Source organism: Schistocerca piceifrons, chromosome 8 (genome assembly GCF_021461385.2).
Source record: "Schistocerca piceifrons isolate TAMUIC-IGC-003096 chromosome 8, iqSchPice1.1, whole genome shotgun sequence".
In the NCBI taxonomy this organism is placed as follows: Eukaryota; Metazoa; Arthropoda; class Insecta; order Orthoptera; family Acrididae; genus Schistocerca; species Schistocerca piceifrons.
Genome location: NC_060145.1, coordinates 57,488,281 through 57,632,459, shown reverse-complemented (window position 1 = coordinate 57,632,459; position 144,179 = coordinate 57,488,281). Strand labels below are relative to the sequence as shown.

General features: G+C 42.9%; 1 protein-coding gene across 1 annotated transcript; it reads left to right on the top strand.

Annotated features, from left to right (window-relative positions):
• Positions 1–31,512: 31,512 nt before the first annotated feature.
• On the top strand, positions 31,513–83,236 carry LOC124712073 (alpha-crystallin A chain-like). Its single transcript, XM_047242368.1, has 3 exons — positions 31,513–31,767; positions 52,772–52,993; positions 83,120–83,236. Exons 1-3 carry the CDS (start codon positions 31,513–31,515, stop codon positions 83,234–83,236), a joined length of 594 nt encoding a protein of 197 aa, XP_047098324.1.
• Positions 83,237–144,179: the final 60,943 nt, after the last annotated feature.

Sequence of the window (144,179 nt, the reverse complement as noted above, 5' to 3'; positions counted from 1 at the left end):
ATCGTTCCACAGCAGCGTTGAATTCCCAAGTGTCTCAGTTTCACCATCAGTTCGTTACCACAGAGTGCCAAATTTATTAATGCACAATTCGGACCATCCGGACCCCAACACTCTGCCGTTCTGTCCTCCTCGCTCGGTACTCTCCAACCCTCCTCTCCTCGTCCCAGAGAGCCACTCGCTGCCAACTCGGCGCCCCAGTATCTCTGACGAGGCCAATATCGACCTTAACACTCCCGGCCGGAACACAATCGTGCCGAAAATCGGCACAGTATTCGAGGTCTGTTCAAAAAATTCCGGAACATTCGTTAATTTCGCGCCAACGATGTGCTGGAGCAAAGTGTGGTTGGCATCCCTGCACACGCCTGTGTTTAATGTGTATCTGCTGGAAGTTTCATCGTTGTTTGTCTGTTAGTTATTGTTCAGTGCTGTATTGAGTAGACTGTTGTGTCGCAGTGTTTGCGAATTTCGAGACGGCCGAGTTAGAGGAGTAACGCGTCTGCATTAAATTTTGCGTGGAACACAAGAAAACCTTTACAGAGACACAGCAAATGATGCAGGAAGGCTACGGTGATGATTGATTAAGCCATACTCGGATACTACGAATGGTTCATATGGTTTAAAAATGGTCGGACAGATGTTAAAGAGACCCTCGTTCAGGACTCCCTTCGACGTCTACCGACGACGCTCATGTTAGGAACGTCAATGAAATTGTGCGTCCCAATTGAAGACTGACTGTCTGAGAGGTTCCAGAAAAATGTAACATTTTAATTGGATCATGTCAGGAGATTCTGACACAGCATCTTGGAATGGATCGTGTTGCCGCCAAGTTCGTCCCACGGCTCTCGAGTCAAGACGAGAAAGACCTTCACCTCGCAATCTGTGAAGAGCTTTTGGATTGCGCAAATAGGAATGAGATGTTCTTTGATAGAATTATAACTGGCTATGAGACATGGGTCTATAGTTTGATAATGAGACTGTGGTGAGCGTACTGTAAGACCTCCAGTACACACACCATCACATTATTTGACTTGTCGCTCTAATGAAGTAGGCGAGTGTCAGCAATATGTCTCGTGGTCTTATCGTGGCGTGTTTATCTTCTGCTGTTAGGTCAGACGATAGAAATGCCACTTGCACGCTTAGAGTAGCAGATTGATGGTGACCAACTTTAAACAGAACTTGATTAATTTTTACACACATGTATTAAAATAACAACAAGCGTAAAAATTACATAACTTGGTTCTGGATGCTATTTACAATTGACAATCTGAAGTTCATTTGGTATTGGTACGTTAATCTTATTCTCACATATATCTCTGATACTTGACAAAAGTGTCTATACCTTTATCTTCATGGCTATGTACAGGGATATGGTAATCTTATTAGGCGCAGACTGAAACTTGACTCTGGACTGGTACAGACCAATGCAGACTGACTAATCGGAGGTCTGTACACTCGTTATAATACCTCGCGCGTTCATGTATCACTGCGCGAGCGTGATCCGTGAGGAGGCAACGGCCTTGGCGCATTGGATACACCGGTTCCCGTGAGATGACCGAAGTTAAGCGCTGTCGGGCGTAGCCGGCACTTGGATGGGTGACCATCCAGCCGCCATGCGCTGTTGCCGTTTTTCGGGGTGCACTCAGCCTTCTGATGCCATTTGAGGAGCTACTCGACTGAATAGTAGCGGCTTCGGTCAAAGAAAGCCATCATAACGACCGGGAGAGCGGTGTGCTGACCACATGCCCCTCCTATCCGCATCCTCAACTGAGGATGACACGGCGTTCGGATGGTCCCGATGGGCAACTTGTGGCCTGAAGACGGAGTGCTGCTGCTGCCATAAATGAAACTCGTCTTTTACTTTTAGTGTATCAATCCTTCATTTAATTCCCTCAGTATTGCCTGATTTAATCTGACTGTATTCCGTTATCCTTGTTTTAATTTGGTCGATGCTGGTATTATGGTCTCTTTCCTAGACTCTATCACATTCCATTCAACAGCTCTTTCAAATCGTACGCCGTTTCAGACAGAACGACAATGTAATCGGCAAATCTTAAAGTTTTTATTTCTCCTTCCAAAACTTTAATTCCTCCTCCAAATTCGTCAACCGTGTTTTTACAGTATACTCAATGTAAAAATCGAATAGCATCGAGGACAGGTTACGTCCACGACTCACCTCTTTCTCAACTGTGGCTTCCATTCCATGTCCTTCGACTCTTTATAACTACTGTCGGTGTTCTGTACAATATGTAAATAATCCTGCACTCCTTGTATTGTATCCCAGCTGCCTTCAAAATTACAACTAGTGTAGTCTAGTCAACATTGACAAAACTTTGCTGAATCTACAAATGGTGTAACGTTTTTTTACTGATCATCAAACGTAAGTCGTGGGGTCAATATGGCCTCTCATGTTCCTACATTTCTAAGGAACGCAAACCGATGTTCTATGAGGTCGGCTTCTACCAGACTTTCCACTCTGCTGTAAATACTTAGTGTCAGTATTTTGTAACCTTGACCTATTAAACTGATAGTTTAGTAATACTCACACTTGTCAGTAACTGCATTTTCTGGAATTAGAATTCTCGTACTCATCCTCTTCGTCTTCCCTTTCTATAATATTGTCTTCAAGTTTGTTTCTTTTGTATAGTCCTTCTATACATTCTTTCCACCTTTCAGCTTCCCCTCTTTATCTAGTACTGGCTTGCCATTGAGTTCTTAGTATTCACACAACTTCTTCTCTTTTCTTCAAACGTCTCTTTAATTTTCCTGAGGGCTGTATCTTTTCCTTAGTTATGCATGCTTCTACGTCCAAGCATTTGTACTACAGCCATTCCTGCTTAGCCTTTTGCGCCTGCTATCAATCTCATTTTTGGACTTTTGAATCCCTGCTTGATTTCTATGTTTTTATATTTTCTCCTATCGTCGATTTATGTCCTTTCGTCTAGTGTGCGTTTCTGAGCTGAGTTTTTGCGTTGTTCACAAATTACAGTACCTTCTAAAATTCTTCCGCTAATTACGGCCATAGACGCATGGTGTTTTCCGAATGTACTTCTGGCCAAAAAGCGATTTTGGTAGTCGGAGTCCAACTTTCCTTTAATCATACCTTTTGAGTCCTTGTGGTGATATTTCCATAGAAACTTTCATTTCCTAATACATATTTCTTTATATCTAACAGAGAAATAGAATACCAGCTGTCACGGACTTGGCTTTAAAATACTTTTAATGTAACGAAATATTTACGCAAACATTTTCATCCCCTGTTTCAGCTCCTTTAGGGTTGAATCTCTAAAAACAGCAGAACATGTATTTTTTTCATTTCAAGTTAAGAAGCCAAATTCCAATTTTCAGAGATTTAGCTTTAATAAGCTTTCACTACGAAATATTTTGATAAAACATTTTACCCCCTATTAAGGGTTGAATTTACAAAAACGTTGAACACTAATTTTTTCATTTCTAACCGAGAAGTTAAGTACCAATTTTCATAGTGGAAGGTTTGAGGACAGAACAACAACTGTGTAAGCTGTAAATATTTTTGGTTTAATGTTGCAATCTTATCACAGAATTACATGCAATTACACAGTTTACAATGTGATGATGTTACGACAGCTGTCAAACGAACACATCTCGCCCTGAGAAAGTGAAATAATACTAAACACAACAATGGTAAATTTTAACTAGAAGTTTCCTTACAAAGTTATTCTTACGACTACATCATGATAAATCATCCAATTCTGGTTCAAAGTTCGGTACTATTTAGGATGACCACAAGTCGACGGAGGATGAGTAGTTTTGTGACAAATTGAGCAAAAGATTAACAAAGTTCTCTCGAGTTTACAGTGGACGCAAGCTGGTGAACCAACAAGTTTACGCCTCTGCTCGGGCATTTACCTTAGCTGCGATGAGCTGTCGTCTGTATGGCTGCTATAAAAACTAATTAAGCCTTTTCTGATTTTTCCAGCAGAAACTCTCCCTACGTTTCTCGTTATGCGAGAAAACATGTACTCATCCAGTCTTGGAATATGGAGATATGCACGTGCATAGCTGGAGCAGCGTGCATATTAAAATGCTCTCTCAGTCCTCGCAAGGACAATTAACTAACGTTTCTCCACAGTTGGAGCTCAACGATGCTACAGCTAATATCTAGCTGAATGTCAGCTGCAGTGAAAGCGGTGTTCATACAAATTTCTCCTCTGCGTCGTCATACAGAGCATTATGCGGCCTGTTCTGCACTTGACGCCAGTTCAGAGAAGAGCTCCCGAAAATTTCGCTCTTGTCTTCCTCGTAGCCCAACTGTCTCCCACCTGGGTTCTTTCGTTCTCCATGTCACGTTTTTTTTCGACCAATAGGAGCGTTCCTCTTATTTTGTGGGAACTCTCTCTGCCAATCGCAAGGGCTCTACCATTAAACTGTGTCGAAATCTCGGCAATTTACTCCTTCCTAGTTAGTTTCTGCCAATCGGACGTTTTGAGCCCGCTCCAGACGCCTGAAAGTTACATGTGTACATCGCTTGTGCACCACTCGCTGTTCACGTGATCGCGTCACTGGTTTTGTTTGTATCCATTTGGAATACTGAAACGCAGTTTTCTAAAGCTTCTTTCTGTCCTACTTCTGGTGGCCTGTACTTGCTCTCCAGTATTTTCACCTTCTGCTCATTGACATGCATTATATAGGAGGGGTGTGTTAACACCATCAATTGAGTGTCATCCCTTTTGCATTACATACTTATAGCCAAATCTGCTTATTACTGCCAAAGTAAGTTAGGTGTAATATTCACCTTCCTGTTACGATGTATAAAACTCTTATGTAAGGTGCGAAATTGATCTTCATTTATTCTGCCACCTTACAATAGGTGGAAGTATCTTAGTAGTTATTTAATAATTTATTTTCAAAAAATATTTCACACACCATTTCACCCCCAAAGTGGTCAAATTTCAAAAAAAATCTGAAATATGTTTTTTTTTATTTTTGACCAAGAAACAAAACACCAATTTTCGTAGGTCTAAGCTTCAATATGTGTTTAATAGCGGCATACTTTCAAAATATCTTTGGTCCCCTATTTCACCATCTTAGGGTGTGGAATTTCGAAAAATCTCTTTGTAAACGATTCCTTCAGTGTAAGATCAGTACCCTTTCCAAATTTCAAGTTTCTATCCTTCTACAGGAACATTAAAGAGGCCTTTGGAGAAAAGAGAACCACTTGTATGAATATCAAGAGCTCAGATGGAATCCCAGTTCTAAACAAAGAAGGGAAAGCAGAAAGGTGGAAGGAGTATATGGAGGGTCTATACAAGGGCGATGTGCTTGAGGACAGTATTATGGAAATGGAAGAAGATGTAGATGAAGATGAAATGGGAGATATGATACTGCATGAAGAGTTTAACAGAGCACTGAAAGACCTGAGTCGAAACAAGGCCCCGGGAGTAGACAACATTCCATTAGAACTACTGACAGCCTTGGGAGAGCCAGGCCTAACAAAACTCTACCATCTGGTGAGCAAAATGTATGAGACACGCGAAATACCCTCAGACTTCAAGAAGAATATAATAATTCCAGTCCCAAAGAAAGCAGGTGTTGACAGATGTGAAAATTACCGAACTATAAGTTTAATAAATCACAGCTACAAAATACTAACGCGAATTCTTTACAGACGAATGGAAAAACTAGTAGAAGCCGATCTTGGGGAAGATCAGTTTGGATTCCGTAGAAATATCGGAACACGTGAGGCAATACTGACCCTACGATTTATCTTAGAAGCTAGATTAAGGAAAGGCAAACCTACGTTTCTAGAGAAAGCTTTTGACAATGTTGACTGTAATACTCTCTTTCAAATTCTGAAGGTGGCAGGGATAAAATACAGAGAGCCAAAGGCTATTTACAATTTGTACAGAAACCAGATGGAAGTTATAAGAGTCGAGGGACATAAAAGGGAAGCAGTGGTTGGGAAGGGAGTGAGACAGGGTTGTAGCCTCTCCCCGATCTTATTCAATCTCTATATTGAGCAAGCAGTGAGGGAAACAAAAGAAAAATTCGGAGTAGGTATTAAAATCCGTGGGGAAGAAATAAAAACTTTGAGGTTCGCTGATGACATTGTAATTCTGTCAGAGACAGAAAAGGACTTGGAAGAGCTGTTGAACGGAATGGATAGTGTCTTGAAAGGAGGATATAAGATGAACATCAACAAAAGCAAAACGAGAATAATGGAATGTAGTCTAATTAAGTCGGGTGATGCTGAGGGAATTAGATTAGGAAATGAGACACTTAAAGTAGTAAAGGAGTTTTGCTATTTGGGGAGCAAAATAAGTGATGATGGGCGAAGTAGAGAGGATATAAAATGTAGATTGGCAATGGCATGGAAAGCATTTCTGAAGAAGAAAAATTTGTTAACATCGAGTATAGATTTAAGTGTCAGGAAGTCGTTTCTGAAAATTTTTGTATGCAGTGTAGCCATGTATGGAAGTGAAACATGGACGATTAATAATTTGGAAAAGAAGAGAATAGAAGCTTTCGAAATGTGGTGCTACAGAAGAATGATGAAGATTAGATGGGTAGATCACGCAACTAATGAGGAAGTATTGAATAGGATTGGATAGAAGAGAAGTTTGTGGCTCAACTTGACCAGAAGAAGGGATCGGTTGGTAGGACATGTTCTGAGGCATCAAGGGATCATCAATTTAGTATTGGAGGGCAGCGTGGAGGGTAAAAATCGTAGAGGGAGACCAAGAGATGAATACACTAAGCAGATTCAGAAGGATGTAGGTTCCAGTAGGTACTGGGAGATGAAGAAGCTTGCACAGGATAGAGTAGCATGGAGAGCTGCGTCAAACCAGTCTCAGGACTGAAGACCACAACAACAACAACATCCTTAGTGGGTTGGGCTAGTAAGTGATGAGTCAGTCGGGACATTGTCTTTTATATAGAGGGTGATTAAAAAACGTTTAGGAACTGACATGGCATTTAGGGCATACAACAAGGATCAGTAATCACATGGGGGGTCTCAGAGGTCATCTGGGGCTTCAAAATGGCGTTATAGTTATTTAGTCACATGCTACAAATGGACACCCGCTACGGGAGATGCTCAAAGTTTTCTCCAGATGCATCAAGACACATCTAACGTCGACGATGCGTTGAATGGAACGGCACACCTTTTCAAACATACTTTGCCTATCTTGAAGACATCCTGGTGGCGCAACAATACTGCACACTAGATCCTCCAGCGATGTAATAGGTATTTCATATACAAGGCACTTAAGATACAACCCCCCCCCCCCACATACACACACAAATATACACAAACACACAGGAAAAAAAATTATTGGGGACAGATTGGGTGGTCATGCGGCTGGCCCACCATGACCTATCCAATGGTCAGGGAAGGTTGCCTGCAGATGTGCCCTCACTTGTCTGCTGAAATGCGTGGGTGCTCCGTCGTGCTGCAATCGAATGTGGCGACGAATAGGCATGGGAACATATCCTGCAGAACCTCTCGCAGGAATACATGATACGTGCGACCATCAACTTGGTCCGGGAGAATGTACTGCCCAATTAACAGTCTCTGATGATGCAAGCCCGCAGGTTAAGGGTAAATTAGCGTTGTGAGACAAGCGTGGATGTACCATGTGGCTTCAGATACGCCTATGTGATCTCATGTCGTGAACGTTCGTCACACAGTGACAACGCAGACTTATCAGTGAAGGGGACACTAGCTGTGGAGCTTCGGTCTGCAGCGGATTCCTCCAGAAACCACAGCACACATCCCATGCACTTGTTGTAGTCCCCCAGCTGCAATGCCTGAATGCATTGGAAATGAAGTGGATGCAGTGCTTCATTGTGTACAGTGCGCCAGACGGATGGTTGGGGGATATCAGCGGTGCGGGTTACACTGCATATATTTGATGACGGCGTATGCTGCACGCTTTTGAGGACCCTTTCTTCCGCCACAATGGACCGTGTTGTTCGTTGGCGACCTGCGTCCGGCTTGTGCACATAGAACAAGTCGGTTTCGCACAATTGTTGATGCTTGGTGGCGAATGTGTGGCACGGCACCTTGCTCTCGGGTTATTTCGTACGATACATCGCAGTTTTCTCGTCCATTGTAATTGGCCGTGCCATAGATCAGATGCGTCTCGGCCGTTGCAGGGTACGTGTAGTTAGCCGTGTTAACGTTTCCGCGGCGTGAATGGCGACGGCCTCCGTTCGCTCCACCACTGTTTGTATAGCAACGCTCTCTCGTGCCCATAGCTCCCACTCGTGGCGTTGCGACCCACGGTTGCTATGTGACCACTGATCCTCGTATGTCCGATGTGCCATGTCAGTTTGGAAATGCTTTTTTTGTGTCAGGGCAATTCCACGTCAAATCAACAAGTGCTACAACCTGACCCTCTCAGATTTCTTTGAAATGAAGTATGCGTATATTACTCATAAATCAAGACACAAATTAATTTTTTCACATTTTTCTGACGAGAAGTTATGAAGTAATGGACCTTCAAAAATTGAAAAGATGATAAATTTTTGATTCGCGGAACAATGTTGTTTTCTTTACAACTCGTGTTCTAATTAAAAATATATAAAACTAATGATGTTTGGTATCATATAAAAGCTCTTTAAAAGAGCTTTCCAATGAAGTAAATTTTACTGTTCTAGCTTAATTAGAACACGTGTTATAAAGAAAACAACATTGGCCCGCGAGTTAAAAATTTGTCATCTTTTCAATTTTTGAAAGTCCATTACTCAATAACTTTTCGTTAGAAAAATGTGAAAAAATTAATTTGTGGTACTATTTATGAGTACTATAGGCATACTTAATTTCTTTTAAATCCAAGAGGGTAAGGTTGGAAACGATGGTTTCATTTGTTGATTTGACGTGGAATGACTCATCAGCCTGTATACAGATTACTCTCACCGTAGAGGCATGGAAAGATTACTCTTCAGTTCTGGGGATATATCGTGGTATCGTACCTACTTACACAAATGATTTCATTTCTGTGTTCACTGTTGTTGTGCTGCTCGTGATATGAATGGTTCAGTGCATTTTATGTTCTCGTTTCTTCCAATGAAATGAAATGAAATGTCGTGTGGCTAGGGCCTCCCGTCGGGTTGACTGTTCGCCTGGTGCAAGTCTTTTGAGTTGAAGCCACGTCGGCGACTTGCATGTCGATGAGGATGAGATGATGAAGATTAGGTGGAGAAAATATCCGACCCAGCTGGGAATAGAACCTGGGCCCCTTGGCATAACATACCGTCGCGCTGACCATTTTTTTTTTATCACAATGAAATTTATTCCAATTGTTAGGGGCATGTTACTACATAAACAAACCATTCAGCTACCGGGTCGGACGTTTTTTCCACATATAAGCAACGGAAGCCTACTACTCCATAAGCGATGTGGTGGATATGGTTTTCTACTACGTAATTATGGAAATATGAAACACAAATACTTCAACACACTTACAGATTACAGTGAAGATTCAGCATCGTCAGTGGGTTCATTTTATTTTCTGCTGTCAACGCTGATTTTTTAATTATCTTTTAACCATCGCTTGTTGGGTTAATGTTACAGCTTTTCAAAACGTTCTGAGGATCTGTTACTTACTTTTGCACCATTTCACAAAGCTTATCAAAACATATGTGCGGTAAATGTTTCACTACAGGTGAAACTAATATTTTGATTTAGGCCTATTCTGTTCAAAATTTTACTTAGTAACTGTTATGAAGTTTTGCTTCTTAGACTCAAATTTTTCCCCATGTTGAAACTAAGTACTAAGATGTATAGCTTGTACTTACTTTCGTTTAATGTTTATATCTGTTTACGGCCCAATTAAGGCGTTTTTGTAAAAAAAATGACACTTTTACACGTTGCAATATTATGGCCAATAAAACCCTCCAAAAATTTAAACGACCAAAATTCAAACGGAGGAAAAAATATGAAAACAACAACAAACGTGTATTCTTATGACACTGAATTTTACAATTATATGAAGTAACGTATCACAGTATTGGTAAGTATGAACAAGATTCCAATACAGCCTTCAGGAAGAATGTAATATCGGAAAAGCTTACGTATCCGATAGTATCCGACCCTCGCCAATCCATGCCATATTTATCGCTCCCAGGACATGAATGCCACAAGATCACAGTGGCAGGTTGCGGTTCCGTCAATGGCTGTTGCAAAAGTGTGATGCAGAATCACAGTTTACATCTCTGATTTTGTTTACGACCAGGCGCAGTTCACAGGAGATAGTGTTCTCCACTTTCATAATCAGCGTGTGTGTGTGTGTGTGTGTGTGTGTGTGCGTGTGTGAAATAATGAAAACCTTCATGCAGTTGCAGCGGGAAGCTGCTCCGCTTCTCATTCAGCTTACGGACAGGAGGCAGGCGTTCTTGGCGGCAGATTAATAGCACAGTACGGGGGATTAAACGGGTCTCATTGTCAGGACATTTTCCAACCTTCCTGGAGTTCGTGCCATCTCAGCAAAGACTACAGATATGGTTCAGGCAGGATGCAGCGCCAGCAAATTTTCGTGGCACCTGACGCTGCCATTTCTAGAAAACTAGATTGGTTAGGGAGGCCCCAAACTTTGGCCTCCTTCTGCCAGTGACTGCAGGTTATGGAGACACTTTTCGACGACCAGTCACTTCATTTTTTTATTATCATTTGTTTGTAACTGTTACCCTCGGAGTGTCAGATCGTCTCTACTAGCTTTTGTGACCTTCCTACAATCTTGACTTGCTACAGATGCGTAAGCTAAGCACATGAATAGCCTAGCAAAGTGACACTCTAAGAATATTGATGATTACTTTTACTGAAACTGTTACTGATTTAAGAATTATTTTAATGATTTTAGTTTTTAAAAAGCTTAACCTTGTTCTAACACCAATCATAATATAAATTATCAGGTTATCGTGATTTTCCGAAGCGCCTAATGGATATTATTGATGTCGTTGTCAAAATACTTTTCACTAACACTTCACTACTTAGCTGAGCAAATATTCAGATAACTTCGTATTATCCACTAAACAACAGTGCCATATTAGCAACTGGAGTGGCTATTATTACAATCTCACCGTACGAAAATCCTTTTGTAAAATCATTAAATAATGAAGAAACGGTCGCCGGTAATGAAGGAACAAATGGAAAATATTTTTGGATTTCTATTATGAGGTAACTGGCTGAGCCAGGCATGAGATTTTACGCGTTTACTTTAGTCAAACCAGTATCACTCAAGCAAGCACAATATGAACACTTTTTGAAGTCAGAATTATCTCTTTTCATAATGAAATGTAAACAGATACAAATCTTTTAAAAGTTTCAGATTAAGTACAGAAGGCATTAAAAGTCAGTTGACTATGGAAACAGAAAGACCAGTCTTTGTAAGTAAGCAAAACTAGTAACATAACTGATGATTTTACACATAAATAAAACAGCTGTTGCCCCACTAATTATAAAAAGCTTGATGTACGGAAATAAATTGTTGTTCCGGACAACAAGCTGCAGATCCGTTCCTACTTAATTACCGCTGGCAAGCGAAAATAACTGTTCAACATCTGTCTCTCCCAACAGCGTAGGTCGTCCGTGTTGCCGGGTACCACAACGAAGAACTATTGCAAAACAAACAGAAAATAGATTGGGAACAACAGATTCAAATTAACAAGTTATAAATAAATGAAGACTTTTTACTTTACATTATTTCTTATTAATTATTTTTCATCGTGCATTGGTTACAAATAAGCCCCGAGTCAACTGTCTAACCAATAATAAAGACAAATATGTGCAATTACGAAAGAAGCTAAAATTAAGTATTGTGCATTAGCACGTCCAGACAAGAGTGTCCATTAAAAAGTATATGGATAAAATAAGCGCTGCTATACAGGTTCACACCAACGATTTAATTTGTTCTCGAGAATAATTATATTCATTATAACAAAAATTAAGAAAGCAATCTTGACTCGCTACATTCATTATAACAAAAATTAGGAAAGCAATCTTGACTCGCTACAGACGCATAAGCTAAGCACATGAACAGCCTAGTAAAGTGACACTTTAACATTATTGATGATTTCTTTTAATGGTTGGTTGGTTGATTTGTGGGAAGAGACCAAACAGCGAGGTCATCGGTCTCATCGGATTTGGAAGGAAGTCGGCCGTGCCCTGTCAAAGGAACCATCTCGGCATTTGCCTGAAGCGATTTAGGGAAATCACGTTACTTTTAATGAAACTGTTGCTGATGTAAGAATTATTTTAATGATTTTAGTTTCTAAAAAACTTAACCTTTTTCGAACAGCAATTACAACTATTGCAGAGGTTATCGTGATATTCCGAAGCGTGTAGTGGATATTATTGATGCCATTGTCAAAACACTTTTCACTAACACTTGACTACTTAGCAGAGCTAACTTTTACATAACTTTGTGCTCCAGCGTAACGACAAGCGCCGGCACGAAGATCAAGAGTTATACAGCAGAGAGGGCTGTGAGACAACATCAGCCAATAGCCTGCTGACTAGGACGTCACCACGACAGGAACGGGCTCAACACGGAGAGAATATAAGCGACGCACTGCCTGCCTCGGCCGCACTAGAAGAGAGGACTAGAAGAGCTGCACTAGAAGAGCAGTGATATTAACGATAGCAGTGACTTAAGAACTTTTGTGATCAGCTTGCATGGAAATTGTATATAGCTAAGGACATTAATTATTTGCATGTCGCCAACTGCTTGCGACACTTCAGTGAAGAGGGCCAAGTTAAGTACTGTCAATTCAATTGCTGTAATAAACTCCGTTAATATGAAAGCATAGAGCAGCCGGACGAAATGGGAGACAAGAAAGAGATCAGAAGGTTCTATGAAAGAACAAGAGATTTGAAGAAAAGTTTCCAACCTCGAGCAGTTTTCTATAAGGATACGGACGGAAATCTAATTTGAGATAAAAGCAAAGTCCTAGAAAGGTGGCAAAAGTATTTTACCGAACTACTTGACGGGAAAGAAGGGGATAAAGAAGGAGGAACCGTGATTGAGAATGAAAGGGAACAGGACTCAGAATTGGAATCAGAGTTAGATGTAGAGCATCGGGGAGAGGAAGCAGTACCAGACCTAGAGGAAGTGAAGAATGCTGTCAAGAGCCTAAAACATAATAAAGCAGCAGGAAAAGACGGCATAGAGGCCGAATTATTAAAATATGAGGGAAAGAAAATGTAGGGGGCAGTCCATGAATTGATAAAGGAAATATGGATAAAGGAGGTAATGCCTAAGGATTGGAGAATGGGAATTATCTGCCCGTTACATAAAAAGGCGACAAGTCAGAATGTAGCAATTATCGTGAAATCACTCTCTTGGACGTAACATATAAGATATTTTGTAAAATTTTAGCCTCCAGACTTGAAGGGATGATAGAAGGGATATTGGAGGACTATCAGGCTGGATTTAAGAGGAACAGATCCACGATGGATCAGATATTTTTATTAAGACAAGTGCTAGAGAAGTTTTATGAGTATGACAAGCAACTACATCAGTTGTACATTGATTTTAAGCAAGCGTACGACAGCCTGCACAGAAAGAAAATTATACAGATCATGAAAGCATTTAGAATCCCACTGAAACTGGTCAATTTAACAGAAATGAAAATGAAAGCAACAGTGTGTAAAGTAAGAATAGAGCAAGAACTGTCTGGTGAATTCCAAGTACAGAGGCTACGACAGGGAGATGTGATCTCTACAAAGCTATTTAATTTAGTTTTAGAGAAGGTGATGCGGCAAATGCCGATAAACCCAGGAGAAACAATACTTAATCGGGAAGCTCAAGTGGTAGCATATGCGGATAGCGTAGCATTAATGACAAGGAATGTAAGGGCACTAAAGGGAAACTACGATACATTAGAGGAAGCAGCAAGAGAAGTAGGTTTAGAAGTAAACATAAACAAAACAAAGTATATGGTGATGGGGGAGCCCAATACAAACGGACAAAAGAATTCAATAGTAATGAGTGGGAAAGAATATGAAAGAGTGAAAACATTTAAATATTTAGGTTATGTAATAACGGAGGACAATAAAGTAGCAGTAGAAATTCAAGAAAGGATAGCGAGTGGAAATCGTTGCTATTTTGCCTTGCAGAATGTATTTAATTCCACGAATTTTAGTAGGAAACAAAAAATCAAAATATACATGACTATATTAAGACCTATAGTAATATATGGATCAGAAGGCTGGGTATTGACATTAAAGGAGAAGAACTACTTATTGAGTTGGGAAAGAAACACACTGAGAAGGATTTTTGGAACAGTGAGAGAGGACGATGGCTGGAGAGTAAGGATAAATGTAGAACTACAAACACCTTTTGGACAGATGGATATCGTTGTTAAAATTGAGCAGGGAAGAATAAGATGAGCAGGACATGTACAGAGAATGCCAGAAACTCGGAGTGTCAAGAAAGTTTTCATGGGAAAACCTGACGGGGGAAGGAGAAGAGGTAGACCCAGGAAAATGTGGCTGGACGATATGGAAGAAGATCTAAAGGCGATGGGAATAAGAAATTAGAGAAGGAAGGCGATGGACAGAGAAGAATGGAGGCAGGTGATGCAGGAGGCCAAGGTTCTTAAAGGACTGTAGAGCCAACCAAGAAGAAGGATATGATTTGCTTGTATGTTGTCTAGCTATCTGAGAAAACAGCTTTCTAGTCACCCTCTAAGAGACGAGTGGGCCGGATCCCACATTGACGTCGATGATTTACAAACAAACCCCACGCCCGCGGCCACGGTATTTTCTTTTGCTTTGCTGGTGCCTTAATTCTTCTTGTCTTTACTTTGCAGGGGAGTTTACTTGCTTTAACAATCTCTATAGCTAATCAGTGTCTTCAGGTGGGCATTGCAGAAATTTTCTTCGCTTTTGTACTTATTTTTCTTGCTTGTCTTGTCTGTTTGTTGCATTTGTCTGTTCCAACATCTCCACCCCACCTATCCCACCCCATGCTCTGGAACCACAGCTGCCAGTGTTAGATGCAACACAGCTAATGCAGATGTTTCAGTTTCTGATGCAGCAAATCTCTACCCTGCTCAACACAGTGGAGCAGCTACTGTCCATCACTGCGCGCCCGAAGGAACAAGCACCACCTACATCAACGCCTACCGCTATACCGCCTTTTCGCCAGTTTCGTGAACAAGAAGAGGAATGACTCGTCTGGTCGCAACAGTTCGAAGCACACATACTTGCTCACAACGTATCAGGTACTGTGAAGCTACCCTATCTATTATCCACGGTAGGAAGTGCAGCCGCGCGGGATTAGCCGCGCGGTCAGAGGCGCTGCGGTCATGGACTGTGTGGCTGGTCCCGGCGGAGGTTCGAGTCCTCCCTCGGGCATGGGTGTGTGTGTTTGTCCTTAGGAAAATTTAGGTTAAGTTGTGTGTAAGCTTAGAGACTGATGACCTTAGCAGTTAAGTCCCATAAGATTTGACACACATTTTTTTGAACAAGTGCAGTGTTCCGACTAACTCAGTTGTTCCCTAACGGGACTCTGAGTGAATTTTCTTATGAACAGGTTGCAGATTCTCTAAATAACTATTATGACCAACAAGTGAATGTGGTAGCAGCTAGGTATCAATTCTTTAATTGTAAAAAAACGGTCAGAACAAACTTATCGTGAGTTGGTAACAGATTTGCAGAGTATGACAAAGAAATGCAAATTCAAATGTGCTTGTGGTGCTTTATATTCAGATGTCACGTTGCGTGATGCGATCGTGTACAGTGTACCTGATGTCAAACTCAGAGAACAGATTTTGAGACAGTCCAATCCATCATTTCAGCAGGTGGTGCAAATACTAGATCAGTACGATTCTGGTCCCCCGTCAGCCAATAAATTTGAGCAGCCGGCTATTTGTCGGGTTGAGTCCCTTATTTGTGACCAGCCCATTCAGTGGCAGCTTGTGCTCGCCCCACCGAGTAAACAACGCTTCATGCCGCGCAAGCAGTTCGCTTAACACACTGCTACACGGGCGAATAAAGTTAAGTTTTGCCCTCGGCGTTATTCGCGGCACAAACGTCAAGGGCCGGCCGAAGTGGCCGAGCGGTTCTAGGCGTTACAGTTTGGAACCGCGCGACCGCTACGGTCGCAGGTTCGAATCCTGCCTCGGGCATAGATGTGTGTGATGTCCTTAGGTTAGTTAGGTTTAAGTAGTTCTAAGTTCTAGGGGACTCATGACTACAGCAGTTAAGTCCCATAGTGCTCAGAGCCATTTGAACAAATGTCAAAGCTGCCCCTCGTGACAAGCTCAGTGTTACGATCGTGGCAGGAAAGGACACGTACAATCCGTACGTTTGCAGTGGAACAAACATAAGAATTTGGCCCACTCACTAAAATATAGTCACAAGGCCCATGCCATTAATGCGGTATATTCAAAGTCTGCAACATGCATTCTCAAAACTGGTAGATGGACAGTCTCCTCAGTGATACGCCAGTCAAACAAACTTTTTGTTCGCTGACTTCTTTGTGGGAAAGGTGGGAAATTTCAGTTGGACACGGATGCCTCTGTCACATTGCTAAATCGTCACACATATGAACTGAACGCCTGTCTAAAACTAGCACACACTTATAATGGATAAGACATTCCCATTCTCGGAAAGTGTACTTTGCCTGCCATGTATCGCTCGCATATGCGAACAGTGACTTTTACGGTTCTCCAGTACACGATTGTGCGAACATATTTGGCCTTGATTCATTTGATTTGCTTGGCTTTAACATTCAGGACAATGTGTTGTCTGTGTCTGCATTGCATGCAAAATATTTTGTAGCTAGTTTGCTAAAAGAACTCCCGGAACTCTTTTTCTGAAGGTTTAGGCAAGGCAAACAGTTTTCTTGCACATACTACTCTGAAAGACAGTGCTCAGCCAAAATTTTGCCTGGCCAGAACTGTTCCAATTGCATTACGGTTGAACTTAAAGGATTGCAAGATAGCGGAGCTATTGCGCCCATACAAGCTAGTTAATGGGCAAGTCCATTAGTTTTGCTCCCCAGACCTTCACATCGCGTTAGCCTCTGTGTTGACTTAAAGTGTACAGTCAACCCACAAATTGTAATTGATACTTATCCATTGCGACGCCCATAGGATCTCACGTATCTTCAAATACTGCTCGATGAAGAATCTCAAAGTGCTTGTAGTAAATACTCATTTGGGCTTGTTTAAATATTTGCGTTTGTCTTTTGGCAGTGCTTCCACACCCGCCATTTTCCAACGGTATTTGGATCAGCTGACTGCATAGGTGTCAAATTGTTCAAACTGTTTAGACGATATAGGTCATAGCAGGTCGTACACGTGAAGGACATATTACAAATTTGCATGCTTTGTTTCGTGTGCTATCTGATGCAGGACTAAAGTGTAGACTGGACAAGTGCGATTTTTTTAAAACCTGAGTTGCAGTATCTTGGTCATGTCATAAAGTCAGGGTGTACATCCTCTTCAGTCGCATTTGTTAGCCATACGTGATGTGCCAGTTTCTCGCAGTGTCACAGAATTGCAGTCAGTCTTAGGGAAAATGAACTGTTATATTCGGTTCATACCGAATGCTGCGCAAATAGCGGCTCCATTGCATCGCTTGCGTTGCAAGAACGTCCCCTTTGTTTGGACAGATGAGTACCAAGTAGCTTTTCAAAAATTTAAAGATGCATTGCTCAGTGATCGATGCTTAGTCACGTGTGTCGATCCAAAAAACTTTGCAAAAAGAAGTGTTGCAGTTACTTCACCAAGGACACTGGGGGATTGTTCGTAGGAAACAGTTAACGCGTCTTCACTGTACCTGGCAGGGCATGGACACCCAAACTGAACAGATGACGTCACAGTGTCACGCATGTGCGAAAAATCAGTCCGCTCCGACACAAAAATTCTCTGCATGGCCTAAGTCGCAATCACCATGGTAACGTGTGCACATAGACTTTGAGGAACCTTTTTGGAACACTCGTTGGTTGATTGAGGTTGACTCGTATAGCAAATTTCCTTCTGCTGTGCCAGTGAACTCGACAACGTCATGTAATACACTACTGGCCATTAAAATTGCTACACCAAGAAGAAATGCAGATGATAAACGGGTATTCATTGGACAAATATTTTATACTAGAACTGACATGTGATTACATTTTCACGCAATTTGGGTGCATAGGTCCTTGAGAAATCAGCACCCAGAACAACCACCTCTGGCCGTAATAACGGCCTTGATGCGCCTGGGCATTGAGTCAAACAGAGCTTGGATGGCGTGTACAGGTACAGCTGTGCATGCCGCTTCAACACGATACCACAGTTCATCAAGAGTAGTGACTGGCGTATTGTGACAAGCCAGTTGCTCGGCGACCATTGCCCAGACGTTTTCAATTGGCGAGAGACCTGAAGAATGTGCTGGCCAGGGCAGCAGTCGAACATTTTCTGTATCCAGAAAGGCCTGTACAGGACCTGCAACATGCGGTCGTGCATTATCCTGCTGAAGTGTAGGGTTTCGCAGGGATCGAATGAAGGGTAGAGCCACGGGTCGTAACACATCTGAAATGTAACGTCCACTGTTCAAAGTGCCGTCAATGCGAACAAGAGATGACCGAGATGTGTAACCAGTGGCACCCCATACCATCACACCGGGTGATACGCCAGTATGGCGATGACGAATACACGCTTCCAATGTGCGTTCACCGCTATGTCGCCAAACACGGATGCGACCATTATGAAGCTGTAAACAGAACTTGGATTCATCCGAAAAACTGACGGTTTTGCCATTCGTGCACCCAGGTTCGTCGTTGAGTACACCATCGCAGGCGCTCCTGTCTGTGATGCAGCGTCAAGGGTAACCGCAGCCATGGTCTCCGAGGTGATAGTCCATGCTGCTGCAAACGTCGTCGAACTGTTGGTGCAGATGGTTGCTGTCTTGCAAACGTCCCCATCTGTTGACTCAGGGATCGAGAGGTGGCTGCACGATCCGTTACAGCCATGCGGATATTGCCTGTCATCTCGAATGCTAGTGATACGAGGCCTTTGGGACCCAGCACGGCGTTCCGTATTACCCTCCTGAACCCACCGATTCCATATCCTGCTAACAGTCATTGGATCTCGACCAACGCGAGCAGCAATGTCGCGATACGACAGGCTACAATCCGACCTTTATCATAGTCGGAAACGTGGTGGTACGCATTTCTCCTCTTTACACGAGGTATCACAACAACGTTTCACCAGGCAACGCCGGTCAACTGCTGTTTGTGTATGAGAAATCGGTTGGAAACTTTCCCCATGTCAGCACGTTGTAGGTGTCGCCACCGGCGCCAACCTTGTGCGAATGCTCTGAAAAGCTAATCATTTGCATATCACAGCATCTTCTTCCTGTCGATTAAATTTCGCGTCTGTAGCACGTCATTGTCGTGATGTAGCAATTTTAATGGCCAGTATTGTACAATTGAAGTGGTGTCCTCTATTTTATGCCTCGAAGCTTTACTTGAAGAAAAAGAGTCAGATAATGGACCTCAGTTCACGTCAAATGAAATTGAAACATTCTGCGAACGCAATGGCATACAACATCTAACTAGTGCACCGTTCCATCCGCAGTCAAACGGGGAGGTGAACGTTTTGTCAGAACGTTCAAGCAGCACACGGCCAAACTTCGCTCCGTACACACCGGGGATCAAGCATTGCAACTATTTTTCGCCTCATATCGTTCGCATCCACGACAGGGACCATTGTCAGCGGAATTGCTTCACGGCCGCCATCGGACGCTGCCCCACCCTCCTCAGCATCCGGCGCCGCAGGAAGGACACAAGGATCACTTCGCGCCGCATGATATTGTCTTCTACAGGGTTTGTAGCGGCAGCAGACGGTGCGCGCGAAGCGAGATTGTTCGTCGACTTGGCGCTTGCATGTATCTTATTTCAGGTCCAGATGGCTTGCAGTGTCTGTTGTATTCTCCAACAGTTTATTGAACATAACTTCTTCTACAATTCAATAGCTGGCTGTACAATAGATGTAGACGTCCGTCGATCTAGCCGGAGATGTGGTTCCTCACGGTCGGCTGGTACTTCGATCGGCGGTGCAGTACAGCGGCTTCGGTGATATCTTCCCGGAGACTCTGCTATAGCGATTGCCATTAGCATCGGACGGAGACTGATCTGCCTTCGACTGGCCGGGCCTACATAGTGAGCTGGAGCCAATAGAAACCCGGCGTAGGAATCCGTGGCCGGATATGTTGCGGCGACCTCTGCAAGGAAAGGTTCCTATTAATCGACTGTAATCTTCGGCGTGTTTACCTGATGTCTTTGCCTGTTTGGCTGTTGGTTTGTTTCCCTCATAGCGTGGCTGTTATGCGGTGCTGCCTGCCATTTAGGGGAACCCGATGGCAGACAGTACAGTGTCTACATCAGAATGAGCTTCGCCACTGTCATATGCGCGGTGATTTTTCAGTGTCTCTTCCCCCAGATTCACGGATCCCGAGAATGACGCGGCCACAGCAGGAGCTGGAGGGTCAGCACGACACCGCGGGACGAGCCCATGGAGACGGAGCCTTCGTCTTCTCCGCCTCCTCTCGTCCTACCAATAGAGTTGGACCCGCCCACACCGAAGCGGTCGCCACCTTCTTCATCTGGTTCACGGCATCAGGAGGTGGACGCGTACCCTTCTGGTCGTTTTTCAGTGGACGTTTCCGCCGGAGCGAAGGCCCGATGGCGGGGTACGACCGGAAGCTTGACTTCCCCTGCAGCCTTAGCTTCCAGCCCAGCACTGCGCCCCCAGTCCTGCCTCCCCCGCCGTTGTCGCGCTCCCTACTCGACGACGGTCTGTCGCTTTGGTGGGGAGGAGTGTTCCAGCGTAACGACAAGCACCACCACGAAGATCAAGAGTTATACAGCAGAGAGGGCTGTGAGACGACGTCAGCCAATAGCATGCTGACTAGGACGTTACCACTACAGGGGCGGCCTCTGCAAGAAGGGGATAAAAGCGACGCACTGCCTAGCCTCGGCCGCACTAGAAGAGCCGCACTAAACGACGCACTACAAGAGAGGCACTAGAAGAGCAGTGATATTAACGACAGCAGTGACTTATGAAGTTGTGTGATTAGCTTGCATGGAAATTCTACACTACTGGTTTTTTTATTGGCAACGCCACCTCTGTATAAAAATCACTGGCTGTGCTGTGTGCAGTCTGTGTCTAGTTTGCATTGTTGTCTGCCATTGTAGTGTTGGGCAGCGGCAGCAGGAGGTGAGCCGCCAGCAGTGGTGGATGTGGGGAGAGAGATGGCTGAGTTTTGTAATTTGTCATGAACTGCTATATATATTATGACTTTTGATGATATTAAGGTAAATACAGTGTTTGTTCTCTACTAAAATCTTTCATTTGCTAACTATGCCTATCAGTAGTTAGTGCCTTCCTTAGTTTGAATCTTTTATTTAGCTGGCAGTAGTGGCGCTCGCTGTATTGCAGTAGTTCGAGTAACGAAGATTTTTGTGGGGTAAGCGATTTGTGAAACGCATAGGTTAATGTTAGTCAGGGCCATTCTTTTGTAGGGATTTCTGAAAGTCAGATTGCGTTGCGCTAAAAATATTGTGTGTCAGGTTAAGCACAGTCCTGTACAATTGTTCAAAGGGGACGTTTCAATAGGCCCATTTTAAGTGCAGAACGAGGAGTGTGTGTGTCTATGTTCTCTCTCTTACCAATACCTCCAGGTACCGATCCCAGATTCTAGAACAATACTTTAGAGTTGATAGCTTGGATGATTTACGTAAAAATGTGTCGAACTCCATCCGTCTGGAACTACATCGTGTGTAAAAATTAATTCTTTCGTGTTCTTCTTAACTGTCTGCTATTAAATTACGGCACTTTGAAATCTGTTACTCTACATCGATAAGGAGTGCTAAACTCCAAAACGTGGTCCCATCTCGAGAAAACTGGTGCACTTGGACGGGTTAGGACTCGGAAAGATCGATTTATTGACGAGACGTGGACTGTAGCGGTCTTCTTCTTCTGACCGGTTGCAGATTAATTAGGTAACGGTGCTCCATGGCAGGTTAGTCAGTGACAGTTTGAGGATGGTCTTTCAATCTCTAATTTTACCCTAAGACAGGGAAATGCTATGTGACTCCCATACACAGAGAGATGGATCGTAAATTAAGTGCTATGCTCGAGGTCTTAGAAATGTGTAGAGCACTGTACAAAAAAATGGTTCAAATGGTTCTGAGCACTATGGGACTTAACATCTATGGTCATCAGTCCCCTAGAACCTAGAACTACTTAAACCTAACTAACCTAAGGACAGCACACAACACCCAGTCATCACGAGGGAGAGAAAATCCCTGACCCCGCCGGGAATCGAACCCGGGAACCCGGGCGCGGGAAGAGCACTGTCTGGTATATTTTGATGGTTTATGTGTTCGAGAATTAATAGTGAATGGGCGTACTGAGCAGTGATATATCCACGTTTGCAATTGTACTGGCAAAGTAGAGAAGGGATGGTTTCGCTATGATACTGATATTGGGGAAACATGCTGTCACATGATTAGCTGGTGTTGGAGTTACTGTAAAATTGCTAAAATTGTTCGCGCTATCAACTGTGTTGCTTAATACTACAGTACAGGGGCAGTGTCTTTTCCATCCCATCCGTGCATTGATGCGCTGTTGGTTATTACATAATGATTGACTGACATGTCTTGTTTGAGCTGGGGAATGAGTTTTTGTGGATGGGTGACAGCTTCTGGGGGTTGTTAGCAGCGAAACAGTGATCGTATAGATGAGTGCAAAATGAGCAATCACTTGAAATGGAACGCAGAGCCATCATCTATTCTGTCATTGTGGCAGATGAGTTTAAATGTAGCGGTCGTCAATAGCTTTCGGAGATAAGTTTGGAAACTCTCCACAACTTAGACAAAGTCTTCTACTTTCCTTATGTTGCAAGTGTGTTTAATTTAAAATCATCCACCGTGTGTCGCGAGTTAGCGTAGTTACAGTAACAAAATCATTTACACCGTGCGATGTCTAGTTTTCTGTGAGTGGCCGTCGATCAGAGCGTCTTATGTCAATTTAGAACCTGACACAGGCATCGAAGTCGTGGCAGAAAAAAGGAAATGTTCGGTGTTGTACAAAAGCGTGTTATAAAACAGCGTTTGAAACAACTAAACACAACCAGAGGGGGCGTCTCATACGATCATTCGTCTAGAGTATAGGAGAACAAACTTTAAAGTGGTCTCTGTGGTGCCTGTATGTTTAATACGATTGTGCCGTAGAGACAGCATCAGTAGCAGTAGCAGTTTGATGTGAGGGAGTGGGTACACCATTAGTAATGTTTGAATGGCTGCACGCTACGCTATTCTGGGGAAGTATTGTGAAATTTGTTTCTCTGGGCTGGAGGCCGACTGCAGCTATACGTCATTGCACGCTCATCGGTCCCTAGGTGACTTGCAAATACGATGAGCTTTTGTAGTTCGTAATTTCTCTATGTTGGGGGGTAGAGAATAATGATGATATGATGTTTGGCTGCTTGATTTGAATGGACGCGGATCTGTAATACTTGCATCTAGTTTGGGGACGTAGGACATTGCGCGCATTTGGGTCGAAAGGTCAAAACACGCTCCTGTTGCAGTAAATGTGGTCGTTCTATTTCTACATGGAGTGCTGAATCTGTTGTATATATCTTTCTCCGACTTAAAATGGAGCTACCACATGCTCGAAGCTGTAGAAATGGGTGCGGCTGCGAGATGTGTAGGGTGTGACTAAAAGCATGTTGTAATTTTACTGTAGCAGATAGGTTCTAGGAAGGTGACTCGTTTAGAGATATGAGAGTGCCTGAAATATGATTCACTTGTGGCTGTGAGCATATGCAAGTATGTGCTTGAATGGAAAGACCAGGTTGCAAATGATGGACATGATTTCTAGCAGATAGTGTAACACTAGAGATCTGTGAAGTTAGTGTACATTTTCTTATGGCCTCAATCCGCACATCATTACTACTACTACTGGTTGTGCTCCTCCTCAATCAGTCATCGCCTATAACTCAGCGGATATATTGCGGAACGTGTTATATGGTATTGAGAGCGAATGCGCTGGAAATAGTATAGAATTATCCGTTTGAGGGAGTGGAATATACTGCTTAAGTACTACGTTCCTTAACCCGAATCACTTTCAAAACGTGATAATTTTATCCAGAGCGTGTATCGTGGGCTTACACACTCCTACGATCAGCGTCACGGTATTTGTCCGGAAAAAACTACCTCATTCAGAAGTAATGTCGTACCACTATTTATAAAGTGGGTATAACTTTTAACCTAGATACTTGTGTGCATCTGTAGAACTAAGATCGCTTGTGACAGTAACGTATGGGAGTTGCTGCGATCGGCTTTTTTCTTTAACATCTGGCCGAATACGTCTCTCTAAGACACAGTGGTAGCACTCGCAGGAAGAAATCTAAGAGACATGCACAGAAATTGTTGATTTTGGGTCAGCATTATTTCCTATAATAGGCAATCACCCATTGACGAAGGATTATAGTTAGTAGTAGTGGTGGGTGCGTGATACGATCGCATTTGAGCATAAGGTTTATAAAGTTTGTGTTTGTTTAAAGGTAATGACTATGTCTAGTCGTAAGGAGGGTATGGATTTGACTTGGAGTGCTGCGATTGCAAGGGGAATAGTATATCAAGTCATAGGAAAGGTATTGATATTTATAATTTGAGAACGACTGCAGGCAGCATGGTGTATTTCTGATACTTGGCTCATTGTTGAATGACCTTCAATTGAGACCACGATTGTAAGATGGGCGGCTTTCGTGATCAAGTGGAGATTTGAGAAGATTGTGTATGGAGGTGCATTTGCGCTTGACCGTTATTCGTTCCCATGTAAATTGTTCTGTTAACTCTTTCTGTACATTTCGCGCCTTTATTTAGTTGAGAGAAGATCGATTGAGGTGTGTGCATCTGGCATGTGGGAGACATGGTTGCCTGTTCTCTAGACATGGGAAAGACCTTAGTTGGCTTGTAAATCATAGGGACGATTTGGAATCTGTTACATGAGCGAGATTGGTATTCGCGGGATGAAATATGATTTTTGATGTGTTTGTTTCTAGTTACGCAGTAGTCTAGAGCACGCTCCATGTAGCTAAAGTTTCGCGTTTGCAGAGACATGATTTCCAGTGTATATCATCGGAATTACGTTGCGCTAGCGATCGGTGAGCTACTGCTGTGTGCTTGATATCGAGAAGTACTGCGAAAATGATATAATATTATGGCGAAAATAGGTGTGTTCTTGTAATCCCAGAGTCTGGAGATGTCTGTAGGAACACAAGCAAGCAGGCAGGTCCAGACCAGAAACAGTAGCGCTTTTGTACCAAGGGGGAAACGTGTCTGTCTTTGTACATCAGTTCTGAGAGTGACTTCGATTCACTGAGGGCGTTCTGATGTAAAAGGGGTGATTTTATATGGTGTAGGATAGGAATTGTATGTTTACTACATCGACACGGTATGTGTTGATAAATTGCTGCTGAGTTGGAGATCGGTTTCACGAACTAATATTCAAGCTCCTGGCCACAGTGGGAGGAGAGTGTAAATGAGTAGGTGTCTTTAAGTATTTGACGATATGTATGGCACTTTGCGAGGTTTAGTTGTTGGTGCGAAGTGGTGATCAGTTAAGGTAGTTTATTACCACCAAATGTCTTGTCTGTAGAAAGAAAGAAAAGTCTGATGGTGCTTCCCTAGGACTGGGGAGCATCGTAACATGTAGCTGGTGTGAGTGTAGGCATACAATAATTTTTTCAGGTTCTGTAGAGATATAAAAGGCAACTGCACTGTTTGTCTAAAATGTGTATATATTGTATTGTAAAGTTACTGTGACTTACATTGTGTAAAATGTGTATATATTGCATTGTGAAGTTAATATGGTTTATGTTATGGCATCACTAGAGAGGATGACTGTGAGTCCTATCGTGAGGGACATATAGACTGAGCACATTGATAATGATGAGGGTATGAGAGAGAGTTTCTGAGTGGAAAATTATATGCTCTATAGATACTGAAGTACAGCCGTCATGAGGAGAGATTACCTGTACATTGATTGGTGTCAGACTGTAGGAGCAATCGTAATATTTAATTGTAGTTACAGTGGTAAATATCTTCCTGGCTTGCAATATTCTTGTGAGTTTGGTATGTATTTGATAATGTGGAGAGAATTTTGCGTGTTTAACTGTCAACGCAATTTAGCGATATGTGTCAAATAACCGCTGAAAGCCCCAGAAAGAGTAGGTGGATGGTGCTTCGATACCGGCGGCATAAGTAATTCGGCATGTAAATTCGATAAGAGCCAGTCAGAATGCTCGATTCATTGACATCGTTTGTGCTGCGATATAGGGTCTCTACATAGCGAAGGGAACATTTGCGTATGTTGAAATCTGGAGGGGTAAGATTGGTTGGTTGTTTGGGGAAAGAGACCAGACAGCGGGGTCATCGGTCTCATCGAATTAGGGAAGGATGGGGAAGGAAGTCGGCCGTGCCCTTTCAGAGGAACCATCCCAGCATTTGCCTGGAGTGGAGGGGTAAGACGTCAGGAGCGCTGGGATGAGTCCATTCTATGTTATTTTCGTAAACAAGTTCTGTTAGAGTAGGAATTTCCGTGCATACAAGCTGAGACATCTAGAAAGCTAGCATTAACTCTTTCTGGGACACTATGCAATTCCCGAGAGGTAGACTTGGCTCTTAGTTTTTTTTTTTTACAAAACCATGTGACGTAAGAATAACATTGGGACCGTTGTTAGTTGGTGAGCCGCCATGCAGAAGTTTCGCCGGGAGACACAGCATGCACCATGCTGGGGCAGGTACGCCCAGCTGAACACATCACGTAAGTTCTGTTAGATGGTAGATGGAAGCAGCGTTTGCTATTCTGCCATCTGATCTCAAGTCAATGATGGCCTGAGGTGTTTCTGGTATGGGGGCTGCGCCTTGGAGTTCTGTGACGTCCTTATAACAGAGACTGTATAGATGCAGATTTCATCTGCGTCGGCCGCGTCAACCACAAGCGAGCGCAGCAAAACTTGGAGTGTCTGCAGTCTGTATATGAGTCCTCGCTCCCGTCCGACCGTGTCATCATCGGCGTCTTGGTGAACACGTATTTGGATAGGAATTTCTCTAGTGTCAAGTATGAAAAGGGATGTATCTGCATCATGCCTGTGGGCTGCTGTGTGTTGGATTACATCGTGCACTATGCATGTTAGTACACTTTAGTGCACGTTAAATGGTTCAAATGGCTCTGAGCACTATGGGACTTAACATCTTAGGTCATCAGTCCCCTAGAACTTGGAACTACTTAAACCTAATTAACCTAAGGACATCACACCCATCCATGCCCGAGGCAGGATTCGAACCTGCGACCGTAGCAGTCCCGCAGTTCCGGACTGCAGCACCTAGAACTGCACGGCCACTGCGGCTGGCTTAGTGCACGTTAGCCTGACAACGTGGTCTGGTAGGGGGATGTGTCGGTCAGCTGAGGATCGTGTTGGAGACTATTTGATTCCAGGTCCAGGTGGGCGTGGCATTGGCGAAAATTGATTCCAAGTCCTAGGTTCTATGAAGTTGATTCACGTGACTAATGCAGTAGCCATTCTAGGGGTGTGGGGTGGGGGTGCTAGCTCATGAATAAACACTGTACTCATAATGGGAAAATGTGGAACTTCTCATTTGATCATTGAATATTGAAATTGTAAATTCACTTATTGAATATGATTAAAATTGAAATGGAATTAGGTAATTGATCGGTTAAATGCGCGATGTTGGTGTCACATGTGTGCAGCTAAATTCGTTAGTATATTTACAGAAGACTATCTCCGGCGCAAGTAGGAAGGTGCGGGCTTGAGGCTGTGATGTAAGCGGTCGCGTGCTGGGGGGCGCAGACGCGACATGTATGTCGTTATAAACACACGGGAGAGAAAGTGGACGATCTTGGATTACGTAATGGGACTGTGCAGTGGCTGTGTGTCCTAGAGCACATGACGAATGTACTGGTTGCAGCCATGTTGGATAACGGTACTTGCATCATCACCCGACGTAACGGTAGCGCCCTATGGCGGTGGCGATATGTACTAAGTCAGTTGGGGTCTGGAACTCGCGGTAGACACACTGGGTGTCGCCATCTTGGATTACGTCACAGATCAGAGCACCCTCTGGTAGTGGCGATGTGTACTAAGTCAGCTGGAGTCCAGACCCAGTGGCGAACACACCTGCATGGAATTGTTTAAATAATAAAGACAAGTCATTTTTCCCATGAATCCGTAGGAGGAGGTCGGGTTAGCATAAGTGTTGTTTCTTTCATGCCACCAGCGAAACCACAAGTGACCTATCTTCGAGCCAAAATTCAAACTTGGCGCAAGTGCTTAGGAGGAAGGGGCAGTCAAGTGACTTACATTAGCCCAAGTGACCTATCTCCCCATAACTTTCTTTGCTTAGTAGAGTAACCAGAGGTGTGGTGCATTATCCTGCTGGAATTTGAACTGGAGGCATTTTTCTGGAGGATTAGGTAAGTGGAGGAGAGCATGGCAGTTTCCCGCCAAAATTCAAACTTCCTGCCAAAATCCACCACCTTGATTGACGTCACAGTCGCCATCTTGGATGACGCCTCGCCGCCGTCTTCGATGACGTCATTGCCACCATCTTGGATAACGGTATTTTGGACTGATACACAGGTTGTCCCAATACTGTCGGTTTTCTTGATCTCTGAGCCGCTACTTATCATTTGGGTAGCTCCTCAGTTGGTATTTCGCGGCTGAGTGCTCCTCATACCTATCTTCCTACCAAAGACAAATTCCTGATGGTACTGGGAATGGAACAGAGGTCTTTCGCATAACAGTCAGCTGAGCTACGGAGGCTGATACCTGTTGTGAAGGCTACTAGATGTTTAACAGCTTTTACACATACGTTACAGAAGGGAAATATCTTTATTTGCTCTTTGTTACAGTTCTAGTACTACGATAGTCACTTACTTATGTAAAATATTTAAATTGTTGCAATATAATTCACTTAACGAGTAGTTTGATAGTGATACGTTGACTTTATCTATCTAGGGGCCTGAAGATGGTTGATTATATCATCAAAACCGGTTACAATTAAACAAAACTAATGCACATAACTGATGACTTTACACATAAATAAAACAGCTATTGCCCCACTATTTATAAAAGGATGGATGTACGGAAATAAATTGTTGTTCCGAACAACAAGCTGCAGGTCCATTCTTACGTAATTACCGCTGGCAAGCGAGGATAACTGTTCAACATCTGTCTCTCCCAGCAGCGTAGGTCGTCCGTGTTGCCGGGCACCACAACGAAGAACTATTACAAAACAAACAGAAAATAGATTGGGAACAACAGATTCAAATTAATAAGTTGTAAATAAATGAAGACTTGTTACTTTACATTATTTCTTATTAATTATTTTTCATCGTGCAGTGGTTACAAATAAGCCCCAGGTGAACTGTCTAACCAATAATAAAGACAAATATAAGCAGTTACAAGATTAGTTAAAATTAAGTACTGTTCATCAGCAAGTCCAGACGAGAGTGTCCATTAAATAAAAAAAAAACATAGGGATAAAACAAACGTGGCGATAGAGGTCCACGCCTACGACTTAATATCTTCTCGATAAGAATTATATCCATTATAGAAAAAATTAAGAAATCAAGCAAAAATTACGTAATTTATATGGAATTTTTTAGGGTATTACGTTACGTTGAAATGAAGAGGAAAGCTCGCCAGCACCAGGAATGGACATCTAGAGGCTGGTGATAATTAAAGTGCAGCTATTCACAGACGTTCAGTGTGGGCTGTAGCTTTCGTATGGCAGCAAAAGTTGGCAGACATTCTAGTGGGTTAATGCAGAGCCGATTTACGCTGAAAAAAAGTAGCTTTGGACTCCAGGTGCAAATCTGGCGCCGTGAATGCAAGAAAGTCGTATATAAATGTTTCAGTATGTAATGGGCTGGGAACAGGACATGGGCAGAAAAGGCGAACCAATTGAGAAAGCCACAATGTTGAGTTTATTATCAGCCGCCGCTAACAGAATTTCCTCCATGTGATGATATGCTATACAGCATCAGATTTGCAGCTGGTGGCCAAAATTTTACCTAAACTATTTTCCAGCGTAAATCGGTTCAGCAATAACGCATCAAATTATCTACCAAGTTTCCCTGCCATTCGATAATTACAGCAAACACTGGACCTCTATGAGTAGCTCCACTTCAGTAATAACCATCCGGTACATCAAGCCAACGTTATGGTTGAGGACCTCTCACCTGAATATGCTGTGGCAGATGTTGGGTAGGGTAGGCTGGGAGGCGTATTTTCTAAAGAATTCATCCATATTAAGAGAACCTCGCACGAAGTAATGGCCGCTTTCGACAGGGGATCTCAAGTTGATTCCGTATTTCTACATTTCCGGAAAGCTTTTGACACCGTTCCTCACAAGCGACTTCTAATAAAACTGCGGGCCTATCCGGTATCGTCTCAGTTGTGCGACTGGATTCGTGATTTCCTGTCAGGAAGGTCGCAGTTCGCAGTAATAGACGGCAAATCATCGAATGATATCAGGTGTTCCCCAGGGAAGCGTCTTGGGACCTCTGCTGTTCCTGGTCTATATAAATGACCTGGGTGACAATCTGAGCAGCTCTCTTAGGTTGTTCGCAGATGATGCTGTAATTTACCGTCTAGTAAGGTCATCCGAAGACCAGTATCAGTTGCAAAGCGATTTAGAAAAGATTGCTGTATGGTGTGGCAGGTGGCAGTTGACGCTAAATAACGAAACGTGTGAGGTGATCCACATGAGTTCCAAAAGAAATCCGTTGGGATTCGATTACTCTATAAATAGTACAATTCTCAAGGCTGTCAATTCAACTAAGTACCTGAGTGTTAAAATTACGAACAACTTCAGTTGGAAAGACCACATAGATAATATTGTGGGGAAGGCGAGCCAAAGGTTGCGTTTCATTGGCAGGACACTTAGAAGATGCAACAAGTCCACTAAAGAGACAGCTTACACTACACTCGTTCCTCCTCTGTTAGAATACTGCTGTGCGGTGTGGGATCCTTACCAGGTGAGATTGACGGAGGACATAGAAAGGGTGCAAAAAAGGGCAGCTCGTTTTGTATTATTACATAATAGGGGAGAGAGTGTGGCAGATATGATACGCGAGTTGAGATGGAAGTCATTAAAGCAAAGACGTTTTTCGTCGCGGCGAGATCTATTTACGAAATTTCAGTCACCAACTTTCTCTTCCGAATGCGAAAATATTTTGTTGAGCCCAACCTACATAGGTAGGAATGATCATCAAAATAAAATAAGAGAAATCAGAGCTCGAACAGAAAGGTTTTAGGTGTTTGTTTTTCCCGCCCGCTGTCCGGGAGTGGAATGGTAGAGAGATAGTATGATTGTGGTTCGATGAACCCTCTGCTAAGCACTTAAATGTGAATTGCAGAGTAATCATGTAGATGTAGATGTAGAACCTACATCGTTTCAGTTGAGGATATTGCCAAACTGTGGCTCTCTGTGCCGCCAGGTCCCCATGTCCCAGAGGAGGATCTGCTACTGGCCGGGGCAGACGGACTGGGCTCGGGGCTGGCTGTTTCTGGACCTCGACGACAGCGACAGCGACAGCGACGACGAACTGAACGTGGCACGCCTAGGCGCGACCACGTCGTGCTATGACCCGTCCGCGGCTCTAGACGCTTGCTGCTGTTCGTACAATCGGCCCTGGCGCCACACTCCTGAGGTCAAGTCTGGCTTCTCCAAAATCGAGCGCAGCAAGGACGGCTTCAAGGTAAGCAGCTAGACGATATCTGCTTCCCTTAAACTGTTGTTTTCAGTTTACATGCGAACCAAAAAATTATTACCCTTACTGTGAAACTAGCTGATTACCCAGCGTTGCCAGCTTAAGAGGAAAGGCCGCTGGACCTGATGGGATACTAGCTCGATTTTACACAGAGTACGCGAAGGAACTTGCCCCCCTTCTTGCAGCGGTGTACCGTAGGTCTCTAGAAGAGCGTAGCGTTCCAAAGGATTGGAAAAGGGCACAGGTCATCCCCGTTTTCAAGAAGGGACGTCGAACAGATGTGCAGAACTATAGACCTATATTTCTAACGTCGATCAGTTGTAGAATTTTGGAACACGTATTATGTTCGAGTATAATGACTTTTCTGGAGACTAGAAATGTACTGTGTAGGAATCAGCATGGGTTTCGAAAAAGACGATCGTGTGAAACCCAGCTCGCGCTATTCGTCCGCGAGACTCAGAGGGCCATAGACGCGGGTTCCCAGGTAGATGCCGTGTTTCTTGACTTCCGCAAATTCCCCACAGTCGTTTAATGAACAAAGTAAGAGCATATGGACTATCAGACCAATTGTGTGATTGGATTGAAGAGTTCCTAGATAACAGAACGCAGCATGTCAATGGAGAGAAGTCTTCCGAAGTAAGAGTGATTTCAGGTGTGCCGTAGGGGAGTGTCGTAGGACCGTTGCTATTCACAATATACATATATGACCTTGTGGATGACATCGGAAGTTCACTGAGGCTTTTTGCGGATGATGCTGTGGTATATCGAGAGGTTGTAACAATTGAAAATTGTACTGAAATGCAGGAGGATCTGCAGCGAATTGACGCATGGTGCAGGGAATGGCAATTGAATCTCATTGTAGACAAGTGTAATGTGCTGCGAATATACAGAAAGATAGATCCTTTATCATTTAGCTACAAAATAGCAGGTCAGCAACTGGAAGCGGTTAATACCATAAATTATCTGGGAGTACGCATTAGAAGTGATTTAAAATGGAATGATCCTATAAAGTTGATCGTCGGTAAAGCAGATGCCAGACTGAGATTCATTGGAAGAATCCTAAGGAAATGCAATCCGAAAACAAAGGAAGTAGGTTACAGTACGCTTGTTCGCCCACTGCTTGAATACTGCTCACCAGTGTGGGATCCGTACCAGATAGGGTTGATAGAAGAGATAGAGAAGATCCAACGGAGAGCAACGCACTTCGTTACAGGGTCATTTAGTAATGGCGAAATCGTTACGGAGATGACAGATAAACTCCAGTGGAAGACTCTGCAGGAGAGACGCTCAGTAGCTCGGTACGAGCTTTTGTTGAAGTTTCGAGAACATACCTTCACCGAGGAGTCAAGCAGTATAATGCTCCGTCGTACGTATATCTCGCGAAGAGACCATGAGGATAAAATCAGAGAGATTAGAGCCCACACAGAGGCATACCGACAATCCTTCTTTCCACGAACAATACGAGACTGGAATAGTAGGGAGAACCGATAGAGGTACTCAAGGTACCCTCCGCCACACACAGTCACGTGGCTTGCGGAGTATGGATGTAGATGTAGATGTAGAAGATATTACTGACTGCAATAAAAGAACACAATGGTCGCTCTCGAGCGCTGTAGGTGGTGCTGAACTGCTACCATGCCACTGTGTGGACCTTCATCCCTGATGAAAGTCATGGCACTGAAGTATTGTTGAACAGAACTTGCGCTCCTGCCTTTCTTACTTCTCTCTCCAACTTGCCTTTAACAAATCTATGACGAGCTCAGTGGAGTGCTGGTAAGTCTTAACCACAGATCAAACTACCTCACATTTAGTATTTAAACAAAAAGGCCAAGGACCTGCTTTCTATGGAATATCGTCATAGTAAGACAAACAAATTAGGACTGCATGGTTATACAGTTCAAGGAAAGAAAAATGACGCACCACGACAGAATTATCCTAACGGGACGGAATCCCACTGCTGTCCAGTGCATCTACAGACACTTCTTCGTCCTGGAATCTCATTGACTGGAGTAGAATTGTCTTCAGTGATGAGTCTCGCTTCAAATTGAGCCCCAATGGTCAGCGAAGATGGGTCTAGAGACGCCCTAGACGTCGATGGGAGACCAATCTGACTTTCGCCCGCCGTAAGGTCCTGCAACCGGGAGTGATGGTCTGGATGCCATTTCATTTCATAGCAGAACCCCTTGGTTGTCATCAAGGCACTCTCACAGCATAGCAATACGTCGACGATGTTCTGCGCCCCGTTTTGTTGCCCTTCATGGCAAGCCATTCTGGGATTGAATTTCAGCAAGACAATGCCCTCCAAAACGTGGCGAAAGTTTCTACTACTTGTCTTCATGCTTGTCAAACTCTACCTTGGCCAGCAGGGTCACCCGATCTCTCCCCAATAGACAGCGTTTGGAGCAGTATGGGCAGGGCGCTCCAACTAGCTCGGGATTTTGACGATCTAACACGCCAGTTGGAGAGAATTTGGCAGTATATCCCTCAGGAGGACATGCAATAACTCTATCAACCAATGTCAAGCCGAATAACTGCTAGCGTAAGGACCAGAGGTGGAGCAACTCTTTAATGACCTTCTCAATTTGTGAAGCTCTTTCTCTTGAATACATCATCCTGTATTTTTTCTCTGAAACTGTAATCATTTGCTTGACCGTGCGTGTATATGACATCTACCGACTTCCGTCCCATTTGGATACTTCCTTCGTAGTGCGTCTTTTATTCTCTTAGAGTGTATTTGTTTTTAGTGTGTGTCCTATCCAGGATGTGTTGTAGGGCAATAGTTTGGGTATGAGATGCAAATCGAGTCTAAGTTTAATAAGTTATTTATTTACTTTAATGTCTCAACTCACACCATTTTAATGTGGCAGAGAATAACTTTCCACACTAGGAGCACAAAGTTACCTAAAACTTTTAAACGTTGTGCTCTCTAGAAGCTCAGTTCAGTGATGAATGTCCTTCTGACACTATGAGGAGGTACCTCAATTACGTGGAAGACTGCTTGGGAACGTTGCAAGCTTTTATAAGCAGCGCACCTCGCAAATGCAAGGTAAACGAGACCAAGATCCATAAACAACACAATTAATCACGGAACGCAAATTTAGCAGCATACTCCGCAGTTTGTGAGCTGCTCAGAAAGTGGATAGTGCAAATGCGAAACGCAACACTCACTCCAAACGTTGAAAATGTGTACCCCAATCGGCAACCAAACAAAACTCCCCACTTTTGGAAAAACTCTCCATGGAAGGTACGATACCCAACCATTGCCACAGTGATCAACGTCAATTTCGCTTTACTGGCATGAATACAGGGGAACCTTGTAGAAATTCCTCATTCCTGGCTCATAGAGTGCATATTAACATGCGAGCTGATATCGGCTGCTAGCCATGTTCCACTCATTGGTCGAGCCCTTCGCACCTAAGCGTGGTGGTGGGCAAAGTTGATTTGATTGGATAACAAAATCTGGAGGGAGAGGCAACTGATTTTATTGTGGAGGCCGAGGATTCTTGTGGCGGCCTGTTCTTAGATTTGTACAGGGAGGTGAACTGACACACACAGTCCTACCCTAGGGACTTGCAGTGGCTTGATGGCAGCTGCCTTCAACAGAGACCTCTGCATTCGCCACCAAAGCGTGGAGTAGGATTGTACCGCAACTGCTTCCATGAATTGCAGTGTCCTGGGGACCCACTTCCCTTCTCCAGAGCATCTGTGACTGAATTCAGAAGGAAAACCTGGGCCTGCTCATTTCTTAAGCAAGATAATCGGAAGCCTTCTTCCTGAGTTAGCATGAGTCGCACTCTTCTCAAAAGCAGTTAAAAAATGAGTAGAATGGTAAAAAGGAGCTATTGTATTTGGATGTGCACATGGCCACACTGGGAATGAAGTTGCCCGATGTGCTGGTGTGTCAGTGTGGGCTGCCCGACATCTCTACATGGAGTGGTGTGCCAGGCACAGCCATGTAACACCGCGTTAGGGCAGTGGTCCCAAAAACATCCTATCCACCAGGGGCTAGAGACGCATTTCACGCTGTGGCAATCACAATCGGTTTTAAACCTGGCAGGTACTGCTGTTGTTAGTGATTGTAGGTCCATATCAACAGTTTCTGAGCGACTGTTCGGAAAAGGATCTGTATGCAATAAATATTTGGAGATTTGGAGAAGGATTCCTCGTAAGAAGCCATTACTCACAGAAATACATGAAGGTGCACGTCTTCAGCTCAGGAAGTGGACTATGTAGCCGACTGTAGGAATGTAATGTCTTCCGACAAGTAGCGATTTTGCACCAAAACCCAATGAGGTTTTTTTATGTAGAGTGCAGAGAGCGTAGTTCAGGTCGGAGTTGCTTCTGTGATGTTTTGGTAATGTCTTTCGCACCATCACTTGAACCCACTCATTTTTTCGTCTGTTTTTTTAAGCACATTCTTAAAATACAAGCAATAGCATATGTAATTTGCAAACAGATCTTTAAATTTTTATATAATCAGTTGCGTCATTCGTTGCCATCAGGAATTCGTTGAAAGTTCCGTGATGTGACCTGCTGGCACGTTTTGCAACAGTATGGCGAACGGTTTGCCTTGGTGCTCCACAGTCGCGTTTTAAAGATGAAGCCCTAGCCATTTATAAAGAAAAGCTCCGCTCGTGCCATGATTAGAGCGTATTCTGTTAATAGTTGTTCATATTCTGCACGGTTGGTCAAAGGCAGGGGGTCTCTTCCTTGCACGTTGCAAGTTATGGTAATGTGAAGTGTAAGCCTCTGACCAGTCTCGTTCCCATGCGTCATTTAAGTTGCACTGAGAAGTGTATAGTTCCATGGTTGTTTTCGTGGGTGGTTTTCTTGATCGATGTCAGTTGCAATTTTGTAAACGTCTCTATGGTAATGCATCAGTGTTGTCAAAACTCTGCAGCCGTTTGCACTTCGTAGATGAAAGCTCGTAACAGTGCTGCGAGCTGTCAGGCACCTTCTTCCACTCGACTACAGGTCGTATCTCTGCTGCGGTGTTTTGCAGATGATTCTTGTAGGACAGTGTCGGATTCAATGAAATCCCTACATATTTTGGGTACTGAATGCGGTGAAGTAGTCACCAAATTTAACATGGAGGTGTTTATTCGCCTGTCTATCCCACGAATGAAAGCAAGCTGTCTCTATTTTTGTGGGGTTTGGTTTCAGTCTCCATTTCCGAAAGTATGTTCTCGTTATTACCAGGTAAGACGTTAAGATGGCTTCAGTTGCTTCAAAATTTCCTTGCGCCAGTTATCGGCGTAAACAAACTTGTGAGATGTAGTTTCAAGCATAATGGATATGTATAGATTAAACAGCAGTGAGCGAGGACATGTTCCATAGGTAGACCATCGTTTAGCGTCATTGAAGAGCTTATCCTGTTGCCCAGTATGATTCGAAATGACCTCCCGGCAAGCAAGTTTGACTGTTTTTCAGAGTGGGATTATATGAACGAGTTTGTAGAGAAGACAGTGTCTCCAGACTATATCGTAAGCTGGTGAGAGATGTTTTTAAGACCAACAGCTACACCTTGCTTCACATCTTCATAATCTATGTAATGGAAATTCTCGTCTTCCAAGATGACGACATCAGTGTTCACTGGTCCGACGAACACTCAGGTACCTTATCTAATCTCGAATGGCACGATAAGCCACCCTATTTTAATACCACAAAAAACCTGGAGCTATATGGAACAGTGGGCGAGTTGTAACAATCAACCTCTTCGCGGTTTCGTAGTCCCGTGGTGTCTAAACATCAGTGTGTGGAGTTAGATGGATGTGGCATACCTGAAGAAACTGTGGACTCTATTCCTCGCTTAATAATTGTGGCCATTGCCAAGGCAAGACGCGTTGTTACACGGTATCAACGTAACGCCACCTGGGGGTGAATATATTTTTTCCAGTGTTCTTATTTTATGTTGCCCATTCCAACTCCTGCCCACCAGCAGAGATGAAACAGCAATTGGATTCTCACCAGTTAGCCTACGGCTTCAAGGACCTGTGATTATGAAACTAATAAAAGTCAGTGATTCTTCAACTTTTCCAGGTGTATTTCGTGATGATGTAGTTCGCCGGTGAACGCCCAGAAGTCAGTGTCGAACGGTCAAGCGAACCAGTTTGCCATCATCAGGTCGGTTGATGAACTGATTGCCTAGAAGCTGGCGCAGTGCTTTTACGCCCAGACCCTAGCTTCCAGCCGGGTGCTCTATTTGCGGTCCGCACCCAGGTGCGAGCACACATCCATCATCTCCTTCCCCCTCCTCCTCCTCTTCCCCCTCCTCATCCCATCAACACGGCGCTTACGCCACGTTTCGCTCCCGAGGACGTATGCTGGAGGCGTCTTGGCTGTTGCTGCTTCTGCCTCTGAAATCAGTTTGTTGTGGGATATCTCCTCCCACTTCTTAAGCAGACTGACAAGATAAGCGCAGGTTGCCAGTGCTTACTAAGGATGTAGCCAGTCACGGCTGACCAGCAGTTCTCTTACTCTCCCCTTAATCTCTATAGATTCTTTAATGACACAGTCTCAGAAGTTAGATGTCTGTATAAGTACCATTGGTCATAGTCCATCCTGTATAATGAAGTCTGCAGTGCGTTCACTGACGAAAAGTGCAACAAGATAAAGTTAACAACACAGCAAGCTATCATAAACTGTAACGAAATTAAGCAACGCAAGTTGCGTAGCAAAGTAGACAATTAACGAGATGCTTTTATAACGCAACGGAAACGACCTTGCCGCAGTGGATACACCGGTTCCCGCGAGATCACCGAAGTTAAGCGCTGTCGGGCATGGTCGGCACTTGGATGGGTGACCATCCAGGCCGCCTTGCGCTGATGCCATTTTTCGGGGTGCACTCATCGTGATGCCAATTGAGGAGCTACTCGACCGATTAGTAGCGGCTTCGGTCAAGAATACCATCATAACGACCGGGAGAGCGGTGAGCTGACCCCACGCCCCTCCTATCCGCATCCTCCACTGAGGATGACACGGCGGTCGGATGGTCCCGGTAGGCCACTCGTGGCCTGAAGATGGAGTGCTTTTTTTTTTATAACGCAACAGTGATATTTACATTTCCGTAAAATCGACATACCGGGCACCCATTAGTACCAAACGGTGGCCATGAGATGAGTGACCCTCTGTTGAGCAGTGACTGAATGGCCCAGCAAGGAGGCCCAGAGCAGAATGACCCAGAATCTTAGTTCGCAGCGCTCAACCAGCTTACTTTCTAAAATACTATATGAAGGGGACGACTTCTTGCTGTTGCCAATGTGACAGACGAGAATATGGCTAATTTAATGAGTGAACGGGGGAATGCTGCAGAAACTTCGCTCTCTTGGCGTTCAAAACGCACCTTAACAAAAGGGAAATTGGTAGTTTGATGGAGCAGTGTCCTGTCAATTGGTCGGTATCTTCGATCCAAGTGGGGCGGCTCAGTTCGATTGGCTGCACTAAATTTTGGAGTGAAAGCAATGGACCTGCCGACGCTGGGCGGGTGGTGTCTTGGTGTCTCGTCCTTTGATGTCCCACCAGAATAGGCAGAAATTACGTGCTCAGCTATCGTCTGAGGATGGCGGTGGCAGAGCGGCGCTCACCACTGAAGGCTAGGAGAGGCGCCGGCTCCGACAGGCTGCAGCCTTAGGCCGGTATTACACTGTCAAATTTCTTTGACGTAAATATTTGACATATCAACTTTGACAAAGAAAGCAGTTTGGGATGCTATAAAAAAGGAAATGGGTAGAGGCAAACAAACGCAGAATAACAAACTGCATAACATACTGCATAAATGATCCACAACACTTAGCAAACTACATAAGCGAGCATTATTCAAGTATTGCAGAGAAATTACAGCAAAAAATCCCCAAAACCAATATAACACCTGTAAATAATTTTGCACTAAATACAATGATGTTATTTACAACGACAGAGAATGAAGTCAATAAAACTGTTCAAAAACTAAAAAATAAAAAGTCATTAGGCTTAGATGAAGTACCAATGTGTGTACTGAAACAATGCATAGAGATTATACAAGGCCCCTTAACAAATGTAATAAACGAAAAAAAAAAATAGATCATACCTCTATAGACTGAGTAACAAATGCAAAATCTCTAGGAATGAATATTGATTCTCAGTTGAAGTGGTGTGAACACACAAAGGTACTTGCAAACAGAATGTCATCAGAATGTTACGCCCTTAGAATACTATAAGTGTGTAACATGCAGTGCCTTTTAGTTACATACTATTCATATGTACACTCAGTTCCTAACTATGGCATTCTTTTTTGGGGAACAAATGTACAAAATATGAACACAATTTTCAACCTCCAGAAAAGAGCCATAAGAATAATAATCAAAAATAGTAGTCAATCTCATTGTAAAGATCTGTTCAAAACACTGGGGATTTTAACTGCTCCGTGTGAATACATTTACCAGTCAGTTGTACACATCAAAAATAACATTGGTAATTATTGCACAAACAACTCTGTCCATGACCATGGAACAAGAGGTAGATTCAACTTACATTTACCAAGCAAAAATAAACGTAAAACTCAAAATAGCATTTTCTACCAAGGAATAAAACTGCACAATAAATTACCAAAAGAAATTAAAGAAATTGCAAAAAATATACCTATTTAAAAAGGCAGCTAAAAAGTACCTGTTATGCAATACATTTCATACATTGAAGGATTTCTCAGATAAAACAGAGTAGGGGTTTGGTAAAAACGAATGTTATACGAATAAATAATAATAATGATTATAAAACATCCAACATTCCACATAACACCTTAACACTATGCTTTTTTTCCTTCTTTTTTCCTTTTCTATAAATACTTACCATCAACCTAAGCATAGCACAACACTAACACCTCTTCCACTTTCTGAGCTCAACATCTCACTCATTATAGAGGGATGCTGACTGAGTTTTCCAGGATACAAAATGGGATTTGTGGTACAGAAAATGGCCCAGAGAGCACCGGTGTATGTGTGCGTTTGTGTGTGTAGTGAGTGAAGTGTTACGAAACAATGTGTGTATAGTGTGTGCACTGACTAATAGTAGGATATGAGTGAACAGTGTGGCATTACATTATTTCAAGTTATTTGTATAAAAAGTATTGTATACCAGGAGTAACTATAATGATTGTCTCTAACTAGAAGTCTGTAAATGTATTTGTGTACGAATGAGCTTATTTTAAATTGGTCTAAACCTGTAAATACTTTGACATGTCGTATATCCTTGTAAAAAGATGAATAAAGCTACTACTACTGCTAGTGCTAGGTGATAAAGTAATATCGGCCTTATTTCCACAAAAACTGGCCTCCTCCCAAGAAAGAGGACCCAGACGTCTCAATGGGAGGACACCTCAACCACTGAGAAAAATTCAAAGTTTTCCTCCTATCAAATGTACCTAGTACACTCTAAATAAAATTAAGCAGAAAATGATGGTAAAAGTCAGTCAATATCGTTTAGCTATATGTAACAGTAATGCCACAATAAATTGCACTTTCATCATTACTACGCCTTTAAAAAGCAGTGGTGGACTTTAATTTATAATATTTACAGTTGTTGTGTGAAGTTGAATAATTATAACATTGTGAAATTAATTTCGTTTACAGGTATTCTGTAATTAATGTTAAAAGTCTTTATTATTACTCTGTCTATAGCTTGAACCATTTTCATTGGAACACTATAATCTACATATTACTTTCCTTTCTTCGAGTCTCATGGAACTTTTTGCATCTCATATGCAGAACACCATTATTTTCGTTATTGACAATGTGTTTCTTTAATTCATTTCTTCAAGCAGACAAAACATTTACACGCAACTTTAAAAGTCTGCGCAAGTGCCAATTATTTCCTTCGTACTCATATTGATTTCAGATATTTCTCATACTAGAGATTGATTGTGTCTTCTCACACCCGTTCAAAGCCATTTACGAATACTTTTATTTAATTTCGAATATTTCTTCAAGTTTTTATTATTGTTTGCTTGAAACTTTCGCTTTCTCCTTAATATTTACCTCTTCCATTGGAGATTTTCTTTTCTTTTGCTTTCTTCTTGGTTGCAACACGTTTTGATACACTCCTGGAAATGGAAAAAAGAACACATTGACACCGGTGTGTCAGACCCACCATACTTGCTCCGGACACTGCGAGAGGGCTGTACAAGCAATGATCACACGCACGGCACAGCAGACACACCAGGAACCGCGGTGTTGGCCGTCGAATGGCGCTAGCTGCGCAGCATTTGTGCACCGCCGCCGTCAGTGTCAGCCAGTTTGCCGTGGCATACGGAGCTCCATCGCAGTCTTTAACACTGGTAGCATGGCGCGACAGCGTGGACGTGAACCGTATGTGCAGTTGACGGACTTTGAGCGAGGGCGTATAGTGGGCATGCGGGAGGCCGGGTGGACGTACCGCCGAATTGCTCAACACGTGGGGTGTGAGGTCTCCACAGTACATCGATGTTGTCGCCAGTGGTCGGCGGAAGGTGCACGTGCCCGTCGACCTGAGACCGGACCGCAGCGACGCACGGATGCATGCCAAGACCGTAGGATCCTACGCAGTGCCGTAGGGGACCGCACCGCCACTTCCCAGCAAATTAGGGACACTGTTGCTCCTGGGGTATCGGCGAGGACCATTCGCAACCGTCTCCATGAAGCTGGGCTACGGTCCCGCACACCGTTAGGCCGTCTTCCGCTCACGCCCCAACATCGTGCAGCCCGCCTCCAGTGGTGTTGCGACAGGCGTGAATGGAGGGACGAATGGAGACGTGTCGTCTTCAGCGATGAGAGTCGCTTCTGCCTTGGTGCCAATGATGGTCGTATGCGTGTTTGGCGCCGTGCAGGTGAGCGCCACAATCAGGACTGCATACTACCGAGGCACACAGGGCCAACACCCGGCATCATGGTGTGGGGAGCGATCTCCTACACTGGCCGTACACCACTGGTGATCGTCGAGGGGACACTGAATAGTGCACGGTACATCCAAACCGTCATCGAACCCATCGTTCTACCATTCCTAGACCGGCAAGGGAACTTGCTGTTCCAACAGGACAGTGCACGTCCGCATGTATCCCGTGCCACCCAACGTGCTCTAGAAGGTGTAAGTCAACTACCCTGGCCAGCAAGATCTCCGGATCTGTCCCCCATTGAGCATGTTTGGGACTGGATGAAGCGTCGTCTCACGCGGTCTGCACGTCCAGCACGAACGCTGGTCCAACTGAGGCGCCAGGTGGAAATGGCATGGCAAGCCGTTCCACAGGACTACATCCAGCATCTCTACGATCGTCTCCATGGGAGAATAGCAGCCTGCATTACTGCGAAAGGTGGATATACACTGTACTAGTGCCGACATTGTGCATGCTCTGTTGCCTGTGTCTATGTGCCTGTTGTTCTGTCAGTGTGATCATGTGATGTATCTGACCCCAGGAATGTGTCAATAAAGTTTCCCCTTCCTGGGACAATGAATTCACGGTGTTCTTATTTCAATTTCCAGGAGTGTATTTAAATAAGCGCCTTTGTTAAATGTCTGTCTGCCGTGTTCCCTCAGACTAGACCGACTGCAGATTGGTAGACACTGCAGTGTGAACACTGTTCAGCGTGGTGGGTGAAGGGGGGGAGGGAGGGGGAGGAAAGGGTGGTGGTACGGTGGCACCTGTGAGTTAAATCCGGCGATCGCGGCGGCCACGCGGTTTGGCCACCTCTGGATTCTTCACCATATCGTCTGTTGAGGTGTGTCCTAACGGTTCGTGAGAAGTGAGCTGGTGCACCATCATGCTGAAACCACATCTCCTGACGCGCATTGCGTGGCAGATTCCAAGAACAGATCCAATACGTTTTGTAGGAAGATCGGGTATACAGGATCGGTTAGCTTAAGTGGAAGGAGGTGTGACCCAATCACATGACCCTCTACAATATCAGCCCTCGCGTTAATATCAAACCGGTGCTGAAATCCGTGGCACGAGAGTTTTCGTCTGCCCAGACATGGCTGTTCCGCGAATTCAGAACACATTCCCTAAAGAACTTACATTCATCTGTGAACAGAACTCGTTGTGGAAACAGGTGTGTCGAAGCAGCAGTGCAGGAACCACGTGCAGTAGGCATCGCGTTGTGGAAAGTTTGTTGGACCAATTGCGTGAACCCTTTATTATTATTATTATTATTTTTTAAACTATGCGACTTAACGTCTGTGGTCATCAGTCCCCTAGAACGTAGAACTACTTAAACGTAACTAACGCAGGATTCGAACCTGCGACCGTAGCAGTCGCGCGGTTCCGGACTGCGCGCCTAGAACCGCTAGACCACCGCGTCCGGCGAACCCTTTGTTAAGTAGTACGGATGTAATGGTTGCCCCAGACGATGCTGTGACTAGCACCCATTGGCCTCGCAGTTGATAGGGTACTCTTTGACAGATTCTCTTCAAAGTGATGCAGTACATCTTCAAATTGAGGCGTGCGGCGTTGCCGTGGAGCATCACGGACCTGTTTCCTCATGGCGAAGGTGCCTATTTCTCCGAACCGCTGCGTAACTTGGACAAAAAGTTTATGCGATGGCGTGCTACATTGTGGAAAATATCCATAATACAACCGACCAGCAGCTCTTCCGTCGCCTCGGTCTTCCTCATACACAAGGAGCCTGTCTGTGTATTGCTGTAAACGTGTACCGAACCATTTTTACCGAATAGGAGAGGCGTAGGCACTGAATAGGTCTCGCAGCAAGGCAGACGTTAAGAGACATCAGGTGACCGCCTGACGTAGTACAGCGTCATCCTGTCTACCCTATTGCATACCAGGACAAGAAACTCTGAGACTTTTCTCTTTCTCTAAGCAGATGTGGAAGCATTACACATCTGATTGGTTGATTGGTTTAAAAGAGGGGGAAAGGGACCAAACTACGAGGTCATCGGTCCCTTGTTCCTAACAAAACAATGCCACAAGTGTGAGAATAAAACTGATGAGTGGCCGAGCGGTTCTAGGCGCTACAGTCTGGAACCGCGCGACCGCTACGGTCGCAGGTTCGAATCCTGTCTCGGGCATGGATTGTGTGATGTCCTTAGGTTAGTTAGGTTTAAGCAGTTCTAAGTTCTAGGGGACTGAAGTTAAGTCTAATTGTGTTCAGAGCCATTTGAAAACTGATGAGTCATATAACACAAAACGGAAAGAAAGGAAAGACCACAAGAACGAAGAAGGAAAGGCAACAAGGAACAAAAGAGGACAAGAAAACAGAGAGATGCAAGAAACAGGAGAGAGTAAAACAAGAAAGCAGATTACAGTGGCTGGCCGACCACGAAAATAAAAAGGAAAAGCCAGCCACCCTGCAACACTTTAAAACTTCCACCCTAAAAGCACTAGGGTGGAGGACACAGAAGGACAAAGGACAGGCGCTAAAACTCAGATCGAATAATAAAACCCACCCTCACGGATGAAACTTAAAAACCATATCAGCCGATGAGGCGTTGTCTGCTAAAAATCAATGATAACGAGTCCGGCAACCGAAGATGAAGTCGCAGGGCAGCCAAAGAAGGACAGAGCAGAAGGATATGGGCCACTGTCAACCGGGCGCCGCACAGACACTGAGGTGGGTCTTCACGGCGCATGAGGTAGCCGTGGGTCGCCCAGGCGTGGCCAATGCGGAACCTGCAGAGAACCACAGAGTCCTTGTGAGCGGCTCTCATCGAGGACTTCCACTCATTCGTGTGGCTCGCAGTTTGTTGTGCGTACTGAGATTTTGCCATTCCATCTCCCAGGGCTGAAAAACCTTGTGGCGTAATAGCGAATGCAGGTCAGTTGCGGGGATGCCCATCTCCAGAAGTCGTTTCCGTGTAGCCTGTTTGGCCAGCCTGTCAGCAAGTTCATTGTCTGGGATTCCGACGTGACCAGGGGTCCAGACGAACACCACTGAACGGCTGGACCGTTCCAGGGCATAAATAGACTCCTGGATGGACGCTACCAAAGGATGACGAGGGTAGCACTGGTCGATAGTTTTCAGGCTTGCCGGCCGGAGTGGCCGAGCGGTTCTAGGCGCTTCAGTCTCGAACCGCGCGACCGCTACGGACGCAGGTTCGCATTATGCCTCGGACATGGATGTGTGTGGTGTCCTTAGGTTAGTTAGGTTTAAGTAGTTCTAAGTTCTAGGGGACTGATGACCTCCGCTGTTAAGTTCCATAGTGCTCAGAGCCATTTCAACCATTTTCAGGCTGCTCAAGGAGTCAGTACACAAAAGAAAAGACTCTCCAGGGCATGAACGGAGATACTGAAGTGCACGAGACGTGGTCACCAACTCTGCAGTGAATACACTGCAGCCATCGGGTAAGGAATGCTGTTCAATATGGGCGCCGTGAACGTAGGCAAATCCAACGCGACCATCAGCCGTCGGTGTAAACCACTTCAGAGCCCTGGAACACGTCAAGAATCGAGAGGAAGTGACAGCGGAGAGCCACAGGGTTAACAGAGTCCTTAGGGCTACGTGAAAGGTCCAGACGAAGCTGTGGCTGAGGCGTACACCATGGAGGCGTACGTGAGTGGACAGCAAGTAGAGGTGGTAAAGGGAAGGACTCCAGTTTGTAGAGAAGGGACCGCATGCAAACCGCAATCGTTAGCCCCGACCTGGGCCGCCGATGCGGGAGATGGACTGCCGTGGGCAGGAAAAGGAGACAGTAATTCAGATGCTCAGGGGGACTACGAATGTGTGCTGCATAACTGGCGAGCAGTTGTGTACGTCTGATCTGCAATGGAGGGATCCCAGCGTCCACCAGCACACTGGTCACCAGACTCGTCCTAAAAGCTCCTGTCGCTAGTCGAACCCCGCAGTGGTGCACAGGATCGAGTAAATGCAACGCTGAAGGCGCTGCCGAACCATAAACCACACACCCATAGTCAATTCAGGATTGGACAAGGGCTCTGTAGAGCCACAGCAGCGTAGAGTGATCTGCACCCCAACTGGTGTTGCTCAGGCAACGGAGGGCATTGAGGTGCTGCCAGCACTTCTTCTTAAGCTGACGAAGATGAGGGAGCCAAGTCAATCGAGCGTCGAAAACCAGTCCTAGGAATCGATATGTCTCCACTACAGTGAGTGGATCGTCATTAAGGTAAAGTGCTGGTTCCGTATGAACGGTACAGCGCCGACAGAAGTGCCTGACATACGACTTTGCGGCTGAAAACTGGAAGCCGTGGGCTAGAGCCCATGACTGCGCCTTGTGGGTGGCTCCCTGTAGGCGCCACTCGGCAACACCAGTACTGGAGCAGCAGGTCGAAATGCAGAAGTCGTCTGCCTACAGAGAGGTGAGATGGAGGGCCCGATAGCTGCTGCTAGACCGTTAACGGCCACTAAAAATTGAGAGACATTTAATACAGAGCCCTGGGGGGCTCCATTCTCCTGGATATGGATGGAACGATGGGAGGCACCAACTTGGACACGGAAAGTATCGAGCGACAGGAAGTTTTGGATAAAAATCGGGAGCGGGGCCTGGAGACCCCACTCATAAAATGTGGCAAGGATATGATAACGCCAGGTCGTGTCATATGCTTTACGTAAGTCAAAAAAGACGGCAACCAGGTGTTGCCGTCTGAGAAAGGCTGTTCAGATGGCAGACTCGATGGACACAAGATTATCAGTGGTAGAGCGACCCTGGCTGAAGCCTCTCTGACATGGAGCCAGCAGGCCACGTGACTCCAGGACTCAATCCAACCACCGACATACCATACATTCCAGCAGCTTACAAAGAATGTTGGTGAGGCTGATATGCCGATAGCTATCCACATCAAGCGGGTATTTACCGGGTTTGAGCACCGGAATGATGGTGCTCTCCCGCCAATGTGATGGGAAGACGCCATTGCACCAGATCTGGTTGAAAATGACGAGGAGATGTCGCTTGTAGTCAGATGAGAGATGTTTAATCATCTGGCTGTGGTTCCAATCAGACCCAGGAGCTGTGTCAGAGCAATGTGCAAGGGCACTGAGGAGCTCTCACTCTGTAAATGGGGTGTTATAGGATTCACTGCGGTGTGTAGTGAATGAGAGGACGTTCCCTTCCAGCCACTGTTTGAGAGTGCGAAAGGCTGGGGGCCAATTCTCCGACGCAGAGGTTCGACCAAACTGCTCAGCAAAGTGCTCGGCAATCGCGTTTGTGTCAGCAGATAACAAGTCATTTGTGGTAACACTGGGGCCACCTGTTGGAGTCTGATACCCGAAAAGACGTTTGATCTTTGCCCAGACTTGGGAAGGTGACATATGGCACCCAATGGTGAAGACGTATCTCTCCCAACACTCCTGCATCCGTCATTTGATAAGTTGGCGAACACGGGCACGGAGCCGTGTAAAGGCTATGAGGTGCTCCATGGAAGGGTGCCGCTTATGCTGCTGTAGAGCTCACCGACGCTCCTTAATTGCTTCAGCAACTTCTGGCGACCACCAAGGGACTACACGACGCCTCGGGCACCCCAAAGAGCGAGGGATCGCGTTTTCTGCCGGGGAAACAACTGTTGTAGTCACCTGCTCAACCATCACATCGATGTTACCATGTGGGGGAACTTCAACGGTGACAGCAGAGGTGAAAGTTTCCCAGTCCACCTTGTTTAGAGCCCATATGGGCAGGCATCCATGGGCCTGACTGTGGGGCAGTGACAGGAAGATGGGGAAGTGGTCACTACCACACAGGTTGTCATGTGCTCTCCAGTGGATAGATGGGAGAAGTCCTGGGCTGCCAATTGATAAATCAATGGCCGAGTAACTACTATGAGCCAAACTGAAATGTGTGGCGGCCTCAGTGTTTAAGAGGCAGAGGTCAAACCGAGACACTAAAGTTTCGACATCTCTGCCTCAGCCAGTAAGGGTCATGGGCATTAAAATCTCCCGAAAGTAGGAAAGGGTTAGGGAATTTATCAATCAGTGGAGTTAATACATTCAGGGGATCTGCACCATTTGGAAGAAGATATACATTGCACACAGTTATTTCCTGAGTCGTCCTTATTCTGACAGCCACAGCTTCAAGAGGGGTTTGAAGGGGCACAGGTTCACTACAGACTGAGTTTAGGACATAAACACAAACTCCACCTGACACTCGATTATAGTCGCTACGGTTCCTGTAATACCCCTATAGCCACAGAGGGCAGGGGTTCGCATTTCTGGGAGCCAGGTTTCCTGGAGGACAATACAGATAGCAGGTGTGAAGCTTAACAGTAGCCATAGCTCAGCCAGGCGGTGGAAAAAACCACCGCAATTCCACTGGAGGATGACATCGTGAGACTGGGAAGGGATCGAACATACAGTGAGGCAGTTTACGCCTCAGAGTCACCTGCTACCACTGACTTATTGCCTGAGCGGTCTATATCCATTGCGTCTGAGGGTCAGGCGAGATCTAGGCCCTCAGCGGACGCCAAAATCTTCACCCCATCCTCAGACGCAGAGCTTGTAGGTAGCGGTGGTGTGGGTGCCAACGCCATTTTCTTGGTCTTAGGGGTTTTCTTTTTGGATTTCTCTCGCTGCTCCTTGGGCTTCCCTGGCTGGGAGGACTTCACTAGCTCAGTCTCTGGGACTGAGGATGAGTGTGAAGTCGTACGACCAGCTGCTTTTGGGCTGTTCAGCCACTGGCGGGTGTCATATTTCCCACTAATAGAAACCTGGGTAGGGAGGGGCCCAAGGGACCCATTCCTAGCGAGAGAAGCCGAAGAAGACTGACGCTACTCCAGCTTAGAAGTTGGGACAGACGTCCCTGATGGTTGAGGAGGGGTGTTGCTCCCAAGGTAGGTGGTGGAGGAGCAACAGGGGGGGAAATTCCCCCCACCATCAAGGGTGTAGTCTTCCGGCTCTGAGAGGTGACTGGGGTTGGCGGAGCTGATGGTGCCAGAACTGTTGTAGTGGCGGCGTAAGACGATGTCATACACACAGGATGCATGCGTTCAAATTTTCTCTTAGTCTCAGTGTAGGTCAGTCGGTCCAGGGCCTTTACTCCATAATTTTCCTTTCTTTCTGGAGAATCCTGCAGTCTGGCGAGCAAGGCGAATGGTGCTCTCTGCAGTTGACACAGATGGGAGGCGGGGCACATGGAGTATTGGGATGTGATGGGTGTCGGCAATCTCGACATGTGACATTGGAAGTACAGTGGGAAGACATATGGCTGAACTTACAGCACTTAAAGCATTGCATCGGGGGAGCGATATAGGGTTTCACATCACAGTGGTAGACCATCACCCTGACCTTCTCGGGCAATGTATCACCCTCGAAGGCCAAGATGAACACACCGGTGGTAACCTGATTATCCCTCAGATCTCGGTGGACACGCCGGACGAAATGTACACCTCGACGCTCTAAATTGGCGCGCAGTTCATCGTCGGACTGCAAAAGAAGGTCCCTGTGAAATATGTTACCCTGGACCATATTTAAGCTCTTGTGGAGCGTGATGGTTACAGAAACATCCCCCAGCTTGTCACAAGCGAGTAACACCCGTGACTGGGCAGAGGATGCTGTTTTGATCAAGACTGACCCATATCTCATTTTGGACAACCCTCCACCTCTTCGAACTTGTCCTCTAAATGCTCAACAAAAAATTGAGGCTTCATTGTCATGAAAGATTCTCCATCAGCTCTCGAACATACAAGGTACCGGGGTGAATAAGATACACTGCCATCCTTAGCCTGACGTTCCTGCCCTGGTGTGGCCAGGGAGGGGATCAAAAAATGGTTCAAATGACTCTGAGCACTGTGGGACTTAACTTCTGAGGTCATCAGTGCCCTAGAACTTAGAACTACTTAAACCTAACTAACCTAAGGACATCACACACATCCATGCCCGAGGCAGGATTCGAACATGCGACCATAGCGGTCGCCCGGTTCCAGACTGTAGCGCCTAGAACCCCTCGGCCACCCCGGCCGGCGGAGGGGAACAATTTGGGGTTGTACTTCTGTGAGTTGAATTGAGCTCGTGAATGCTTAGAGACTGCTGATGTTTCACCACTAGCAAGAGATGATGGACTACGCTTCATTGCGTGTCATCCACCCTGATGCCACCCACTCTGACCAGGGGCCCTCCCCACGGGCGCCACCCAGCCACAGGAAAGGCCACCTGGCAGGACGGCCACTGCCGGGAGTCCTGATGCCCCAGGGGGATGGGCATCTGCCCCTTGCCATATGTGGGGAGTTGACAGTGCAGGCATCAGCAGAGCGATCCCTGTCTGGCCAGGGGGCTACAACCAACAGGGTACATGGCAGCCCCACCACAATCGACTGGCTACCGTGCTGGATATCAGGTGCAAAGAATTCCATAGTCATTGTCGACGCAGAAAGCGACACTGCATAGTGCATGGTGGAAAACGCACCCAGGAATGTGTCCTCGCCCAAGACATGGAAAATGGGCGGGGCTGCAATGCAACGAATAGAAAGTGGGCTAAAGATCTCAATGCACGATGGACATACTGCACCATGTAAGGCGCCCTTCCCCAATTGGCTCGATCTTCAGGAAAATTTTGAAGAACAGAGTTCAAACCCTACAGGGGACCATCACATAAAGGCCGAAACGTGTGAAACTCCTTTTAGTCGCCTCCTACGACAGGCAGGAATACCTCGGGCCTATTGTAACCCCCGGACCTGAACTGAAACCGTCGCAGAACGGAAATGGTACGTTTCCAGACATGCGTTCCTATTCAACATGTTATCCACTCACTCACCTGTACAAGTCCCGAAGTTTGTAACGGGAGTTTGCGAACATGCTGTATAAGGACTGTTTTTAGAGTTCAGCGTTAATGTTTTGTATTTTTTTACTGTTTAGGTTATAACTTTTTAGTTGAATTACGACTGCATTGTCAAAGATTACATTTACTCTGTGTTCGTGTTTCACTCTTGATGAGTAACATCTTTCAATGTTGTTCACGAATATTGCACCTTAGTTGACGACTTTGTCGTTTAACGTCTGATGATGACCAATGTAAGCCGAAAACGATTAAGTAAATAAATTAATTCTGTAGCACATAGACAATAATGAGCTTTTCATTTATAAAAATACATTGAATTTCGTTCTTGTTCTGTTTAATCCTTGTCCATTTTTTCTAGAAGCACCTGGTAGGAATTACGTATCATTATTTTCGCCAACTTACAACGAGGTATGATCTTTGTCGTTTCTAATATCTTATCCAACGCTTCGCACAGAAAAACAGTTGTTTAGTTTTGGCCTTATACCCACACTGAAATCTTCCATTATTATCCTGTAGTGGGATTTGCTGTCAGTTAGCGTTTTCTGCAGCTCCTCATACACTGTGGTGACAAAAGTCACAGGATACCTCCTAACACCATGTCATAAGGTACCTGCTAACACCTCCTTCTGCCACGTCATCCTTAAAAATGAAGTTGGTGAATGACTGCAAATGGTCTCCAAGTAGTTGAACATAACCATTTCCAGACAACGATCACTTCAGTTGGTCATGTAAACACACCCACACCTTTATGGAGCTGCCTTCAGCTGGCGCAGTGTCTATGAATTCCCGTCGTGCGAATATAATCGTCTGGAACCGCGCGACTGCTACGGTCGCAGGTTCCAATCCTGCCTTGGGCATGGATGTGTGTGATGTCCTTAGGTTAGTTAGATTTAAGTAGCTCTAAGTTCTAGGGGACTGATGACCTCAGAATTTAAGTCCCATAGTGCTCAGAGCCATTTGAACCATTTTGCGAATATAATCTCGTCAGACACCTTTTGATATGAATCACGTGAGTACAAATCACGGCTCCGCCAATGCACTGCCCTTTTATTCCTGGTGTACGCGTCTGACCGGCATCTGTATATGTGCCTATCGTTATCTCATGAAATTTCTTACCTAAGTTTATAGCTCTTCCTTGTTAGAATGTATGAAAGCTGATGAATCGCATTCAGTAAGTTCCACAGTATTTTTTTCCTGTTCCGTCTTAGCCTATTTCAGTATTTGTAACATATCTTATTTAAAACAAAGCATACACAATAATTACATCATGCTCCCTGTTCCGTTCTTCTGACGGAGTTTACTGAACTCAAATTGCGTAAAGGTTACCTTGGACGTCCAACATTTCAAAGAAGGGGATTTGAAAGTGAAAGTGGTCGGCAACCAGGTGGTGGTTGAGGCGGAGCACGACGAACGTCAAGATGAGCACGGCCTCATCTCACGCAGCCTGAGGCGCAAGTACGCGTTGCCGGATAACGTGGATATCGAGAAAGTGGCATCAGAACTATCCTCAGACGGCATCCTCACTATCACTGCTCCGAAAAAGGTAAGCAAACAGCCTGCAGAACCTTTTAATCTCGAGTTCATTTTTCAATCAGCTCCTATTTGTTAAAAAGATAGAAATTCATGAATTACATTGCAATGTCCATAAGGGTGGGATTCTTTGTACTCTACTAGTTGCTGGAAGTACAGCCCCATGAAGGCGGCGTGCAACAAATGTCAGTATGGTGTTACGCGTACTACAATTTGAATATACACTATTGGCCATTAAAATTGCTACATCAAGAAGAAATGCAGATGATAAACGAGTATTAATTGGACAAATATATTATACTAGGACTGACATCTGATTATACACTCCTGGAAATTGAAATAAGAACACCGTGAATTCATTGTCCCAGGAAGGGGAAACTTTATTGACACATTCCTGGGGTCAGATACATCACATGATCACACTGACAGAACAACAGGCACATAGACACAGGCAACAGAGCATGCACAATGTCGGCACTAGTACAGTGTATATCCACCTTTCGCAGCAATGCAGGCTGCTATTCTCCCATGGAGACGATCGTAGAGATGCTGGATGTAGTCCTGTGGAACGGCTTGCCATGCCATTTTCACCTGGCGCCTCAGTTGGACCAGCGTTCGTGCTGGACGTGCAGACCGCGTGAGACGACGCTTCATCCAGTCCCAAACATGCTCAATGGGGGACAGATCCGGAGATCTTGCTGGCCAGGGTAGTTGACTTACATCTTCTAGAGCACGTTGGGTGGCACGGGATACATGCGGACGTGCATTGTCCTGTTGGAACAGCAAGTTCCCTTGCCGGTCTAGGAATGGTAGAACGATGGGTTCGATGACGGTTTGGATGTACCGTGCACTATTCAGTGTCCCCTCGACGATCACCAATGGTGTACGGCCAGTGTAGGAGATCGCTCCCCACACCATGATGCCGGGTGTTGGCCCTGTGTGCCTCGGTCGTATGCAGTCCTGATTGTGGCGCTCACCTGCACGGCGCCAAACACGCATACGACCATCATTGGCACCAAGGCAGAAGCGACTCTCATCGCTGAAGACGACACGTCTCCATTCGTCCCTCCATTCACGCCTGTCGCGACACCACTGGAGGCGGGCTGCACGATGTTGGGGCGTGAGTGGAAGACGGCCTAACGGTGTGCGGGACCGTAGCCCAGCTTCATGGAGACGGTTGCGAATGGTCCTCGCCGATACCCCAGGAGCAACAGTGTCCCTAATTTGCTGGGAAGTGGCGGTGCGGTCCCCTACGACACTGCGTAGGATCCTACGGTCTTGGCGTGCATCCGTGCGTCGCTGCGGTCCGGTCCCAGGTCGACGGGCACGTGCACCTTCCGCCGACCGCTGGCGACAACATCGATGTACTGTGGAGACCTCACGCCCCACGTGTTGAGCAATTCGGCGGTACGTCCACCCGGCCTCCCGCATGCCCACTATACGCCCTCGCTCAAAGTCCGTCAACTGCACATACGGTTCACGTCCACGCTGTCGCGGCATGCTACCAGTGTTAAAGACTGCGATGGAGCTCCGTATGCCACGGCAAACTGGCTGACACTGACGGCGGCGGTGCACAAATGCTGCGCAGCTAGCGCCATTCGACGGCCAACACCGCGGTTTCTGGTGTGTCCGCTGTGCCGTGCGTGTGATCATTGCTTGTACAGCCCTCTCGCAGTGTCCGGAGCAAGTATGGTGGGTCTGACACACCGGTGTCAATGTGTTCTTTTTTCGATTTCCAGGAGTGTATTTTCACGCAATTTGGGTCCACAGATCCTGAGAAATCAGTATCCAGAACAACCACCTCTGGCCGTAATAACGGCCTTGATACGTCTGGGCATTGAGTCAAACGGGTACAGCTGCCCATGCAGCTTCAACACGATACCACAGTTCATCAAGAGTAGTGACTGGCGTATTGTGACGAGCCAGTTGCTCGGCCACCATTGACCAGACGTTTTCAATTGATGAGAGATCTGGAGAAAGTGCTGGCCAGGGCAGCAGTAGGACATTTTCTGTATCCAGAAAGGCCTGTACAAGACCTGCAACTTGCGGTCGTGCATTATCCTCCTGAAATGTAGGGTTTCGCAGGGATCGAATGAAGGATAGAGCCACGGGTCGTAACACATCTGAAATATAGCGTCCACTGTTCAAAGTGCCGTCAATACGAAGAAGAGGTGACCGAGACGTGTAGCCAATGGCACCCCATACCATCACGCCGGCTGATACGCCAGTATGGCGATGACGAATACACGCTTCCAAAGTGCGTTCACCGCGATGTCGCCAAACACGGATGCGACCATTATGATGCTGTAAACAGAACCTGGATTCATCTGAAAAATGACGTTTTGCCATTCGTGCACCCTGGTTCGTCGTTGAGTACACCGTCGCAGGCGCTGCTGTCTGTGATGCAGCGTCAAGGGTAACCGCAGCCATGGTCTCCGAGCTGATAGTCCATGCTGCTTGAAGCGTCGTCGAACTGTTCGTCGGAGGTTGTTGCCTTGTAAACGTCCCCATCTCTTGACCCAGGGATGGAGAAGTAGCTGCACGATCCGTTACAGCCATGCGGATAAGATGCATGCCATCTGGACTGCTAGTGATACGAGGCCCTTGGGATCCAACAAGGCGTTCCGTATTACCCACCTGAACCCACCGATTCCATATTCTGCTAACAGTCATTGGATCTCGACCAACGCGAGCAGCAATGTCACGATACGATAAACCGCAATCGCGAGAGGCTACAATCCGACCTTTATCAAAGTAGGTACGCATTTCTGCTCCTTACACGAGGCATCACAACAACGTTTCACCAGGCAACGCCGGTCAACTGCTGTTTGTGTATGAGAAATCGGTTGGAGACGTTCCTCATGTCAGCACGTTGTAGGTGTCGCCACCGGCGCCAACCTTGTGCGAATGCTCTGAAAAGCTAATCATTTGCATATCACAGCATCTTCTTCCTGTCGGTTAAATTTCGCGTGTGTAGCACGTCATCTTCGTGGTGTAGCAATTTTAATGGCCAGTAGTGTACAAATGATAAACTTTTCACAGCAACTGATGAAAGAAGTCTGATTTCTGTTTACGGAATGATTCTGCTAAATAGGGTAAAGATGCGGGAGATGTTGCCTGAAGTGCTTTCTAACGGAGGTACATCCACTTGAAAGTCGACATACAAGAACTGTGACAGTGTCCTTGTCAGCACCAAGCTGACTGACCACCAGCATGGGGTGAGACGGACGACTATGTGGAACATTCTTCACGACAGCTGACACTAACTGTATCATTACAACGTGTACAGGCCTTAGTACCTAGGGACGTGCCTCCGCGGCAACGATTTGTCGCATACGCCACCACGCTGCTGGGATTTCTGTCATGAATCCTATACACAGATGAGGCTGTTTTTACGAGGGTTGGTACTGTAAATCTTCACAATACCGGTCTGTGTGCTAAACATAACCCCCACGTTGTGGTGGCAGTGGACCCTTAGCATGGGTTCAACCTCCCATCCACAACGCCTCACAGGCACTTCCTATGGTTGACACTGCTTCCCTCCTGGAAGACGTGTCGTTGGTGGTACAAAAGGTAATGTGGCTACTACATGTTGATGCTGGAACTCACTGCCCTTTTAAATACAGAGCTAAAACTCCAGTACAGACACAACATTTCTGGTGTGTTCTCGTGTGGCCTTTCAGCCACTGAAACTTATGCTGTCAAAGATCTTTTATCTCCCCCTTCAAGTGGATGTTCCTCCCTTGGAACACACTTCCAGTCATATTTCCATATAACCTTTCTTGATCATTGCCATCTCAACAGTTTGTCCCCCTTCAGCAAAATCATACTGTACGAGAGGAGATTGTAAGTCGAGACTCTCCATCAGAAAGACGCTGGTGTGGAAAAGTTAAGTAAAGTAAACTTCCCATGATGTGTCACTGCCAAAGTGACATAGCTCGATGAAACTTGTACCGTACATTCAAAGAAGAGTTACAGAGCAGTACAAAGGACGACTGTAAGAAATATGCGAAGAGACGAACGGAAAGAACGTGTTCATTCAAACACAAGAATTACAATGGAGACACCGTGATTCATGATGGTCCCCTGGACATTATAATAAGATGGGACGTGGTTCTTGAGAGGGTGAGTGATCAACGCGGACGGAAATGTATGCTCTGCAAGGTGTTCCCATGCTGGCCACGAGGGTGGTGGGAGTTGTTGCGATAGGGCGTTCCATTCCTCCGCCGTTGACAAGTGCTGGACGGTCGCTGGTGCGTGTGGACATGCTACAACATGGCTCCCAAACGCATCCCAGATATGTTCGACGGTTTTCCATTCAGGGGAACTGGCATACCAGTCCACTCGTTGAATATCCTCCCTGTCCATTGGCTCGTCCACGTGCTCTCTTAAATGCGGTCGCACATCGTCATCCATAAAAATGAAGTCCGGTCCAAATGGACCTCTGAAAAGAGGCACTTGGGAAAGGAGTGCGGTGTCACAATAACGTTGAACGATGAGTCTACCGTACCGTGTTGAAACAGTTGGAGGTCAGAACGCTTTTGGGACATTATGCCTCCCCACACCACAATATGTGGACCACCAAAGCGAGCACGTTCGACAATGTTCCTGGATGCATTACGTGTTCCCCCGGCTCGCCATATAGGTACGTCCGGAATTGCTAAACAGATTATATTTGCTCAAATGCGCGAAGAGCGTGTGACCCGACTGTGCTCTTTGAACCAACGGAAATCTTTGAACAAGGTACAATCAATGGTTAACGTTACTGTGACACTGTACTTCTTCTCTACCTGTATCGTTTTCAATGGCGAATTCGGCGCTGACCTCATTTTTATGTACGACAGTGCGCAACCGCATCATACAACACAGGTGGAACGAGAGGATGCTGAGCGAATGGACTGGCCTCCAAGGTCCTCCGATTTGAATCCCAATGAGCACGTGTGGGATGCGTTTGGGAGATATACTTGTTTAACCGCAGGAACAAGCCAAGTCTAATTACAGTCGTTTTCAGGCAGTACGCCGAGAACAGTACGTAGGAAGGAGTTAAAATTGTAGCGCTGGACGCTGGGAGTGGCATAGGGGTCAGCCGGGGCGGAAGTTCAAACTATCGGGCAGCGGCGCTTGATAAGAAAGAAAACAGCCAACAAAAAATGGTTCAAATGGCTCTGAGCACTATGGCACTTAACATCGGAGGTCATCAGTCCCCTAGAACTTAGAACTACTTAAACCTAACTAACCTAAGGACATCACACACATCCATGCCCGAAGCAGGATTCGAACCTGCGACCGTAGCAGTCGCGGGGTTCCAGACTGAAGCGCCTAGAACCGCTCGGCCACCGCGGCCGCCAAAACAGCCAACAGATACAAACGAAGCTCTGTGCAGGGACTCATGATAAGCAGTCAATTAAGAGTATCAACAGAAAACATTCCTGGCTAGAGAGAGAGGTCTGGGAGTGGAGAGAGAAAGAAAGAGGGCCCTTGGTGGGGACAGTACTAAGTCACGAGGAGCCAATGAAGGGCTCAGGACACAGTGCGTGACCATATAGGGAGAGGCGCCTCTACCCCTCCACTCAGCCTCTGAAGAACAATAACAACAGCAATACTTAAACGTTACCAAATAAGGGCAAGTTGCCTTCGATATACGTCATGCCAAGCGCTGGCGGGGTCGAAGGGGGAACGCTAACTAAACTCGAGAGTACGCCGCTCTGCGAAGCTTCTTGTCGAGTAGTTAGTCAGCGTGGTAGCAGCAGCTGACTTGGGCTGAGGAACGGGCTGTAGGCAGGCAGCCGGAGATAGTCGCTGAAGAGCGTTAGGGCGTAGCCGTGGGACTCTGACGTAGGGCGCTAGGAAGTATTGCTCAGCTTCTAGTAGGCAGTCGGAACAGGTGGGATCAGTCACCGTCTCTGTATTTGACTTGGCCTTCCAGTGAATGCAATCACCACGCAGTTAGGGTGAGCTGTAATTATTCGGAATAAACTGCAATTTGTTAAAGTTAGCAAGATTTTAATTCCACCCACGTCCTAGCCTTGTACCTTCACACTAGGAATTTCCACATCTTTGTTGTTGTTTTTGTGGTCTTCAGTCCTGAGACTGGTTTGATGCAGCTCTCCATGCTACTCTATCCTGTGCAAGCTTCTTCATCTCCCAGTACCTACTGCAACCTACATCCTTCTGAATCTGTTTAGTGTATTCATCTCTTGGTCTCCCTCTACGATTTTTACCCTCCACGCTGCCCTCCAATACTAAATTGGTGATCCCTTGATGCCTCAGAACATGTCCTACCAACCGATCCCTTCTTCTAGTCAAGTTGTATCACAAAATTCTCTTCCTACCCAATCCTATTCAATACCTCCTCATTAGTTATATGATCTACCCATCTAATCTTCAGCATTCTTTTTTTGTAGCACCACATTTCGAAAGCTTCTATTCTCTTCTTGTCCAAACTAGTTATTGTCCATGTTTCACTTCCATACATGGCTACGCTCCATACAAATACTTTCAGAAACGACTTCCTGAAACTTAAATCTATACTCGATGTTAACAAATTTCTCTTCTTCAGAAACGCTTTCCTTGCCATTGCCAGTCTACATTTTATATCCTCTCTACTTCGACCATCATCAGTTATTTTTCTCCCCACATAGCAAAACTCCTTTACTACTTTAAGTGTCTCATTTCCTAATCTAATTCCCTCAGCATGACCCGACTTAATTCGACTACATTCCACTAGCCTCGTTTTGCTTTTGTTGATGTTCATCTTATATCCTCCCTTCAAGACTGTTTATTCCGTTCAACTGCTCTTCCAAGTCCTTTGCTGTCTCTGACAGAATTACAATGTCATCGACGAACCTTAAAGTTTTTATTTCTTCTCCATGGATTTTAATACCTACTCCGAATTTTTCTTTTGTTTCCTTCACTGCATGCTCAATATACAGATTGAATAACATCGGGGAGAGGCTACAACCCTGTCTCACTCCCTTCCCAAGCACTGCTTCTCTTTCGTGCCCCTCAACTCTTACAACTGCCATCTGGTTTCTGTACAAATTGTAAATAGCCTTTCGCTCCCTGTATTTTACCTCTGCACCCTTCAGAATTTGAAAGAGAGTATTCCAGTCAACATTGTCAAAAGCTTTCTCTAAGTCTACAAATGCTAGAAACGTAGGTTTGCCTTTCCTTAATCTAGCTTCTATGATAAGTCGTAGGGTCAGTATTGCCTCACGTGTTCCAACATTTCTACGGAATCCAAACTGATCTTCCCCAAGGTCGGCTTCAACCACTTTTTCCATTCGTCTGTAAATAATTTGCGTTAGTATTTTGCAGCTGTGACTTATTAAACTGATAGTTCGGTACTTTTCACATCTGTCAACACCTGCTTTCTTTGGGATTGGTATTGTTGTATTCTTCTTGAAGTCTGAGGGTATTTCGCCTGTCTCATACATCTTGCTCACCAGATGGTAGAGTTTTGTCAGGACTGGCTCTCCCAAGGCCGTCAGTAATTCTAATGGAATGTTGTCTACTCCTGGGGCCTTGTTTCGACTCAGGTCTTTCAGTGCTCTGTCAAACTCTTCACGCAGTATCGTATCTCCCATTTCTCTTCATCTACATCCTCTTCCATTTCCATAATATTGTCCTCAAGTACATTGCCCTTGTATAGACCCTCTATATACTCCTTCCACCTTCCTGCTTTCCCTTCTTTGCTTAGAACTGGGTTTCCATCTGAGCCCTTGATATTTATACAAGTGGTTCTCTTTTCTCCAAAGATCTCTTTAATTTTCCTGTAGGCAGTATCTATCTTACCCCTAGTGAGATAAGCCTCTACATCCTTACATTTGTCCTCTAGCCATCCCTGCTTAGCCATTTTGCACTTCCTGTCGATCTCATTTTTGAGACGTTTGTATTCCCTTTTGCTTGCTTCATTTACTGCATTTTTATATTTTATCCTTTCATCAATTAAATTCAATATTTCTTCTGTTACCCAAGGACTTTACTAGCCATCGTCTTTTTACCTATTTGATCCTATGCTGCCTCAGTACATCATCTCTTAAAGCTACCCATTCTTCTTCTACTGTATTTCTTTCCCCCATTCCTGTCAATTGTTCCCTTACGCTCTCCCTGAAACTCAGTACAACCTCTGGTTTAGTCATTTTATCCAGGTCCCATCTCCTTAAATTCCCACGTTTTTGCAGTTTCTTCAGTTTTAATCTACAGTTCATAACCAATAGATTGTGGTGAGAGTCCACATCTGCCCCTGGAAATGTGTTACAGTTTAGAACCTGGTTCCTAAATCTCTGTCTTAGCATTATATAATCTATCTGAAACCTGTTAGTATCTCCAGGATTCTTCCATGTATACAACCTTCATTGATGATTCGTGAACCAAGTGTTAGCTATGATTAAGTTGTGGTCTGTGCAGAATTCTATCAGGCGGCTTCCTCTTTCATTTCTTAGCCCCAATCCATATTCACCTACTATGTTTCCTTCTCTCCCTTTTCCTACCACCGAATTCGAGTCATCCATTACTATTAAATTTTCGTCTCCCTTCACTATCTGAATAATTTCATTTATTTCATCATACATTTCTTCAATTTCTTCGTCATCTGCAGAGCTAGTTGGCATATAAACTTGTACTAGTGTAGTAGGCGTGGGCTTCGTGTCTATCTTGGCCACAATAATGCGTTCACTATGCTGTTTGTAGTAGCTTACCCGCATTCCTACTTTTTTATTCGTTGTTAAACCTACTTCTGCATTACCCCTATTTGATTTTGCATTTATGACCCTGTATTCGCCTGACCAAAAGTCTTGTTCCTCCTGCTAGCGAACTTCACTAATTCCCACTATATCTAACTTTAACCTATCCATTTCCCTTTTTAAATTTTCTAACCTACCTGCCCGATTAAGGTGTCTGACATTCCACGCTCCGATCCATAGAACGCCAGTTTTTTTTCTACTGATAACGACGTCCTCGTGAGTAGTCCCCGCCCGGATATCCGAATGGGGGACTATTTTACCTCCGGAATATTTTACCCAAGAGGACGCCATCATCATTTAACCATGCAGTAAAGCTGCATGCCCTCGGGAAAAATTACGGCTGTAGTTTCCCCTTGCTTTCAGCCGTTCGCAGTACCACAACAGCAAGGCCGTTTTGGTTAGAGTTACAATGCCAGGTCAGTCAATCATCCAGACTGTTTCCCCTGCAACTACTGAAAAGACTGCTGTCCCTCTTCAGAAACCACACGTTTGTCTGGCCTCTCAACAGATACCCCTCCGTTGTGGTTGCACCTACAGTACGGCTATCTGTATCTCTGAGGCACGCAAGCCTCCCCACCAACGGCAAGGTCCATGGTTCTTTGGTTCTTAGCCATATCAATAGTCTCCCTCTCACTAAGGTCAACCGGCTAAACCGCTTTCACGAACCGTGTCGCTCGATCCCTTGCAATACCCACGCTTGGGACGCGACATACGGCAGCATGCCCACATGCACCAACGACGAGCCAGTAGCTGTGGACGGCACTGCTGGAGAAGTGGGACGCCCTACCACAACTCCTCAGAAGCTTGTGAGCAGCTTTGACGGACGCGTTGCTCAGTATGTCCCACCTTCTGTAATGTGCACAAGAGCATCACTAATCGCGGCGTCTTCAGTGCAATCATCGTCTTCAAAATAAAAGTGACATTTCTGTTCGTCTCATTGCCTATTTCCTTCAGTTACCTTCTGTATAATACCATAACAGTTCTTTCTATGTATGGTCCAAGTTTCACCGAGCTATATTACTTGGCACTGATACATGACAAGGAAGTTACTTTTGTGCTTCAGTTTTACGCACAAATGTAGTATTTAAATGTAGGCTGTCAATTCGTGATATGCCTCGTGTAAGAAGTAGAAATATACGCCAACGTGCGTCGCCATTTGACATTGGCAAGTTTATTATTGAGCGATATTGCTGCTTACGTTAACTGGATTCTCAGTACTGTAATGTGGAGTAAATTAGTTCAGGAAAGCCGTACTCTGTGCCATGCCGGTTCTCAACAGCAACATAGTGTCCACCTGGCTGTATGGAATCGTAGAGTTGCTTCACGTACCACGGATCAGGAAGTAGGTTTGCTTCCAGCAAGACAAGTTTCCACACGGATAGTGAAACAACGTCTGGAGCACCACGGACTGTCCTCACGGCGACCATTGTTTTGGTTTCCCTCGACGTGGCAGCAGAGAGGCAGGCAGGGTGCCAGTGGCGCCCCCAATGTCAATACTGCACACAGGAGTGGCACCAAGCCACTTTCTCAGAGGAGTCCCGGTTCTGTGTGAAGCTTCACCATGGGTGTATTCGTGTGGAGGCTCCGAGGAGAACGAACATTGCTAAATAGTGTTTGTCTTCTTCAGACATAGCCTACGGCCTTGCCGCAGTGGTAACACCGGTTCCGTCATATCTAAAACGAAGGACTCTAAGATTTTTTGGGTCAACACCCCCGCGATTTTGAGAAAATCACCCCTAAAGGTTATGACGAGCAATCGACTCAAAATTGGCGGGATCGATAGATAATTGTAAGTAGAGCATTTTTCATCATCAGGTATGGGGTCCGAAAACGCATACATTTCCAGAAATCGAGGTAAGAAACCACATGCTAAACATTTCTCTCCCACAGCACCGATAATGCCGGCACGGTAACTCAGCGTGTTCGGTCAGAGGGTTAGCGGCTCTCCGTAATAAAAAACAAAAACAAAAAAACTGAGTTCATGATCAACGACGAACTGAAAAGGGTGTCTTACGACGTCCACCCCGAGCAGATACAACGAACGAAAACGAACAAAACGAGATTAAAAAAAAAAAAAAATAGCGCAACGGCCAAGATATCTGGCTGGGAATCGGAGGACCCGTGTTCGAATCTCGAAGAAACCTAGCAGATGTTCTACATTTCGTTTGTATTTTTCCATATCTGAATTGATAGGGATAGGAGGGTTAATAAGGTAAGTAAATCAATCAGGAATGATAATAATAAGGTAGGCAAATAAATTTCTCAATCCTCTTGGGATAGCAAAACAACTAAAATGTTACTGCAGGTCACTTTACAATGGCTCTTTCAGTCACCCTTACGTGTCCTCACTTTTCTTCGAACAACTAGATGGATTGTACTTGTCATATAAACATTCGAAACCAATATACTCACGGCACCAAGAACATCTAATGAATGCAATCTTTCGACAGCTACACTGTTCCTTCCGAAGAGTCGGCGGAAAACAAACTTGGATTACATTTAAAAATATGCCTTTTTCGGGAATTAATTTTGATGCCTGCCACGCATACGATATCATTGCCTGAAAAATTGGTGCTGAAAGTTGGCTATGAATTATGCTGTGAATAGTTATTGCATCCGTGCGGTTGTGCAATTCCCGCTGTGTTTCCAGAAGCATACTGCAATTCTGAAGCCTGGAAATAAAGTTTTTAACCTGGCGATAGAAATAAACATCACACGGCTAGCACACGGGTGTGTAGTTTGGCGGTGTGCACGTCGGCTGACCCTCGCCATCTACAAACAGTGTGTCGTATATTGTAGTATTAATTTGTCCACTCCAGGAATCCAGTATTGGACAAAACTTGTTATCAGAAACGTATGGTTTTAAAAGATTCGCAAGAAATGTTCTGTAAAAGGCATTCGTCAGTTTCCCGGGTTTGGAATGGGTAACGTAAACATTTTTCAACGAGTCGGTTAAACGACCGACCTCTTCTATAAGCCGAGGACCAAATGTAACATTCGTTTCTTGTAAACACAGGAAAACCTTAGGCAACACTTTTCCAGAGGCTGTGATGGCATATTGCGCCGTGTATGAATGTGTTAGTTTGTTTTTACTACCAACTACGACAAGGGTTTGTTTTCCTCCCTTATGCGATAACGTGCGTCGAATGTTCACCCGATACTCGCACCCTGTTTGATCGGTGTTGATCACGTAATCACGATTAAAACCGGTCATATGTGACGTCGTTTGCGTGCTGAAAAGAGCCGACACTTTCTGTATATCTTCTATTTTTTGTACCTCCTTATGGGAGACGTCCCCCCCATGAACCATGGACCTTGCCGTTGGTGGGGAGGCTTGCGTGCCTCAGCGATACAGATAGCCGTACCGTAGGTGCAACCACAACGGAGGGGTATCTGTTGAGAGGCCAGACAAACGTGTGGTTCCTGAAGAGGGGCAGCAGCCTTTTCAGTAGTTGCAAGGGCAACAGTCTGGATGATTGACTGATCTGGCCTTGTAACAATAACCAAAACGGCCTTGCTGTGCTGGTACTGCGAACGGCTGAAAGCAAGGGGAAACTACAGCCGTAATTTTTCCCGAGGGCATGCAGCTTTACTGTATGATTACATGATGATGGCGTCCTCTTGGGTAAAATATTCCGGAGGTATGGTCGAAGTAGAGAGGATATAAAATGTAGGCTGGCAATGGCAAGGAAAGCGTTTCTGAAGAAGAGAAATTTGTTAACATCCAGTATTGATTTTAGTGTCAGGAAGTCATTTCTGAAAGTATTCGTATGGAGTGTAGCCATGTATGGAAGTGAAACATGGACGATAAATAGTTTGGACAAGAAGAGAATAGAAGCTTTCGAAATGTGGTGCTACAGAAGAATGCTGAAGATTAGATGGGTAGATCACATAACTAATGAGGAGGTATTGAATAGGATTGGGGAGGAGAGAAGTTTGTGGCACAACTTGACCAGAAGAAGGGATCGGTTGGTAGGACATGTCCTGAGGCATCAAGGGATCACCAATTTAGTATTGGAGGGCAGCGTGGAGGGTAAAAATCGTAGAGGGAGACCAAGACATGAATACACTAAGCAGATTCAGAAGGATGTAGGTTGCAGTAGGTACTGGGAGATGAAAAAGCTTGCACAGGATAGAGTAGCATGGAGAGCTGCATCAAACCAGTCTCAGGACTGAAGACCACAACAACAACAACAATGGGAGACGTATTTAATGACGTGCCGTTGACGAATTTTATACTCCGATTTTGAAATTTCTTGCCCAAGATAATGATGCAGCAAACGTAAAATCCTTGTTGGCCGTATATTGAAGCGCTGCACCTGCAGCCCAATCCTGAAGTATTCTCGTTGTTGCGTTCTCGTTACGACAAAACGATTCGACAAATCGGTTGTATGTCCACTTATTTATCGCCTGGTATTTGTCGTTTCTTGTCCCTCCTTTGACGATATCACTTTCACACAATTTGAAGTCCTTCTTCCTTTTCAGGGCTGTTGTTGCTCCATTCTTTTGCAGTGTTTGTAAGTTCCAATTTGGATGATTCCTGACTAGTGCCTTTACTTTTACTTAAAGGGATATAGCGCCGTAGTTCAATCGTTTAGTAACCGGTTCGTAATATTCATTGGGAACAGATGAAGCACATATTCCCAGTGACGTGAATATTTCCAAAGTGTTATGACCATTTTGCGATTCACTAGTCGGGATATCTTCCACTGAATCACCTTCTGCTTCGTCTTCATGGTATAGTACTTCAGTATCAACAAAAGTCATTTCATTCGTTAGCTCCAAAAATCACTCGACGATAGCCGCTCCTACCAATCTGGAACGCCGAGAAACAGAACTGCCTGCTTCCGGTTGTGCACTGATAATGCATCTGTCTTGCAACACTTTTACAAACCAAAACACAGCGTCGGTAACTTCCCGCTTGCCATCGTCTGTGACAGGCTCCCAACTATATATTACAGCGCTAGTCGAAGGGTGTACATCCTCCATTATTCAGATTATGCACCTGAAAGATATGACACAACAAACAATAACTAGTTACTACGGCATGAACAGACGAGCTAATTACTGTAAACTACATACAGTACTCGTCTTATGTTACTTGCGGAAGAAAACTGTATTCATTCACAAAACGTATTTCAAGCGGCGCATTAACGATGGAAAAATCACTACATGTATCCAAGAGGTTCGCGACAGCCTAATGACGGAAAACAGCTCTTTCCGATTGACTTCTATAGCGCTCGTGCTGGACACCTTCTCTCTTCCAGGTTCACAACTATGATATGACAAAGAGGCAACCGGGACAACATAACCCTACCCGAGTGCATTCTTTCCCGTGCCTCGCTGTAAACAAACGTCGCGCGTTTGGCTATCTGTGATCCCTCGTGTGGAATTCGCAGCACTCTTACTCGGAGCTGTTTCCATGTGACAAGGCTTAAAAGTATAATACTTTACTAACACAAGGCGTTTGGGAAATTAGTTTGCCTACCTTATTATTATCATTCCTTATTGATTTACTTACCTTATTAACCCTCGTATTCTTATCAGTTGAGATATGGAAAAATACAAATGAAAAGAACAAGATCCGCTAGGTTTCTTCGAGATTCGAACACGGGTTTTCCGATTCCCAGCCAGTTACCTCTGCCGTTGTGCTATTTTTCTCATTTTATTCGTTTTCGTTCGTTGCATCTGCTCGGGGTGGACGTCGTGAGACAGCCGTTTAAGTTCGTCGTTGATCGATTAACTCAGTTTATTTATTTATTTCTTTAATTTTTTTATTACAGAGGGCAGCTAACCCTCTGACCGAGCACGCAGAGCTAACATGCTGGCGTAAAATGCATTTACCATGTGGGTACAGAAGCAGCAGTTGTAAAAGTTTCTTTCCTCGGTTTGTGGAAAAGTTTGCGTTTGCGGACCCCATAGTGGATGATGAAAAATGCTCTCTTTACAATTATCTATCGATCCCTCCAATTTTGAGTCGATTGCTCGTCATAACCTTTAGGGGTGATTTTCTAAAAATTGCGGGGGCGTTGACTCAAAATATCTTATGGTCCTTCATTTTAGGTTGTACACAAGCGACCTGCCAAATTTGAGCCGAATCGGTTGGCCGTGTCTGAGGCCGTCTCCTTGTCAGCCCTCTTGAGGCCAGTTGAGGAGTTGCTTTATTGATGTGTAGCGGCTCTGGTCTCGTAAACTGACAAACGCCGGACACATTTACATCCACTGGCGACTATGAGCTGAGAATGACACGGCGGTCGGCCGGTGTGGCCGTGCGGTTCTAGGCGCTTCAGTCTGGAACCGCGTGACCGCTACGGTCGCAGGTTCGAATCCTGCCTCGGGCGTGGATGTGTGTGATGTCCTTAGGTTAGTTAGGTTTAGTTAGTTCTAAGTTCTAGGCGACTGATGACTCGGAAGTTAAGTCGCATAGTGCTCAGAGCCATTTGAACTATTTTTTGGTCGGCCGGTACCATTGGGCCTTCAAGGCCTCTTGAGACTGAGTTTAGTTAGCATCGTCATACGAGAGCAGCACCATCCGTGATGGCTGTTTTTATTATTCATCAGTCTTCTGACTGGTTCAGTGCGGTCTACTGCGAATTCCTATCCTGCGCCGAACTCTTGACTTCTCCGTCATACGAGAGTAGCACCATCTGGGATGGTTTTTTTAATTATTCATCACTCTTCTGACTAGCTTGACGCAGCTTGCTGCGTTTTCCTCTCCTGCATCAACCTACTCATCTCAGAGTAGCACTTGCACCCTACATTCTCTATTATTTGCTTAATGTATTCCAATCTCTTCTTCCCGTACAGTTTTTAAGCTCTGCAGTTCTCTCTAGTACCGAGGAAGCTTTCCCCTCATGTCTTAACACATGTCCAATCATCCTGTCCCTTCTTCTTGTCAGTGTTTGCCAGATGTTTCTTTCTTCGTAGGTTCTCCATATTATGTTTCTTTCTTCGCCGATTCTGTAGAGAACCTCCTATTCGTTACCTGATAAGTCTACCTAATTTTCGATATTCTTCTGCAGCACAACGTCTGAAAGCCTTCGATTCTTTTTCGTTCCGGTTATCCTGCAGTTCATGATGCACCACCACACAATGCTCTGTTCCAAACGTACACTCTCCGAAATTTATTCCTCAAATTACACTGAGGTGACAAAATTGTGGGGGGTAGCGATACCCACACATACAGATGACGGTAGTATGGCGTGCGCAAGATATGAAAGGACACTACACTGGCGGAGCTGTCATTAATAGTCAGGTGATATGTTTGGAAAGGTATCCGATTTGATTATGGCCTCAAGACGGGAATTAAGAGACTTTGAATGCGAAATGATACTTGAAGTTGCCCGCATTGTACATGCAATTTCGGAAATCGTTAAAGAATTCAATAATCCGAGATCCACAGTGTAAAGAGTGTCCTGAGAATACGAAATTTCAGACATTGCCTCTCACCACCCACAATGCAGTCGCCGACAGCCTTTACTTAACGAACGGAAGCACCGGTGTTTGTGTAGAGTTTTAACCCTTCATTACACACTTTTTTTTAGAAGTTAAAATAATTTTTTTTGTATTTCAAATTGTTCAAGGATGTCAGGAAAAATGTTGAAAAAATAAGATGTTTTTAATTCAGAAAAAAATTTATTTTTATTTAGTTTGTATTTATGCAAAACTGTGGGAAACTTATCATATACACTCATAAGCGATACTTTGCTCATATGCAAAAACGTGTGAAGTTTTTCACACAAAAAGGTTATTAACTGTAAAAAATATTTTTTTCATGTCAAATTAACAACAGATATGAAAGAATTAATGACATATTCGAAAATTAATGAAAGACACATGTCTTAAACACTGTGGAATACAAGAAAGCAGTTTTTGTCAGTGACACCTTCCACATATGCAAAAGCTTGTGGTGCCTGTGCATCAGCAACATCTTCATTCTCATCATCCTTCAAACAATAATTATTTGACTTATGTGTATTAACTAGAGTAACCTCAGGCTCGCTATCACTAACTGCAGATTCCAGATAATTTACGTTTATTGTCGGGTCTTCATCTGAATCGTCAAAATCTAACTCATCTTCACTGCCAGAAGGGGCCATGAATTCTTCATACATCATCACTTTACGTCGTCCATTGTCGAAATACGAGAATGACTCCATTACAGCACTCGAACTGTCACGATAAACAAGAAAAAAGCAGAAATAAGGAAACACTACTTTCTCATTGTTCGATTGTGGATAGACGTATTATTACGCACTACTGCACATATGCAAACGAGATTGATTTCTATACTACTCACATATTTATTAGCAGAAATACAAGATGAACGGAGCAGAATACTCTCCAAAGGTTGTAGAAGCACTACAAATTTTTTGCATTCACGTGTTCTTCGATTCAACTACTAACGATCACCGCCGAAAGAGAGCAATGTCAGCCTAACTTACAATGCTACTCACAGCAACACACATTGTCGCGTCTTACACTCAGTAGCGCATTCTAGTGGCAGAATCTTATCAGTTACCGTCATAATACAACATAGCACATCAGTAAAGCAGTTTCAAGTGTTAAACTTCAAGGACAACGGCGATAAGAGAGTTGAAACTTTGTTTTGCACATCTGCAAAGCAACGCAGTGAAGGGTTAAGTGCTAACTGAAAAGCAACACTGCGTGAAATAGCCGCAGAAATCAATGTGGGATGTGCGACGACGTATCTGTCAGGAAAGTGCTGCGAAATCTGGTGTTAATGACCTATGGCAGCAGACTGCCGACGCGAATGCCTTTGGTAACGGTATGACATCGCCTGCAGTGCGTCTCCTGGACTTGTGACCATATCGGTTGGACCTTAGACGACTGAAAAACCATGGCCTGGTAGACGAGTCCCGATTTCCGTTGGTAACAGCTAATGGCAAGCTTCGAGTGTTGCGCATACCCCACGATACCGTGCACTCAGGTTGTCAACAAGACTGTGTGCAAACTGGTGGTGCCTCCATAATAGTGTGGACTTTGTTTACAAGGAATGGACTGGGTCCTTTGGTACATATGAACCGATCATCGACTGCAAATGGTTATGTTTGCTACTTGGATACCATTTGCAGCCATTCATGGACTTCATGTTCCCAAACAACGATGGAATTTTTGTGAATGAAACTGCGTCATGTGACCGGGCCACAGTTGTTTGCGATTGGTTAGAAGAACGTTCTGGACAATTCGAGAGAATGATTTGAGCACCGCAATCGCCTGACATGAATCGCCTCGCGCATTTATGGGACATAATAGAGAGATCAATTTGTTGACAAAATCTCTACCGGCAACACTTTTGCAATTATGGACGGCTATAGAGGCAGTATGGGTTGATATATCCGTAGGGAAGTTCCAGCGACTTGTTGAGTCCATGCTACGTTGAGTTGCGGCACAACGCCGGGCAAATGGAGGTCAGACACAGAAGTCGTCCGTCTTGGGTTACTTTTTCCCAGGTAGCAGAATTTCTTAACTTCGTCTACTTCGTGACCACCAGTTTGATGTTGAGTTTCTGGCTATTCTCATTTCAGCTACTTTTCGTTGACTTTGTTTTTTTTTTCTCGTTTACTTTCAGTCCATATTATTTTCTCATTTGACTATTCTTTCCATCCAACAGATCTTGTAATCCTTCTTCACTTTCACTGAGGACAGGAATATCACCAGCGAATCTTATCATCGGTATCCTTTCACGCTGAATTTGATTCCAAGTCTCGAACTTTTCTTTGTTTGCCATCGTCGGTTCTTTGATATATACTGTAGATTGAACAGCAGGGGCTAAAGATTGCATCCCTGTCTTAAACTTTTTAATCCGAGCACTTCGTTCTTTGACTTCCAGACTCACTGTCCCCTCTAGATTCTTGTACATGCTGCATATTACCCATCTTTCTGTATATGCCGGAGTATGCCGGCCGGAGTGGCCGAGCGGTTCTAGGCGCTTCAGTCTGGAACCGCGCGACCGCTACGGTCACAGGTTCGAATCCTGCCTCGGGCATGGATGTGTGTGATTCCTTAGGTTAGTTAGGTTTAAGTAGTTCTAAGTTCTAGGGGACTGATGACCTCAGCAGGTAAGTCCCATAGTGCTCAGAGCCATTTGAACCCTTTTTTCTGTATATCTTATTCCTATTTTCCTCAGAAGTTCGAACATCATGCACCATTTCACACTGCCTAACGCTTTTTCTGTGTCCTGAAATCCTTTCGGAGATCTTGATTTTTCTTTAGTCCTGATTCCATCATCAAGCGAATGGTCAGAACCGCTTCTATGGTGCCTTTACCGTCTCTAAAGCCAAATGATCGTCATCTAACACATTCTCAATTTTCTTTTCCAGTCTTCTGACATTATTATTCCCAGCAACTTTGATCGACGAGCTGTGAAGCAGATTGTGTGATCATTCTCACACCTGCCGCTCTTGCTGTCTTCGAAATTGTGTGGACGATATTTTGCCGAAAGTCTGATGATATATCGACAGTCTCATATATCCTACACACTAAAGTGAGTAGTCGTTTTGTTACCTCTTGCCCCAACGCTTTTAGAAATTCTAGTGGAATGTTATTTTTCCCTTCTGCGTTTTTGGATCTTAAGTCTTTCAATGCCGTTTTCAATTCTGACTCTAAACTGGATCCCCTGTCTCTTCCCTATCGACCCATGTCATCAGAAGGGTCTTCCCCCTCATAAAGGCCATCTGTGTACTGTTTACACCAATCTGCTCTCTCTCTCTCCTATATTTAACATTGGAATTCTCGTTGCTCTCTTAATGTTACCGCCCGCGCTTTTAATTTCAAGTTGTTTTGACTTTTCCATGTGCTGAGCCAGTCCTTTCGACGATCATTTTCTTCTCGATTTTTTCACACTTTGCATGCAGCCAGTGATTTGCGTTGCTGTGTTCCTGTCTTTTGGTACTTCTTTCTTTGATCAGTTGAGGTGTTTCTTCTGTTATCCATGGCTTCTTTGGAGTTGGCTTCCTTGTAATTGTGATTATTCAACATCTGTGATTGCCCTTTTTAGAAATGTCCACTCCTCTTCAACTGAACTGTCTACTGGGGTATGCCATACTGCAGCATCTCCTCAGCAAACTTCACACATGACTCATCATTCCTCAGCGCTTCAGTATCATACTTTCTTCAACACTGATTCTTCTGTAGGAGTCTCTTAAACTTCTATTTATTCTTCGTCATTACTTAATTGTGATCTGAGTCTATATCTGCTCCTGGGTATTCCTCACAATCCACTATCTGATATCGGGATCTCTGTCTGACAATAATACAATCCAGCTGGAATCTTCCCGTGTCTCCAGATCTTTCCCATGTATACCTCCTCCTCTCGTGGTTCTTGAACAGAGTATTCGCTATTACCATCTGAAATTTATTGCAGAACGCAATTAGTTTTTGCTCTCTCTCAATCCTATTTCCAATCCTATATTCTCCCGTAACTCTATAACCACATTCCAATCCCCCATGGCTACTAGATTTTCATGTCTCTTGACATATTGCGTTACCCGTTCAGTATCCTCATATACTGTCCTCTATCTCTTCATCTTCAGCTTGCGACGTCATCATGTAAGCCTGAACCATCGTGTTCAGCGTGGGTTTGCCTTCGAATCTGATGAGAACAACCCTATCACTGAACTCTTCATAGTAGCTCACTCTCTGCCATACTTTCCTATTCATAACGAATCCTACTCCTGTTATACCATTTCCTGATGCACTCGATATTACCCTATATTCGTCTGACTAGAAATGCACTTCTTTCTGTTTCATTTCACTCATCCCCAGTATATCTAGATTGATCCGTTGCATGCCCCTTTTTAGATTTTCTAGCTTTCGTACTACGTTCAAATTTCTGACATTAAATGCTGCGTGATGCTACTGGGTGTCATTAGGCACAAAATACCATCACCTCTGCTTTGTATAGCTGGTAATATGGACAGCATTCACTATATTTCTGACGTATTAAGGCCGGTGGCTGTGCCCTGTCTTTGTAGTTCAATGATGCCAGCTTCTAAAAAGATAATGCAAGACTATCTCTTTATTCTGCTGTCCTGACATACCATGAAGCAGACGATGTTCGACTGCTGCCCTGTCCAAAACATTTACGTCTAATGAAGCCACCTGGTCACGATTTCCCAATGGAGTAGTCACAAACAGCAGAGTCGATTTAGTAACCTGACTTGTCGTATCTTGGATTTCACTGGAAGAATACTATTTAAATATAAAGGTTGTGTCAAAAAGTACAATACAACTTTGGAATGACGTAAAAATTTGTTGAGAATCGGTAGATGTCATGTTGTTGTAAACATCCTCAAATACAAAATATCCTCATAACATCCTCATATACAAAATACCAGTGACAGTTTTCTCCATGATGAAGAAAAGGCTGTACCATTTCAGTTTGTTAAGGGCACAAAACACATAACTTTGGGACTATCAAGAACGTGTTCCAGGCTGGCATGTGGATTTTTGCTGCCCATATTCTACTGCAGTTGTAAGTAGTCACCATTCCACTGATGAGAAATGTAGACTCAACTCTGACGACTATTGTGTTCAGGAATGTCTCGTCGTCCTCTTCTCCGATGCAACATTTCTGCACAAAATTCCCTATTGTGCTGTGTCATTGTGAAGCATATAGTTTCAAGTGTAAACTTCTACGCAGTACTCACGAAACAGTCTTTTGTGAATTTCCAGTCCCATGAGACGCACTTGGCGTTGAGTTTTGGGGACTGCAGGCAACGCTCTTCCTAAGTTGATTTTTGTGGACTGCAGGCAACGCTCTCCCTAATTGTTCGACACTATCATGAACAGACGGGCGACCTGGTGATTCATCATGCTGCAGTGAACAATCCGTCTCACCTAAGTTATTGTGCCAGGAGTAAATTGTAGGTCTGCCTGGAGGCCCTTTCGTGTATTTGGTGCGAAACTTACGCGTACCAGTTGTTGCACAGTTTGTTTTATGAAACAAAAACACACAGCGAGCACGCTCGGCACCAGAGAAAGTTGCCATTTTAACTGCGCTCTACACCGGCGCTCGCAGTGGCGGAATGGCGTACTGATGCACTACGTGTATCAAACGTAAGGTTGTTTGCTACAAAATGACACATCTACCGATTCTGAAAGTTATCTCAGTAAATTTCTACGTAATTTCAAAGTTGTAAAGTCCTTTTTGACTCACCCAGTACTGCGAGACTACAGTCTGCAAATTCATATTGGTTGCCCAGTTGCAGGTCACTGTCATATCAGTAAGTGTGGAGGAAAAATTCGTGCTTTATTTATTTTTTCCTGTGCGACTTTAACCAGCAACACAAAAAGAAACACATTTTATATATTTGTTAATAAAGCCGATGAACGACTGTTCTACGTTTCTGAAACTAATAAACATATACAATGAATTTTGTTTTTTGATGAACAGGAAACTCAAAAAGTTTTTTTCATATGCATAGGTGTTCAATATCCCTCCCCCCCCCCCCCCCCCCCCCCCACCCTTGATATGCACACTATGTGTCAACGCGTTATTCAATTGTTCCCACACTGCAGCGAGCATGTCTTGAGTTACAGCATCCACAATTGCTGTTATGTCTCAGTTCATTCACCGTTGTCGGCAACGGAGGCACATAAACAGTCTTTTATAAACACCTCCACAAGAAATAATCACATACAGTCAGGTCCGGTGGCCTTGGAGGCCACTAATGTAAGGCTGGATCATTTGGTTCGGTGCGACCGATCCATCTTTCAGTAATACTTTGATTTAAAAAATCCCTCACTTCCAGATGCCAGTGTGGCGGTGCCCCATCCTGTTGCTACATGAAGTCGTTAGAATCAGCCTCCAACTGTGCTTCGTGTAACAGTGTTCTCGACAAAGAAAAATGGACCATACACCTTTTCCCACGAAACTGCACAAAACACACAAAATTTTGAAGAATTTCCCTCATGTTGTACAACTTCATGCTGTTGTTCCATGGCCCAGATTCTCACATTATGGCGGGTCACCTTTCCATTTAAATGGAATGTTGCCTCGTCACTGAACACTAAGCGTGGAAGAAAACCGTCATCCTCCACCTTGCCAAGGACGAAATTACAGAACTCCACGTGTTGTTGTTTGTCACGTTCACGAAGAGCTTCTAGTAGCTTAATTTTGCACAGTTTCATGTGTAAGCGTCGATGCAATACACGCCAGATGGACATCAGTGGCATGTCGTGCTGTCGAGCTGCATGGCGAAAGGATTTCTGTGGACTCCTTGTGAAACTATGACGGATGCGTTCGATGCCTGTGTCAGACACTAGGTGACGGCCGGCATTTTGTCTATACACAATCAACCTGGTTCTCGGATTCGTTCATGCTATCGTCTAATGCTCTGTGCTATAGAAGGATCCACACCATACCTAGTATGTAAGTCACGCTGAACAGTTATTACTGACCCGTACTGCGCAGAACGTAGAAAACAAAACGCTTTTGTGTTGTCCGGACGCCATTTTTACTAGAACTGAAGTGGGCGAACACAGCTGTTACCTGGCGGGAGTTTTCCCTTTCCAACAGTACGTTGTTCACGCACTTATCTCAAAAAACATAATAGTTATGATTTTTTTAAAATCTGACGATTATTTTTTATCAGGTTACCTTCCATTCAGAAGGCTGTTACACTCAGCGACTGTTATATTCTCTTGTAAATAATAGATTTCAGCTATCAGCCGCTCTTTTTAAATTTTATTGGCGGATCTAGATTTAAGCCAGAAACTAGCCATTCTCAATGCACTATCATTTTGTGATCAGTGCATGTAATGCCAGGTGGTCGGGCTTCATCCACAGTTCATTGAATACAATTCAATGAACTGTGGATGAAGCCGGACCAACAGGTATTACATGCATAGATCAAAAAATGATAGTGCATTGAGAATGGCTAGTTTCTAGCTGAAATCTAGATGTGCCAATAAAATTTAAGAAGGACGACATTATTTTTTATACACCTGCATATTCCTCTGTGTGAAAGGAATTGTGTCAAGCCCCAACGTCTAGTTGCCTCGTATAGTATCGTTTGGGCTGCACGAAGCTCGCAGTTATCACCGAAGAGAAAAGACGATACCTCTTGTCAAAACCTAGTCTGGCGTGGAAGGGAAAGCATAGCTTTTTAGTACAAGATAAAATAATAAACAAATAAATAAAAATATATGTGAGCGGACTCCAATAGTCCCTCACATGGTCATGGTTTCCTAAAGGACTGGCGTAACACCAATTAGCCACCCACTGCTGTTGGTGAGCACTGACACAGATTTGAAGCGCCATTGAATGATGTACCTTTATCTTTCATCCAAACTTAGTTCGACTCTGTTATCAACTGAGTCAGAGCTACATTCTATATAAACACCAGCAACATTCAGTAATTTCTTCCCCTTCCTGGTGATGTAACTTGCCAGCTATGTAAATACACTACTGGCCATTAAAATTGCTACACCACGAAGATGAGGTGCTACAGACGCGAAATTTAACCGACAGGAAGAATATGCTGTGATATGCAAATGATTAGCTTTTCAGAGGCGGTGGCGACACCTACAACGTGCCGACATGAGGAAAGTTTCCAACCGATTTCTCAAACACAAACAGCAGTTGACCAGCGTTGCCTGGTGAAACGTTGTTGTGATGCCTCGTGTAAGGAGGAGAAATGCGTACCATCACCTTTCCGACTTTGATAAAGGTCGGATTGCAGCCTGTCACGATTGCGGTTTATCGTATCGCGACATTGCTGCTCGCGTTGGTCGAGATCCGATGACCGTTAGCAGAATATGGAATCGGTGGGTTCAGGAGAGTAATACGGAACGCCGTCCTGGATCCCAACGGCCTCGTATCACTAGCAGTCGACATGAAAGGCATATCCGCATGGCTGTAACGGATTGTGCAGCCACGTCTCGAGCCCTCAATCAACACATGGAGACGTTGGCAAGACAACAACCATCTGCACAAACAGTTCTACGAAGTTTTCAGCAGCATGGACTATCAGCTCGGAGACCATGGCTGCGGTTACCCTTGAATCTGCATCACAGACAGGAGCCCCTGCGATGGTGTACTCTACGACGAACCTGGGTGCACGAATGGCAAAACGACATTTTTCGGATGAATCCAGGTTCTGTTTACAGCATCATGATGGTCGCATCCGTGTTTGGCGACATCGCGGTGAACGGACATTGGAAGAGGGTATTCGTCATCACCATATTGGCCTTATCACCCGGCGTGATGGTATGGGGTGCCATTGGTTACACGTCTCGGTCACCTCTTGTTGGCATTGACGGCACTTTGAACAGTGGACGTTACATTTCAGATGTGTTACGACCCGTGGCTCTACGCTTCATTCGATCCCTGCGAAACCCTACATTACAGCAGGATAATGCACGGCCGCATGTTGCAGGTGCTGTACGGGCCTTTCTGGATATAGAAAATGTTCGACTGCTGCCCTGGCCAGTACATTCTCCAGATCTCTCACCAATTGAAAACGTCTGGTCAATGGTGGTCGAGCAGCTGGCTCGTCACAATACGCCAGTCACTACTCTTGATGAACTGTGGTATCGTGTTGAAGCTGCATGGGCAGCTGTACCTGTACACGTCATCCAAGCTCTGTTTGACTCAATGCCCAGGCGTATCAAGGCCGTTATTACGGCCAGAGGTGGTTGTTCTGGGTACTGATTTCTCAGGATCTATGCACCCAAATTGCGTGAAAATGTATTCACATGTCAGTTCTAGTATAATATATTTGTCCAATCAATACCCGTTTATCATCTGCATTTCTTCTTGGTGTAGCAATTTTAATGGCCAGTAGTGTACATGGCGATTCAACTGCCCCTGCCGACGTCCTTTTACACAACCCGCAATGTAATAGCTGTCTTTCAACAACCATGCTCGAGATATTCATATTCGCTCGCTCGATTCATGCAAGCTATTAATCCTACAGATAAAAATGAACAGGACCTTGTTGTAGGAAATTTAATGTAGCTAAGATTTGTACTGGAATTCGGTTTCGCTGGAGGCCGCGGTTTTCGAATTACTGATGAAAAACGTACAAAAGTGACTTTCAAACGCACTTCCACCTCCACACTCATCTCACCAGCCAGGATTTCTAGTATGTTGTTCGTGGCTCTCCCTTCTATCACTGTACAAAAATTCTCGACTACACGAACTATTCCCGATATTCGACTTTTTTTTTTTTTTTTTTTTTTTTTTTTTTTTTTTTTGGTTGTAAGTTTCTATGGGACCAAACTGCTAAGGTCATCGGTCCATAGGCTTACACTCTACTTAATCTGATTTCAACTAACTTACGCTGAGGACAACAAACACCCATGCCCGAGTGAGGGGGGGTGCCGCGCGAACCGTAACAAGGCGCCTGAGACCACGAGGCTATGACACCCCCAGTATAGTAGACTATTTCGTTAATGTCAATAATTTAAACATACCCGCAAGGGTAATGCAAGGAAAACGGCTACTGTAAACACCGAAACTAATCGCGTTGACAATTTGATCCAAGCTCAACCCTTACAAACACAGTAGTTTTGTAGACAGAAGGCCTACTGAATACAACGACTTAATTAGTTATTTTATGCTGTTAAAGTTCACAAAACTCTCAGGTAAAATTTACACAGACACCAACTTTACAATCTGTAAAGTCAGTGTGTCGCTGGCATAATAAAGTCAGTCAATGAAGACCAAAAACGGTCGAATGTGGGAAATAATTCGTGCAGTCGCAAACGTCTGTGCAGTGGTAGGAGGGAGAGCCATGAACAACGTAACTAGAAAACAACGTCCTCTAGTGAAAAGGTTTTCCCGTGTAAGTTACATTAAATTTTCTACACAAGGGTCCTCTTCACTTCTTCTGTAGGAGCAACAGTTCGCACGTAGCGAGTGAGAGAACGTGAAAATCTCGCGCGTGTTTTTAACGCTGGCTGTAACATTGGGGATTGCATAAAGCGACATCGACAGGGGCAGCTGAATATCCTGTATAAGGATAATTTCATTTGCACTTATAGCTGCTTCGCTTGACTCAAATGTATGTCTCGCTATGCACAAAATTAACGTTAAATATGAAGAAGCACAGTGTAATGGCGTTCTAAAACAAATTTTGCAGGAGACAGACCGACTTGCGCGAGGGAGTGAGCGCTTGATCCCCATCATAAAAGTTAATAAACCTGCCCTCACAAGCAAGACGAAGGGAGATAAGGAGGCGACGCCTGGCACATCGCGGAGTGATGTAGCGTCAGCCAGCGACGCCGGAGATGCCGACGACGAGGGCGGTAACGACGACGGCAACGGCGGTAACGACGACGGAAACGACGACGGCAACGGCGGTAACGACGACGTCAATGGCGGTAACGACGACGGCAACGGCGGTAACGACGACGACATTGGCGGTAAAGCCGACTGCAGCTGCGGTAACGACGACGGCAACGGCGGTACCGTCGACGACAACGGCGGTAACGTCGACGACAACGGCGGTACCGTCGACGACAACGGCGGTAACGTCGACGACAACGGCGGTAACGTCGACGACAACGGCGGTAACGTCGACGACAACGGCGGTACCGTCGACGACAACGGCGGTAACGTCGACGACAACGGCGGTAATGTCGACGACAACGGCAGTACCGTCGACGACAACGGCGGTAATGTCGACGACAACGGCAGTACCGTCGACGACAACGGCGGTGATGGTGGCGACTTGGGCTAGTGGATGCCATTCTGCCTGAGTTTGTTGAGGTTCAGATTTGATTATGTACTTTCAGTGTAATAACTGTAATTTCTGGTTTCACTAGACATAGGTTCAGTAAATACAATGTGCCAAAAGCAGTATCGTAGCACTGATTTTGTTAGCTGCTCCTGAAATACATGTGTATCAGTAATACAGCAGATGTAAAGTTTTAAAGAATGATGTAGATACTTTGAACTCAGAACATAAACGTTACGTATTTATTGTACTTCATTACGAAAATAAACATACAGTCATCATCATCAGTGGCAGCTGCTGTACAAGAGCACAAGTGAACACCCTCATTTTCCACACCTTGCGGATTTATTGGTTAGCTTTCTTTGAATGCTGTTAAACGCAACATAGATGCTGCAATCTGAAAGATACAGCACTTAAACCTATGGCACTACAGTTCCTCTACACTCCATGAAATTTGGCATCAGGGTCGCGAGCACGCCCTCAGTTGTGCACATTTTAAGGAGCCTTTGCGCACGAGCGACGTGATTGCCTTTTGGGCCAAATACATATGGATTTGATAAAGAACATGCACAGTTCACGATGTTGACAGTTAGCCCCTGCCACTCAACTGGAAGTTTACTTCAGTGCCACACTGCGGAAGATTTGTATCCTCATTCGCTCGGCATAAATCCTGCTAGGTGATAGCACACTCCTTCGATACACTAATTCACTCACTACATAATGCTGTAAAATTAGATCAGACGCCAGTATATTTTAAACTTGTACTGACAGTTAATCTATTTTGTGGGTTTGTGAATGAGTCATGGTACATTAAGTTGTGAATTTTATCAGACTCTAATCCACTTGAGGCGGTGAGAATCTTACGGATCTAAAGCACATCACCGTCGATTGAGAGATTGTAGCATTTATTAATTCTTCTGAAATCTATTGATCTTATGTTGAGTGAAGGTTATCTGTGCTGTAGGCCCACGTTGTATATGTTTTAATGCAAGTGGAAGATTAGGGAAGGTAAACCTTCCCTAGTGGATGTACACCATCACTAAAACGATCAGGGAGAGCTAAATGTGCCAGTGAAGGTGCACTATCACCAGTGCACTGGGGGCAACCTTACTGCCATTTTGCCTCAGTCTCTTCCTGTTCTGGAAGCCTCTTGCATGGAAAAATGTTCGAGAGTCTTCGCTGGTCGCTCCTATCCGGCTCGGCTGATCGTATAAAATTTGACTGTTGGCGCCGCTTACCTTGCGCGTGATGCATTATTTGCCAATTAAAAAACACAATTGCTATTTTTCGCTAATTTTTACATCTGTATACTCTCTCACATTTAAGAATTAATTATAATTTTACGTTATAAGAGAATTTGAAGACAATACATGGAATTAATACAAAAATATAGCGTTTCTTACGTAGGTTTACATGAATTATTTCACGCTTTGGGCTTAAATTTATTTAGACATAAAAAGAGACGTTTCATCTCGATGTTAAGCTTCTCGCTACTCTCATTTCTGCTACTTATCATTACTTTTGTCTTTCTTTGATTTACTCTCAATCTGTGTTTTGTACTCATTAGACTGTTCATTCCATTCAACACGTCCTGTAATTCTTTTTCACTTTCACTGCATATGAAAATGTTATCAGCGAATCTTATTATTGATGTCCTTTCAACTTGAATTTTAATTCCACTCTTGAACCTTTCTTTTCTTTCTGTCACTGCTTCTTCGATGTAGAGATTGAACACTAGGGGCAAAAGACTAAATCCCTGTTTTACACGATTTTTAATCTGAGCACTTCACTCTTGGTCTTCCACTCTTATTATTTCCTCTTGGCTATTGTACATAATGTATATTACCTTCCTTTCCATATTGCTTACCCCTATTTTTTCTCAGAGTCCATGTGGCTCCCCCCATCGGAGGTTCGAGTCCTCCCTCGGGCATGGGTGTGTGTGTCGTCCTTAGTGTAAGTTAGTTTAAGTTAGATTAAATTGTGTGTAAGCTTAGAGACTCATGGCCTCAGCAGTTTGGTCCCATAACACCTTACCACAAATTTCCAAATTTTTCTTGGTGTTTGGAACATCTTGCACCTTTTGATATTGTTGAACGCTTTTTGTAGGTCGACAAATCCTATGAATATGTCTTTGTTTTTGTTTAGTCTTGCTTCCATGTCAATCGCAATGTCAGAACTGCCTCTGTAGCCCTTTACGCCCCTACCCCCACGATCATGAGGGTCTGGTATGACTTCATACTTTTTGTTCCCTGGAGCTAGAATATAATTGTGGCTGGAAACGAACGATCGTGAGGGCTACTTTGGTTCATAGTACCGCAGAACGCCACTAGATCGCAGCTCCGTCCACTCTGATGTTTTGGCGGGCGCCTTTGTCTTCCAGTATCGTTGCGTGACGTGTAGTGGCTTTGTATTGTCTGTAGCAGTTGTGTTTGCGTGTGATTCTGAGGAATTGTTTGGATTCAGTCTGTTTCTAGACATCTCAAAGAATTTGTGTATTATCGAAATATCCATTTTGCGTGATTATTGTGGCAGTGGTGCTCGAAAGTGTCTCCACCATCACAATCGTGAGGGTTAGGCGTTGCTGCAGTTTTCGCTTATTGAGGTTAGTTTTACTCAACTACTTTTTTTCGCATTCTTGCATGCTGATTAATGCAATGTATATGGTGTAATGTATTGGAACATTTTTAGATAATGAAGGGACTTACTGAGGAAGATATTTTGAAGTTGCTTGATGCTTCAGACTTAGAAGTAAGTGATGAAGACGATTGTGAAGATTTTTTTGTGCCAGAAAATATTGGTGCATAGAGTTCTGATTCTGATACAGATGAAATACCAGTTCAAACTGCATCAGAATCGTCAAGGAATAATAATCAACTGAAAGCAGACACTCTCAGTTATAAAGAAGAAAAACCTATCAGGCAGAAAATATCTGTGGAAGAAGAAATTATATAAAGCTAAGCATCACCCACGACCATTGGACTTTTCTAGAATGCAGGTAAAATATACGCCTTCTCTCTGGGTTACTGTAATATATTTTTTTCTGTAAATGAAAATTGTTCTGTTTTCAAATCAATTTTCTTTTCAGTTTCCAGATCCATTGCGTACTCCTCTCCAGTATTTTACCACATATTTTACAAATGAATTCTTTAAGATTGCTGAAGAACATATAAATCAGTATACTTTGTGGGAGCATGGAAAAGCATTAAAACAGATGCAACAGATGCAACAGAACTTAAGAAATTTATAGCTGTCAACCTGATTATGGGTTGAATCAAACTTCCTTGACTGAGATTATACTGGAGCACTGAGTATGGCTATACTCCAGTTTCGAGAATCATGTCAAGAGACAGGTTTCTGGCACTCAGAAATGCTTTTCATGTGGTTGATGCTTCCTCTGCCCCAGATAATAATAATAGAGTGTGGAAAGTACAGTCAGTTCTTGATGCAGTAAGAAATGTGTGCCTGAGTCTTCCACTGGATCATGTTACTTATTCAGTTGATGAACAAATGATACCATTTACATGTCGCTGCCCACTGAGACAAACCTCGACCAGTTGGATTAAAGAACTTTGTACTTACTACATCAGCTGTCTTGTATTAGACTTTGAAATATATCAAGGTGATTCAACTTCTCTACAGACTAAGGAGTTTGGATTAGGCCTTTCTGTGATATTAAGATTGGCACAAACTTTACCTCAAGAAACCTTCATCTACTTCGATAGATATTTTACATCATTGCCTTTACTGGAGAAATTAACTGAAATGAAGATCTGTGGAAGTGGAACAATAATGGCCAACAGACTAAAGGGCTTGCCTCTCACTGACGCAATCAAGATGGTTCATGGACAGAGTATAGAACATGTTGCTGAAAACTGTGATTTAGTAGTTGTAGAGTGGAAAGACAGCAACAAAGTAATCATGGCTTCAAACTGCTGTGGCTCCACACCGATTGAGCCTGTGCAACGTTGGTCCAAAATTGATAACAAACACATTGAAGTTGATTGTCCTTCTGTGGTGCGCAAATATAATCAAAACATGGGTGGAGTTGACGTTTGCAACCAGCAGATGGAATGGTACAGAGCCTGGTTCAGAAGTATGAAATGGACATGGAAAGTAATTTTGCATTTTGTGGACCTTGCTGTGGTAAATGAATGGAATCAATGCATGAGAAGCATCAAAGGGAATAATATTCCAAGAAAAGAACAGAAAGATTTGCTACACTTCAAATTAGAGGTAATGAATAATTTGTAACACCGCATTATTTTATGTTTACATTAATGTTATTTGATACAGATATTTGAAATTATGTTATTTGATATTATTACATGTTTCTAGGTAGCAGAAGGGCTGCTTGCAGTTCCACCTGAGGATGGAAGGGTATTAAGTGACAGTGAGACTGAACAAGAAGGAGATGCACTTCCTGTGTCCAAAAGGTTTAAATTCTTTAATCATTCTGCAAAGCTTCTATGCAGTGACATGCACTGTGATGGATATGAACATTTTCCAATTTCTGATGATATTCCAGCACCACGCACTTGCAGATACGAGCCATGCAAAAGTCACAACAAAATGCGGTGCGAAAAGTGTAACGTATACTTGTGCCTGTTGAAGGACAAGACGTGTTTTAAGGACTTTCATGTTCCTCCCAAATAGAAAGAAAGAAGACAAACATTCATTTAAAACAGCTACGACAAGAGTTTTGTACATTTTTGTATAGTTTTACAATATTTTTGAGTTTATTAAAAGAAATCTGGTTGTGTTGAAACTGTTATACAAGAGATGGAAAAAAAATACGGGAACACCAAAAACACGCCAAATTACCACGCCTAATGCGGTGTAGGAAAACCGTTGGCACCCAAAACAACTTCAAGTCCCTCGGGACCGAGCGAGGTGGTGCAGTGGTTAGCACACTGGACTCGCATTCGGGAGGACGACGGTTCAATCCCACATCTGGCCATCCTGATTTATGTTTTCCGTGATTTCCCTAAATCGCTCCAGGTAAAGGCCGGGATGGTTCCTCTGAAAGGGCATGGAAGACTTCCTTCCCCGTCCTTCCCTGATCCGACGAGACCGATGACCTCGCAGTTTGGTCTCTTCACACAAACAACCACCAACCCCAACCCCAAGTCCCTCAGAATGGATAAATACAGGTCCTGTGTGCGTTTTATGGGAGTCTTATACCAGTCTCCCTACAAATCAGTGGCGAGTTCACATAATGATGATGGGCGTGCATAGCAATGGCACACCCTTCTCTGCAAAGTTGACCACAAATTGAGGTTTGGTGAATGTGGCGGCCAGGGGGAGATGCGAAGACTCAAACTCGTGCTCATGAGACCATTCATGGACCATGCGAGGTATGTGAGCAGGGGCTATGTCGTCAAACAACGCAGCAAAAACACTCGCGAACAAAATGTGTTGTACCATGGGTTGGACCTGATGAGCCTGAATGGTCACATAATCCCTGCCAGTAATGCGATATTGCAGAGGCCCATGGAATACCATGATACGGCTGCCCGTATCATAACGTTTCTCATGGGGAAGCAGTGTACCTTGTAGGGTTGGAATGGCGCACGCTGGACGTAAACTGGGCAATAATAGGGAAACAAGTCTCATCTGACCAAATGACTTTCTTCAATTGCTCCAAAATCCAGGTTTTATGCCTTCGGCACTACATTCTTGGGCATTTGCATCACTGATGCATGGTTTTTAATTCCAGCTCGCCCTGCAATTCACAACTTATGGAACTCTGTTCGTGTTGTGCTGGAGCTGACAGGGTTCGTGAGTGCAAGATTCAGTTCTGCAGTGACTTTTGCGGTTGTCATATTCTTAGTTTTCCTCACAATCCTCTTCAGTAAATGTCTGTCATGATCACTCAACACACACTTTTGTCCTAACGACATCATGGAGAAAGCTGGGGGAGGGGAGGGGGAGGTTCTAAAATTGCCAGATAAATATAAGTTGTATTGCAATTTCTAAAGCGGTAGTATGGCCTCACTCGGATAAGCTACATAAAGCTACAGTTCGCCTAATGAGGGATGTAGCGGAACCACGCGAAGCCACATCTAGGAGAATTCTCTAATGCACTGGTCGCCAAACTTATAAAGCTTCCAAGCTACTATACCGTTGAAAGATCCTACTGACAGCTACCAAAAAGACAGAAATAAAAACTTTTAAAAATCATACATTTATAGTAAATATGACATGAGTTTTAATTAAAGTGTAAATGGGAAAAAATAAATTGAAATTGAGCCGATCGGGATGGCCGAGCGGTTCTAGGCGCTACAGTCTGGAACTGTGCGAGAGCTACAGATGCAGGTTCGAATCCTGCCTCGGGCATGGATGTGTGTGCTGTCCTTAGGTTAGTTAGGTTTAAGTAGTTCTAAGTTGTAGGGGACTGATGACCTCAGAAGTTAAGCCCCATAGTGTTCAGAGCCATTTGAGCCAAATTGAAATTGATTTGTGCATAAGAAAAAAAACACAAAATGTAGTTAATAATAAATTACAAATGTAAAAACAGATTTTTTTATCAGACTTATTATTCTAATGAGAAGGATGACACTCCTTTTAGTCATCAACAATTTTTTTGACTTTGGGAGAGTTGGTAGTGGTTGCCATTCGAATACAATTGCCGAAGTGTTCAACAGTCAGTCTGTTTCTGTATTTATTTTTTGTAATTTTATGCAGTAAAAAGAAACCTCACACAGACATGAAGAGCTGAACATTGCCTTCACTTTCAGTCCAACCCAGACGAAAATTGGGCATTTTTCTTTAGGAACGAAAGGATAAATATTTTCAGAATTTCAAGAGAGTTATAATTTGCACTTTACTCTTGCCCAATGGTTGACTGTTGAGCATTAAGTTTCTAATTTAGCTGCCTAATCTTTTCTTTCCTTAGAGCAGAAACCAGGGGGAAATCCTTTAATTCTTAGATGAACAGTTTTGAAGTGACGTTCGATGTTCCCTCTCTTCCCAACTAATATGCTAGCAGAGCGCCGTAAACATACACATCACTGCTATCAGAGTTTTTACTACGTTAGGAGGTCCTTTGTGTCTCCATTTCCTGCAGTTCTTAGCTTGTTTCTTAGATACACTCATTTGTTCTTTACCTGGGTGAAGAAGTAATCGGTTTCCCATTCCAAGTGAAAGTGATAAGTTTTTTTGTTTTTGCTTGAGCATACCATCATTAGAACAATCCTAGCTTAGTATCAATGCCTAAATCAAACGAGCTATCCACCCTAGCAAACGTTTGGTATTCACACGAAAAATATAACGTGCACACCCTCACATGTATGCAGTCAACAATGAGGCTGACAGGCTTGACACAATGGAACTTGTGCAAGATAAAAAAAACTGTTGTCGTGAGTGCGTTCTGAGCTCAGGGAAGCAATACAAGTTAGCTAATTTGAGTCTTGCTGCGATCTACCGAAAACGTCCAAATGAGATGCTAGCAGCTTGTGGTCAATTGTTTGGCGATCACTGATCAAATTAATAGAAACTCTGTACTCCAGATTCCAGGTGCGGGGTTGTAGTAATAAAATTTTAATAAGACCTCAAAAAAATAAAGTTACATTACTAATTTTTCTTTGTTTTCAGGGAAAGGTTTTCAAACCAGAAGACACTGAAATACCTGCGCGACAGTTTTGTTGAATGCAGCTAAAGAGATAAAATACAGTGGTACAGCACACTGATACTGTGCCCTATCCTGTAAGTGGTCATCAAAACGTTCTCGTTCCAAGATTGTACAGTACGAAATCGGTAAGCTAAACAGGTAAAATCGCTGTGAGGATTGAGGCAATCGTCCCACAGATACACCAGGTCGAAGACACTCACCTGATAAAACACCATGCCTTGCTGCGTGAAGAAGTCCATAACTACCAGCTGCACATCCCTAACTCAAGTGTCTCCCAGTGGACTCACCGTAACTTCTGGATTACAACATTTGCGGTATGGGTACGTGCGTCTTGTGTCGAATCGCGACCAGCACGGAACTTGGCGCACATTTCCACAATGATGATTTTCGACATATGTGCTGACCCATGCAAGTTCTTCATTCTGCGATGGATGTCTACCGGTGTTCGTCCTTTGGCAGCCAAGAAAACAATGACAGCATGTTGGTCCTGTTTCGACGTGTGTGGTAACCATGTTGCTGTATATAACGTTTCCGAATTTACTGCATGCACACCAGAAAGACAGAAATGCCACAGTAATCCCTTGCATGCATGTCGGTGCTAATGCACAGACATTGGAGTTGCGCTGAGTTGCATATACTGAGTAGGGTGGCAGAATAAATGCAGGTCAATTTCGCACATTACGTAAGAGTTTTATACATTGTAACAGGAATGTGAATATGACACATAATTTACTTCAGCGGTCATGACCAGATTTGCTTATAAGTATATAATGCAAAAGGGATGACACTCAATCGACGGTATTAACACACCGCTCGTATATAATGTATGTCAATGAGCAGAAGGTGAAACAAGCAGCGAGAGGAAACGTTTTGTGTGGAAAAGGGCGTGGGTGGAAGCAGAGGCCGCACCACGGGAGGCACCACGAAAAGCTCTTAGGGGGCGTCCCTCGGCGGGAGTCAGCAACTGGACAGGTGACGCATACCGGAGAGCAAGTAGCAGGCCACCAGAAGTAGGACAGAAAGAAGCTTTAGAAAAGTGTGTTTCGGAATTCCAAATGGATACAAACAAAACCAGTGACACAGCTGATCCCGTGAACTGCGAATAGCACACATGTGATGTACGCATGTAACTTTTGGACGTCTGGAGTGGGCACAAAACGTCCGATTGGCGGGAACGAACTAGGAAGGAGTAAAGTGCCGAGAGCCCAACACAGTCCAATGGTAGGGCCCCTATGATTGACAGAGTGCATTTCCACAAAATATGGGGAACGCTCCTATTGCGTGGGGAGACAGTTCGGCTATGAGAAAGACGAGAGGGAAATTTTGGAGGACTCTTCTCTGAACTGGCTTCAAGTGCAGAATGGGCCGCATAATGCCCTGTACGACGGAGAGCAGAAATTTGTGTGAACACTGCGTTCACAGCAGCTGACATTCAGCTAGGTATTAGCTGTAGCGTCGTTGAGCACCAACTGTGCAGAAACGAACCAGCGAGTTTGTTAACTGTTCTTGCGAGGACTGAGAGGGCATTTTAATATGCACGCTGCTCCAGCCATGTGTGTGCATATCGTCATAATCCAAGACTACGGATGAGTACATGTTTTCTCGCATCACGAGAAACATAGGGAGAGTTCCTGCTGAAAAAATCAGCAAAGACTTTATTAGTTTTTATAGGAATTTCAGTGGGCGAGAGCAGCCATGCAGATGGCAGCTCATTGCAGCTAAGGTAAATAACGCGAGCAGAGGCGTAAATTTTTTGGTTCACTAGCTTGTGTACATTGTAAAGTCGAGCGTCCTTGGGTAATCTTTTGCTCAACTTGTCACAAAACTAACCATCCTCCGTAGACTTGATGGTCATCCTAAATAGTACCAAACTTTGAACCGGAATAGGATGATTTATCGTAGTACTCGCCAACATCATGACGTAGTTGTAAGAATAATTTTGTAAAGAAACTTCAAGTTAAAATTTACCATTGTTGTGTTTAGGATTATTTCACTTTCCGAGGACGAGATGTGTTCGTTTGACAAGTGTTGTAACATTGTCACGTCGTGAACTGTGTAACTACGTGTATTTCTGTGATAACTTTGCAATATTAAACCAAAAGTGTTTACAACTTACACAGTTGTCGTTATGACCATCAAATCTTACAACTGTACTCTGCAGCAACGACTTCACACGCATACTTTCGCATCACCGCTTATATGATAATTCGTTTTCTGCGTTCGAAGAGGAACAATACTGCAACAGTCCATATGAAATTCGTCAAATTGTGCAGAAAGGATGCATCATCATATCACGTAGTGGTTGGGTAGCGTAGAAGCCTCAAGTGAGGTCAAACAAGTGTTAATGACTAAGAACGAAGTAGTAAACCAACTCTCAGTGAAATAACAAGAATCGCATGGAGAGTGGCGTGTCACAAACGATGCAATGCTGGTGGTGGGAAAAGTGAAAATCAGTCATGGAGCAGTTTTTAACAGTATTTCGAACGCCTTGCGCGATACTTTGAAAATGACAAAAGCTATCGACCGCCGAGTTCTGCGACTCCTCAGATCGATTCAGAAAAGCCTGGCGAACGGAGAGAACAGCAGAAATGTGTCAGCTGTTTGAAGCCAGGCCATTTGTGCTGGATGATGCAGTTGGCCCTACCGATGCTGTTTTATGCAACCCGCAATGTTATATGTGGACTTGAAACTTTAGATTATTTTGCTCGTAATGTGCAGATTATAAATCCTACAGAAAAAATGAACAGGACATTTTTGTAGGAGATTTAATATCGTTCCTTTGAAAGGGCACGGCCGATTTCCTTCCCCATCCTTCCCTAACACGAGCTTGGGCTCCGTCTCTAATGACCTCGTTGTCGACGGGACGTTAAACACTAATATCCTCCTCCTCCTCGGGATTTCTCGTATGTTGTTCATGGCACTTCCTGCAACCACTGTACAAATACTGTATATGCGACTATACGAAATATTTTCCACATTCGACCTGTTTTGGACTTCACTGACAGGCATAACTACGCCAGCGGCTTAGTTGTGCACTTACAAATTCTATAATTGTCGTTTGTGTAAGTTTTATCTAACAATTTTGTGAATTTTAATAGCGTAAAATAGACAATTACATCGTTGCATTCGCCAGACCTTCTGGCTACGAAACTACTGTGCTTTTTAGGCTTAAATTTCGACTGAATTGTCAACGTAGTTAGTTTTAGTGTAACATTTACGAAATTCGTTTTTCTTTCACTACCATCACGGGTACGTTTAATGAATAACGTTAACGAAACAGCGAGTATGCTGGTGCATTCATAACCCAATCAGTAGGGACTAAAAAAAGGTAGAACATCGGGAACAGTTCGTGTAGCTGGAAATTTTTGTACAGTGGTAGGAGGGGGAGCCGCGAACAACATACCAGAAATCCTAACTGATAAAGGATGAGTGTGGGGGTACTGGTGCGTTTGAAGGTCACTTTTGTAGGTTTTCTTGAATATCTCGAAAACCGTGGCCCCAGCAAAAACGAGTCCCAGTACAAAATTTAACTACATTAAGTTTCCTACAAGAAGTTCCTGTTAATTTTTTCTGTAGTACTAAATGCTTGCGTGAAGCGACCGAGAGAATATGAAAATATCGCGCGTGGTTTTTGAAGGACAGATATAACATTGCGAATTGCATAAAATGGCATCTATAGGGGCAGCTGAATCACGGTTTATGTATCTCAGCCGCCTAATCACCTGGTCTATCACTGCTTCCATGTTGTGGTGCTAACAGATTATGTTAGTAACGGGCAAACCATCACCTTCGGACAAGGTGGTGCTGTGATTTTCGGGAGTTTCATGGTGTGGCGTTAACAGGTTATGTTAGTAACGGGGAAACCATCGTAGGAGGGTCCTAATGAAACCTCGTGACTTTGTTATAAGAGGCTGTTTAGATGAGGCATCGCAGGAAGTTGCCCAAGGGGATGGTTTTGCTCCACGGCGGCGCCCCAGTTCATGCTGCACAGGATACGGACACACACGCTGCTTCTCTGGCCTGTCAAATAACCGCCACGTCCGTCACGTCAAAAGATTTCAAAACATTCTCCTCTGTAGTTGAATTGGTGGCGTTCACATACGGCGTCAAGAGAACGTCATCGACACGTCACGTCACGTCACGTCAGCGTTACGTCAGGGTTTCTCGGGAAGAATGTTTCGACGGGTCAAAGTGTAGCCTACTTGGCGAACAAGTACGCAGTGTAAACTCATACTTAGGTATTCCCCACTGACTGCTAATGCGAAAAGGTCTTAATATGTAAAGGAAGACAACGCTAAGTTAAAGTATTATTTTATACACTGAAGGAATACATCGCAAAATAAACGATACATATGTTGTTCAATTTGCCTGACTCTCAATTTTTCCAGCGGAATTTCGAAAAGAAAAACCGGGAGAAAAGCTTGATGCGGCATGCAGAAGTTTAAAATAAGATTCGTAATAAATTAACGACGGACAGCAGGCAGCAGAAATATAGGTAAACATAGTTCAAGTACACTAAAACGGCCTATCTAGACATACCGAAGGCAAACCGTCAGCTTCTGTCGAGGTAAAAAATGGAAACGTCGTGTGACTAGGGCCTCCCGTTGGGTAGACCGTTCGCCGGGTGCAAGTATTTCGATCTGACGCCACTTCGGCGACTTGCGCGTCGATGTGGATGAAATGATGATGATTAGGACAACACAACACCCAGTCCCCGAGCGGAGAAAATCTCCGACCCAGCCGAGAATCGAATCCGGGCGCGCTGACCACTCAGCTACCGGAGACGGACACCACTCAGCTACTGGAGGCGGACTCTGTCGAAGTCATATTCGGCGCCTAAATCTTGAATTTCACTTCGTAATTTTTATTTTATCTTGCTTAATAGGTAAAAAAAGCTGTCGCTTAGATATTCTGAAATACTTATTGAATGATGACTCCTCCTCTTCGAGCTCCATGTAAAGAGCGTGGAACTCTCCCTTCACAGTCTGGATTTTTTAACATTTTTCTAACATTAATTTTAATTAAATTAATTTTTCTAACATTTTTCTAACCCAAAATATTTTTGCTCTCTGTTTTTTATTAAGTGCAACAGCAATAATTGCAAATTGCTCTAAACTAAATATCGTCATTTTATCACGATCTGCTATCAACTACTTAGTAGTGCCTCTCGTGAGTACTTTATGAAGCAGATGTAACGTTCTTTCACGTTGACGTGCGGTGTAGTGTGAATGTCCAGGAATTCCTCTGACCATCGACGTTCAAAAACGTGGCGGTTACGTGACGGTGATGTTCCCGCAAGTGTGAATCCACCTTTAGCCTCACCCCTCGTATTCCCCTGACATGACACCCAGTGATTTCTTTCTCTATCCTCAGACGAAGAAACTGTTATACGGCATACATTTCCAGAATGAAGACGAGGGAATTTACGTGATGGAATGTTTCTTGAACAGCCAAAATACAAAATGTAAGGATCTGCAACAGAGGTGTCCGTCAAGTTATTCGTCATTGGAAAGAATGTGTCACACTGAACTGAAAAGTGGATAAATAAAGAAGGTCTAGCGCAGTGGTCGTTAAACTGCAGCTCGGATCAAGTGTTCGTGCAGCCCGCTGTTCTCAGACGTATTTTATAACAACACGCTTGTAGCAACTGACAACAGAATCAAAAAACACCAACTAACGTTAAGAGCTTCTTAAGAGTACAGTTTTCGTGCTCTGTGGTAAAATAAAATGCTTACAAAGATAGTGATGTTGTAAGATCTGCTTGATTTTAATTGACGTTGGTGAATTCGGACGTGAGTTAAGTAAAGTTTGCCTCCTGCTGAGGCCACTGCGGGGTTACTAGAAGGTTTCCGGGAAGTAGGGACGAATATTGAAGTGCTACAGAAGACACAAAATTTACTGAAAATGTAAGGTTTTTTTTCATCCTTCAATTGATGTATTGTGTTTCATTTGTTCACGTACACATTTGATTTCACAAATTCCCACAAAAAAAAGGTCACAAGGTGTAAGACGGCATGGTCTGGCAGGCCATTCCTGATTGCAACGCAAAGAGATAATTTTTTGAGGGAACTTGGTCCTGAGCCGCGCTGCTGCCTACTGAGAAGTGTACCATCATTGTTGTCAGCATTGAGTGATAGAGGGAGCTTGTTTCCTCATTTTTTTAGTAAAGTCTCTGATTTTTCGTCGTCTGGCATAAGGTAAATCATTTATAGTATTATTGTTACCGTACCCTAATAAATTTTTACGATATCAGTGACTGATCAAAGTCTTTTGCCCTGCAGATGTAGTTCCTTGTTATTTCTATCAGTTTGTTAGTTTTTTTCTGTGGATCGCTAATGCCGACAAGCCGCCCCATCGGTAAATGTGCCACGTTACTCGGCGGGAAAAGTGGCCAAGGTGTTACGGGAGTAACAATTAACTACTTCCAAGAAACATGTATAAAGCAACAGATAAATCTGACTTCTAAATCCTTTACATACAAAGCTGTAATCTGCCCTTCTATCCCTTTTTAACAACTTTGAATCAATAAAGTAGTATTATTTAAAACCGTTTCTGTTCCTTTATATTTTGTCCTAGTACAAAAGTCCGATTAAAACGGAATACTACAGCCACTTGGTATTCTTTCTGATTCTAGGGCGTAAAGATGCGTAGAGAATATGCCAGGAAATCAAGGAAACAAACATGCGATCCTGTTGCGATGTCACTGGCCACATTACTCGGTCAGGTGCAGATAATTGGTCACTATGTAAGCCTTCAGAAAAATGCATGTTGTTCCTATATATTACTACTTCCTTTTTCAATTAAAAATTTTTCGCAATATGTAGATTCAAAATATGTAAGTGGTAGGCTACTATCAGAATCCCTGGTTTGGTGAAAAATCAATTTCTCTTTTACCCTAACTCCCCCCCCCCCCCCACCCCATCCTAGCCATGTTGGCCTTCGTATCGCAAAAAAGTCAGTGCTGGCTGTTCAGCAAAACAAGTTGGACGACCACTGGTCTAGCACCATCACCAAATCATTCAGTCGCAGCTTCATTCTTTTGAGGTGATAAGCGAAACTTCATGACCACCTCTCGTATATCAGAGTCCTATTTCCTCCCCTTAACCTACAAGAAAAAAATTTATTACTTCCTGCCACTACCTACAAGTCAAATGAACTTTTCTGTCGTTCGTGTTTCCAATGGGGCGTTCTTCAGACGACTGTCTGAAATGAGAACCGTACAAATGCGTTCGGTCGACGTTCGTCTGAAATCAGAAATCGTTCATTCACGCTCCTCGCTCGCTACTGTGGAGACGTCATGTTGGATTTGCTTATTTCGTTGTTTTCGTACGATAAGTTACGTGTCTGGAGAGTATGCCATTTCAAGGTAATCACGCACTGAAGATTTTTCATGAATATGTCACTCTTCGGTAGGACGTTTTTAAATTAAATATAAGCTAATGACACACTGGCGGCAAAAACCTTCAGGAGATTCTAAAATAAACGGTAATTACGCGCAGAGCTATACCTGTTCAAAAAAATGGCTCTGTGCACTATGGGACTTAACATCTGTGGTCATCAGTCCCCTAGAACTTACAACTACCTAAACCTAACTAACCTAAGGTCATCACACACATCCATGCCCGAGGCAGGATTCGAACCTGCGACCGTAGCTATACGTGTTCACTTTGATCTTGTGGTTATAGATTTACAGCTACAGAGTTGAAGAAAGAACACTCACATGTCAATTCTTGCCATATGCAAATATTTTTATTAATATTTGCATTTTTAACAGATTCTGCGAATTTCTTATGTTTAGCAATGTACGCTCTTGTTTACATATAAGAGAACACTCTCTCAGGAATGAGTTTCTTCTATTTTGTGACTTCATTATAATCAAAAAACTAAAGATGAAATCGCTTGTCACGAATATTTGGCTGTTTTTCTGAATATTTCTCGATGTTCGAGGGTGTGGCCAGGCAGGTACCTAAGACTACAGATTAAATTACTGCGTGTGAACCGAGCAGCAATGATATTTGTATTCTTGTCTGTCACAAAGGTTTGGATGTTCATTTTCTAATATGTAGCGATTTTTGAGGGCGTATTTAGGCAGGAATCCAAGGCCACAGGGTAAATTCCTTGGAGTGAAATGAGCAGCAATCACATGTTATTGCTTGTCACAAGTATTTTACTGCGATCGACTCTTTAACAGCGCTTATGTAAGTTGGAAGGTCAAGACGAAGATTGCACCACGTAGCGACTGAGAAACGCCACACGGCCTGAACGCCAGCCGAATGTAATTGTAGCATCCTCAGTTTAGTAGCTAGTTCCTTCGGCTCACAGCACCTACAGACAATACCATTTTCTGGACCTCTTCTGAGTCCGAAGTGTTTGATCCCAATATTGTGACGTGTGCAGATTAGTCGACCATCTAAATAGTGCAGGGCTCTGCATCATATAGCTGGTTGGGACACTATTGCCTCCCGGTCAAGCTGACTGCCCAGCTCCCCACAACTTCTCTGTTGTCTGGAGCATGTGTAAAGCTGAAACTCAAAAGAATGCCAACGGACAATGTGGTGGGGAGTGGATCAAGTCTTCCTCCTCTCTCACTGTATACATGTCGCTGCCCACTCGTTGCACCTGCGCTGTATGTGTAATTGTCCATGAGTTGATGTCCCATTTTATATTAACCCTAGCATCACTAAGGGGGGGGGCAAAAATTGCCTGCAGTATTTGTTTTATTTGTGTAATACTAATCTGTTGGAGTGAAGAAGTAAGAATTTAGGTAGTTGTAGAAAAATATCAAGAGTATGTGCTGTCATAATTTTTGTGAATTATTTAAATCTGCCTATTATATTTAAGTGCGGGCAGTTTTTGCCCCCCCCCCTTTTCTCATTAAAATATTTCTCAATATGGCAGAAAGAAATGCAGTTTCTGACTGTGGGTACCGCTGTATTGTGTTGCCATTGTTGTTTTGAAATAAATCTCCTTTGTTGTTCGAGCAGTTGTACATTACTCGAAGTTCTAATAAAATGTCTCGTCAGTATCAGAGGTTTCTCACAGATGAAGAGGTGTCAGCTATAATAAATGAAGCAAGTGAAGGTGATGAAAGTGATCCAAAAGGAGATGATGCAGTTGTGACATACAATAGTGACATGCTACTCTATTCTGTGCAAGCTGCTTCATCTCCCAGTACCTACTGCAACCTACATCCTTCTGAATCTGTTTAGTGTATTCATCTCTTGGTCTCTACGATTTTTACCCTCCATGCTGCCCTCCAATGGTAAATTGGTGATCCCTTGATGGCCGGCCGCATTGGACGAGCGGTTCTAGGGGCTTCAGTCTGGAACCGCGCGACCGCTACGGGCGCAGGTTCGAATCCTGCCTCGGGCATGGATGTGTGTGATATCCTTAGGTTAGTTAGATTCAAGTAGTTCTATGTCCTTGGGGACTGATGACCTCAGATGTTGAGTCCCACAGCGCTCAGAGCCATTTGAACCATTTTGGTTCAAATGGCTCTGAGCACTATGGGACTCAACTGCTGTGGTCATTAGTCCCCTAGAACTTAGAACTACTTAAACCTAACTAACCTAAGGACATCACACACATCCATGCCCGAGGCAGGATTCGAACCTGCGACCGTAGCAGTCGCACGGTTCCGGACTGCGCGCCTAGAACCGCGAGACCACCGCGGCCGGCTGAACCATTTTCTTTGATCCTTTGATGCCTCAGAATATGCCCTAACATCCGATCCCTTCTTCTACTCAAGTTGTGCCACAAATTTCTCTTCTCTCCAATTCTATTCAATACCTCGTCATTACTTATGTGATCTACCCATTAATCTTCAGCATTCTTCTGTAGCACCACATTTTGAAAGCTTCAATTCTATTCTTGTCTAAACTATTTATCGGCCACGTTTCACTTCCATACATGCCTACACTCCATACAAATACTTTCAGAAACGACTTCCTGACTCTTAAATCTATACTCGATGTTAACAAATTTTTCTTCTCCAGAAACGGTTTCCTTGCCATTGGCAGTCTACATTTTATATCTTCTCTACTTCGACCATCATCAGCTATCTTGCTCCCCAAATAGCAAAACTCATTTACTACTGTAGGCGTCTCGTATCCTAATCTAATTCCCGCAGTATCACCCGATTTAATTCGACTACATTCCATTATCCTCGTTTTGCTTTTGTTGATGTTCATCTTACATCCTCATTTCAAGACACTGTCCATTCCGTTCAGCTGCTCTTCCAGGTCCTTTGCTGTCTCTGACAGAATTACTATGTCATCGGCGAACCTCAAAGTTTTTATTTCTTCTCCATGGATTTTAATTCCTACTCCTAATTTTTCTTTTGCTTCCTTTACTGCTTGCTCAATATACAGATTGATTAACATCGGGGATAGGCTACAACCCTGTCTCACTCCCTTCCCAACCACTTCTACCCTTACATGCCCCTCGACTCTTATAACTGCCATCTGGTTTCTGTACAAATTGTAAATAGCCTTTCGCTCCCTGTATTTCACCCCTGCCACCTTCAGAATTTGAAAGAGAGTATTTCAGTCAACATTGTCAAAAGCTTTCTCTAAGTCTACAAATGCTAGAAACGTAGGTTTGCCTTTCCTTAATCTATGTCCTAAGATAAGTTGTAGGGTCAGTATTGCCTTACGTGTTCCAACATTTCTACGGAATCCAAACTGATCTTAACCGAGGTCTGTAAGGAATTCGTGTTAGTGTTTTGCAACCATGGATAGTTCTGTAATTTTCACATCTGTCAACATCTGCTTTCTTTGGGATTGGAATTATTATACTCTTCTTGAAGACTGAGGGTATTTTGCCTGTCTCATACATCTTTCTCACTAGATGATAGAGTTTTGTTAGGCCTAGCTCTCCCAAGGCTGTCAGTAGTTCTAATGGAATGTTGTCTACTCCCAGGGTCTTGTTTCGACTTAGGTCTTTCAGTGCTCTTTCAAACTCTTCACGCAATATCATATCTCCTATTTCATCTTCACCTACATTCTCTTCCATTTCTATAGTATTGTCCTCAAGAACATCGCCCTTGTATAGACCCTCTATATACTCCTTCCACCTTTCTGCTTTGGTGTCTTATGGTGCCTTAGAGTTTGTCCAACCAGGAACTTAAGACTGCATCCCTAAGAGCCTGGTGGTTGTCATCTTAGAAGATAGGAGTGACTGTAGCATAATGTAAGAAGGCTGTATCTGCTAGAATTAGGTCAACAGCTCTTTAGGCTAGTTGTGGAAGAGGGAGCAAAATATATCATGGGTTTACAAAAGCCTATCATCTCTGCAATGGAAGGTGTTCTAGGAAAAACGCTGCCCAGCATTACTGCAACTGTTCAATCTGTTGAATTTTATTCAAGAGAAAGATGTTACATCTGTTTGAAGAGTAAAAGCTCTAAAAAGGAAAAAGACAAGATGACAAATGTGTTTATAGTTTGTTGCAGGTGTTCCAAGTATGTGTGTTACACTCATTCTGCAAAAACAATGATCATGAAATTGAAAGTGAAAGCGAGTAGGAAGGAAAAACTCAATTGTAGTTTCTGACTTTGATTTTCTGTTTTCTTATTTGTACATTCTTTTATGATTTCTTAATATAAGGCTGATGCATATGAAGGTGTTAGTTTCATGATAGAATTATAATAATATTTCTCATATTCATTACTTTATTTATTGTATTTGCATTTGATATAATGTTCTTGATAACTATGGAAAGTGTGTTGCAACCTAGTAAAGAAATTCCTGGTTCATTAAATAATCAAAACAAAACAAACAAAAAAAAACAAAATGTTAAAATGCATCCTGCCCCCCTTGACATACGTGTGACAGATCCGAGCTTAGTGGTGCTTGGGTTAGCCTGAAACAAAACATTACTCACCCCCAGGAGACATCACGCCAATACCAAGTAACACTACCTAAAGCCTTGATGGTGGACTCAGTTTATCGACGAAGCGAGTCCACAAGTTTCTTTGGCAGCGCCACATCCATCGGAAGTCAGTAACTGACGATTATATCCTGCAGAGCTACCAAATTTCTGGGATGCTGTTTACTGTGTATCAGCCACTGTTTTCTACGGAATTAACATTAGCTGAGTTAATTGGCCAGTCAAGATGTCTTACGGTGCCTTAGAGTTTGTCAAACTTGGAACTTAAGAATGCATCCCTAAGAGTCTGGTGGTTGTCGTCTTAGAAGGCGGGAGTGACTGTAGCATACTCATCTTCAAGACATACGAGGTAAAATAAAGGGCAACTGATGGTCAATGAAAATTTTGAAATAAGCATCCTGGTTCATTATTTATTTATATATGCATTCAGCATTTACGAGGGGAATATTAAAAACGAGATTACATCATAAAATAAGACACATTCGCCATTACATAACACTACATTTTACACAATAAGTCTTATTTTTTTTAAGCCAGTCGGTGGGATTGTCTGTGAGTTTATGTATGTCTTCAAGTTCACCACTAAATACGTGCACAGTGCACTCAACTACATGGCCCATTGGTTGTTTGAGTCCACACTCACACTGAGAGTTGTTCGAGAGGCCCCAAGTTGTCATCATATCCCTACATTTTCGATGCCTGTCCTTACACAGTTTAGGGTAGGCCATACTCTTCTTGAAAGGCTAAGGCCCTCTATTGGTATGTTTGGATCATCAAGCAGACTTCTATCCTTGATTTTGCTTCTGCTCCATATTCTTTTTCATTGCTTTCCTGGATCATAGGGAAATACCTCTTTCTTGAGGGTATTTTTGTTCTGCCGTTGCAGCTACAAAAATGCGTGATTTTTTCACCAGACGCGTTCGCTTTATTGAGGTAAAGCACCATCAGTGGTCTGTAATCAAGTTAGTTACATTTTGATTTGCTTTTAGATCGAAAGAATGTTCGTGAAGAATAAGTTGATTCGTATTTACGGTGATTTTCGGTTGATTTCTCGCTTACATCGGGAAATGCCGTCTGCTAGCACATCGTTGTTTTTCTGCGTTAGACACTGATAATTTTGGTCTAATTTTTAGTTGTTCTGCAGCACTATGGATTTCTTATGTTTTTCACAACACTCTTTTATGCACACCACTGTATTCTGTTTGTTTCTGTACTTCTAAGTATGTATTGTGGCTTGTGTTTTGTAGTGTTGCCTACGTAACCTTTTCATTGCTTTGTCTTATACCTACAACTTTTTTTTCGTAAGATTATTGTATGTGTGTAATCTATTTAATTATGTTTCTGTGTACTTATGTACTGTATAAGAGTAGAGAAGGAATAGTGATGGAGGGATTTTCTTTTTGGGTAGGGGAGGGAGAAACCATGATGAGTGGACATAACTATATAGCAATGCGATGGAGTGTGAGTTAGAAGAGGATGTGAGGAGCAGAAGTGAAATGAAATTGTGACTGGGGGTGGTGTAGTTGTGGGAGAGTAGGAGGGGGTGAAGGATGGAAAAGGCTCTTTGCTTTTTCATGTAATTTCGTCAATTATTCTATATACAGTCTGGTTTCCAATATTTATTTAGTCATTGAGCAACTGTTTATTTTGTGATAATACTTTTTATATGTGGAAATTTCCTTCCTGTGTCGTCTCCCGTACTCCTCTCCCACTTCCGTTCAGTCTCCCCATTCACGAGCGCTGTGATTGGCTAGAGCGCTCCCACCATGTTTTCAAGCCAACACACATTCACAAACATAAGGAAACACGTTCGAAATACTGGATTTACATTTAAATCACTTGAAAGTAAATAAATATTCCTATGGCTGGACCATAAAAACGCTCTAACATACATTATTAAATACATAAAAAAATTAAATAAACATATATCAAAGGAATAGCAAGCAAAAGTAGGCCAGTATCCTAATGTCTCTGTACTTTCTAAAACACAGTAAATATTTGACCGATTTCTTCATCAATAGTACATACCGGATATAAACAAAGATATAGACGAATAAATATATTTATAAGAGGCTGCTACCGTACTTTCGTGTAAATGTGGAGTACTTATGGCCTGACGCGATCGATAGTAATTGGCCACTTTGACCTCCAATAACTCATGTACTATTCAAGTTACATGCCTGTAATTTATACCAGTTTAGGTCTACACTAATAACTTTCTAAAGACGACGATCGACTCGATCTGATGAACTGTTAAGATTTTGGGAATTCGTTGCTGGACGTTACTTGCATAATTTACAGTCAAATACTAAACTTTAAACAAATAAAGATATTGAAAATCTGATTACACCATTAGAATCGTCGTGCAAATAATGGTAATATACCTGTTTCTTTTTAAGGTATCGTGATTCATCTGGCTGCTATTAATTTCTATACGAACTGTGACATGTCTGCCATTAAGGTTTCACAAAGTCCGCCATCTTTGTCTCCTTCATCGACACAGCGTCAACACAGAATTCCCAGCCACACGGCTGGAGCACGTGCTGGGCCTACCCCTCATGCTCAGCTAATGTTCAACACCACATGGTTGCTGCCGGGCCATGGCCCACCATGAGGCCCCCGCATGGTCAAGCCAACTCCAAACTTAGAATATTTCCAGGGCGCCACAACACACACTTCCACTTACACTCCTGGAAATTGAAATAAGAACACCGTGAATTCATTGTCCCAGGAAGGGGAAACTTTATTGACACATTCCTGGGGTCAGATACATCACATGATCACACTGACAGAACCACAGGCACATAGACACAGGCAACAGAGCATGCACAATGTCGGCACTAGTACAGTGTATATCCACCTTTCGCAGCAATGCAGGCTGCTATTCTCCCATGGAGACGATCGTAGAGATGCTGGATGTAGTCCTGTGGAACGGCTTGCCATGCCATTTCCACCTGGCGCCTCAGTTGGACCAGCGTTCGTGCTGGACGTGCAGACCGCGTGAGACGACGCTTCATCCAGTCCCAAACATGCTCAATGGGGGACAGATCCGGAGATCTTGCTGGCCAGGGTAGTTGACTTACACCTTCTAGAGCACGTTGGGTGGCACGGGATACTTGCAGACGTGCATTGTCCTGTTGGAACAGCAAGTTCCCTTGCCGGTCTAGGAATGGTAGAACGATGGGTTCGATGACGGTTTGGATGTACCGTGCACTATTCAGTGTCCCCTCGACGATCACCAGTGGTGTACGGCCAGTGTAGGAGATCGCTCCCCACACCATGATGCCGGGTGTTGGCCCTGTGTGCCTCGGTCGTATGCAGTCCTGATTGTGGCGCTCACCTGCACGGCGCCAAACACGCATACGACCATCATTGGCACCAAGGCAGAAGCGACTCTCATCGCTGAAGACGACACGTCTCCATTCGTCCCTCCATTCACGCCTGTCGCGACACCACTGGAGGCGGGCTGCACGATGTTGGGGCGTGAGCGGAAGACGGCCTAACGGTGTGCGGGACCGTAGCCCAGCTTCATGGAGACGGTTGCGAATGGTCCTCGCCGATACCCCAGGAGCAACAGTGTCCCTAATTTGCTGGGAAGTGGCGGTGCGGTCCCCTACGGCACTGCGTAGGATCCTACGGTCTTGGCGTGCATCCGTGCGTCGCTGCGGTCCGGTCCCAGGTCGACGGGCACGTGCACCTTCCGCCGACCACTGGCGACAACATCGATGTACTGTGGAGACCTCACGCCCCACGTGTTGAGCAATTCGGCGGTACGTCCACCCGGCCTCCCGCATGCCCACTATACGCCCTCGCTCAAAGTCCGTCAACTGCACATACGGTTCACGTCCACGCTGTCGCGGCATGCTACCAGTGTTAAAGACTGCGATGGAGCTCCGTATGCCACGGCAAACTGGCTGACACTGACGGCGGCGGTGCACAAATGCTGCGCAGCTAGCGCCATTCGACGGCCAACACCGCGGTTCCTGGTGTGTCCGCTGTGCCGTGCGTGTGATCATTGCTTGTACAGCCCTCTCGCAGTGTCCGGAGCAAGTATGGTGGGTCTGACACACCGGTGTCAATGTGTTCTTTTTTCCATTTCCAGGAGTGTATTAACATTCTGGGTTGCCAGGATGTTCAGAAGTAGCACCCTTCAGTCCCGACAAGTACATATAAAACAAATTTCAAAAAACGGAATTAAGTGATTAAAACGCCACGCCAGTAGTGTTTACAAGATTTTTGTAGTGGTGTGGGAACAGCGTGAATTTCGAAATAACTTAAACTAGTACAAATTATGAACGAAACGGCATATTAAACAAATGCCTGCATTTCTGTTACGCATAAATAATTTATTGGACAAGAAATAAATTTTTTTAACGCACTTTTACTTATGTACCGTTTTGTAAGCACTTCTGGTGCCATTCACTCAGCGCTAAAACGCCTTCTTGCACTAATTTTTCCGTCGCACTACGCATGTTCACACGGATTTTAGCTCTAAGTGTTGATCAACATACATCAGTCTTTTGACCATGTACCTCACAGAAATCGTGCCTGCCTCCGAATTCCGAGTTCCACCGTTTATCGTGACAAATCTGTCTACAACGAAAAGCAAAAGTAGAAACCCGTCAACAAACCACTTACCAAAACCAACCAGGATCCTCGCTAAAGATTACCTCCAGCAGAAACTATACTTTAGGAACAAAGTCACAAGGCACACTGTAAGGTGTCAGGCAAATCCAACACCTTCCATGAAAACCCTGACTGATAAGCAAATCCAGTAGTATGTCACATAGCTCCGAATAAATCGTGACATTAAATTAATCAAAGTAACACGGGGTAACGAGTGAGCAAATGGAATACCACAGACTAACACAAGAATGCCTAAATGCATGTCATACCTTCCCACCGTCAGACAGACGCAGTTCCGAGGGGAGAAACGAGAACAGAAGCCGAGAGCAGAACCGTGTTAAGCTAGAAGGCCCTACGATAAGGGACGGACACTCACGTCGCCAGCTAACCGACAGGACCACCCCCCAGACCATGTTAAAAGCTAGAGCCCTCCGGAAGAACAGTATAGATCTTACGATAACACTAAAAGGGCCACACCAGTCGCAAGTTTTAGCGTGAGACTTTTTCGCGTCTCTGTTACGTTGCAAACGTTAAAAACATTGCCCCACCACGAAAAGTAACCGACAGGACCCCCCAGCCCATGTTAAAAGATAGTGCCCTCCAGAAGAACAGTATAGATAAGGGATAACAATAAAAGGCCCACACCAGCTGCAAGTTTTAGCGTGAGACTATACGCGTCTCTGTTACGTTGCAAACATTAAAAACATTACCCCACCACGAAAAGTATAACGTTTCTCATTGGATAGACAGAATTTTTGTAGGCGGAGCTTAAGGTTAACATTGAGACCCTGATTGGTCAGATGAAAACACAGCCAGATAGTTTTTTTTTAAACCAACTTCGGTAAATTGTAGTAAGGAGAAGTTAGGAGAGAGTTGCTTGCGAGACGGCGAGATGTGAGGAGCTGCGCCGCCCTGACGCTGCCTAAACACCGACAAGGTAATGAACGCACGCGATGCCGCATTTTTGAGCGCCTAAGGCTTCACTCAGAACTACAGAAGTCTCATCTGTTACATCCCCTTTTTACGTAATACTAGTGTCGATCGTCAATTAAATCTCATGGTATTCACATTTGCTACGTAAGTTAAAATCTGAAACGCGATGATTTTTCTGTTATATAATTATTGAGAAGCCACATCAGCCACTGTAATTTACGACAAGTTAGACAAGTAATTAAAGATAATTGAGGGTCACTGCAGACCATTTTGATAGTTTTCTCTTTTGTGAAACTTAATTTAAACCTAGATTATAGATGTGATATGGCATAGGTCATCCTTCGATCCATTGTAGAACTTGGAAATCCACTCAGGGAATATTCGTTCACATTTTTGTTGAACGCAGTTGGTTTTTATCATCCTGTATTAAAACATTTCCTTCTATCAATAGTGCAATTTATAAACAATGTTATGTGAGTAGAATAAAATTTCCAATGGTAAACTTAACTGCTTTTTCGAAGTTATTTTACCAGCTAACTAAAAATAGGAAAGCCTTGAAACCCTTCCACTAAATTTAGTTAGTATTAAGATTGAAGTGGAGCTGACGCTGATATCATTAAGTATTTGGTTATATCATCGCTAGTCTCACTTAACTCTTCTGAACTCTACATGTCATGTGTGATCTGGCGTCTCCTTACCAGCAACAGGTCCCAGGCTCAAACTAGTCAATTCCGTAAAAAACACGCTCAGAGCGTCGTTGCGCGAAAGTGGTAGTGAGACACGACTTAGAACAAACAGACACCACACAGAATGTTAGAACACGACTGAATCACAGTAAGCTCAAATTCCCACAAGTTCTATTTAGTTGGCTTTAATAAATCCTTCCTACCTCCATGCGCCAAAAACTGCGTTCACATACAATTACAATTTTAATACCCTTCAAATTGACCACTAAATTCTTTGCCACACTCATATACAAAGCATAAGTCAATACATATTTTACTTAAATCCACGAGGTCACTGACCTCCATGCATGCTCGGTGCCTAAACTTTCCCCTCTTGCACACGTGCAGTGTCACAATAAACTAACGAATTACTAATGAATCCACAAGTAAGACATACCAAATATCCCTTCCAAATTTACTACCACTAATTACAAATTAGAACAACTTTTTATTTCTCCCATTTCTCTATATATTCTTGACTGCATCAAGCACTTCTTTAAATCTGCTAGGCATATCGAATTCCTCACCCCAACCCTCAGTAACTATGGTATGAGCAATCTGATTTTCACCTGTTAAAAGTCTTTTAAATTTTACTTGCCTTTTTCTCATTTGGAAATTTAAATTCTAGGCATTTTCGTACACATTGTAAGACGTGTATATTTCTATTGTCTATTGTCAAACCACAATTTATGAAAGATGTTTATATTTTATTAATAGGATGAAATAGGAATAATTAATATTTGTCATGTTGGAAATAATAGTGGTAACAGGGAATGTCTGCACCTAAGTATTGTTGGCAAGAGAGAGCGCACATTGATATAATTTTAAAAAGGGCGGGAGAGACAGCGTATGGATACATTTTAAGAAAAGAGCGGGAAAGACCGCGCATTGATGCATTTTGTAAAGGTAGCAGGGATTGTCTGCACCAGAAAGCATTGTTGGCAGGAGAGACCGCACTTTAGCGTTCGTAGGAAGTCAGTAGCAAGCGCGATGTGAAGCGAGTTGGTAGCAGGTCTGAAGCGAGAGACTGAGAGGAGCAGTGCGCCTGCCAGCGACCAGCTATGATTCACAAGAGATTATAAACGGATGTACAGATATCAGCTAACTACTATCATAAGAGGAACTAATATTATTGAATTATTTTCTTTGCGAAACTCAAGACTACTGAAGGTATGTTTGCGCAATGCTAGTTGTAAGATTATTGTAAAAAGTAGGCTAAGTCACATTTGAACGTTTGTAAAACCATTTCATTACCAGCAGTAAATATTTGAAGAAACGTATTCAGAATATAATTAATTTTTGCCAGCAATGTTGCATTACTGATTATAATACATCCAAAAAACCATCAACGTAAAACTCTGCAAAAATTTTATTGGTGTCAAGAAAAAGTGTAACTACGAATTACGTAACTTCAGTCAAATTAATTAAAGAATAACGTCAGCTTTGCTAATAAAGCATAACGTCAGCTTTGGTAATAAATGCAGCCACTTATTATGACAGCCCACCAGCAGTTAATAGAGTATAGTAAACCAGAGTAACTATATTCATGTCGCAGTTCGATGTAGCAGTCAGATGGCGATCCAGTAACAGTAAAAAAGGTAAGGAACAGTTTTGGGTTATTGCAGGTAACGACTGAGGGCCACGACGACGACACATTCTATGTTTCGTTGAAATAATCAGAAATAACTTTTAATAAGCAGCATTTAAATTTGTATGCGAAGATTGAGAAAGAGAATTAATTTCAAAGGGAAGATTTCATTTGTTATTACTAAGCAAGAGGTAGAAATCCTAAGGAAAGGTTTCATAGGATATTGTAGAAGGGAAGGTTGGGTAATAAAGGGATATAGAGGAGACGGGAAGGTTTCAACAATTAAGCGAAGTATTGTATTTGCACAGGAAGTCAGTTCCTAAAATTACCTCCTTTACTAGACCACTCACTACAAAACAGTCTATCTCAAAATTATTTTCTCCACATTTAAATTCTAAAAGTATTTGTTGTCTTATTGGCTTACTCATACCACCAACTGCCGTTTTAACATGAACGCCAGTGACTGGCTAGATTACTAGCTTCTTATTGTTGATCATGTTCATAAAACTTTCCGACATCGCTGACACATGACTACCTGAATCTAGAAGTGCATCTACCATTTCTTTGCCAACTTTAATTTCCATAATTGGCTGTACATTTACCATTTCCTTTCGTTCTAAATATTTCTCCCTTAATAAATCATTTTCTACGTCTCGTACCTTCTCTTCCAATTCTAGCGCACACACATCCTGTTCTATCCATCCCTCAATCTCAAGTTCATCCCAAAATAATTCATTAAATATTTCTTTCGCCCCAAACTCGTTCCTTACCTTTTCTAAACCTCTAGCAATTTTAAACTTCTCTCGTTTCCACATATGCGGCAGTAACGACTGTAATGTTCTACTGTACCAACGCCAATCAGTCACACTAAAATCACACTCCTCCTTCATATACGAAGCCGTATGAACTTCATTGCACAAACTATCCCCATCCCCACTATTTACTTCAGCCTCCTCTAAATTTTCTGTTAGTTCTTCCACACATTTCCCACAGCATGCACAGCTTTACTGTTTTTCCCCTCCAAAACATCGACACTTTCAGCTTCATCAAAATTACACATCTATTCACTGTTAAACACTTTATCTTCCTGACACAACACATCGATGCCTAAGCTGTCATCACCATAAATATTCATCTCAGCAACCTTCTCTGCTGTTACACCATTTGAATCACAACAAAACTTCACATCAGAAACCTTACTTTCCTCCGTCCACAAATTAACTTTACGTGAATCGTACACAACTTTATCTCCCGCCGCTACATTACACAAATTGCTGCTACCTTATCGAACAATTTTGGTACTTCCAGACCTGCTACATTCCTCTGTGATCGGGAAAAAATCAGCACACACTGCCATTTCTACACACCTTTCATCCAGATTAACCCCCAGTCCTATTTTACAAACATTCTCTCTTTCACACTCTGACAAACCTTTTAGACTCACACATTCATCAATAAGTTTCGTTTCGCGCCTGCTTTTATTGAAAGATCCACCTTAGCCTTCCTCTTCAGCATACTCCATACTACATATTTGTTGCCTTTCTCCAAACCTATCAACAGTTCTACCATTACCATTATCTCCAGTCCTTTTCATCGCCTGTTTAGATCGCCATCCGCTGACCTGAGATGTGGTGAACATTAGTTTTCCGACTGGTTCTTACGCGATTGCACTTCGCACGAATTTCTCCCGCCAAATCTGCATTCTTTACTCGGATCCAGTTCATGGAAGTTATCACTCCTGTTCGTTCTCCAACCATTCTGTGCATTCCAGCTACTATCTCCCCGAGAATTCTTTTGATTTCTCTCACGATTATTATTTTGGTGGTGATTATTTTGATTCCCATTTTGATAATTACCACCTGGTTTGCTCTGAGGTTTGAACTTCAAAGCCCTCTCTAATATTTCTACAAATTCTAGAAATTAGCCCATGGAATCACATGGACTATGGACAAGATCCCACTGCAAATCTTCGGGTAATCTTCTTTTTAACGTGGTGTTTTCCGTTAAAACCCGCAACGGATTTTTCACAAGCGTAGGTTTGCCAAGTTCGCGCTTGCAAAAATCTGTCGTCGTTCCATTACTGTACCTGTAACTCAGTCCGTTTAAGAATTCATTTTGGATCCACGTCTGTTTTGCCTCGCTCCAAAATTTATTCAAAAAACAGTTTTCGAACTCTTCGTACGATTCACAGGAACTACATTTAACATTTGCCCAAGACTGTGGGTCTCCCTCCAAGTGCCGTTTATCGTATTTTATTGTCGCTTCGTCTGGAATGCCGTGAACAGAAGCGTCCCTACACGCAGCCAAGAAATTTACTGGCTGATATCTTCTGTCATCTGCGTAGCATTTCACAGATCCGGTATTTGCCCAAGGGATATTTATAAGCGGCGTGGCCTATTGGGAGGCTAACGAATTTAAATCACTTTTATCTGTTGCATTTGTTTTTTAAATTCATTTTCACTGGTGATACTGGACTCTAAGTTATCTTTAATTTTGCTCACTTCTTTCTCCCCCTCACCTACACGATTGGCAATGTCACTATATCGCTTTTAGGAGCATCTTGCTGTTTTATACAGTCACTTACCTCGCCCCCAAGTTTCTTCTGTATCTTATCCATTTTCTCCCCAAGATCTTTTTCCACTGACTCGATTTTAGATTTTACTATTACAACGTCGTCTGTAATTTTCCCCATATCCCATATCCACTCGGACACATTTTAATTTATCATCAGTTGCTTTTTCAAGGTTACCCATAATTTTTTCAACTTCCTCTTTCACAGTGAAACCTATTTCAGTTCGCATTGTACCCATATCCGTCCGAATTGTATTCGTAACTGTTTACAACGTGCCCATATCTGTTCGAATTGTACTGATATTATTTGCCATTGTATTCATATTATTCCCAAATGCTTGGATCATTTGCATTAGCTGAGACGTCATATCTCCTCCACATTCATTCCCCTTCCCAGAATTCCTACTAGTTACACTTTCGCGCTCTGATTTCGGACTAACCAGCTTTCAGAATTACCCATACTAGGTGACTGTTTTATATTCGCGAGATCTGTAAGTGGAGCTTGAACTTAAGAGTTCAACAGTATCTCACTATTTGCGCAGGCACTTATCTGATCTGAGATGGTTCCCTCTGCCATGGTGATGCCATCGGTTGTAGTGGAAGACGACACTGAGGACTGGCCTGGAGTACTCGAAGAAGGTGCCGTGGTACTGCTGTTGAGCTGCGTCCGCCTCTGGAGAAGTATAATAATAAGTTTATTGCAGCCAAATAGCCATACAAATTCAACGTACAGTGATAATAATAAGATAAATTAGAAATTTCACATATTGTGATTTGCATAGTCACTTATTGTTCGTGTCCTTTTGGTACAGCGCTCTGTATGGCAACGTTTGCAAATTTGGTGACACAGTTTACACTCACACATTTCGTTTGGTTCATGATATGACGTGTTGTTGCAAATAAGGTGGTGGAAACCATGGACTGCCAATCTGGTGATCACGTGTCTCATTCGGAAGTTTTCCTTTGTCCATGTTCGGTCAATCATGGCACCTGTGCTGTAAAATTCTGGAGGTATGTCTTCCCTTTTTTTCTTCAATGTTTTAAGTAGACTTTCCAAGGCGCTGCTATTGGGTAGCATCAGGATTGTCCGAAGGTCCTCAATGAGGAAGGGTTCCCTCGCCAGCAGGTATCGTGTTGTTTTGGACACTCCTACTGCTTTCTTTATATAGGTCGCCTTCACCCTTTCTAGTGTTGTTAGGTTGTTCACTGTAAGATGTGGTCCAATAATTTCTATGCCGTACGTCAGTATTGGGAAGATTTTGGCTCTGAATAGTGCCACTGCTGTCTCTGGGCTAAGGGATCTGATGTATTGTAGTTCATGTACTGCCATTATTGCTTGCATTGCTTTCTCTGTTACATGTTTTGTGAAACATTTTGCAGTTGTTTGTATTGTGACCCCTAGGTACTTGTAGTCCGGTACAATCTTCAGTTTTCTCTCTCGTATGAAGATCTCAGCTGATGCAGGTGTTCTTCCTCCATTTCTGAGTACCATCATTTCCGTTTTCGCCACATTTCTTTCGAAGCCGTGTTCTACACACCAATCTTCCATATCGTTTATCGCTTCTTGTAACTTTGCAATATTCTTTGCACCTATTACAATATCGTCTGCAGATGCATATGAGACTACACCCTCCCTTTGTAGTATTCTTACAATTTATTCCGCTGCAAGGTAAATAACAGAGGACTCAGTGGGCCTCCCTATAGTACTCCGTTTGATTGGAGTATCGGCCCCGATAGGGAGAGATTGTCTGATATTCTTACTTCGTTCCATTGCAGTATTGCGCTTTAATTCGTGTCCAGATGTTGTTTTTTCCCAGGGTTTCCTCTAGATTTTTGGTCATTAATTTTCTGTTTATAAAGTCAAAGGCTTTTGTAAAATCTATGAATACTACATAGAACTTTTCTCTGTCTTCAAGGCCTTCCCATACGCTCTTTAGCAGGATTTCTATTGCTGTCAGAGTTGATCTTTCCTTTCTGAATCCCATTTGGGTTTCGGGGAGGTGTTCGTCGATTATTTGCTTTATTCTTTCTGTCATTATTTTCGTGAACACTTTGAAAGGTACGTTTACTAGGGCTATGCCTCTGTATTTGCTAGGGTCCTTGGAGTCTCCTTTCCCTTTATAAAGCACTTTTACTTTTGACTATCTCCACTGTTCCGAGAAGTCCACAAGAGTAACCGTCGCTGCCGCCCGTTTCCACGTGTTCAAAAACGGTTCAAATGGCTCTGAGCACTATGGGACTTAACATCTGTGGTCATCAGTCCCCTAGAACTTAGAACTACTTAAACCTAACTAACCTAAGGACATCACACACATCCATGCCCGAGGCAGGATTCGAACCTGCGACCGTAGCAGTCGCGCGGTTCCGGACTGAGCGCGTAGAACCGCTAGACCACCGCGGCCGGCGTTACCACGTGTTCCAACCGTATCTGACACAGCTGTCCGTTAAACGCGCTGACCGCTACTGTGCCCTGCACTCAACTTACTTAGACTCTGAGCCTCCACGCAAATTGCCTTTAACGTGACACATTAGGACCGCTATCGATAGCATGTGTTAATTGTGAAAATTACTGCGTAGTTTCACTATCTCCAGAAACATACTTGCGGAAAAAACCGATCTCACACTGTGTTTTGTGAGACGTTCACTCTACAGATATATCTACTGGTTTTGCAAAGGTTTTTACACGTCGCGTAGTACGCTGAATAACAGAGGCCGAAGGAATTACCACTTTGCAGGACACAAATCCCGGACGAGAACCCTCCAACTGCGGGCTTTCTAATAAAAAATGAAATGTGGTAGTGGCCCTCAACTATGTACCCTCAGACTCAAAGTTGAAATATTAAAAGTTTTGGCTGGTTCCGTTGTCTATGGGCTGGGATACGTAGTTGCCGCATTACAAGCCAAATACTACTGACTCTGCAGTATACAATATGAATACACACATGAATCGAATGGTCGACGTTTCCTATCACTCGGCAATCTCGAATGTAAAGTACGAATTTATAAATAAAAGATTGCAATGAATAAAATCTGCAGGTACTATCTTAACGACTTTAATGATGAGTACAATAGTAGAAGTACTTTTGAGAGTGTGGTATATTTCTGCAAAACACTTACTGGTGTCGATGGTCCAGCAATTAAATAAATTATATGTTGAATAACAGGGAAACAATAGAGTCCTACTGCACGTAATTAGTTATGAACGACAACATAGCTCGTGAAATATTCACTTCTAAATGCATACTACGTCTTCACTGTAGGAACCTCGGAAATTTCACAAGTACACAAGTCTTCAAAGTATATCTATCTCTCGCGACCACGCGCAAACCGCTCCACACTCCCAGTGACTGTGCGCCCACAACTCGCCCGTTACCTCACATGATGTGTAGGAAGACTTGGGTTCCACAGCATTTTACCATATTTTCTGAATAGTAACTAATTTCGTTTGATTTCAGGTGGTGCTACATTAGTTAATATGCGTAGCCAATCACTGGGAATCCTGGGTCATTAAAGGTGAAATTCCAAATGTCCAGCTGGGATTTCATTTCCAATATTTGCACAATATTTCGATGTTGGGCCCTGTCGTCTTCTTCTGGTGCTGTGAGTTTTTTTATTGTGCGGACTTGCTGCTTGGGCTCCAAAAGACGTCAGTCACCTGAGAAAATCTGAGAGTTCACATCCTGGCTGTTCACGGTAACCTAAATGAGTGAGGCCAAGTCATGGAACAAAAAAGTGAACCACACCTTCACACTTTGACGTTAAAACCTCAATGGATCGTTAGTGCGCTCTACACAATATATTATTCGAAAAGAGACAAAATCATGACTCTCTGGACCACACTACATGCATTTAGTACCTACCGCCCAGCTTTTGTGTTGTTTGGACCCAATGAAGCAGCTTTATGTACTCCTGTGGGCAATCGTCCTTGCTGAATAATTTCCCTTCACAGTGTTTGCTCGGAAACTGATTGCCATGGAGCTATGTTCACTGAAAGTAATTTTCTGTTGGGTGTGAAACTGATTGTCATTGACAAGGCGTGACACTCATCTCCAGCCTCTGTGCACTGATAACATGCAACATTCATATCTGGCTCCTGTCAGTGAGGATGTTTTTACGACCATTTTTCCAATACCTTCTTAAATGACTGCTACTTGTACACCATGCCTTGTGGCTTCATTAGAAAGTCCGTATTGGTAAGTCAGCAAATCGGGGAAATTTTTTCACATTGTCATTGTAAAGACATCCAAACATGAAGACTCCATTCTGCCATTCCATCAGGTCTCCATGTTGGCCCCTCTTACTGTGTGATTCTATACAACCATATGGCACATACACGCCACTTTAGTGAAATGACTTACATCAGTACCGGTTAGTGGAGGTTCACATTACAGCCTGGTACCAGTTTTACACTGTCTACGGTGTGTGAAGAAACCACCCTTAAATGTTTCATAATAATTCGTTGAGTTATTTCTTCATAATAACATCGACACATAATGTTCCTCATTTGATAACAGTACTTTCCTAAGGTAAAGGTAGGATTCATTACATTATGGTATGAACAGGGTATCTGACTGCTCTCTGGAAATTGTCTTAAATGATTAATTGTGTCATTTTATGCTCTTAAAGTGCTTTTCTTGCTCTTGAATTTCAGTATACTTTTGTAAAAACGGAAATGAAAATCAAATGATTTGAGAGCTTGCTAAAATTTCGGAGTCACGTGATGCCTGTGACTTCATTGGCTGGCTGCTGCTCGTTGTGTCATATAGCTATTTCACAGTGATGTCTTGTTTTGGAATTTACTTCTCGGAAAATGGATTAGAAGTGGCGTGTAGTACCATACTGTACAAATACATCTATAAAAAACTCCTGAAAATTTTTTCTGAGTGTTCCACAGAATGAGAAGATGTGTAATACGTGTTTGCACTGTACTGACAAATTGCCACTACGTCGACTCACAAGTTCACTAACTTCATTAAAAAGGTGTAGCACTGTGAAGTTAGCATTTATTTACCTCCGAGATACGTTTTCCCACTGTTACAAGGAAGGATAGCGTCAGTTAACGAAATTAAACTCTTAGTGAAAATTGTCGTTTTACATAACTTTACGTAATTTATTCGGTAGCTGAGTTATTAGAGTGGTAGATCGTCCAATTTTACAAGATGGTGTCCATAGTTCTCTGGTTCGAATTCAACCCAATAGGACATTGTAACTATTTGTAAAAAGCCTCGACAATCCTCTCATTTGATAACCAAATTACAATTACAAAACTTCACCACACCGACCAGAAACAATATATATGTGTGTTTTCCTTGCTGTTTACATGCGCTTACATTTTCAATCGCTGTTCATACACGCCACACTAAGCTACTTTGTAGTTAATATGACTACACACTTTTTCCTTTATCAGGAACAATGGTTTTTACCGTTGTTCTGTCCAGCTAGGATCCCTATTGTTCAAACTCTTGAAGTTTCATCATCTTTCTTGAAGATGTAGTAAGTCTGCTTCCGACACTGGCGTTAGTTTACTCTCACAAACATCAAAGACCTTTCATTTGTGCTGCCTGAATGCTGTAGGTTGCTTATTTCTCTCCGTATAAAAAACCTCATCGTCATACACCATGTTGGACTGTGGGAGTGTAGTGATATCTTCACTACTAGATATGTTTTACAAAAAAGTGATTTTTTGTTTGCAAAGTAAATGCATTTATCCTCTGTTGACCATTTCTCAGAGTAAGATTAATGTGGAACTATATATGATACACCCCATCGCCGAAGTAACACCTACAATCTCGGCCCGTCAAACTGATATCTCTGCTGAGAGTCTTCTATATAGGAAATCAGCATTAGGATTTTTTAAGAATAATTTTATTGCACATTGGATCGTAGCTCATGGCTGACAGTCGACAATATATTTATAATAAAGTGAACCATTTGAAAAAGTTCTAAAATTCCTTAGTTCTGAGAGAGTTCAATGATATTGCAGGGAGCAGGGAAACGAATGTCTGTCGTTGCACATTTCACCTTTCGCAAGGGTTCCACTATCAGCTTTCAAAAAATTCCTTTCTATTATTACTTGAAATTGTAAGTGCATTTCCCATCACTAAGTAGCTAAACTGTTTTCAGAAAAAGTACATAAAAATCTTGTAACTTCGGCTAATACTCCTATAACACATATTTAGCTTGATCTTACTCCTAGTCTATGACGTCACCAGAGCATCAACTAATAACAAAGCGTTTTCGATTACGTTGGTTGGTTGGTTGGTTTGTTGGGGGAAGGAGACCAGACAGCGAGGTCATCGGTCTCATCAGATTAGGGAAGGATGGGGAAGGAAGTCGGCCGTGCCCTTTGAAAGGAACCATCCCGGCATTTGCCTGGAGCGAGTTAGGGAATTCACGGAAAACCTAAATCAGGATGGCCGGACGCGGGATTGAACCGTCGTCCTCCCGAATGCGAGTCCAGTGTCTAACCACTGCGCCACCTCGCTCGGTCTTCGATTACGTGACCAAATCTTTATATCTAATGATTTTTAAGCTTTAATTACAAAAAAGTGATAGATATTTTGTGAGAATATTGACCGTAAATGCTATCTGGACGTTATAATCAATCAGAATTACAATAGTCAGAACCATATCTTTAACAGAGGAAAATAGCCCATTGGTACTCATATTCTGAAGATAGATTCAGTACCTGGATCTGTTCTCCTGTTGCATAATACTCTACAATGGTCTTTGGTGTTGTATATTAACTGTATCTGAATAATTAGTTATTTCTGTTCACAACGGCTATTTATTTTAACCTTCTCATTTGAGCACACGTTTTCACAAATACTGCATACCCTTTTTCAAATTAAAAAATGTAGAAAAATGTATCTTTTTCATGCAGTACAAAGACTTTCATTGAAAACTGCCCAATCCTAAGCCGAACTCGACATGAACCAAACACTAGAATTGCCGGACGAGGTGGCCGAGCGGTTCTAGGCGCTACAGTCTGCAACCGTGCGACCGCTACAGTCGCAGGCTCGGGCATGCATGTGTGTGATGTCCTTAGGTGTAAGTAGTTCTAAGTTCTAGGGGACTGATAACCTCAGCAGTTAAGTCCTACAGTGCTCAGAGCCATCTGAATCATTTGAAACACTAGAAATGCTAATCCCACTCTGAAGAACACCAACACAACTCTGATGCATTGGGCGCAAAAATTAATATTAAGATAGCATTTGTTATTGAAATTGCTTATCAATTTTAATTTATATACTGCTTTCTGAAAATAATTATGTAAGTGAAGATATATAGGAATAATGGTTAATAACAAAGGTTACAAATTTTGAAAATACGAAAAACAGATACTTCCTTTTATTTTATTAAAACTGATTTCATTATCAATAGTAAAATTGATAAAATTATAAATGTAGACAGATATTTGTTTGCATGTAACACTGAAGAATAAAAATTATTGGATTTAATGTAGACTTCTTTACACATAAAATATTTTTAAAAACTGTAACTACTGATTTCCATGGCGTCTGATCGATACCTGATAAAATACTGAAATACAAACAGAAAAACATATATTTACATAAAAATGGTATTTGACAATTAAAGAACTCTAAGAGTATTCACAGATAAGAAAGTAAGAAAATAAGATGAGAATGTAAGGAAATTAGCTCAACTGTGGCTAAAATTTATATGGCATCAAACGATTCAGTAATTGAGCAATAGTTCCAGTAGTTCTAGATTCATTATAAGTGATCCAAAGTGACCAGAATGATCTTTTAAGTGGTGCCTAACATTTTATCTGCTGGACTTCTTAATGACAATAATGATAATAATAATGTTAATAATAATACATTTTTAATAATATAGCACATTGAAGAGCTTTTTAAGTTAATTCTGAATGATGGACATGCCTGGGATTCTGGTTACCCTTAGATGTGCTGCCCCTTCCACTGACAAAAATAATGATGTGAAATGATCTCAATTCAAGGGATAAGTGTATAGAAAGTGTATCATAAAATGATTTACAACAGTCTACAGCATGCAGAGTACCGCCACACAAAAATTTCGAACCTGATTATAACTATAGACATTAGCTGAGTTGGTGCATTTTAGCACTGACTATATAAATTGATCTAGTGTACTATGGTTGGTTGTGATGCAGGATGTCTTTTATTTGTTGCCACAGTAATAAAACTGGCATGTGAACTGTTGTGAATAACTTTGTAATGACTGAAGACAGATACTGGCAGTAAACAAAGAATCAGCAGCTTTTTGCAGTTGAAGCCTAACGTTTTTCATTTATGAAGTCAGGAACAGGAGTATGCCCCATTAAGAATTTAGTCTTATGTCAGTAGGCCTAATCTCATTTGTTAATGTGCCTAGAACACTGTGACCCTGTGATGAAGCCACTTCAGTGGTTCTCATTCCCCTTCACTCACTTTTCACATAGCTTGAGTTCTCTCAGCTGGCAATTCCCTCACTCCCGCCAAATGGATGAGCACTCACAGAGTGTAACCCAACAGGCCTGTGGCCCTATCACATGGCTAAGGTAACATGGGGTTAGCTATGTCACTATGCAGCGAACTGTTTACTGCTGAGTAAAGGAAGCACATTATATCTATATGCTCTGTGGGTTTGCAACCCACCTGTGAGCATGAAATCTGCATGGTCATACACATGAAGCATATGCCAGTATCATTAGATGAGAAGTGTCAATCATATTTGGCAACTTTTGCTGAGCTATCTGAAGTTTATTCGGCATCTTCCTCAAGTCATACACAGGACAGAAGGCCACATGCATTTAGCACATGACTGCAGTTTTCTAAATGTGATCATCTCTACTGTAATGCTAAGGTATATTGACATTCCCAAAAAAATTAAACATAAGCGAAGTAGTACCAATATATTATACAAGAAAAGCGCCTAAGATGACCCAAATAACTACAGACCTTTATCTTTAGTATATGGTTTTTCAAAAAATGCTGGAGCTGACTACATATAAATGGCAAGGCAAGCACAAACGTAACATACACCAGAATCTATGATGAAGACAATGAAATAATGTATAATGAGACAAAGTAATATTTCAGATGGTTAAGGAAGAGAAAATTTAATTTTGATTGGTGAATGGAATTCGATAGTAGGAAAAGGAAGAGAAAGAAAAATAGAAGGAAAAATTAAATGGAGGATAAGAAAGAAATAAGAAACAGCCTGGTAGAATTTTGAACAGTAAACAATTTAATTTTCTCTAACACAGGGTTTAAGTATCATGAAAGAATTTTCTATTTGTGGAAGAGACCTAGGGGCACGGAAAGTTTTGAAGATGGGTTGTATAATGGTAAGATAGAGATTTTGAAACCAGATTTTAAAATTTAAAACATTTCCAGAGTCAGACGTGAATTCTGAATATAGTTTGTAGCATTGCAAAATGGTAGGAAAGGAAGAAGATGGAAGCTTGATGAACAGCAGGAACCAGAGGTGTTGAGGGTTTCACAGATAAAATTAGGCAACGTTGTACTAAAACAGGGGAAAGACATGGAAAAGGAAACTAATGGCTAATTTAGGGGGCGAAATAAGGAAGGCATCTGAGGGTTACTAGGTATGAAGATAAGGCATAGAAGAACCCCTAGATTTTACAGGATATGTCGAATTTAACGATCGAAAAAAGAAAAGATAAAAATGCCACAAATGAAGAAGGCAAAAGAGAACAGAGACGAGATTCACGGAAAGCGAAAATGGTTAAACAGTAATGGCTAGAGATTAAATTTAAGACTGTAGCAGCGTGCATAGGAGAAAGATAGACACCTCATAATAAAATTAAAAAGAGACATTACGAAGAAAGGAAGAAGCTGTATGAATATCAAGAGCTCAGATGGCCAAGCAGTCCTAAGCAAAGAAGGAAAAGTGGAAAAGTGTACCAAGGATCTACATAATGGAAACAGACTTCAGGACAATATTGTAGAAAGGGAAGATGAAGTAGGCGAAGATGAGGTGGAAGACATGATACTAAGAGAAGAATTTGACAGAGCACTGGAAAACCTATGTGAAAACAAGGCCCCTCAAGGAGACAACATTCCCTGAGGCTTAGTGTGATGTTTGGGAGAGCTAGTCATGATTAAAATGTTCCACCTCGTGTGCAAGATATAGGAGACAGGAGAAATATCTTCAGACTTCAGGCAGAATGCAAATATTCCAACTCCAAAAAAAAGCAGGTGGCGGCAGGTGTGAGTAATAACCAGCCATCAGTTTAATAAGTTATAGCAGCAAAATAATGACACGAATTACTTACAGAAATGGAAAAATATGTAGCAGCGGACATCGAGAAAGGTCGGTTTGGGTTCCGAGAAATGCAGAAGAATGTCATGCGATCTGATCTACGACTTATCCTAGAAAATAGACTAAAGAAAGGCAAAACCAAGTTTATAGCTGCTGTATATTTAGAGAAAACTTTTTACAATGTTGACTGGACTATACAGTCTCTTAAATTTTGAAGACGGCCGTGTTAAAATGCAGGGAGACAAAGGGTATTTACCACTTGTACACAAATCAGACTGCAGTAAAACAGTCAAAGAACATAAAAAGGAAAGCCATAGTTGAAAGGAAGTGAAACATTCTAGCCTATTCCCCATGTTATTCTATCTGTACATTGAAAAAGTTGGGAAAGAAACCAAATTTAGAATGGGAACTTAAGTTCAGGGAGAAGATATAAAAACTCCAAGGTTCCTCAATGACATTGTAATTCTGTCAGATTTGGCAAAGGCCTTGAAGGAGCAGTTGAGTGGAATGAATAGTGTGTAGAATAGAAATTGTAAGATGAACATCAACAAAATTAAAACAACTTAACGGAATTTATTGGAATTAAATTGGGCGATTATGAGAGAATTAGATTAAGAAATGAGAGTGAAAAAGTAGTTAGGTGAGTTCTGCTATGTTGGGCAGTAAACTATTTGATATCGGCCGAAGTAGAGAGGATATGAAATGCAGACTGAAAACAGGAAGGAAAGATTTTCTGAAGAAGAAGAACTTGTTAATATCTGCTATTAATTTAAGTGTTGGGAAGTTGTTTCTGAAGGTATTTGTTTGGAGTGTATCTTGTATGGAAACGGATTGTGGACAATAAGAAGTTCAGACACCAAGAGAATTAAACAGAAATTTTCAGATGTCCAGAGGAATAGACACCACATACATAAATATGTAACCGACTTGATGGCGAAATCATAACTTCTGTGCAGGTGTCCTCACTCATCCTAACCCTTGCAGAACTCAACTGAATAACAGCGAGCAAATTGGGGATAATGGACGGTAACTACATCTGTAGTGTGCGGCATTTGGGAATTGGGGCTGAACGGGAGGCGTGCTCAGATGGCCAAGGTGGTTAAGGCAAATGGAGCATCTGGATTCGTGTTCCGGCCCGGCACCAACTTTCACATGTCGCTGTTGTAGTGCCCGTGTGCACCTGAGAACGGAAAATTTTTCTTTAATTCTGTATATATGCCTGGAGGATCATACGAGTGGTACATGTTCTTTCGGACATGTCTGAAAGAACAGACACACCACATATAAAGAGGAGAATCGAATTTTTTGAAATGTGGTGCTACAGAAGAATACTGAAGACTAGATGGGTAGCTTAAATAACAAATGCAGAGATACTGTATAGAATCGGGTAATGCATAGATCTGGGGAACAAAGAAGTTTACGACACAACCTGACTACGGAAAGAGGTCAGTTGCTAGGACACATCTTGGAGCACCGAGAAATTGTCAATTTGGTAACGAAGTGAAGGCAGTGTTTGTGTTGGGGGGCAGGGGGGACCAAGGCCCGAATACAGTATCAGATTCGAATGGATAAAAGTGTTGTTAGTTGTCCAGAGGTGGAGAGGCTTGCACAGGATACACTAACATGGATAGCTGCACCTAACCAGTGTTCTGATTGAAGTCCAATGTGACAATCAAGGCTTGTGGCAATGTTATTACGGCATTAACGTCGATATCCCGTGGAAGGGAATATTTTTTCATATGGTGGATTTATATAGAACTGCACTTCATATTGACACCTTGAGCATGCTTTGTGTTGTTTCTGAGGTGCAAAGAAATAGTTATCTAATCATTACTTGCAGATTCTTCTCCCACTCCCAGTGTGCAGCTGTCAGAGACAAATGCCACAGGTACTGCTTGTCCACGATAAGTTGATAATTGGCGCGGTGGCTGCAGGGAATGACCGCGCACCCGCACTTTGGCTGCCGAAGGAGGAGGTGCGGCGAGGGGAAGGCAGCGTCAACCGTTTGCAGCAGTGCTGGCACGACTACCTGCGTTTTGTGTTTAACACGAAATCGGAGGCGGCACTCACGAAAATATTGCCCGCTTAAATGACACTTCCGTCGGATCGTAAATCACCTCATTTGTTGACATATTCATGCTCTAGAGTTTTAGGTACAACATACGTATTATTTATTTATCGCCAATAATAAAAAATGAAAGTAGACGAATGCATGACTTACGACAGTATGAATCGAAAGTGAAAAATTGATTTTTGGAATATGTTTGAATATTCTATTTATTAAACACAGCAAAGCAGTAGCACTTACAAAGTCTAATTGACTGTGCCTTAAAGAACTGTCAAAACGACGTTCACTAAAGATCACTTTCATTTGTATTTGATTCAAGATCATCATCATAGCTTGAGGGCATGGTATTGATGACAGCTTAGTCGATCAATAACCATTTCCATTATCCCATCTCGTGTCCAGTACTCTTGTTCCAGCTGCTGGATTTTCCTGCAGTAACCTTGCCAGTCCTGTGCAGTACTGAAAGGAAAGCATTATTAAGAAGATTCTGCAGTCTTTCCTTCGGCATGTCACCAGTGACGTTGTTTTCCTTGAAATTGCGGTTTACTCTGGCCAATGCCAGTTCTATCGGATTTAGATCGCAGTTGTAGGTAGGTAAACAGACTATTTTGCTGCCTCTGGTCTCAGTGATTTTATCCACGACGTACACTTTCACGACTAGTTTGGTTTCCTTTTTAGGCCAACAGTTCAACCTTCCTCATTGAGACGTTGCAGTTTATTTGCCTGTCTCGCAACCACTCTATCATCGTAATGCTGGAATCATATTTATTAGGCATCGTGTCGGAATTTGGTGGGATGTAGGAATCATCATATCTGCAAACAGCCCCTTCCCCTCCACCACGTCCTCCGTCGACATCCGGCAGTATCGTCAACTTCAAGGAATTCAAAAGTTAGTGAAAACAGTTTCTTGCATGAAACTTCATGACAAACTAAAAGTCTGTGGCAGAACGGCTTCCCACGTTCGAATCCCGGTCTGGTACAAAGTTTTAATTTGTCTGGAAGTTTCAAATCAGAGCACACTCCGCTGTAGGGTGAAAATTCGTTTAGTTTCTTGCATATTGATGCAAGTATTTGGCGAATATGTCATTCTGTGGAAATTGTGTATGTTCGGCATTGATGCGAAAATGTCAGTGTCGAAAATGAGAAATGCACAAAGACGTGGGCGGAAGCAAATTTACCACTGGAACACTTAAACACATGTAATTAACACCTACAGTCAAGGAAGTGCGGAATGAGTTTACTAATCAATTTGTTTCACCAGAAGGGAAAGCAGAATGGCAGCATATACATCCTTAAATTTTAGATGATTTTTTTTAGTCTTACCATAAACATAAATGCGTTACATTTATGATAGAAGCAGTAAATACTGCTTTCAAACTCGAAATGTAATTTATTTATTTAGCAGCTTATGATGCACATTTATAGAATGAGTCCAAGAACATATTTGCTTTGTCAGTTTTCCAATAAAATACATTACTTTTACTGATTCTAACTGTAGTTTTGCGAAGATAACTAATAAATTTTAACCACAACATTTCTGGAAATTGACATCATAGTTACAAAATTTTAGATACTGTAAACTGAACTGATTTTATGAGGCATACATAATCTATATACCTAAATTACAGAACATTTAATTGCAATAATTCTATTCTATGGGTCCATCATTTTATGTATATGGTATAACACAGTCATACGGCACATACATATTCTAGATCCCATTTTGTTTACATTTATAAAACATTTAACAGCAATAATACTGTAGAAAACAAAATATTTAGATAAAACAATGCTATTAAGAAGTTAACACATTTTACTTTTTATTTTTCGCTATACCTGAGTACATTTTTTTTAGTGTACTATGCCTGTTTGCTTCAGTTATTTTCGTTTGAAAGAAATTCTCTGATTGAATATAAAGGGGTTTCTAATAGCAGTTGTTTAATTGACTGTTAAACTTATCCTTCGATTTGGCATTGGTGATGTGTGCTGGTACAGAGATGTACAACCTTTCTGCCATGTAATCACAGCTTCTCTCATATTTAATTGTGTTATGCTGTGGAATTCTTATATTCGTGGCGTTTCTGGTGTGGTGGTGGTGTACATCTTCATTTTTGTTGAGATTATCTTTATGTTCCCAAGCAAGTAGCAGAATTTTTTATATGTACAAGCTGTAGAAGATACATCAATATGTACATCTCTAACGTTTTTCTATTTTTTATTTTTATGTTTCATCATGATTTTTATTCATTAATAATAATAGGCATCAAGGGATCACCAATTTATTATTGGAGGGCAGTGTGGAGGGTAAAAATCGTAGCGGGAGACCAAGAGATGAATACACTAAGCAGATTCAGAAGGATGTAGGTTGCAGTAGGTACTGGGAGATGAAGAAGCTTGCACAGGATAGAGTAGCATGGAGAGCTGCATCAAACCAATCTCAGGACTGAAGACCACAACAACAACAACAATAATAATAATAATAATATTGCAACAACGGTGAAGACTACTTTGGTTTTTAAGAATAACTGTCCTTCTGCAGCTAGCAGAAAGTTTCTGAAATAAACTCTCCCCAGTGACTTTAACAAGTAAACTTGAATAAGATTTTCTTTTCTAATGTAAACGCATCAGCAAGTGCTTACAGAAGTTACTTGCTTGTAAACACAAGCCTTTCGTAATACTTTGCTTCTAGCGGCAGCTTGTCGTTGGCAGCGCTCGGAGACAAATGAATACCTTTCAATTAGTGTCGATTTTCTCCGCTTCTGGCAGCAGTAGCGCAGTCACAAGCTATTTTGACCAAACCGTACTTCCTTACAGTAATGGCAATACCACAAATAGTTATTACGTACGTGGTACACCTAAGAAATGTGTTATTATAACGGATATCGTTGCAAATGTCCTCCTCATAATGCTAAAATTATTCGTCTTAAAGTAAACGATATAGTGTGGAGAAGCTTGTTGTTTCGTATCATTTTTCAAACCATAACGTGAGATCGTCTTCATTGGTCTTCGTCATGCATGGAGAGAAGGCTGTCTGTCGGTATTATTAGCCTCTTGCTCGGCTTTGGCATTGAAACTGTGATCTGGACATATTAGTCTTTGGGAACTATTTTACGAATCCAAATTCCATTGAATAAACTGAAAAGATTTTGGTGTTTATACGCCCACCACAACTGAGTTTTTATAGTTTAATGTGTGCCGTTGGTAGCGCTATGATATCACCAAAGTCTTCGTTCACTCATGTAGTAGGCTACCTCGCTTTCTATTATGTTTTCTTATGTATATGCTTGTGGGGTGGTTTTAACTGGGTTTCGCAAATATTTTGCACTATGTTCTCGTTTTTGAAACCGTTTTATTTCAGCCTATGTTATCTTGTAGGTGAGAAAGTTTTCATGCGTAAACCTGTCTCTATATGCTTTAACGAAACCTCCTAACCATTATTCGTGTCTAATCTATAGCCCCTTCTACCAAGGGACATGAGCTTAGAAGTTGTTCACAGCTATTTTCCAGATTTATGATCAATGGAACTGTTTTGCAAGTTGTACCTACCATGTTATTGTAGTTCTCTTGGTTTTAGGGGGTGAGATGTCTTTCGTAACTTCGCTACGTAGATTTCTGTAGCGTGTGGTCTATTTTCTTAATGAACATTTCGCACAGTAGCGGCTACGTTAATCAATACTACATTTTGTTCTGTTTAGCACAGGTCATAGAAAATGTGTCTTTGATGACAATGTTATGCAGAAATTCTACTTTTATGGTTGTAATTGTGGAAAGACGAAAGCTTATCTTACAAAGACGAAAGAATAGCATCAGCAAAACTACAATACACTTACGATTTGTGACCAGTGATTCTCTATAACGCCCAGTGAGCCAGAGATATAATTTATTTCCAACGTTCATATGTTAGCAGCACTGTTACAAAGAATCCATAGAAAAACTATTTACTGTTTATATTGGTTTTTGCTTCGACGATGTCTGTGGGTAGAAAAATTTTCGTGTAAGTGGCTTGCTTGCTGCTGAAGGTAAGTTATGAAACTATAGGAAAGTAATACTCGCCAAGGGTTTAACATTCGTATATTTAAAGTGTTGCTCAACGAGATCATTATTACGACTGTATACATACTGTACTACCCACTGTGAAGTGCATAACAAAGAGTGTACCCCATGTTAGGATTTCTTCCCGTCGCATCCACGTATGGAACGAAGGAAAGGAACGTACTTAAATGCTTCTTTGTGGGCTGTAAAGAATATCTCTAAATTAATTTTTTGTAATGGTTGTTGAAACATTGTAACTAGGTTTCCATGGACCATTTTACGTATACTGTCAAGAGTCTTCCATTTCATCATTTCCTTGACGCTCTGCCGTGAATCAAACAAATCAGTGACCATTTGTGCTACCCTTCATTGTAAACTTAAATATCCGCTGTTAACTGTGATAGGTACGGATCTCAAAAACGTGAGAAATGTTATGATTTGTAAGCAGTCTCTTTTGTAGAGGGATTTATTTAAGCAGTGTCTTATCGGGGAAACGAAGTCTCTCGCCTGCTTTACTATGGCTGAGCCCATCCGAGCTCATTTCATTCCACACCTCGACCAAGTGTTAGAGCTGACTACATCATCATCATCCACATGATTATTCCGCAATTCTCAGTTAAGTGCCTGGCAGAGGGTTCATCGAACCACCTTCGTACTATTTCTCTACACTTCTACTCTGGAATGGCGCACGGGAAAAACGAACATTAAAACATTTCTGTGCGATCTCTGATTTCTCTCATTTTAACATGATGATCATCCCCCTACGCATGTGGGCGTCAACAGTATATTCTCATATTCCGAGGAGAAAGCTTGTGATTGAAATTTCACAAGAAGGGCCAGCCGCAAGGAAACCCGTGCCAGCCAGTGTGGCCGAGCGGTTCCAAGCGCTTAAGTCTGGAACTGCGCGACTGCTACGGTCGCATGTTCGAATCCTGCCTCGGGCATGGATGTGTGTAATGTCCTTAGGTTAGCTAGGTTTAAGTAGTTCTCAGTTCTAAGGGACTGATGACCTCAGATGTCAAGTCCCATAGTGCTCAGAGCCATTTTGGCACTTATGCAGTTTAGCAGGTACGGAAAAAATTTATCAATTTTCTTCAAAATTTGATCGATTATAGTCAAATTTGATACGCTGATTACGAATACGATATTTATTTTCGCCCCAGTCAATTATTTACATAAAAAATTGTTTTAAATTTTTTTAAATTTTTTTATTTTTCAATATTTTGTCGATATAGTGAATTCTGATGCGCTGATTTCGAATATAACACATATTTCTTTATATGTAACTGAGAAGTATAATACCAGTTTTCATAAATTTAGCTTCATCATGGTTTTTAATGTATCGAAATATTTTCGTAAAAATGTTCATGCCCACAGTGAAACAGTTTTTTCATTCCCAATTCTGATTCCAAATACCAATTTTCAGAGATTTAGCTTTAAAAAGCTTTCGCAATGAAATATTTTGATAAAATATTCCACTCACTATTATGGGTTGAATTCACAAAAACGTTGAAACACCTTTTTTCTATTTATAACCGAAGTTAAATACCAATATTCATATATGTAATTACCTTAGTAGTTCTTTAATAATTTAGTTCCAAAAACAAATTTCAAACACCATTTGACTCCCAAAACGGTCAAATTTAAAAAAAGAATGCTAGAAAGCGTTTTTTATTTCTGACCAAGAAACAAAACACCAATTTTCGTAGGTCTAAGCTTCAAGATTGCCTTAATATCGGCATATTTTCAGAAAACCTTTCATCTCCTATTTCATCCCATTATGGGTGGAATTTCGAAAAATATCTTCGTAAACGACACCTATAGTGTAAGATCAGTACCCTCTCCCCTGTCCAAATTTTAATACACTGCGCATGGATCTTGGCCTGCCATGTACTCTGGATGACATTTTAGCGGATGACCCAGGAGCAGCTGCTCGCGTTCTTCGTTTTATCCACTTGACAAACCTGTCTAAGGACATTTGATTGTGCTGTTTTCTTTTAATCCCTTGCCTGTTAATGTGCCTTTTCTAGTGTTGTCTCCTTGTGCCTCGCAATGCATTCATAATTTAGTCTGGCCGCTAATGACCACTGTAATTGTGCGCCCTAAAACCACAAAAAAAACCTCTCCAAGTTTCCAGATTCTATCCTTAGTGGTTTGGGCTGGGCAGTGATGAGTCAGTGAATGAGTCAGTCCGGACATTGTCTTTCATATACAGGGTGATTAAAAATAAATGTTCAGAAACTGATATGGCATACAACAAGGATCAGTAATCACGTAAAGGGGTTACAAAGGCCATCTGGGGCTACAAAATGGCGTTGTAGTTATTAAGTCACTTGCTACAAATGGGTGCCCACTACAGGAGAAGCTCAAAGTTTCCTTCGGATGCATCAAGACACACTTGACATCGACGACGCGTTGAATGGCGCAGCCTCTCAACCATACCTGGTGTATCTCGAAGCCATCCCGCTGTCGCAGTAATATTGTCCATTAGATCCTCCGGCGATGTAATAGGTGTTTCATACACAAGGTACTTCAGAAACTACCCCCCCGCACACACACACACACACACACACACACACACACACACGCACACATACATGAGAAAATTGATTGGGGACAGATCGGGCGGCCATGCGACTGGCCCACCGCGAACAATCCTGTGGTTGGGAACGGTTGCCTCCAGATGTGCCCTCACTTGTCTGCTGAAATGCTTGGGTGCTCCGTCGTGCTGCAATCGAATGCGGCGACGAACAGGCATGGGAACATAATTCAGTATATTCAGCAGAACCTCTTTCAGGTATACATGATACGTGCGACCATCAGGTCGGTCCAGGAGAATGTACTGCCCAATTAAACGGCCTTCGACGATGCCGGCCCACACGTTGAGGGTAAATTAGCGTTGTGAGGCAAGCGTGCGTGTACAATGTGGCTTTAGATACTCCTATGTAATCTCATGTTGTGAACGTTCGTCACACAGTAACAACGCAGACTTATCAGTGAAGTGGGCACTAGCTGTGGAGCTTCGGTCTGCAGCGGATTCCTCCAGAAACCACAGCACACATCCCATGCGCTTGTTGTAGTCCTATCTATCTATCTACCTACATCCATACTCCGCGAGCCACCTGACGGTGTGTGGCGGAGGGTACCTTGAGTACCTCTATCGGTTCTCCCTTCTATTCCAGTCCTGTATTGTTCGTGGAAAGAAAGATTGTCGGTATGCCTCTGTGTGGGCTCTAATCTCTCTGATTTTATCCTCATGGTCTCTTCGCGAGATATACGTAGGAGGTAGCAATATACTGCTTGACTCTTCGGTGAAGGTATGTTCTCGAAACTTTGACAAAAGCCCTTACCGAGCTACTGAGCGTCTCTCCTGCAGAGTCTTCCACTGGAGTTTATCTATCATCTCCGTAACGCTTTCGCGATTACTAAATGATCCTGTAACGGAGCGCGCTGCTCTCCGTTGGATCTTCTCTATATCTTCTATCAACCCTATCTGGTACGGATCCTACACTACTGAGCAGTATTCAAGCAGTGGGCGAACAAGCGTACTGTAACCTACTTCCTTTGTTTTCGGATTGCATTTCCTTAGGATTCTTCCAATGAATCTCAGTCTGGCATCTGCTCTACCGACGATCAACTTTATATGATCATTCCATTTTAAATCACTCCTAATGCGTACTCCCAGATAATTTATGGTATTAACCGCTTCCAGTTGCTGACCTGCTATTTTGTAGCTAAATGATAAAGGATCTGTCTTTCTGTGTATTCGCAGCACATTACACTTGTCTATATTGAGATTCAATTGCCATTCCCTGCACCATGCGTCAATTCGCTGCAGATCCTCCTGCATTTCAGTACAATTTTCCATTGTTACAACCTCTCGATACACCACAGCATCATCTGCAAAAAGCCTCAGTGAACTTCCGATGTCATCCACCAGGTCATTTATGTATATTGTGAATAGCAACGGTCCTATGACACTCCCCTGCGGCACACCTGAAATTACTCTTACTTCGGAAGACTTCTCTCCATTGAGAATGACATGCTGCGTCCTGTTATCTAGGAACTCCTCAATCCAGTCACACAATTGGTCTGATAGTCCATATGCTCTTACTTTGTTCATTAAACGACTGTGGGGAACTGTATCGAACGCCTTGTTGTAGTCCCCCAGCTGCAATGCCTGAATGCGTTGGAAATGGAGCGGATGCAGTGCTTCGTCTTGTACAGTACGCCAGACGGATGGTTGGGGGACATCAGTGTCGCGGGATACACCTCATATATTTGCTCACGGCGTGCGCTGCACCTTTTCGAGGACGCTTTCTTCCGCCACAATTGACCGTGTTGTTCGTTGGCGACTAGCGTTCGGTTTGTGCACATAGAACAAGTCGGTTTCGCACAATCGTCGATGCATCGTGGCGAATAATGTGTGGCACGGCACCTTGCTATCGGGAGATTTCGCACGATACATCGGACTACTTCTCGTCCGTTGTAATTGGCCGTGCCATAGATCAGATGCGTCTCAGACGTTACAGGGCGCGTGTAGCTAGCCGTGTTACTCGCAACGTTTCCACGGCGTGAAGGGCGACAGCCTCCGTTCGCTCCACCAGTGTCTGTATAGCAACGCTCTCTTTTGGCGTTACGATCCACGGTTGCTATGTAATCACTGATTCTTATTGTAAGCGTTATCTGCCATGTCAGTTTGTAATTTTTTTTCTTTTTTGGATCACCTTGCATAGAGATTACTCTCATTTCTGGGGAGGTATCGTGGTGTCTAACCCACATTCACAAATGACTTCATTTATGTGTTAACTATTGTTGTGCAGCTCGTGAAATGGTTCAGTGCATTTTATGTCCTCGTTTCTTCCGCTTGTGAATGGAAGCCTACTACACCATAAGTGATACTGTGGATACGGTTTTCTACTACGGAATTATGAAACATAAATACTTCAACACTCACACAGGTTACGGTGAACTTTCACCATCGGCAGCGGGTTCATTTTATTTTCTGCTATCAACGCTGATTTTTTAATTTTCTTTTAACCATCACTTGTCGGGTTAATGCTACAGCTTTTTAAAACGAGTTCTACGAAAATATAAACGTTCATACCTTTGTAATGATGCACAGACGTGTGAGCTGTAATCAGGCAACAGATTACATTAACTGCACGTCTCCTAGCATAAATATAGCTCATCCCCGCCTTTTTTACTTCTCTATAACCATCACGCTTGCTGAAATTTGGGGAGAAAGCAACATTAACATATCAGAGCCTCAAAAATCTTACATGCGAGGCAACAATATAATAGAAGCAAAGAGGCGTCTTTGTGACCTATCAGTGCATAAAGAACACATGAAGTGAATGTGAAACCTGATCGCTCGTCGTAAAGATGCTAATCGTATCCCACTTTTCACTCTTGTGTTTTTCTCATTGGGTGTTTCAGATACGTTTAGCATGATACTATGGCATACGACACGGAAATAATAAAAATGCGAGGTACGTTCACTGGCACCATAGCACTCAAAACACACAACTTGTGATTAACACTTCATTCAGTAATGCAGCCATCTGTGACTAAAAAAAAAAAAAAAAATTCTAAACCAGTACTGGAAAGGAAAAATGCGTTAATAAAAGCATATAAATTAGTGGTTGATAGCTGTTTTAGAACATGTCTTATAATACAATCACGAAGTCCTCAGGATGTCAAGTATTGACAAAGTGGCAAAATATTGGGTTGTTCCGTTACAACTTGGAAGGCTCCAGTCTACGCCATTTGACACAGAAACTTGCAGACATTAGACGATCGAGTTTTCCGTGCGAGGCAGTATGTAAAACAATGGGGGGAGGGGGGGGAGGGGAGGGGGGCGGGGCTGGCATCCGTACAAGTAACCCGCTCTTTAGCCAGTACACATGATTCTCTAACTTCGATGCTAAACGCAAAAATGAGGAGACATATTGCATGGGGGCTTAATTAAATAAATTTGATTGTACTTTTAAGTTTAGTATGTCCGATTACGTAAGTCTCGTAATCGGTTGGCCCTGACTAGAATTGTTACGCTATCTGACTGCAAAGAACAATGTAAGAAAATTTCAGTAAACACAGTTAATTAATTAAGTCCCCAGCAACTAAAAAACCTACAAAATCCAAGCACAAATGTAACTGTTCTGTATGTGGGAGTGTGACTCAACGTATGCATCTGGCACGGTTCTTTTCCAACAAGACAAGAATTTTGATACCAATTATACTGACGTGACAAAAGAAATTTAGAAAAACTATAATTACGCAAAAAAAATCACAATTACACTCTAATCCAAGAACACAAGCCAGATGCTTTGTTGACTGAACCTGTAGTGACACATTAATTCAGATACACAACTAATAAAGGAACATAATAAATTTTACCTTCATATATTGACGAAATGCACTCATTACAATAACATCTGCTATCTCTCCCATCAAATCACTGTATAAGACAAGGAACAACACTCTTTACTACAACATCTTACTCCGACTTCACGACAAGCACGAGCTCTTAACACACACTGTGCTCTCTACTAGCACTGACTGCCACGAACTCTCAACAACCACTGTCCTCTACGAGCTCTCTGGTAGCACTGACTGCTATGAACTCTCGACAACCACTGACTGCCACGAACTCTAAACACGCACTGTGGAGGCGGCTTAATAGTACTCTTTGGCGCACTCTCTGGCGCAGTGGCACAGTGTAGCCACCTTTCATATGCCCCTCCTCCACAGGCCAGAATTTGATGGTATTTTTGCCAGCATTGGTGGTGAAAATACCACCAAATTCGTCCAGAAAAATACAGACAAAAATAAAAGATAATATTAATACCTAAACATCACATAATTAGTTAAAAATTTTGGCTTTGCACTGACCTTTTACTAACCTAACATATGAAATACAGAAGGCAATACAAATTATTTTCATACATGTGACTTTACATAATAGTTTACACAATATACAAAAAATCAGTTTATACAAATGTTCACATAAAATGCTTTCAATGATTAGTTTATACAAAAAAGAACACCAACAGGTAACATCTTTTCAGTAGAAGCAGTCCATCAGTTGCACCCAGTAAAGTTTAGCAGGTACACCCAGCAACAAGTCACATTAGTTCAGTAGAAGCAGTTCATCAGTTGCACCCAGCAATGTTGAGTAGGTGCAGACAGCAACAAGTGACTTCATTTCAGTAGAAACAGTTCATCAGTTGCACCCAGCAATGTTGAGAGCAGGTGCAGACACCAACAAGTGATACCATTTCAGTAAAAACAGTCCATCTGTGGCACCCAGCAATGTTGAGCAGGTGCAGACAGCAACAAGTGACATTATTTCAGTAGAAACAGTTCTAACAGTGGCACCCAGCAATGTTGAGTAGGTGCAGACAGCAACAAGTGACTTCATTTCAGTAGAAGCAGTCCATCAGTTTCACCCAGTAATGTTGAGTTGGTGCAGACAGCAAGAAGTAACATCATTTCAGTAGAAACAGTTCATCAGTTGCACCCAGTAATGTTGAGTAGGTGCAGACAGCAAAAAGTAACATTATTTCAGTAGAAGCAGTTCCATCTGTGGCACCCAGTAATGTTGAGCAGGTGCAGACACCAACAAGTGACACCATTTCAGTAGGAGTAGTCCATCAGTTGCACCCAGCAATGTTGAGCAGGTGCAGACAGCAACAAGTGACATTATTTCAGTAGAAGCAGTTCCATGTGTGGCACCCAGTAAAGTTCAAGAGGTACACACAGCAACAAGTCACATTAGTTCAGTAGAAGCAGTCCATCAGAGGCACCCAGCAATGTTGAGTAGGTGCAGACAGCAAAAAGTCACATCTCTCAGCAGAAGCAGTTCCATCAAACTCACTAGCACTGTTCACACTGTTCATCAGAGTTTATGAGCACCAATTAAACATGTCCTAGTGGCACCACTCATGTAGAAAAGGTACCAGTAACAGTCCATGATTTTTTTTTTTTTACAATTACTGATCACACAGTTCATCAGCAGAAATTAAACACGACCAAATGTCACACATCATGTTGAAAAAGTGCAGGTAACAGTTCAGAATATTTATCTTCACTAATCAGACAGTTCAGGCATGAACAATAGTTTGAATGCACATACAGATGCTTTTACAGTAACATACAAATCATAACAAACACACAAATGATATCAGATAATTGTCCTATTAACTATTACAAATACTCAAATACCAGTAAACCTATAATATTTATGGGTGTCAGTGCAAGCCACTACAAACAAATAAAATAATATTTAGAGATAGGTGGTTAGGATTAGTAAAGGAAAACACACAGAACACACTCACTCATCTCTCATCCACATTAAGTACTACTGTGTAATTGAATAGTGTTAATTGTGTAAATGTAATTCTGTCAAAATCTGATGTTCATCATGTGTATCACGTAGTAGTGGCAGCAATGTATAACAGTCAATAATAGTTAGTCAACGTCATAGTCATCATGTCAAGACCAATGTTTGCCAAGCCAGATTAAATGTACTGTTGTTGAACAACTGTCAGTGAGCCAAGATATGCAAATACTTCCTCCCTTCAAAAAAAAGTATATACTGCTTAGTGATTTAACAAAGTGTGTATAGACTATCTTCCTTCTACTTTAGTGTTCTAGTCTGCTATCTTCATCCTCCTTGTTCCATAAGACCAACAAAAAAAAATATGCTCCTCACTTACTTTACCTCTTATACACCAAAACTCCAATAATCATCAACTTAATCTCAATAATACCTCAATAATACCTCTTCAATACGTCTTATCATCAATATCATTTACCTTACCTCTCATCAACTTCATATAATCTCTATACCTCAATAATACGTCGATAAATGTGAACCTTATTGCCAATATCATCTCACTTCCCAACACAACTCTTTCCTCTAGTCAGTCTCCTCGAACAAGTACAGATAAAATCCTAATGCAACTTCAATTCAGCATCCCATACAATCCGAAGACACAGTGTCAACACACAACCTCTGTGTAATCCATCTGACCCAAATTTTTTACTCATTATAAATTATAAGATACATTTTGGTTCCTTGTCCATCATTAAATAAAAGAAATGCATACCTGACCTCTAACAGACTTAGTTCGAATAACTCTCAGTAATTAAGTACGATTACGGAGTGTGAATGATCATAATATTTCACAGTGTGTATACCACTTCAAGAATCATAGCAGAAGCAAACATGTGGAGTATTTTTTGTGTCAAGTGTCACTTCCTATTTCAATTGCTCACGAAAATGCAGTGTAATAACTGTTAATGGTCTAAACCTAGTTTTGGTCTGTCATGTCGTTAGCGTCCTTCCTATTAGCATAAATTTATACAGCTTCCATAAAACCTCCAACTCATGTGACTTCTATGACTTTCTTGTACTAATGTCGTTCGTCGAATTATAGCAGTTAATTTTCTTATCTTAAAAATATATGGCACTGAGCGTAAGCAAAACTTGCAATAGCGAGTAAATATACCAGTAGAGAACAAAATGTCAACAAGTGGATGCAGCACAATTCCTACAACGAGGCTCTGCCAAGCGAACAATCTATAATTAACACAGTAGTGTGACCTAAACTCTATGTTTGTACACAGTATATCAGCATTTCTACACACCAAATTAAAGAGCAGTTATGGCAACAAAACAGAAATGTGTAAATATGCAATCCATACGCAAAGCAGTAAACATGTCATTAGCATCATATCAGCATAAGCAAATAAATGTTCATATGTCATCCTAATAAATAAACATGAAGGCGCAAGCAGATAAATCACAAAGTATAACTTACATACCTAAACACATCAGCACAATAAATCAAGTTACAATTATAATTTAAATAAATAAGCTCAGCAGGCACATAATTAAAAAAATATGACATCAGTGAAATAGCAGTGCAGCCAACCGATGCACAATATACACAAGTTACAACCCAGTTCATTAATCAATAATTGTCAAAATCAGTCAGTGAAAAAGCATAGCAGCCAAGCGATGCATAATATATACAAGTCACAACCCAGTTCATTAATAATCATTGTCAAAATCAGTTAGTGAAAAAGCATAGCAGCCAAGCGATGCATAATATATACAAGTCACAACCCAGTTCATTAATAATCATTGTCAAAATCAGTTAACGTACGCAAGCACGTCGCTTCACAAGTAAATTCATAGAACATGAAAGTAGCACATCACGTAATCGCGAGCAGCAAATTACGTCTAAAGTACGTACCTAAGTGGAAATATGTTACCTGAAAAATAAACTCCATTAATAGTTACCTTTTTAGTTTATTAGTTTCTCCTTCGAAATTACATTCTTCCTGAAATTTTCTCGATAGCAAGTCGTCTTAACGTCGGACACGCACAGAATTTACCTGAAGGTCTTAAATACTTTATACAACCGTATCCTGCAAAATACTGAATGTTAATAACAGAATTCATCAAGTCACTATAGCTTATACAGAATTTAGTCGGAGAAATTAGACTGTGTGTTTGTTTACGGCTGTCAGTGCATTCGCACTGAGCGCTCGATCAGCTGTGGGCGCGTGACGTAGGAAGCTATTGTTCGCGGTCAACGACTGCCTTGTGCGGCGCGCAGACTTCACTGTTGCTTTGAGTATGTGCCGCCGCCAAAACATAGCGCGGTATCCTTGTACTCTCCGCATGTTTACATGTAGCTGTTAGTTTCTCACAAGTATGTTATTCCACAAAAATTTTTACGTTAGATATATGATGTATTCCTTTAGAGCGTCGAGATTTAAGAGTTTCTACTTCAACAGTGTTATCATGTATAATTTTGCGAATTCTGTATGGACCGTTATAAAGCAGAAAAAATTTGCGACACAGGCCTTTTCCTTTGTGAGATAAACGGTGGGACTTAATTAACACTTTTTGACCAACTGACAAGATTTTTGAACGACCAGGACGCTTAGCTGATTTCTCTCTTCTAGTAGCCGCTGATGCAATATTTCGTAGAGCCAGGTTGACAACTTCAGAATGCCGCAGTTTCCGTGAAGGCGGAAAAGGAACGATTTCAGAAATGCGATTTGTTGGTACTTTATTTTTTAATATCAATAGAGGCGGTAAAGAAGTTGAATCATTAGGGAGTTCATTCAGAATATTTTGAAAAATATGAAGATACTGATCCCAAGTTCTGTGATTCTGATGACAATAAAGACGACACAGTTTATTGATTTCCTTCATCCATCTCTCTGAAGCATTAGATTGAGGGTGAAAAAGGGAAATGAAAATTGGTTTAATTTTACGACGCTGTAGAGTACGAAGCCAAATTTTAGAACGAAACTGTGATCCATTATCTGATATAACCTTATCAACGTGACCGACTTCTTTAAGAAAATGTTTGAGAAAAGCATTAGATACTGAACGAGCTGTTGCTTTGCGTAAAGGTGTAAAACACACATATTTTGACGTCAGTTCCACTGCTACGAAAATGTACGCAAAACCATTAGTAGAACGAACCACTGGACCAAACAAATCGACTGCAGCCATCTCCTTTAATTTCGCTGGAATGACAGGAAACAACGGTGCTCTGTGAGAAATCGTTGGAGGCTTAGCCATTTGACATAATTTGCATTTGGCAAGAACAGATCGAATACGTTTTTCCATATTACTGAAGTAACAATTTTCTCGTAATTTATGAAAGCATTTTCGGGGACCAAAGTGTGCATAACTGAGATGCGTATACCAAATCAATTTATTGACCCACTCATCAGGAATACAAACTAACCAAACAAAGTTGTCGACCGATTTTCGTTTAAAAAGAACTTTCCAGATAGATCGCAAAAACGAGGTGTGGCCAAATCGTCCAAACTAACAAAGCGTCTAGGAAAATTAGAGACACCAAGGAACTACGAACGTCACGTTTTGTGGTAGGAACAGCATAATTACGAATAGCGTCTAATTTCTCTGGATCAGGAAGAATACCTTCTGTAGCAATAATGTGACCGACAAATTTCACCTGAGAACGACCAAATTCAGATTTTTCCAAGTTCACTGTCATGCCAACTCGTGCAAAGATACGTAATAATGAGTCCAAAATTTTGTTGTGCTCACTCCAAGAATATTTAGCAATAAGAATATCGTCCACATATGAAGTAATATTGTCACGAAGATAAACAGGTAAAATTCCATTTAAGCTACGAAAGAATGCTGCTGAAGGTACAATAAGTCCAAATGGTAATTTACGAAATCACTTTTAGGTACAATTAGTCAAATCCGGTTATTGTTTACTTAGTCTCTAGATAGATTGATAGTCGAAGAGTTGTTTTTGACAGATGCAAAGAATAGTAAAAGAGGAGGCAGCGGTACAGAAAACTAAAAGAGAAATAGCACCACTACAGCTCGGGGCCCTATGCTCGCTACGGCACATATTCACTTAGAGTAGTGAATCCCCTGAGGACATTAATAAGTCCAAACAGTAATTTTCGAAATCTCATTTACGTAAATAGTCAAATCCGGTTATTGTTTATCTACTGTCTAGATAGATTGATAGTCGAAGAGTTGTTTTGACAGATGCAAAGAATAGTAAAAGAGTAGGCAGCGGTACAGAAAACTAAAAGAGAAATAGCACCACTACAGCTCGGGGCCCTATGCTCGCTACGGCACATATTCACTTAGAGTAGTGAATCCCCTGAGGACATTAATAGCTGCACATAATTTCCAGTTTGTGACTTAGTGGCACATCTGGCGGAAGTACGTACGTAAATTGATCTAGCCATGAACATGGATGTATGTCGTTCTTCGAATTGCGAAGTATCTTAATCTTCCGAACAGTTAAGAAGTGTATATAGTCAATGTTTGCACCTCGTGGCGACAAAGACCTACCGCGTCTGTCCCGGTCCGAATGTCGATTATTGTCAAGTTCGCGCGCCTGGCGCTCTCTTGTCGCATCCCGTAAATGAAATAAATTATTTTCTTCATACCCTACTGCTAAACTAACACTTGTCAATTTATCTGAGATCATCTCAACTCTTTCCGATGAGTCACTTAATTGTCCTTTCTGTTTATTTATGTCTTCCGTAAGTGTCGCGACTCGGGTTTCAGTATTGTCACATTTAGTAGTTAACTGTTCACACTGTTGCGTTAAGTTATTTATTCTGTCATTTGGTACGGATTCCTCGGTTCCTTCAATTATTTCTTCCTTATCCTTTGCACGTTGTAAATTTAACTCTGAAAAATTCTGTACTATCACACGATCTTTTTCTTCCTCGTCCTTGCCCTGTTCCTCATGTCTGACTTCTGTTGAAATTAAGCTATTATTGTGAGCCTTCAAAATCGGTTGTACTTCTTCTCTAATTTCTTTATCTGATTCGTCATTCGTATTTTTGAAACATGTCCCTATTCGTGAGCATAACCGTGTTGTCATTGCTTCCATCTCAGTTCTAATTTCAGATCGCAAAGTTCCCATCTGTGTTTCCATTGTTTCCATTCGTGTTACCATTGTTCCCATTTGTGATCCCAGATTTAATATTGCACCCATCAACTGCTCCATATTAACTTGTTCTAAATTCTTTTCGCCCCTAACATTTCCCGCAAAACCAGTTTCCTTCGTCATAGCTGTAAAGCTATCTGTGTTCGATACTCTTTCAGAATCTTCTGTCGTTAATCTCAGATTCTGTGAATTATCTGATTGAGAAAAATTTTGAAATGGTTCCGGACCATTTTCCCGACTTATTATATTGTTTTCAACTCCATTATTCATCGCACAGTTTTCCTCTGTTGGCGAGTTCGCCATGTTAACAATTTCGTCATTCTCACTATTCATCATTTTTGCCTTTTTCATTGATCGCGTAATCATTTACAAAATATACAAAAGATTCGTCACTGTACGAAAATTACACACGGTGACTCTTTATCTCAACAATACCATTCACATGCAATGACTCCCTCAAACACGATTAACGAACAATTGAAATAATTGCACAAAATTGTTAAACGCGTATACAAGGCAATAAAAATTAAATTTTGAAAAATACCATTAGAAGAATGCCAATTACCAAATCTACACACTCAATACAGACTACAATCACTAAACTCAAAATTACTACAACAAAACTACAGTCTACAATTTTCACAATCAGAACAATTCCAAGGGACGATCCTGGCAGGGTCGCCACGTGCATGGGGGCTTAATTAAATAAATTTGATTGTACTTTTAAGTTTAGTATGTCCGATTACGTAAGTCTCGTAATCGGTTGGCCCTGACTAGAATTGTTACGCTATCTGACTGCAAAGAACAATGTAAGAAAATTTCAGTAAACACAGTTAATTAATTAAGTCCCCAGCAACTAAAAAACCTACAAAATCCAAGCACAAATGTAACTGTTCTGTATGTGGGAGTGTGACTCAACGTATGCATCTGGCACGGTTCTTTTCCAACAAGACAAGAATTTTGATACCAATTATACTGACGTGACAAAAGAAATTTAGAAAAACTATAATTACGCAAAAAAAATCACAATTACACTCTAATCCAAGAACACAAGCCAGATGCTTTGTTGACTGAACCTGTAGTGACACATTAATTCAGATACACAACTAATAAAGGAACATAATAAATTTTACCTTCATATATTGACGAAATGCACTCATTACAATAACATCTGCTATCTCTCCCATCAAATCACTGTATAAGACAAGGAACAACACTCTTTACTACAACATCTTACTCCGACTTCACGACAAGCACGAGCTCTTAACACACACTGTGCTCTCTACTAGCACTGACTGCCACGAACTCTCAACAACCACTGTCCTCTACGAGCTCTCTGGTAGCACTGACTGCTATGAACTCTCGACAACCACTGACTGCCACGAACTCTAAACACGCACTGTGGAGGCGGCTTAATAGTACTCTTTGGCGCACTCTCTGGCGCAGTGGCACAGTGTAGCCACCTTTCAATATTTACCATGAATTCAGTTTTTTCGAAGATGATGTTAATGAGAGAACGCAAGAAATAATACTTTGTGCATGAGTAGTTTAAAAACAGTGATAAAGTGTGGACAGACAGCACAATCAAAACACTCGAAAAGTACTTGAACACTAAACACTTCAAAAACACTGAACACGTCAGAAAAGGCAATGACCATTACAAACGGAGCCCTATTCACTTTTTCCTAAACTGGAAAAATACCTATCCTGGGATGGTAGATTGTTGATGAAAGGAAATTGGGTATGGAGGGAGACAGGAGAGAGGAGGTGATGAGGACTGAGGAATGGTAAGACGTGGTGACGAGATAGGGGTGACTGTGAGGGACAAGGAGACAGGGGTTAGCTGGTATTGGGATTTATAGATGTTTCAGAAAAAGGGAGTGGGGGCCAACAGGAAGGTGAGAAGGAGGTGTGGTGTGAGGAGTGGGCGAGGAAGGAGCCCTTGTGGACAGGGGGGGGGGGGGGTGCAGTGGATTCAGAGTCCAGAGTTGGTAGGATGGGTGTATGTCAGGGCTGTCAGGGCAGAGTTAGTGGTCTGGAAGAGGGAGACTTGGGAGAGGATGTGGAGGGTGTGCAGGTGGAGGGTTGGTGGGATGTGTAGGTAGAGGCATGGCAGCACACTAGGTGTGGAAAGGAGAGGGGACACAGTAGGATCGTTGGAAGCGAGTTTGCAAATGGTGTAGGTTATTCAGAGGTCTTCAATGAGTGAGGAGAGGTAGGAATTTGATGTGTTGGTTTAGGATCCTCGTAGGGGCGGGGGGGGGGGGGGGGGGGGGGGGAAGGTAAGCGGATGCGTAAAGAGTGGCGGAAAGCAGCGTTCAATGATCTGGAGGGACTTGCATAACTAGAGTGGAGCAGATATCCATGCAACATTAGCATAGCAAAGGATGATGAGGATCAAGAAATTGTATGTTGGACGGACAGTGGAGGTGTAGTCCGAATCTTCGGTCAGTTAGTAGTTTTAGTCTATTTTGGGACTTTCTGTTGGATGGTAAATTGATGAGATTTCCATGTTAGTTGCTGGTCAAAGGTTAGTCTAAGGTTAGTTGGCTGGATAGCGACAGAAGTAAGTGGTGAGGTAGAAGTCGCGAAGAAGGATGTTGCAGGTGGTACATCCTATAATTATTACCTGGATTTGGAGGGGTTAATCTTAAGGAGCTATTGGCCACACCAGGAGGGAAACTGATCGAGGTGGAGTTGGAGGGATCATGGAGATTTCTGGAGCACAGGACAGAGAGCGAGGAAAGCGGTTTTACCAGCATACTAGAGGAGGTGACCGGGAGGAGGTGGTTTGGGCATATCGGCAGTTTATCAGAGGTATAGGAGAGGGGGGAATGAGGCACTCGTGCAGTGTGGTGGAATCTTCTGCATTATGACTTAGCGGATGATCTTTTTTTGCTTTCCCTGTGTGCGGTATAAGTCTTAGATAGGGCTCTCTTCAGACACCAAACACTTTGGATATCTTGATTACGATAGCACCCACCATCTGACCATGTTGGAATTCACTTAGCTCCGCAGAATGCATTCACAACTACACAGAAGACTGTTATGATCACGACTGACGCTCGCAACGTATTGAGGACGGTGGACAGGTGCCATTCATGGTCAAATACAACGGCGCAACCTACAGGTTTGGCTAGCAACTGCCTTTATCTTCATGTATGCTTTTCTCGCAGTTTTTCCATATTTTTGTTCAACCCTTGTGGATGTATTGTTCGGAAAGAGCATGCGTATAAATGAGAGGGTGTATATACGTTTATTTCATAGGGTGCAAAAGCAAACCTTTTGAGGATGACTGTATTCCTCTTGTGTCATACATATAAAACAGATAAAATGCTGTGATGGAGTTGGAGCATTATGGACCATAGAATTTTATCTGTTTTATATGTATGACGTAAGAAGAATAAAGTCCTTCTTAAAAGTTTTTTTAGCCTAGTAGGTTTTTCGACCATATGGAATAAACTCACGTTCACCTTCTCATTTATGTGTATGCGCTGCTCTTACTGAGTGATACATATATTGCATAACAAAGCAAAGATCCGCATTCTGGCTCTGTTGAACGATTCGAGACCGACCGGGCCATCCTCCGCCAATGGCATCATTGGTTTCAGTATTGAGGGGCGTGGGATCACCGCACTGGCCTTCGGCCGTTGTCGGTTTTCTTGATCTTTGAGCCGCTGCTTATCACTTGGGTAGCTCCTCAGCTGGCATTTCGTAGCTGGGTGCTAATCATTCCTACCTTCCCACCAAAGACTAATCTCTGGTAGTACTGGGAATGGAACCCAGGACTTCCGCATAACAGTCAGCTGAGCTACGGAGGCCGATACCTGTTGCGGAGGCTTAACAGCTATCACACATACGTTACAGTAGGGAACTACCTTTGTTTGTTCTTTGTTACAGTTTTAGTACCACTATAGTCGCTTACACATGTAAAA

Excerpts from the sequence above, each read along its gene's own strand:
- LOC124712073 (XM_047242368.1), top strand. The coding sequence starts at position 31,513 with ATGTCCCAGAGGAGGATCTGCTACTGGCCGGGGCAGACGGACTGGGCT. Across the intron at positions 31,768-52,771 it reads GCAGCAAGGACGGCTTCAAG|GTTACCTTGGACGTCCAACA; the intron begins GTAAGCAGCTAG and ends AATTGCGTAAAG. Across the intron at positions 52,994-83,119 it reads CTATCACTGCTCCGAAAAAG|ATAATGAAGGGACTTACTGA; the intron begins GTAAGCAAACAG and ends GAACATTTTTAG.